At 45.2% G+C, this 111,595-nt stretch overlaps 3 protein-coding genes across 6 annotated transcripts; 1 reads left to right on the top strand and 2 right to left on the bottom strand.

The window, feature by feature from the left end:
- Nucleotides 1–1,797: 1,797 nt before the first annotated feature.
- Nucleotides 1,798–26,375, top strand: LOC121573874 (N-alpha-acetyltransferase 25, NatB auxiliary subunit). Its single transcript, XM_041886241.2, has 23 exons — nucleotides 1,798–1,874; nucleotides 3,740–3,825; nucleotides 4,068–4,206; nucleotides 5,290–5,408; nucleotides 8,061–8,135; nucleotides 8,851–9,037; nucleotides 9,180–9,291; nucleotides 9,409–9,498; nucleotides 14,325–14,497; nucleotides 15,756–15,868; nucleotides 16,015–16,222; nucleotides 16,448–16,537; nucleotides 16,834–17,014; nucleotides 18,976–19,075; nucleotides 19,184–19,335; nucleotides 19,417–19,542; nucleotides 21,211–21,454; nucleotides 21,649–21,772; nucleotides 22,001–22,066; nucleotides 22,240–22,337; nucleotides 22,473–22,583; nucleotides 22,672–22,821; nucleotides 22,978–26,375. The coding sequence occupies exons 1-23, from the start codon at nucleotides 1,817–1,819 to the stop codon at nucleotides 23,098–23,100; spliced, it is 2,925 nt and encodes a 974-aa protein (XP_041742175.1). The 5' UTR covers nucleotides 1,798–1,816; the 3' UTR covers nucleotides 23,101–26,375.
- A 1,866-nt stretch (nucleotides 26,376–28,241) lies between these two features.
- On the bottom strand, nucleotides 28,242–63,124 carry LOC121573872 (phosphatidylinositol transfer protein beta isoform). 4 transcript variants are annotated; one of them, XM_041886239.2, is made up of 12 exons: nucleotides 63,067–63,086; nucleotides 56,640–56,785; nucleotides 54,412–54,442; nucleotides 44,038–44,183; nucleotides 42,663–42,754; nucleotides 40,375–40,382; nucleotides 38,766–38,924; nucleotides 31,254–31,331; nucleotides 30,984–31,094; nucleotides 30,616–30,738; nucleotides 30,251–30,336; nucleotides 28,242–29,438 (listed from the first exon to the last, which is right to left on the bottom strand). In XM_041886239.2, exons 2-11 carry the CDS (start codon nucleotides 56,762–56,764, stop codon nucleotides 30,289–30,291), a joined length of 921 nt encoding a protein of 306 aa, XP_041742173.1. In that variant the 5' UTR covers nucleotides 56,765–56,785; nucleotides 63,067–63,086; the 3' UTR covers nucleotides 28,242–29,438; nucleotides 30,251–30,288. The 4 variants fall into 4 exon arrangements, with proteins under 4 accessions (XP_041742173.1, XP_041742171.1, XP_041742172.1 ...); XM_041886237.2 differs by lacking the exon at nucleotides 30,251–30,336 and having other exon boundaries at nucleotides 63,067–63,089; XM_041886238.2 differs by lacking the exons at nucleotides 30,251–30,336; nucleotides 63,067–63,086 and adding an exon at nucleotides 59,079–59,097.
- Nucleotides 63,125–63,725: 601 nt separating this feature from the next.
- LOC121573871 (tetratricopeptide repeat protein 28-like) lies at nucleotides 63,726–99,142 on the bottom strand. Its single transcript, XM_041886236.2, is given in 40 exon segments — nucleotides 63,726–65,352; nucleotides 65,355–65,395; nucleotides 65,445–65,492; nucleotides 65,547–65,806; nucleotides 65,905–66,550; nucleotides 66,696–66,803; nucleotides 67,003–67,132; nucleotides 67,243–67,266; nucleotides 67,514–67,590; nucleotides 67,709–67,868; nucleotides 67,983–68,060; nucleotides 68,161–68,285; nucleotides 69,301–69,548; nucleotides 69,656–69,987; nucleotides 70,081–70,275; nucleotides 70,488–70,667; nucleotides 70,796–70,940; nucleotides 71,106–71,225; nucleotides 71,869–72,022; nucleotides 72,266–72,511; nucleotides 72,661–72,790; nucleotides 73,006–73,115; nucleotides 73,312–73,438; nucleotides 73,523–73,648; nucleotides 73,756–73,836; nucleotides 73,981–74,200; nucleotides 75,047–75,535; nucleotides 75,654–75,814; nucleotides 75,928–76,096; nucleotides 76,228–76,399; nucleotides 76,482–76,635; nucleotides 76,787–76,983; nucleotides 83,896–83,992; nucleotides 84,241–84,429; nucleotides 84,640–84,861; nucleotides 85,799–85,929; nucleotides 86,286–86,394; nucleotides 86,483–86,646; nucleotides 87,332–87,479; nucleotides 98,294–99,142. Coding segments are annotated over 40 exon segments (7,350 nt in total). The 5' UTR covers nucleotides 98,321–99,142; the 3' UTR covers nucleotides 63,726–64,542.
- Between the last annotated feature and the right edge of the window lie 12,453 nt (nucleotides 99,143–111,595).

Below are 111,595 nucleotides of genomic sequence, written 5' to 3'. Positions count from 1 at the left end.
CATGGGCATTTCATATGATAGTAGCGGTGCTTGACTTGGACTGAAATAGGTGCCAGTACTCATTTTGGGTGCCGGTACTGTTTATATTTAGGTACAGGAGCTCCACAATAGTTTTGTGCTAATATTCTATAAGAGGTGCAGGAGCTCAAGCAGTAGAAAATGCGAGGTGCCGGTAGTCAGCTCCAGTTATCTTCTGCCCAAGTCAAGCACTGGATAATAGTGCTGTATTTCCTTTCTCCTCTGAGAAATGGTTCAGTGTCTTCCTGTTCTCCAACATCTCTGGGTTCCAACCAAGTCAATAAATGACAAAGGTAAAGAAAGCTTTGTATCCTTTTCTTAATTTACTCTTTGTCCATTCACGTTGTCATTCTCACCTAGAGCTGGTGTGATGTCTCAGTCAACGCTCACCTCTCCAGAGGTAGACAGAAAAAGATTTATAGAAGGTCTAGTTTCAGTAGACCATATATTTTTATGGCCATGTAGTGGTGAAGAAAGTACAACACATTATCTGGGTAAGGACTGGAGTGGGGACCATTTCAAGTGATATGCAGTTGTTTAGTTAAAGACATCATCCTGATACGTAGATCGGTATATCACTCCCATACATAGGGTATTATTATATTATGATCAATGACATTTTAATGGAGACATTTTAAATTAAAATTATAAAATTAGAGCAGATCAGAGCACAACAATCTTTTTTAAAGGTTTGACCAGAGTTTGACAGACCAAGAATGACCCCTAGTGGCACAGCTTAACACAACAATCATGTGTCATTGTGAACTGCATGTAACAAAACCACATAATATTTTCAAATTATGACAGTATGGGTAAATGGCAGTTGGGAAAGGGGGATACAGTTGTACAATTTAATGTATTCAACTGAAATGTGTCTTCCGCATTCAACCCATGCAGAGAGGTGTGGGGGGCTGCCTTATTCGAAATCCAAGTCATCGGCGCCCGGGGAGCAATTGTTGGGTCAGAACGGCAGATATTTACCTTGTCGGCTCCTTTCGGTTACTGGCGCAACGCGGCTCCCCGCCAGGCTTTTTTTGACCAGTGGTAGGAAAAGTACCCAATTGTTATACTTGAGTAAAAGTAAAGATACCTTAATAGAAAATGACTAAAGTAAAAGTGAAAGTCACCCAGTAAAATAATACTTGAGTAGAAATCTTTAAAGTAATTGGTTTGAAATATACTTAAGTATCAAAAGTAAATGTAATTGCTTAAATATACTTAAGTATTAAAAGTAAAAGTATAAATCATTTCAAATTCCATATATTAAGCAAAATAGACGGAACAATTTTCGCGTTTTTTAAATTTACGGATAGCCAGGGACACATTCCAACACTCAGACATAGTTTACAAATGAAGAATTTGTGTTTAGTGAGTCTGGCAGATCAGAGGCAGATGACCAGGGATGTTCTCTTGATAAGTGTGTGAATTTGACCATTTCCCTGTCCTACTAAGCATTCAAAATGTAACGAGTAGTTTTGGGTGTCAGAGAAAATGTATGGAGTAAAAAGTACATACTTTTCTTTAGGGATGTAGTGAAGTAAAATTAAAAGGTGACAAAAATATAAATAGTAAAGTTAAGTACAGATACCCCCAAAAACTACTTCAGTAGTACTTTAAAGTATTTTTAGTTAAGTACTTTACACCACTGCAGTTGACATACTGATACGGTATTTTAACATTTATTTGGCATTTGCTGTATTGAGTAGATTGAAAATTCAGATAAATCCTACTGCCCCTTTTAATTCCTGCCGGTTTGACGCGACTGCGCATGCTCAGACATATACTGGTAACCTCCAACATGGCGGCGAGAGGCCATGTGCAAGACCCTAACGACCGGAGACTTAGACCCATTTACGGTAACAATTCGCAGGGAAACAGCACATCTGTGTCTGGTTAAATGTGTTGTCATTGTTTATCGATGTACCGGAGTGGTCGTCTGATCAGTAACTTGTGTCCCGGACTCGGTGGGCAGCACCAGGGCCCCCGAAGTCCCAGCCCCGGACTCAATTCGCCTGCAGCGCCGAATGACAGTGCACCTTGGCTTGAGTGGATGTCAGCACAATTCTGACAGCGCACAACTGCAGACATTTTGCCCATCGTTATTCAATACACGGTGAAACATCTTTGCTCTGAACGACACCCTAAAAGAGTTTCAGCGATCATTCTCTCCCACTTACTAAATTCAGTTGTCCTTTATTTGACAGCTAGCTAGTTAACTAAAGGTTAGCGGTGTTGGCTAGCCATTTTAGCATGCAGAAACCGTGATGGATCTGAGCCGTAACGTTATTACAAATAGTTTTGTATGCGACAGAAATATCAGTAACTATGCCTAACTAACGTTTAGCTAACTAGTTAGTTGGTCAGATACACCTGGGTGTATTAGTTGCACAAATTGGTCAGATGCATTTTACCGTTAGCTAACTAACGGTAGGTAACTAGTAAAGAATGCAATGGTTTGGCTGATAACGTTACAGAGGCAATAGTTGGTGATGCTAGCTGGTTAGCTTGGTTTTTATTAGCGGGTGTTTTTGATTTCGTGTCTCACTCTGATGCTGATGCCAACTCTGTTAACTCATCGGTTAGCTAGCTACAAAGCAGGAAGGCTATAGCTGGTTAGCCTGCTGTTATGTGTCAGATGGGTATAAGAGGATTAAGGTTGGCTAGCTTGATATGCCTGGTTGTGTTGTAGCCTTTGATTTGAGACATTCGATGACATTCTAGTGACGTGTTTCATCATACAGATAGCTAGCTAGATCCAGTTAGATTTATTTTCATACTGCTCTAATTACATGCACCGTTGTTGAGACATCTGTTTGGTCTCTCAGCTTTCTCTCTGTTTCCCATTCCTCAAATGCTCTGCTGAAATCATGTAGAGTTGATTATCATCACTTGACAATGAAAATATAGCTGTTTATGGAGAATAGGAAACCCTGATGGCCAACACGAGACATATTGATGTAGGCGTAGCTGTCATTTGGGCTGATGACATTGTGTAGCTGTAGAGCACTTTGTGTCTGTCTTGCAGGGTTAATTTTGGCATCCAGCTGTCCTGAAGTCTAGACCCCAAATTGCCCTGTTAAAGGGACTGTGTGCGTGCTTGTCTTGGTGTGTGCATTGAAAGAAAAAAAAGAAGCTAAATTAGCATGACAAGCTGAATTACATATAAAAGCCTTTGGAAAAATAAAAAGCTTATGGTACGCTCAGTTGACATTTCAGAGATACGCTTTCAGAGATACGCTACATAAAACACATGAATTTTTCATGAATATAAAAAGCGTATACTAAAATAAAGAAATACTACATGTCATGTCTCAAAATCGATATCTATCTAACCTCTATATTGTTTTATGTCCTGCTTATTCGAGTTCAACGGGAAAGTGAGCCTGTCAGGTAGCCTTTATTCTCTCACAGCATCCAGCCTAGCTGACGCGATGCTCTGCTGTGCAATTGTCCTTATTTTCAATTATTTTTTTCTCGTTTTAGTAAGCCTAATTTTGGCCATCCTACAAGGGTAAAAACTCCAATAACTTTTGAAAGGTTATTATGATAGGGACATGAGGTTTGGACCATTGGTTGTTTTAGAGGATTATTTACACAATTCACATATTTTACCCATTGGTCAAAATCTGTGTTTTTGATTGGACATCCTCCGTTTTCCGTGTATGTGTTATACTACTGTATGGAGTAGGTTGGCTGATTCTGTAATGTCATCTCCCTTCAGACTACCTGGACAATGGCAACAACAAGATGGCGATCCAGCAGGCTGACAAATTGCTGAAGAAACACAAGGACCTGCACTGTGCCAAGGTGGGTGGGACTCTGGCTCTGGGCTGTATTTAGGGCCCAAGATGGAGCCCAGAGTTTTTCCTGCTCTGGTCAAAAACTCCTCGCCACCAGCTGTAAGTTAAGTTGGGTTAATGACTGAAGGAGAGACGAGGACTTATATCCAAAACTGACCCCCTAGGTCTTACCTAAAACCGTGCCCCTAACCTCTACCCCCTATGATGATGATGGTGGCATGTTACTCAGGCAGATCTCCCTCTCCCCAGGTGTTGAAAGCCATCGGTCTGCAGCGAACAGGGAAACAGGATGAAGCATTTAGCCTGGCCCAGGAGGTGGCGACCCTGGAACCCACCGACGACAACTCATTACAGGCTCTCACTATACTGTACAGGGAGATGCACCGCCGTGAGTACGCGCACACACACACATTTGTTTTACTATCCTTGTGGGGACCAAACAATTGATTCCCATTCAAAATCTTATTTTCCCTAACCCTTAACCTAACCCCTAACACAAACCCCTAACCCTAATTGTAACCCTAAACCTAACATGATATTTTTCCTTGTGGGGACCAGCAAAATGTCCCCACTTTTCCAGATTGTTCTTGTTTTACTATCCTTTTGAGTACTTCTGGTCCCCACAAGGATAGTAAAACCAAAAACACACACACATCCACCCCCCAAACACAGAACTCTGTGAAATATCTTTAAAGCGCCCCCATACACTGTACGATTTTAGCTGTCTTATGCCATGATTCTTTCCGTCCCAGACAAAATGTCCACTTCGTAGGCAAATTGTTAGGTCGTAAACGATTGTTGGACGTCTTTGCTCGTTCAGAGTGACAGGGTCTAGGTCTGCCGATTTTAAGTACCACTGCGTGCGGTTGTAAGCTCCGACAAAGTTCTGGCAGTGTCAGAATTGTTTTGCATTTATCGTGTAGTGTGGCTGGTGTTACAAGCCGATCCCGGTGACTGACCAATAGGAATACGTCCGGCACTAAGTATGCACATTATTGTGAATAGTCAGATTAATATAATAGTTTGATTTAAACGTTTACATGCTGTGCAAAAATAACAATTTCCCTAATAATCTGAAATCAGGCTACCTGATGGGATTTTGATAAATGCACCAAATCGCCAATCAAAATAAATGTACCACAGCGACCATGTTATTTTAAGGAAGCCTATTTGATTCTGAGTTCGGACATATAAAGTTTGTATGTGAAAACTCTGCATACTTTCATTTTTTCCGTACTCGAGCATAAGCTGGTGCTGGCACATGCGCAGATCAAATACACCGCTACAATTGACAGTTGACATAGCCTACGTCGGCAGAATGTGGTGACAGAACTGAAGCAAATTGTACAAGCTGGCCAGGTTGATATCAATATTTTTATTTGGTTACATTGCACAGTGTGACGTGATGATTGTAAAAGGCCTTAGATGCTGTGATGGTGTTGAGTCTTCCCCATCCCTCCTCTGTCTGTAGCTGAGTTGGTGACTAAGCTGTATGAAGCTGCGGTGAAGAAGGTTCCCCTCAGTGAAGAGTATCACTCTCACCTGTTCATGGCCTACGCCCGTGTTGGAGAGTACAAGAAGATGCAGCAGGTCAGAAAACACACGCAGACACACACACACACACACACACTTCCCCAGCTTTTCCACAAACATTAAATACAACTGCTTTAACCTATTCATGTGTGAGTTCCAGTTGCCCCAGCGAGAGTTTTTTTTGCGCGTGATGTCAAAATGCACTCACTGTTCCAAAATGTCCATTTGAAATGATTTTCTAACAAGTTTTATTTTCTAACAACAGTTTAAATTGAGGTGTGTTCCGCCTCCTCATTAATTCACATAAGAAGTAGCCCATTTCACTGTTGCAGACAATTTATGTTTGAGGCTTTACTGAGCAGGACAAACTTCTCTCTTCAACGAGAGCCCAAGCACTTCCCCAGGGTTTCCCCAGATCAAGTATGAAGACATTGCGCATCTCTAGTCAGAACAGGCCTTGCACAAACTTTTTCCCCCGGCACATTTTCTGGCTGGCGCCCGCATTGCGTTCATTGTTGTTTTCCTTACAAATTGGACTTTGGACATGTGTGTGTTCCTATCAAAGTAAGTGCCTTATTTTCTGTATATCGTGTTGTCGTTGCTACTGTAGCATATCGTATGTATGGATCATTAATGTATTTACTGTTTTATTTACATGTTTTCAAGTACTGGTGAGAAATCATGCGTTCCGATTCTTGCATAGATTGTAATGGACACATATGATGTGTGTAAAATACTTTTTTGAAGGTTGTACTGATTATGATGAGCTAATGCTAAGCTATTTGATAGCTATGTGTGCCGCCATGTTTGTTGACATCATACATTCTGGTTGCCACGTTAAGCGTCTGTCAGACCAAAGATGTTATAACAAGGGATAGTCCACTAGACTGACTTGTGGTGCTTTCAAGACAACTGGGAACTCTGAAAAATATGAGGACAAATCATGATGTCAGTGATCTTCAGGTCGGAAGGTTGGAGCTTTAGAAAGAGGCCCGAGTTCCCGAGTTGGAATACCGAGTTGGATGACCGTTCAAAACGATGTTATAATAATTATTTTTTGAGTTCCCAGTTGTCTTGAACGCACTGAAGTCGGAGATTTCCGAGATCCCAGTTGTTTTGAACGCGGCATCAGAATGTGTTCTATGGTACCTCAGGGTTGCCAGCTCAGACCCCCCCACAAACCCCCCTAAAATGGTTTCAATCAATCAATCAAAATGTATTTATAAAGCCCTTTTTACATCAGCAGATGTCACAAAGTGCTATACAGAAACCCAGCCTAAAACCCCAAACAGCAAGCAATGCAGATATAGAAGCACGGTGGCTAGGAAAAACTCCCTAGAAAGGCAGAAACCTGGGAAGAAACCTATAGAGGAACCAGGCTCTGATGGGTGGCCAGTCCCCTTCTGGTTGTGCCGGGTGAAGGTTGCAACAGGTCAGTACATCAGGAATAAATGTCACTTGGCTTTTCATAGCCGGCCATTTAGAGGTTGAAATAGCTGGTGCGGTAGAGAGAGAGAGTTGAAATCAGCAGGTCTGGGACAAGGTAGCACGTCCGGTGAACAGGTCAGGGTTCCATAGCCGCAGGCAGAAGAGTGGAAACTGGAGCAGCAGCACGACCAGGTGGACTGGGGACAGTGAGGAGTCATCAGGCCAGGGAGTCCTGAGGCATGGTCCTAGGGCTCAGGTCCTCCGGGATGGGAGGGAGAGAGGGTTTCATCCCTGTTTAGCTTTCGCACTACAGGTAGGCTAGGTGATAACATTTTATTTGCTTTGTGATTTGTCAAAAAACGGTAAACAACTTGTCAAGTCATGTGCTCCGGTTCTTGTATACACTGTAACAAGTAAATCAAAGATTTGTAATATGCTGAAAAGTAGCCAAACTAAGTTAATATTTTTCAGCCAATGGGCGCAGCCATCTTTGACTTTGTTTATTTGCGTCTTATAGTGAATGGTATTCTGGGATTAGGGAGTTTTCGCTTGTCTAACATAAACAAACATGGTTGCCATCATAAAGAATTTAGCTGTTGTTAGCTTAGCTGACACGCATCTCTTTTCTAAACGATATTACATTTCTCCCTTGTGCTCACCAGAGATGTGGTACATTGTAAACAAGTCTAGCTGTTAGGTCGCTAACTTATATTTAGTTTTTTTTCAGTGCAACCTGTTATTTAGACTATTTTATGGAATGAGTTTGGCTGTGGATGTGTTCCGTGTGATGTTTGAATGATGAAGTTTGCATTTATCTTTTACAATAAATTGTGAAATTGAGGAATAAAGTTGTGAAGACCTTTATTTCCCAGCCGTACAAAACATTGTTTAGATGCTTTTCAGACAACAATGCTGTTTAGATGCGTTTGTTGCATCATACGTTCTGTTGCTACTGTTCCAATCACATATTTGTGATGGTACGCTGCAGGGACCAGTCAACAATGATCACAAATATGTGATCGTATGTGTCAAAGGGTTAACTACCCCCAACTGGTGACTTCAATATTCACATGATGTCAACAAATACTAAGTTGTCTTCTTTTCTATTGTTCTAACTCTCTCTCTCTCTCTCTCTCTCTCTCTCTCTCTCTCTCTCTCTCTCTCTCTCTCTCTCTCTCTCTCTCTCTCTCTCTCTCTCTCTCTCTCTCTCTCTCTCTCTCGCTCTCTCTCTCTCTCGCTCTCTCTCTCTCTCTCTCTCTCGCTCTCTCTCTCTCTCTCTAGGCAGGGATGGCTTTGTATAAGATCGTTCCTAAGAACCCCTACTACTTCTGGTCTGTCATGAGTCTGGTCATGCAGGTAGGCATGGTCTCTCACTAAATATATAGCTTGAGTGACTGTGTGAGTCTGTCTGTGTGTGTGACTGTGAGAGTCTGTCTGTCTATGTGACTGTGAGAGTCTGTCTGTCTATGTGACTGTGAGAGTCTGTCTGTATGTGTGTGTGAGTCTGTCTGTATGTGTGGCTGTGAGAGTCTGTCGGTATGTGTGTGTGACTGTGTGAGTCTGTCTGTATGTGTGACTGTGTGAGTCTGTCTGTCTGTGTGACTGTGAGAGTCTGTCTGTATGTGTGTGTGACTGTGAGTCTGTCTGTATGTGTGTGTGAGTCTGTCTGTATGTGTGGCTGTGAGAGTCTGTCGGTATGTGTGTGTGACTGTGTGAGTCTGTCTGTATGTGTGACTGTGTGAGTCTGTCTGTCTGTCTGTGTGACTGTGAGAGTCTGTCTGTATGTGTGTGTGACTGTGTGAGTCTGTCTGTATGTGTGACTGTGAGAGTCTGTCTGTATGTGTGTGTGACTGTGAGTCTGTCTGTATGTGTGTGTGAGTCTGTCTGTATGTGTGGCTGTGAGAGTCTGTCGGTATGTGTGTGTGACTGTGTGAGTCTGTCTGTATGTGTGACTGTGTGAGTCTGTCTGTCTGTCTGTGTGACTGTGAGAGTCTGTCTGTATGTGTGTGTGACTGTGTGAGTCTGTCTGTATGTGTGACTGTGAGAGTCTGTCTGTATGTGTGTGTTTCAGGCCATCTCTGCGCAGGATGAGAAGTTGGCCCAGACCATGTTCTTGCCCCTGGCTGAACGCATGGTGGAGAAGATGGTCAAGGAGGAGAAGATCGAGGCTGAGGCAGAGGTGCAACTGTACTTTATGATCCTGGAGCGGCTGGGGAAGTGTGTGGAGGCTCTGGACGTGGTCCGCGGTCCACTGGGAGGTAAGAGTGGACAGAGATTTTGTGTGTGAGACACTCGGAGAGCAGATTTGTGCAGCTTCTGGGTTGTTTGCTGTGTGACTTGTTCGCTGTGTGACTTGTTCATGTCTTTCTACCCACTCTGTGTATGTTTGCGGTCTCATAGAGAAGTTGACCAGTGAATTGCAGAGCAGGGAGAATAAGTGTATGATGATGTACCAACGACTGCAGCTCTGGCCTGAATGCAATGCTCTGTCCTACAAGCTACTGCTCAAAAAGTGAGTAAACACATTCATATACAAACTCACATTTATGCACACACTTCAGCATTGCTCTTACGTAGTTGGTCTTGATCTCGCTCTCTCTCTCTCTCTCTCTCTCTCTTCTCTCTACAGTCCTGATGATTGGCAGTTCTATCTCTCCTACTTTGACTCTCTTTTCCATCTGATGGACAAGTCCTGGAGCCTACCTAAGGAAGAAGAGTAGTGAGTACTGTGTGTGTCAGGGTTTCCGTTAGGAAAATGTGGCGCCGGACAATGTGACATTTACGTTTACATTTACGTCATTTAGCAGACACTCTTATCCAGAGCGACTTACAAATTGGTGCATTCAACTTATGATAGCCAGTGGGACAACCACCCTATTTTATTTTTTTTATGGTGGGGGAGGGGGGGTAGAAGGATTACTTTTATACTATTCCAGGTATTCCTTAAAGAGGTAGGGTTTCAAGTGTCTCCGGAAGGTGGTCAGTGACTCCGCTGTCCTGGCGTCGTGGGGGAGCTTGTTCCACCATTGGGGTGCCAGAGCAGCGAATAGTTTTGACTGGGCTGAGTGGGAACTGTGCTTCCGTAGAGGTAGGGGGGCTAGCAGGCCAGAGGTGGATGAACGTAGTGCCCTCGTTTGGGTGGAGGGTCTGAACAGAGCCTGAAGGTAAGGAGGTGCCGTTCTCCTCACAGCTCCGTAGGCAAGCACCATGGTCTTGTAGTAGATGCGAGCCTCAACTGGAAGCCAGTGGAGTGTGCGGAGGAGCGGGGTGACATGAGAGAACTTGGGAAGGTTGAACACCAGACGGGCTGCAGCGTTCTGGATAAGCTGTAGTGGTTTAATGGCACAGGCAGGGAGCCCAGCCAACAACGAGTTGCAGTAATCTAGACGGGAGATGACAAGTGCCTGGATTAGGACCTGTGCCGCTTTCTGTGTAAGGTAGGGTCGTACTCTGCGAATGTTGTAGAGCATGAACCTGCAGGATCGGGTCACCGCTTTGATGTTAGCGAAGAACGACAGGGTGTTGTCCAGGGTCACGCCAAGGTTCTTTGCACTCTGGGAGGAGTACACAATGGAGTTGTCAACCGTGATGGCGAGATCATGGAGCGGGCAGTCCTTCTCCGGGAGGAAGAGCAGCTCCGTCTTGCCGAGGTTCAGCTTGAGGTGGTGATCCGACATCCACACTGATATGTCTGCCAGACATGCAGAGATGCGATTCGCCACCTGGTTATCAGAAGGGGGAAAGGAGAAAATTAATTGTGACCAGGAAGCTTTTAATTTATCGGCCATTTGAGAAATTTACTGGACCCATTAGGGCGTCCACCCACGGTGCTCAGAATGACAGAAATCACATTTAGATTATGGTAATGCAACTTAACAGAACATTCAATTCCTGTAATGAAGCAGCCAATAAAATGTCATTTTCAAACATTTGCCAAAATGCAATTTGTGGGAAAACTCCATTCTAAACAGCGCACCCGATGAGAGCGGTTCCATATGTGATAGAGATGAAAATCTCCATTAGAAACATAGAAAGAGGGGGAATCTAAAGATGCAACAACTAGGATGGGTTGCTAATATGACTAGGACTGTGCCTTTGGCTTCTGGACAATGAAAGAAAGTTGATACAGTGAGGGGAAAAAAGTATTTGATCCCCTGCTGATTTTGTACGTTTGCCCACTGACAAAGACATGATCAGTCTATAATTTTAATGCTAGGTTTATTTGAACAGTGAGAGACAGAATAACAACAACAAAAATCCAGAAAAATGCATGTTAAAAATTGATTTGCATTTTAATGAGGGAAATAAGTATTTGACCCCTCTGCAAAACATGACTTAGTACTTGGTGGCAAAACCCTTGTTGGCAATCACAGAGGTCAGACGTTTCTTGTAGTTGGTCACCAGGTTTGCACATATCTCAGGAGGGATTTTGTTCCACTCTTTGCAGATCTTCTCCAAGTCATTAAGGTTTCAAGGCTGACGTTTGGCAACTCGAACCTTCAGCTCCCTCCACAGATTTTCTATGGGATTAAGGTCTGGAGACTGGCTAGGCCACTCCAGGACCTTAATGTGCTTCTTCTTGAGCCACTCCTTTGTTGCCTTGGCCGTGTGTTTTGGATCATTGTCATGCTGGAATACCCATCCACGACCCATTTTCAATTCCCTGGCTGAGGGAAGGAGGTTCTCACCAAAGATTTGACGGTACATGGCCCCGTCCATCGTCCCTTTGAAGTTGTCCTGTCCCCTTAGCAGAAAAACACACCCAAAGCATAATGTTTCCACCTCCATGTTTGACGGTGGGGATGGTGTTCTTGGGGTCATAGGCAGCATTCCTCCTCCTCCAAACACGGCGAGTTGAGTTGATGACAAAGAGCTCGATTTTGGTCTCATCTGACCATCACCCAGTTCTCCTCTGAATCATTCAGATGTTCATTGGCAAACTTCAGACGGCCCTGTATATGTGCTTTCTTGAGCAGGGGGACCTTGCGGGAGCTGCAGGATTTCAGTCCTTCACGGCGTAGTGTGTTACCAATTGTTTTCTTGGTGACTATGGTCCCTACTGCCTTGAGATCATTGACAAGATCCTCCCGTGTAGTTCTGGGCTGATTCCTCACCGTTCTCATGATCATTGCAACTCCACGAGGTGAGATCTTGCATGGAGCCCCAGGCCGAGGGAGATTGACAGTTATTTTGTGTTTCTTCCATTTGCGAATAATCGCACCAACTGTTGTCACCTTCTCACCAAGCTGCTTGGCGATGGTCTTGTAGCCCATTCCAGCCTTGTGTAGGTCTACAATCTTGTCCCTGACATCCTTGGAGAGCTCTTTGGTCTTGGCCATGGTGGAGAGTTTGGAATCTGATTGATTGTTCTGTGGACAGGTGTCTTTTATACAGGTAACAAGCTGAGATTAGGAGCACTCCCTTTAAGAGTGTGCTCCTAATCTCAGCTCGTTACCTGTATAAAAGACACCTGGGAGCCAGAAATCTTTCTGATTGAGAGGGGGTCAAATACTTATTTCCCTCATTAAAATGCAAATAAATGTATAACATTTTTGACATGCGTTTTTCTGGATTTTTTTGTTGTTATTCTGTCTCTCACTGTTCAAATAAACCTACCATTAAAATTATAGACTTATTTCTTTGTCAGTGGGCAAACGTACAAAATCAGCAGGGGATCAAATACCTTTTTCCCTCACTGTATGAAAACCAATAGAACAGGAGAGAAATGGCACATGAGGAAGTCTTTCATTGGCGGTGCATCCAAAATGATATACTCCTGTCTATACATAAATAAAATCATTCAAAATACTTCACCAGAAAGCATGACATCCACAGAGGAATCGATGATCATTAGCTTTAAAAACAATAAAATAGCTGTGGACTGTTAGAAATCACAAGCTTGTAGGACTATGCCTATTTGCAAGGCCGCAATTTGGGCAGAACGCGTGGCAATAGGCCTGGCTAATTATTGAGTTGCGGCTGTCAGTGAAAAGCATCTAAAATATGTGTATAGATTGTGTCTTGAGTATAATTAAAAAATGATGAGGCAAGAAGGCGAGGGAGGGGTGTGTTGCGAAGATATAGGGGAGTCTCTCACCAGAATGGCTCAGATGTCTCCCTCCAATTCTTGCACATTCATTGTTTCATTGTGTAAATTGTTTGTCCTTTGTTTATTTTGATCAATTCCCCATCACCAGTAGTAATGAGGAATTTATAAAAAGAGTAGCTTAAGTCAAGACATATAGAAAGGGATGCAGACAGGCTGAGTAGAGAGATTAATGCAATTGAAAAAACCTGAATTTATCAGATTTTCTGTTTTTATTTGTAGACTTAATGTTTTTGAACTTAGTTGACAATGGAAGTAATAGGCCTACTGCTGCATTGGCCTATAGGCTTTGAGTTCTATGCGCTCATTTCTTTAGCAGCCAATGGATCACGGTGTATCAATGTGTCCATATGGTAGAGGCTGCTGCTCTCGCATTAGTTGAATTTTTAACTTTTTTATTTTTATCATTTTAATTCAGATTTGTATGATTAACCATGTGACAATGATTCTGAGAAACAAAAACGTTATTATTGAAATGCGCAAATGAAAATCATAACTGGCACGCAGATCGGTAGAAATGTTAGGAGAATAAATTGCTTCCCCAAACTTGAAACTCACGCGCCGCCTATGAAATCTTTATAAAATAATTGCCTCCACGTTTCCAGGGTGGGATTTGCCTATAGACTACTTTGAAGCAAGGTAAGACATGCCTCATAATATAAAGTAAAACATTCAGGTTTCAAACAATTAAGTAGGCCTATGTTTTCAAAATGCATAGGCCCTAATGCCTCCAGCTCACATTTTTAAAGGGGAGGTGACAAGCTGATAGCCTGTTGCTTGCACTTGAATGGTGAATGGGAGGCGCTCTTCAATTAGGCGGTAATAAAGTTGAGAAATAAAAATAGTAAGCCAAGCTGTTTTTAATTGTGCACAAGAACTGTTTTTAACACGCGATTGCATTTAGAATTGTTGTGCAATGAATGGGCTTATAAAAGCATGTTTTCCTCCAGCAGCAACCAGCTGAGGAGCAGCAGGACAAACCCCCTCAGAATAGGCTCTGGATGCTGGGCGCGTCTGATAGTTGTGTTGGATAAATAAGATGGGCTACTTGATGATTAACGAAAATACACATATGCCAATTTAATTCCACTAGTTTATGCAAATTCCACTATATTATGCAAATTAACCTATAGACCGATAAGCATGACGATCAAATGTATTTCCATCGACTGGTATTTCCGTCAATGAATAGAAAGCTATTTTTTATTTCTTTTCTTTGATCATTTTGGCCGGCAAAAGTTTTTATTGGCCAAAAGCCGGCAATTTCCGGCTAACGGAAACCCTGGTGTGTGAGGGTGTGTGAGGGAGGAAATATGATATAATAGCGGACTATTAGAAGAGGCCATTGCTTGTTAGAGATTCTGCTCTTGTATAAGAGAAGAGATGGACTGATCAAACAAAGAACCTGACTATCTCGTCTGCCTCCCCCTTCTCTCTAGCTGTGTGGAGGGTCCAGTGCAGACCACGGTGGCAGAAGCAGTGAAGTTTGTGGTGGACAGGATGGAGGAGCAGGACAAGAAGGAGTCTCGTCCTCTCAGAGGGCCCTACCTGGCCTGCCTGGAGCTCATACACAGACTGAGACAGAGGGGCTGTCCTGATGAGCACGAGCTAGGTACAGACACACACACACACACACAGACACCAGTGCTGCTGTTATTTTTTGGAACTCTGTTCAATTATTTGAATTCCATTTGGTTCGTTTTTTTTCCTGTGAGCTCGATGCACAGTTTCTCTAGAGATAAATCAGATCAAGCCCGAACTGTGCGATGTAGTAGGGAGTTTCCAACAAGCCAATATTCTACATTTAGTTTAGCGCAGAAAAGGTGGTAATTAACTACAATGACCATAATCCATTGCACGCCCGCCTACTCGTCCGATCTGTGTGGAGCTTATTATACCTCAGTGGTGTGGAGCAGACACAGAGACGGAGAGAGGCGAGAACACGCGATCCAGAGGGATAGAAAGCAGTTGCTTCGCGAGGAGATCTCTACCTGAAGCTACTGCACATGATCTAAGTGATTCATATTTCAGAAAAGTATGCCTTATTTACTTTGAAGAACTACTAAAATAGTAATTTTGTCAGACAGCATAGGCAGCAGCTCTATAGAGATGAGATGATGACTTGGAATGAAATATTAAAGTAATGTGAATAAATGCTAGTTAATAAGTGATAAGCAGTAATGGGCAGTCACTACCATCATGGGACTTTTATTCAAACTAATAGTTAGATTCTGTGTTATAGCATTCAACCCTCATAGTGCATTTAATAATTGAACCGAAACCAAACCGACCTCAAAAAGCACTAATCTCTCAGCACCAACGCACACACCACAGTTGCCTCTGCACACACCACAGTTGCCTCGGCACACACCACAGTTGCCTCTGCACACACCACAGTTTCCTTGGCACACACCACAGTTGCCTCTGCACACACCACAGTTGCCTCTGCACACACCACAGTTTCCTTGGCACACACCACAGTTTCCTTGGCACACACCACAGTTTCCTTGGCACACACCACAGTTTCCTTGGCACACACCACAGTTTCCTTGGCACACACCACAGTTTCCTTGGCACACACCACAGTTGCCTCTGCACACACCACAGTTGCCTCTGCACACACCACAGTTTCCTTGGCACACACCACAGTTTCCTCTGCACACACCACAGTTGCCTCGGCACACACCACAGTTGCCTCGGCACACACCACAGTTGCCTCGGCACACACCACAGTTGCCTCGGCACACACCACAGTTGCCTCGGCACACACCACAGTTGCCTCGGCACACACCACAGTTGCCTCTGCACACACCACAGTTTCCTCGGCTGTTGACTGTTTGCGTTGTGTTTTTATTGGTGGTTGTCTGCAGGTGATCCGTTGGAGTTGATGGTTCAGTTCTTTGGGAAGTTTGGAGACAAACCCTGCTGTATTACAGACCTGAAGATATACCTACACCTACTGCCCCCTGAGCAACACACACAGGTACACACACACACAGGTACACACACACACACCTGCAGAATACCACCAGTAGTGGGAATCGATCACCAAGCCCCTGATGAGTTTGACATGATAATATCAATTTTGCTCTTCTCCTATTCTCTCTCTTCCTCTCGTCCTCCCTGTAGTTTAAAAACCGTCTGGGGGAGTTGGTTCCGTTGGGGGAGGTGGGGGAGGATGGCTTTGGGTTTCCGGGGGATACGAAGGCGTTACAGAGACACCTGTGTGTGTGTCAGCTGAGCCGGGCGCTGGGACTGCAACACGCTCTGGACACAGAGGGCAAACTACGCCTCATCACAGAACTCAAAGCCCACTACCACCACGGACTACAGTTTGGTAAGGACAGCAGCACTCCTCTATCTCTCCTTCTCTCTCTTACTACCACTATGGGCTACAGTTTGGTAAGGACAGCCATTCTATCGGGCTATCTTTATCCATCCCTTTCAGTCTATCCATCCAAAATTGGATGCATCTAGCTTACAAAACTGCTGGAAGAGATGCAATGACAATTTTGCGAAGAACCAGAAAAGAGTTTGTCTGACTAATGTGTGTGTGTAACAGGGAAGTCGTGTCTGAAGACAGAGCTCCAGTTCTCTGATATGTACTGTCTCATGGTCGCTCACGTCTACATCGACCTCTGGACAGAAACTGGTGAGTCATCGTCTCTCTTTCTCTCCATCTACCTTCCTTCTCTTTCTGCCTCTTTCTCTTATTCTCTCTCTCTGCCTTCTCACTTGCACTCTCTCTCTCCCTCTCTCTCTCTCCATCTCTCTTTCCTTCTCTCCTTCTCGCTTGCTCTCTCTCTCTCACTGCCTTTCACTGTCTTCCCATCTCTCTGCCTCTTTCCCTCTCTTGCTCTCTCTCTCTTTCTCTCTCTCTGCCTCTTTCTCTCGGTCTCTCTCTCTGTGTTTGTTAACATACTGTGTGTGTGTGTCTGTGCGTGTTAGGCGATGAGAACATGCTGTGGCAGTGTCTAGGTGTGTTAGAGGAGGGTTTGTCCTTCAGCCCCTCCAACGCTCAGTTCAAACTACTGCTGCTGCTGCTGTTCTGTCGCCTGGGAGCCTTCCAGCCCGTAGTGGACCTCTACTCCAGCCTGGATGCCAAGCACGTACAGCATGACACCATAGGGTGGGTCTATAGTACACACACAAGTTTTACTATCCTTGTTGGGAGCTAAAATAGATTTCCACGCAAAATCCTATTTTCCCCTAACTCCTTACAATAAACCTAACACCTAATTCTAACCCAAATTGTAACCCTAAACCTAACCCCTAAGCCTAAAATAGCCTTTGTCCTCAAGGGAGACCTGGGAAATGTCCCCACGAGGGAGAATTTTCCTTGTTTTACTATCCATGTGGGGGACTTTTGGGGACTTCCGGTGGCCACGGGGATAGTAACACACACAGACCAGGGTTTCCATTAGCCGGTAATAGCCAGCTTTTGGCCCCCCAAAAAAATGAAAAGCCGATTTTAAATATAATTGGAGCTGGCCAATTATAAAATCCCATTGAGAAATAATGCATTTTAGCCTATTCATTGATTGAAAAGCCAAGCTGTTTTTAATTGTGCAATAAAACAGTTTTTAACAGGTGATTGTATTTAGGGCGGCAGGTATCTTAGTGGTTAAGAGCGTTGTGCCAGTAACCGAAAGGTCGCTGGTTCTAATCCCTGAGCCGACTAGGTGAAAAATCTGTCGATGTGCCCTTGAGCAAGGCACTTAACCCTAATTGCTCATGTAAGTCGCTCTGGATAAGAGCATCTGCTAAATGACTAAAATGTAAAATGTTGTGCAATGAATGGGCTTATAAAAGCATGTTTTACTCCAGCAGCAACCAGCTGGTTGCTACTGGAGTAAAACGTGCTAAAATGCATTATTTCTCAATGGGATTTTATAATTGGCCAGCTCCAATTATATTTAAAATCGGCTTTTCATTTTTTGGGGGGCCAAAAGCTGGCTATTACCGGCTAATGGAAACCCTGGTCTGTGTGTGTTACTATCCCCGTGGCCACCGGAAATCCCCAAAAGTCCCCACTGTTCAATGCAGCGTGTAGTGACTTAGAGTAGGCCTAGGATATAGCCTGTATCAGGGTAGCCTACTCTGCTGACACTGACAAACAGATCAATAAAAACGACCTTGTCTGATCCATATAATCGGCCTACTAAAAGGGGAGACACAAATACAATATGACGTCCATCTAACCTGGAGGAGGAAATTATTGTCCAAAAACAAACAAAAGTGTCACTGACACAAAGACAGTGAATATGCACACTCACCGGGGATATGGCTAATGTTCTCTGCTGGTGCCAATAAGATCGCTCAATTAAGTTGAGAATTTTGATAACCTAAAAGACAGATTGGAGTCTTTTCATTGTTATCTCTTTACAGCAATAGCCATTTGTTTTCCAAACAGTTTTTCTGCGATTGTATTTTAAAAATTGCGATATGCCTGGCTGGGTCTCTCTGCTTTTCACTGACAGTCGCATCTCAACAATCATCTATTTGGTATTTGCAGCACGCTGCCCAAATTGCAGGCCCTTCCGACTGTAGTCTATGCGATTTAAAAACAATCCACATCTTATTTTTGTTGTATAAAAAAAAATAATAAAGAAGCTAATGATCCTCTGTGGCCAAATCATGCTCTCTGGTGTAGTAGCCTATTTTTTAATGATTATATTTATTTCTGTATAGACAGGAGTAAGCTAATTAGGCTATATAATTTTGGCAATTCAATTTACTTTAGGGAAAGCTTCCCCTAGCCTTATAAACGCGCCACCTATGTATTCTAACATCTTACAATTGCTCATCGGAATTCGGTAAAAATGACGCATGCCGTTGCATCCGAGTTGCATGTTCTGTTAAGATGAATTACCATAAACTAAATGTGATTTCTGTCATTCTGAGAACTGTGGGTGGACGTCCTAATCATGTTACGCAACCATTTTTGGTCCGTAAATTAAAATGCTGCAGGTCAAATGTCCGTGCCACATTTTCCTGATGGAAACCCTAACACACACGCACATTATGATACAATACAATAGGATTACCATAACCAATGCACTAATCCTTCTATTCTTTCCTCTCTCCCAGGTATCTGTTAACTCGTTATGCAGGGTCGTTGGGGCAGTTTGCTGCAGCCTCCCAGTCCTGTAACTTCTCCCTCAGGTTTTTCCACTCCAACCAGAAAGATGTGAGTCCCTGTCGCATCTAAATGTGTCCTAAATATGTCCTATATTCTGATGAATAGTATTTTCTCACCTCGTCTTCCTTGTTTCCTCTCTTTTCTCTACTCCCTCAGACCTCAGAGTACATCATCCAGGCCTATAAGTACGGAGCATTTGAGAAAATCCCAGAATTCATAGCGTTTAGAACCCGGCTCAACCAATCGCTGCACTTCGCTCAGGTCCGCACCGAGAGGATGTTACTGGACCTGTACACTGAGGCTGACATGTGAGTACCCAAACACACACACACACACACACACACACACACACACACACACCCCTGTAACATATTCCTATGTTGTTCCAGCGCATCAAGTCTGGAGGAGAGTGTGAAGGCGATGGGTGTGTGTCCTGAGGAGGATGACATTCCCTGGGACAACATGAGGGACAACAGAGACTTGACTGTCCTCTTCAGCTGGGACCCCAAGGACAGGTACACACACACACACACACACACAGTTCACAACATACAGTGGGGGAAAAAAGTATTTAGTCAGCCACCAATTGTGCAAGTTCTCCCACTTAAAAAGATGAGAGAGGCCTGTAATTTTCATCATAGGTACACGTCAACTATGACAGACAAAATGAGAAAAAAAATCCAGAAAATCACATTGTAGGATTTTTAATGAATTTATTTGCAAATTATGGTGGAAAATAAGTATTTGGTCAATAACAAAAGTTTCTCAATACTTTGTTATATACCCTTTGTTGGCAATGACACAGGTCAAACATTTTCTGTAAGTCTTCACAAGGCTTTCACACACTGTTGCTGGTATTTTGGCCCATTCCTCCATGCAGATCTCCTCTAGAGCAGTGATGTTTTGGGCAACACAGACTTTCAACTCCCTCCAAAGATTTTCTATGGGGTTGAGATCTGGAGACTGGCTAGGCCACTCCAGGACCTTGAAATGCTTCTTACGAAGCCACTCCTTCGTTGCCCGGGCGGTGTGTTTGGGATCATTGTCATGCTGAAAGACCCAGCCACGTTTCATCTTCAATGCCCTTGCTGATGGAAGGAGGTTTTCACTCAAAATCTCACGATACATGGCCCCATTCATTCTTTCCTTTACACGGATCAGTCGTCCTGGTCCCTTTGCAGAAAAACAGCCCCAAAGCATGATGTTTCCACCCCCATGCTTCACAGTAGGTATGGTGTTCTTTGGATGCAACTCAGCATTCTTTGTCCTCCAAACACGACGAGTTGAGTTTTTACCAAAAAGTTCTATTTTGGTTTCATCTGACTATATGACATTCTCCCAATCCTCTTCTGGATCATCCAAATGCACTCTAGCAAACTTCAGACGGGCCTGGACATGTACTGGCTTAAGCAGGGGGACACGTCTGGCACTGCAGGATTTGAGTCCCTGGCGGCGTAGTGTGTTACTGATGGTAGGCTTTGTTACTTTGGTCCCAGCTCTCTGCAGGTCATTCACTAGGTCCCCCCGTGTGGTTCTGGGATTTTTGCTCACCGTTCTTGTGATCATTTTGACCCCACGGGGTGAGATCTTGCGTGGAGCCGCAGATCGAGGGAGATTATCAGTGGTCTTGTATGTCTTCCATTTCCTAATAATTGCTCCCACAGTTGATTTCTTCAAACCAAGCTGCTTACCTATTGCAGATTCAGTCTTCCCAGCCTGGTGCAGGTCTACAATTTTGTTTCTGGTGTCCTTTGACAGCTCTTTGGTCTTGGCCATAGTGGAGTTTGGAGTGTGACTGTTTGAGGTTGTGGACAGGTGTCTTTTATACTGATAACAAGTTCAAACAGGTGCCATTAATACAGGTAACGAGTGGAGGACAGAGGAGCCTCTTAAAGAAGAAGTTACAGGTCTGTGAGAGCCAGAAATCTTGCTTGTTTGTAGGTGACCAAATACTTATTTTCCACCATTTGCAAATAAATTCATTAAAAATCCTACAATGTGATTTTCTGGATTTATTTTTCTCAATTTGTCTGTCATAGTTGACGTGTACCTATGATGAAAATTACAGGCCTCTCTCATCTTTTTAAGTGGGAGAACTTGCACAATTGGTGGCTGACTAAATACTTTTTCCCCCCACTGTATTTACCCATGACAGTCTGTAAAAATGTGTGTGTGTGTTCCAGGGAGCTGACTGAGGAGCATCGTCATCTGTCTCTAGAGGAGGAGTCGGTCTGGTTGAAGGTTCGATCTCTCACGCTCCGCCTCCTCGCCTCATTGGCTCTGCTCGGACACGCCCCCTCGTCACGGAACTCTGATAAGACCAATGAGAATGGTGTATCAGCCAAAAGCTCCACTCTCCTGACCCTCCTCTCCCAGCTAGACCAGACGCTACAGACCGCAGCCCAGATCACAGAGAAACAGACACAGGTACACACATACACACTTCACCAATAAATGTATAATGTAATATATGCTAATTGGCTTATCTAAAGCAACTTTCATCAGTGAGCGCATACATTTTCATATGGGTGGCCCCAGCATGAATCGAACCCACGACCCTGGCACCATGCTCTTACCAACTGAGCCACGCAGGACCACTAACTGTTGTTGTGTTGTTCCAGTACCCATTCCTGGGCCCTCCCTCCTCCCGCCTGGCCTCTGCTCTGTCTAGTGGCAGCTGTCACTGTCAGGCCTCTGCTCTGCAACTAGCACTGACTCTTCAGGAACTAGAGACCACTGGACTGGGTAAGACGGGGAGATGGGGAGGGATTGGGAGAGAGAGGGATGTAGGGTTCCGTACCACTGGCCTCCAACCATCTGTCCATCTACAGAAGCAGCAGGACTGGGAAGGAGAGAGAGATGGAGGAAGAGAGGGATGTGGGACGGGTATATGAGAGGGTGGGGAAGTGGGAGGAGTAATAGAGAGGGGAAGAGGAGAAAGGATGTCATGTTCTTTATAATTTCTCTCTCCAGACGACTCGTCAGAACTCCAAACCCAGATCTGTAACTCCTTCAAATCATTAATAGTACAACTAGAAGGTAAGACATCAGACTTCTTTAAAGATGACAACAGGTCCATGGTAATAATGACAGTGTAGTCAGCCACAGGAGATATCATTGCTTCAGGTTGCTAGTCGAGTTATCACTGGTGTAGTGGATCCTTCTTATTCCCCATGCTGATCTGTGCCCTCCCCTCCCCTCTCTCCATCCAGAGATGTTATCCAGATGTAAAGGAGAAGTGTTAGAGATGAAAGACAGCAGATTGAAGACCCAGCCCTCCCTGCTAGAAACACTGGTCTTCTTCGTCGAGGTCAGTGTATTACACTTAGTCACATTAAATATATATCACTAAAACATTGCTAAAATGTAAATGTATTATAATATGAAATATTGCAGATGCACAGCAACTGTGTGTGTAATACGTGGTGATGTGTCTCCTGGTCAGACGGTGTGTGTGGTGCTGTGGGTGACCAGTTACTCTGCCAGCGTCCTGCGACCGCTCAAGTCCAGCCTACAGAAGAAGAAGAAGAAGAGAAAGGACACCAGCACGGCCATGGTACACACTCACTACCGTCATCCTCCCCTTGTCCTCGTACAACCCTTCTCTGGCAATAACTCGTTGCCCCCTTCCTCTGTCCCTGTAGCCAGTGGTGTTGTGTGGCTTCCAGGAGTGGACAGGCAGCCTGCAGGGCGTTGTGACCCAGGCTCTGGATCACGTGAAGGGGCAGGAGGCCAGCCTGACGGCCCTCAAACTAGCAGCACTCACCTTGGAGGAGGGACACGCACAGACACAGGTTGGTAGGGCTGGGTGGGTGGGTAGCTAGCTGTGTGTATGTACAGATTTGTGCCTAAGCATTTACTTAGTTTCTTTAATTCATAGCATGTTTCTTTCTCTTCTTACTCTCCCCCTTATGTATTTTTCTGTCTCTCTCCTACCCTCTCTCTCTCAGGAGGAGTGTGGGTTCACCAGAGCAGCCATGGACAAGGTTCAGAGTAGTTATCTTGGCTCGCTGCAGGAGCTGGGAGATCTACTGAGGAAGAGAGCTGATTCGCTGAAGAGCCTCAAGATCTGACCCGCCATCACCATCACCCTTCAATCAACATTGTCATACCTAACTATCACTATTATACTGGATCACCCTATCATCTAACTCCACCCCCACACAGCGCCGTCTCCCCCTGCTCCTCTCAAAGGAGGTCTGCCTGCCACCAACACACCATCTCTTTCACTTCATCCCTCTCCCTTTCCACATATCCCTCGCTCTGGGTGTCTCTTTATATAACAGGACTCTATCCCTCCCTCCCTTTCTTCATCTCTCACCGTGAGAACCATCACTGCTCTCTCAGCAAAGAACCACAGATATTTCCAGTTTATTATATGTGATGATGTCACAGAGAAGCTCCTCAAACGTACTAGAGCAACATACGAAATAAGCAATTTTAGAACTACTCTAATAAATTATTGTACATAGTCCGCAGATGACAGAACATCAACTACCACAGCAACATCAACTCCTTGACTGAAAGTGAATGAAATAAGAGTTAAGGCACGTTTTCCCCTTAGTTGTTTTTCCCCGGCATCTGTTGCTTCCATGGTGACACTCAGATGAGAAGATCTTCTCCTGTTTTCCATGTTGACCTCCTCACTTCCCCAGCCTGACCTGGCAGCCCAAACAGGTATACTGTTGTCAGTCACACTCTGCTCATAAGAACAAATGGGGCGGGGATGGTGCTTAGCTTACTATATGAAAACGAGGACAGCTGAACGAAGAGGGTTCTTGGCTTATTGTACACGCAAGGAAAGCTGAACGCTGGGCCAACTCTGAAAACTTTCTGAACTGTTCATTTCAGAAGTGCGCAACTCCAGTGCTGATTTCAGGCCTTGACTCTTAGCCAGCAACCTAGGAATAGAGTTGTGTGCACTCCTCTCCGGGCAACCAGTGAATTAATAGGTCAGTATAGAGCTGAGGGGAATATTGATCCTACAAAGTAGGATCAAGGAGTTAGCCAGCTAACTTGCCTAAATATCCTGAAATACATAGACGTTTAGTTTTCTTAATGAACCAGGAAATCAAGTTATTTCTGGTTATCAAAGTTAGCTGGCTAACTCATTGAACCTGCTTTGTAGTATACCCCTCTGGGGAGAACTGAACACAGCCCTGGAGGACCGGAGTTGTGCACCTCTGGTTTATCAATTCTCCTCTGGAGGACCTGAGCTGTGCACCTCTGGTTTATCAGTTCTCCTCTGGGGTGGGATGCATCACCCTTATCCAATCCCTGATCCCCATCAGTCCATGCCTTTCTGATTACAGCCCCTCAATCCCAAACTCCCCCTTTCAACTTGTTCTTTGTGTAAAAAAAAAAAAAAAAGATTATCCAGTTTGTCTTTATTTTTATTTCAGTTTTTGTTTTCGTCTGTTTATTTGTTTGAAACACCTTCTGGAAAGCAAAGAAAAGCAATCACAGGAAAATATTGGAATACCTGAATCTGAAAATACATACAGTATACTGTAAGTAATGTATTTGCAAGATGCTTCTTTTTGTAGTCTGTCGGTGCAAAGAAAAGTGTGTGTGTGTAGCTTGCCTGGTTTAGGTAACAATTACGACAGTCAGTGGATGGTTTGTTTTAACACTGTAGGAGAGAAACCAGACAAACCGATCATTCTACAACCTGTTTATTCAGAGAAGGTGCTAGTGATAAATGCTGTAGTATCAAACGGTATCTGGGTGGAAACGGTTCTCTGACAATGGCTAAAACCCAAAGTTAGGATATCTAAATGTGAAGGAGACAACCAACCGATTTGCAATGAAAATGGGAAATGTTTTGAAATAATCCTTCGTTGTCTCTTCAGGGTGTACCTCTCTCGCTCTCCTGTCTTGTCAACGGTTGTGTGAGCTGCACTGAATCCCCCACAATTCATTTCACTAACCAAAACGGTCACAATTATGGTGTTCGAGAGCATCAAAGCGACTGCCGACTGGCTGATCTACAAAGAACCTTACATCATAAATAATGACTCAGTATGAAGAAGAAAAAAATGTATGCACTGTAAGTCGCTCTGGATAAGAGCGTCTGCTAAATGACAAATGTAAAATGTATTAGTAGATCCGTCAGTCACAATTTACCCATGATACATTGCGGTTTTGATCCTCTCGAACACGGCCTTTGTGTCTTAAAAAAAAACCCATCCTGTCTGTACCAAAAACGTGGCTCTGTTGCTATGGCATTTTCCACCTGATAGCTACAGCTAGACCTATACCATGCAGCGAGAGGAGACTCGTATCAGACAGACATCAGGGTCACGTTCAGTAGCATTGTAGAATGTTCTGATATAAATGCATTGATTAGAACATGCTATCTAACTGGAGGGCTCTATTCAATCTGTATCACGGAAGCTCAGCGTGATTGACATTTAAAGGCAATGTTCCCGCGTTATAGTGCATTTCCACATAACACGTTGGGGGCGATGAAACAACTGAGGCCCATTAATTTTCAATGGAGGGAAGTGGCGAGGGTACCATTGGGTGATGCGAGCATGGGCGAGGGAGCGTGAACAGGGTGGGATCAAAATAGGGGAAAACTTAATTTATGCAATTATTCTGCGATATCGCAACGCTATTGACCAATCGAAGCTAACTATAGCTTCCAGCCCCTACTTCATTGGCAGTTGATACCTAGCCTGCTTGCTAGCACCCATATAATAATAATAATGCCATTTAGCAGACGCTTTTATCCAAAGCGACTTAGTCATGTGTGCATACATTTTTACGTATGAGTGCTAGAATGGCTATCCAAATTATCCTGTTATGAGGAAATCTAATTTTAGCGGAGACTGCATTCACGGTAAACGATGGTTTAATAAAAAACGCATGTCTGCTCAATCGGAAATTCTGTAACGCTTCAGCGATATTGAATAGAGCCGTAAACTCGGAGACATGTTTACAGTCATGACCACCAGGGGGCACTGAAAGACTATCCACGGAAGGCAGCAGACTGTGACTATTATTAATATTGATCTGTACGCGTTTTTTTTTGGGGTTGTAGGTTTAGTTGATGCTTTTTTTAACAAGACGTGGACGAGAGGGGAGGAACGTTGACCAGATTGGTCAGTGTGGGAGGATCAATCTAAAGATGACTTTTGGACTACTCAAACCCCCGGACAGATGGACCCTATAGAGGATGTTAGTGGACTCATTTTGAAGTGCGAAGAGAACGAAGTGGTCGACAATCTGGAGTGCCATCTCACCTGATACCCATCCGGTCTCTTTCTTTTGCTAGAAAATGGAAAACAAAAACACTGGAATGTCATTTTTTTATATATATATATATAAAATGAACTAATCAGTTTGTCTTGTATCAATGTTTGTCTCATGAAAATACCGAGTAGGCTATTTACTGTATATTCAGTAGTAGATGAACTACAATCTTGAGCACATAAAATCCAATGTGATGTCAAATCAATAGCACAGCGCTGGGTGGAGTTTTGTGTTACATTTTAATATATATTCTGTTATTCCATTGTCTAGACCTTACACAGCTCAGAAGCTGTGAAACAAACAGAAAACAAAAATATTAACATTTTACATTTACTACTAAATTCACCTGATGATCAGAAAATATACATTTTTAATATTTGTTTTTATTTCAAAGGAAATTAACATTATATTTAGCAAGTGCTTAGGCATGATGACCATACAGATACAATGGACTCTGGTGGCCAGTGTTTCTCAATCCATTCCTGGGGGGTAGGGGGGTGCACAGAGTTTGTTCCAGACCAGCACTAACACACCTGATTAAACTAATCAGTGGCTTGGTGAAAACTAGTGGAATCAGTTTTAGTGCTGGGCTAGAATGAAAAAGGTGCACCTCTAGGACACCCAGGAATGAGTTAAGAGATACTCCATTAGGCCTTTCTAACCCTCCCTCCCCTCACAGTCAGACCCTGGCTCACATCACTGGTACTTCTATAAAGACTAAACCACATCATCTGCGACAGTTATGGGTCACATTGGCTGCGTTTACACAGGCAGCCCAATTCAGATATTTTGACACAGTCAGATAAGCTCTGAAAAAAAGCTGATGTGATTGGTAAAAAAATATCAATTAGTGGAACGAAAGATCAGAATTGGGCTGCCTGTGTAGATGCAGCCATTGTCTGATGCAGCTCTTCGACCCAATAGACAATGATACACTGATCCAACAGGAACGGCTAAAATCTAAAAAAACAAAACATAAAAAAATTGAAATACAAAGGACAAAAGAAATACAACTTATCCGTTTCACATTTAACAGTGTCTCACTCCAAGGGTTCATGTTCCTGGAGATCAAAATCTTAAACAATATAACGGGAATAAACAGTATCAAAATCTTCAGTTAGTTTAAGTGGAGCTTCATCAAATATCCTTATCTGTTAATGCTGCAGCAGGTAGCTACATGGTTGCGCTGATGGAGAATGTGTCACTCTGCACTAAAATATTTCCTTTGCATACTTAGACATGCATTATCCCATAGACACAGTACATTCACAGGGGTAATAAAAACTACAGTATGGCTGAAAGCCATGGGGGTGGAACATATTTTACCTAAGTCACAGATCACTTTCTCCAATCCTAACCTTAGCAGGAAAAATGCTAACCTGTCAGAGCATTGTCTGAACAGCATACTGCCCACTGATCTGACAAACTTTCCAAGAGTAATACACCCTATTTATTATATATTGCTGTCAAAAGTAGTGCACTACATATAGGGTACAGGGTGCCATTTGAGCCAGCTCCCTACTATATATAATTACAGTACTGGAGATAAAGGTAATCTAGAACAGGGTTTCCCCCAAACTCTGTCCTGCCCCCCACCCCCCCACCAGGGGGCTCCAGGACTGAGTTTGGGAAACCCTGCTCTGGAGTAGACCTGACCACATTTTATAACCGTGAATATGAAATAAGAGGACATTCAACACTACAGTAGTATAACTAGCCTGGTAGTACCACAGGACAGCTAAAGACAGTCACAAGGACCATGTATTTCTGTCCCTTCTACAGGTAATGGTTTAGCGGACCTGGGGATCTATCAAATACTTCAAAGTATTTAAATGCCACCAAACTCTAGCTCTCGATCTGTGGTCCTCTGTAGCTCAATTGGTAGAGCATGGCGCTTGTAACGCCAGGGTAGTGGGTTCGATCCCCGTGACCACCCATACGTTTAAAAAAAATGTATGCGCACATGACTAAGTCGCTTTGGATAAAAGCGTCTGCTAAATGGCATATTATTATTATTATTATTATTATATGTCATTAACACGCGACGTAACCACAGGGAAGCAGAAAGCAAAGGGGCATGAGGGTTTAATTCCATCTGTTCTACATCATCCGAGTAGAATGATACCTGAACTACAGGTACTAGCTACAGCTGTTCTAGCAGCTCCGAAATGGATGGACTCAGCAAACACTCTCTTGGGGCAAACAATGGACGAAATGTTTAAAACCTTAACACATTAAAAAGGAAAACACACCGGATCAAAAGGACAGTAATGCAACAACAAAACAAACAAACAAGCAACAAATCAGTCAAAGAGGGCAGGAATCGTACATTTGTATGCCAAACCACTCAACGTTCTACAAGAGATAGCAACTGGCTTGGACAGGGTCAAATCAAATAATCACAAAAACAACAACCATCCCCCAGCCACCTGTCAGACAGGACCAAGACCAGGGGTTGAAGTGCTAAATCGATTTCCCAAATGGCACCCTAGTCAGACCCAGAGATCTGGCCAAAAGTAGTGCACTATATGGAATAGAACACATTTCAAGTCTGCAGACCACTACAACTCAGATAAGGGTTGATACAGATCTTAGTCTCGAGGGTGGGGAAAGACAAAAGGATGAAGCCAACTAGAGCCATGACAGATACAGTATACAACAGGGAACAAAATACATGTAACAAAAACTAAATTGGTCCAATACCTGCTAAATAAGTGATCTTATTCCAATTTAGGGGGAAATTATAACATATACAGAGGACTGTAAAATAACATAAAATTCTAGTCTGATTAAAAGGCTTGGCTTTGTGTATCTGAATACAAATGAAGCCCGTCTCATAATTAACTAACTATATTTACAGGCAATTTAAATTTACTTTCTGTGCAAATAGTTTTTTCCCTTAATTTTTTCTTTTTTAAATGCAAAACGGCTTTTGTTAGTCTACGTGAATAGGAGGCGTGTGATTGGGGGTCGGTACAGTACTATTGACCAATCAGGACAAACCCCCCTATGAATCATGGGAGACAGGAAGTAGAGCAGCTGACTTCCTCTTCTCTGTGGGCTTGGTGATATCATCATCATAGAAGGGTTTGGTTGGTCGACCTCACTGCTCGTGAGCCGCACTCATGCCTCGAACCTGACCTGACTTACGCAGCTGGGGCAAGAAGGAGGGAGAAAGAAACACATTATAATCTTGTGTCACACAGTGAAGGACAAAAGGTGTCTGAAGGAGAGACTGAGGTGATGGACGAGTGAACATATTCTTTCTTTCCATCAAACGGCCATTGCCTGGTACATATAATGTAGCTACACCTAAACTTACTACACTGTGAACTAATGGCCAATGTTTAGTTCATCAAATATTGAATAATGTTTCCCCTTTACTAGCAGTCACTTCACAGCACTTCAACCCATCTCCATCAGAGTGAAAACTCTCCTCTTTCCACATGACAGATAATTCCATCTTTAGGCAACATGACACAGAAAGATGACAGACAGCAACAAGGTAGTAGCGCTGCCCCAACACCTGGAACCACACACATAAAAAACACACACACACAATAAACAGACTACAACATGTTAATAAGACAGCAAGTCTTAAAATAAAATAAGAATGAAGGTTTCAAAGAGCTGAGGATAAGAAGTCACGCAGCAGGAGCTGAGCAGCAGAACTGCAGAGAGAGAGAGAGAGAGAGAGAGAGAGACAAGATTCAGACGTGAAGGAAAGAACGAGAAACAGAAAGAGAGCCACATGCAGGTAGAGCCCCAACACCACCATAGACGGAACGACAGATTCAACCAAAAGCAGAACGTTTGATTAGACAGGCAACATGCAGCTGGCAAAAAAACAGGTGATGAGCAACAAACGAATGGGGGGGAAACAGAGATGAGAAGACGAGTGCAGGTACGGGATGAGTCCACGACACCACGATGATGTCATTTCTTGTATCCTGTCAGGGAACTTACTCAGCCTGCCTCTGACCTTTGACCTAGATGGGGCGGGGTTACTCTTCCGTTGCCGAGGTTCCTCTAACGGTGCCCTTCTCACGCATCTAAAGGCAGCAGAGTAGAACTGTCAGCTGGACCAATCAGAGCGCTTCATAGGAGGGTCAAAGATTAGGGCCATAGGGGTTAGTGAGGGTCACGGTCAGTCCTTGATAGGTGATTTGTTGTTTATTGTGGTTCCTGATCCCACAATGCCTCTGGGATCATGTGTTAGTGACCTTTTCATCATCAACAACTGTCCCCATCTATGCACCAAAATAAACGACAAGCTCTAAGGCACAAGTCTAAAACCTATGAAATAATGGCAGACATTAAGTGTGTGTTACCTCTTCCAGCTCTTTCTTGGTCTCCTCCTCCATTCGTCGGATGTCTGCCATGGTCAGCTCCACCCAGTTGTCGATCCAACAGAACAACTGGCGATGGAAGTTAGTGAAGATACGCTTCTCTTGCTGAAGGACGGAAGATGGGGGAGAGAAGAGGAGGGAGGAGAGAGGTGGAGGGAGGAGAGAGAGGAGGTAGAAGAGGAGGGAGGAGGGAGGAGAGAGGTGGACGGAGGAGAGAGAGGAGGTAGAAGGGAGGAGGAGAGGGAATGGAAGGAGAGACCAGAGAACGACAATATTAGGCATCAGTCTGTTTTCTCATTAGAGGCCCTAAAAGCAATGTGAAAAGGATAAAAGAGAGAAACGTATTGTACCTTCTGGATAAAGTTCTCTACTTTGGTCTGAAGGCCCCACCACTTGAACTTGACAGTGACCAGTTTGTAGGCACACATCTTAGGACAGTCTATCTTGTTCATCAGATCGTTCTGTCAGAGGAGAAACACAGGAAGGATGAGGCCAAATGTCTTTATTTTCTACAATGTTGATTTTGGGGCATTAACTTCCGGCACTTCTAATGAGGTCAAATGTAATATGACCAACTACCACAGACAAGACAGGGGGATATACATGGTGAAATCCTGTACCTTCCATTCAGGTGAGAGCGGTCCTCTGCCGGTCTTTGTCGATTTGAACAGAGCAGGATCCTCCTCTGCTTTATAATCCTGAAGTAGAAAACAAACATACATTACACAACAATACACTGAATGTACAAACACCTGCTCTTTCCATGACAGACTGACCAGGTGAAAGCTATGATCCCTTACTGATGTCACCTGTTAAATCCACTTCCATCAGTGTAAATGAAGGGGAGGAGACAGGTTAAAGAAGGATTTTTAAGACATGGATTGTGTACGTGTGCCATTTATAGGGTGAATGGGCAAGACAAAATATTTAAATGTCTTTGAACAGTGTATGGTAGTAGGTGCCAGGCGCACTGGTTTGTGTCAAGAACTGCAATGCTGCTGGGTTTTTCACGCTCAACAGTTTCCCGTGTGTATCAAGAATGGTCCGCCACCCAAAGAACATCCAGCCAACTTGACACAACTGTGTGAAGAATTGGAGTCAACATAGGGCAGCATCCCTGTGGAATGCTTTCGACACCTTGTAGAGTCCATGCCCCGATGAATTGAGGCTGTTCTGAGGGCAAAGGGGGTGTTAAAACTCAATATTAGGAAGGCATTCTTAATGTTTTGTACACTCAGTGTATATACATTACAACTCATTATAGCCCTGTAGGAGAACAACAACATGCATTACACAACAGGCATACTAACCAGGGTTTCCGTTAGCCGGTAATTGCCGGATTTTGGCCGATAAAATAAATGAAAAGCCGATAAATAAAATTGTAGCCGGCCAAATTGTACGGGGCTGCTGTTCTGCTGAGGAGAGAGTGAAAGCGAGAGAGGAGCCTTGGCCAAGGCTACTATCGATTGCGAAGATGAAGTCCTTTTTCATTTAAGTAAAATGAAAATTGGAGAGTATGCCTATAGTGAAAAGCCTACAAGGTAGGGCTCCAGACTGCAACTATATTGGTCGCACCAATGCGGGCTGTACTCATTGACCTCATTCAAAACGTCCTATTTTTTAGGAGGCTAAAACGATGATTTGGTCAAACAGTAAAGTGCATTATCCTCATGAATCTTGTAATGAAGGTGTCTGCCTGCCTGCCCCTGTTTCGCTGGGGCCTGCAGCTGTGTCGAGAGCCAATCTCTCCTTTTCTAGGGGGAAAAAGATGCTATGGGAGAAAGAAAAGTGTTCCGATTGTATAACATCTAAAAATCGAATTGCTTGGAAAACAACTATCCTGTTGTCACAGACGGAGAGACGATGTGCTCAGCTTTCACACTCTTCACATACGCTGCTGCTACTCTATTATATGCATTCGGAAAGTATTCAGACCCCTTGACTTTCCACATTTTGTTACGTTACAGCCTTATTCTAAAACTGATTAAATTAACTTTTTTCCTCATCAATCTACACAGAATATCCCATAATGGTAAAGCAAAAACAGGTTTGCAAAAAAAATATTAATAATAATACTGAAATATCACATTTACATAAGTATTTCAGACCCTTTGCTATGAGACTCGAAATTGAGCTCAGGTGCATCCTGTTTTCATTGATCATCCTTGAGATGTTTCTACAACTTGATTGGAGTCCACCTGTGCTAAATTCAATTGATTGGACATGATTTGGAAAGGCACACACCTGTCTAGATAAGGTCCCACAGTTGACAGTGCATGTCAGAGCAGAAACCAAATTGTCCGTAGAGCTCCGAGACAGGATTGTGTCGAGGCACAGATCTGGGGAAAGGTACCAAAAATGTCTGCAGCATTGGCGGTCCCCAAGAACACAGTGGCCTTCATCATTCTTGAATGGAAGAAGTTTGGAACCACCAAGACTCTTCCTAGAGCTGGCCGCCCAGCCAAACTGAGCAATCGGGAGAGAAGGGCCTTGGTCAGGGAGGTGCCCAAGAACCCAATGGTCAATGACAGAGCTCCAGAGTTCCTCTGTGGAGATGGGAGAACCTTCCAGAAGGACAACCACCTCTGCAGCACTCCACCAATCAGGCCTTATAATATAATATAAGAATATGCCATTTAGCAGACGCTTTTTAGCAGACGCTTTTATCCAAAGCGACTTACAGTCATGCGTGCATACATTTTTGTGTATTGGTGGTCCCGGGGATCGAACCCACTACCCTGGCGTTACAAGCGCCGTGCTCTACCAGCTGAGTGGCCAGACGGAATCCACTCCTCAGTTAAAAGGCACATGACAGCCTGCTTGGAGTTTGCTAATTGGCACCTAAAGGACTCTCAGACCATGAGAAACAATATTCTTTGGTCTGTGAAACCAATATTGAACTATTTTGCCTCAATGCCAAGCGTCACGTCTGGAGGAAACCGGGCACCATCCCTACGGTGAAGCATGGTGGTGGCAGCAAATAATACTTTCCTAATGCACTGTATATACAAAGGTATGTGGACACCCCTTCAAATTAGTGGATTCGGCTAGTTCAGCCACTCCTGACAGGTGTATAAAATCGAGCATTCAGTCATGCAATCTCCGTAGACAAACATTGGCAGTAGAATGGCCTTACTGAAGAGCTCAGTGACATTCAACGTGGCACCGCCAACAAGTCAGTACTTGAGCTGCCCCGGTCAACTGTAAGTGCTGTTATTGTGAAGTGTAAACGTCTAGGAGCAACAATGGCTCAGCCGCGAAGTGGTAGGCCACACAAGCTCACAGAACGGGACAGCCGAGTGCTGAAGCGCGTACCGAGTAAAAATAGTCTGTCCTCGGTTGCAACACTCATTACAGAGTTCCAAATTGCCTCGTCGGGAGCTTCATGAAATTAGTTTCCATGGCCGAGCAGCTGCACACAAGCCGAAGATCACCATGCGCAATGCCAAGCGTAGGCTGGAGTGGTGTAAACCTCGCCACCATTTGCATAGTGCCAACTGTAAAGTTTGGTGGAGGAGGAATAATGTCTGGGGCTGTTTTTCATGGTTCGGGCTAAGCCCCTTAGTTCCAGTGAAGGGAAATCTTAACACTACAGCATACAATGACATTCTAGATGATACTGTGCTTCTAACTTTGTGGCAGCAGTTTGGGGAAGGCCCTTTGCCATGACAATGCGCACATACAGAAATGGTTTGTCGAGATCGGTGTGGAAAAACTTGACTGGCCTGCACAGAGCCCTGACCTTCACCCCATCAAACACCTTTGGGATGAAATGGAATGCTGACTGCGAGCCAGGCCTAATCGCCCAACATCAGTGCCCGACCTCACTAATGTTATTGTAATGTTCCAACATCTAGTGGAAAGCCTTCCCAGAAGAGTGGAGGCTGTTATAGCAGCAAAGGGGGGACCAACTCCATATTAATTCCCATGATTTTGGAATGAGATGTTCGACGAGCAGGTGTCCACATACTTTTGGTCATATAGTGTATATAAAAGGAAGAGAAGCTTATGCTTAGCCCCAGAGAGATAAGAAATATGCCTGCGGTATGCTACGACACCAACATTAATGTCTTTATACTAGTCAGATGGGCTCCTCAAATCAAATGTTATTGGTCATGTGCCAAATACAACAGACTTTACCGTGAAGTTGAAAAGTACGAAAAATATTTGCTAAATAAAAAAAGGAAATAGTAACACAATAATATATAATCCAACAATAACGAGGCTATATACAAGTACCAGTACTGAGTTAATGTGCAGGGGTACGAGGTAGTTGAGATAATACAGTATGTCCAGTGCCTTTAGAAAGTATTCACACCCCTTGACTTTTTCCACATTTTGTTGTTACAGCCTGAGTTTAAAATTGATTAAATTGAAGAAAGAAAATTACTGGCCTACACACAATACCCCATAATTTCAAAGTGGAATTATATTTTTGAAATTGTTACAAATTAATTAAAAGCTGAAATGTCTTGAGTCAATAAGTATTTAACAATTTTGTTATGGCATTCATATAATATAGTGGACGTCTAAGCCAATAGGCCTATTTAGTGCTCAAATCTCCGACAGCTCAACCGTGAGTTGGACAATTATTGTTTGAGGAAAGTAAAAAAAAACTAGAGGCTATAAAATGTTGCATATGCTACACATCAAAACATGGAATAGTGTTTCTGTAATTTGACCAATGTCACTCGTTAATTGATGGCGCTGGCTGCATGAGTGGCCGGCCTAATGGGTTACGCACCCAATGCATTTGGATGACCGGTACATTTCTCCAATGTCCGATAAATTTAAATCTCCCGGTCACTTGTCTGGCGCCAGATTTTCCTAACGGAAACCCTGATTCTGACAACAATATATATACACATTACAGCCCCATTATAGTCCTGCAGGAGAGAACACGCACACAGGGAAACTATTGACATGGAGTTGTATATGTACAAATGTTCATTGAGTTAATAGTATCTGGAATGAAGACGCTCCATATTTCTTGATGTTAACATATTGTGTGTAGAATCAGAAGAGTGGATGATGCTCTGGGGAACAGAGATCAACGCCATGCCCTTATGATGCAGGAAAGCCATTGGTGCAGTAGGATGGCAGGCGCACACACAACCACACACACAGGCTCTCCCCTTGTCCCTATTTGAATCCGTCAGACCTGTGTGTGTGTTTGTGTGTGTACACCTGCAGCAGACGGCCCCTCAGATTAAGGCGTGGCCCTATCACTGATTCACTTATGTCATTAGAGTACAGGAGCCACTGCACTGCAGTCCTGCTATAGTACCGGCTCTCTGTCCTGAGTGTTCAGTCAGTACTGTACATGAGACTAACACTACAGACACAGTAGCCTGACTTCAGACAGAGAAGCTCTCTCCCATACTGTTTCTCAGCTCCAGTGCTTGGGGACACCCATCCATTTTGTTCTAGTCATTGATGTACTGAATCAGACGTGTGAGTGAGTACACCACCCAGAGGGCAGCTCTCAGAAAGACCAACCATAGTATTACCACCACTCCAGTTTTGGTCAGTAAGGGAAATAAAAGTGCTGAAACAGGTTGGCTCACTATTTAAAAAGAACAAGCTATAGGATGAAAAATACAGTACTTTTGGTGCATGGCTTGCGAAAGTATCCCCCTTGGCATTTTTCCTATTTTGTTGCCTTACAACCTGGAATTAAAATTGTTTTTTGTGGGGTTTGTATCATTTGATTTACACAACATGCCTACCACTTTGAAGAGGCAAAATATTTTTAATTGTGAAACAAACATGACAAAAAAACAGAAAACTTGAGCGTGCATAACTATTCCCCCCCTCAAAGTCAATACTTTGTAGAGCCACCTTTTGCAGCAATTACAGCTGCAAGTCTCTTGGGGTATGTCTCTATAAGCTTGGCACATCTAGCCACTGGGATATTTGCCCATTCTTCAAGGCAAAACTGCTCCAGCTCCTTCAAGTTGGATGGGTTCAGCTGGTGTACAGCAATCTTTAAGTCATACCACAGATTCTCAATTGGATTGAGGTCTGGGCTTTGACTGGGCCATTCCAAGACATTTAAATGTTTCCCCTTAAACCACTCAAGTGTTGCTTAGGCAGTATGCTTAGGGTCATTGTCCTTCTGAAAGGTGAACCTCCATCCCAGTCTCAAATCTCTGGAAGACTGAAACAGGTTTCCCTCAAGAATTTCCCTGTATTTAGATGAAAAACATCCCCACAGCATGATGCTAACACCACCATGCTTCACTGTGGGGATGGTGTTCTCGGGGTGATGAGAGGTGTTGGGTTTGCGCCAGACATAGAGTTTTCCTTGATGGCCAAAAAGCTCAATTTTAGTCTCATCTGACCAGAGTACCTTCTTCCATGTGTTTGGGGAGTCCCCCACATGCCTTTTGGTGAACACCAAACGTGTTTGCTTAAAGATAAAAATAAGCGCTGGCTTTTTTCTGGCCACTCTTCCTTAAAGCCCAGCTCTGTGGAGTGTACGGCTTAAAGTGGTCCTATGGACAGATACGCCAATCTCCGCTGTGGAGCTTTGCAGCTCCTTCAGGGTTATCTTTGGTCTCTTTGTTGCCTCTCTGATTAATGCCCTCCTTGCCTGGTCCGTGAGTTTTGGTAGGTGGCCCTCTCTTGGCAGGTTTGTTGTGGTGCCATATTCTTTCAATTTTTTTAATAATGGATTTAAAATGGTGCTCCGTGGGATGTTCAAAGATATTTTTTATAACCCAACCCTGATCTGTACTTCTCCACAACTTTGTCACTGACCTGTTTGGAGAGCTCCTTGGTTTTCATGGTGCCGCTTGCTTGGTGGTGCCCCTTGCTTAGTGGTGTTGCAGTCTGGGGCCTTTCAGAACAGTTGTACATATACTGAGATCATGTGACAGATCATGTGGCACTTAGATTGCATACAGGTGGACTTTATTTAACTAATTATGTGACTTCTGAAGGTAATTGGTTGCACCAGATCTTATTTAGGGGCTTCATAGCAGAGGGGGTGAATAAATATGCACGCACTCCTTTTCCATATTTTTTTGTTGTTGCATTTTTTGAAACAAGTTATTTTTTAAATTTCACTTCACCAAATGTGGACTATTTTGTGTGTCCATTACATGAAATCCAAATAAAAATCCAATTAAATTACAGGTTGTAATGCAACAAAATAGGAAAAACACCAAGGGGGATGAATACTTTTGCAAGGCACTGTACAGCCGACTAGCACTAGGTAACGCTACCTAAAGTAGAAAAACATATTTTTATTTACAAATCGATCGGACAAAAAAAAAAATTTGCGATATGTAACTGTATCCATCACTACTACACAGGGTCAAGTCTACTAGCATAAATCTCCTGATCTACGCTAAGAATTAGGCTGTTATGTTGGGTCCTGTACAATATGGCACGTCAGCAGTATGTCAGTAAGGTGATGTATAGATCAGAGTTTCTACACAGTGCCTTGCGCAGGCCGTTTCTCTGGCGGACGGGAATGGACTGCCAGGCTAACAGCAGCAGATACAGGGCTAGGAATGACACTAGAATGGCAGTAATCTTTTGTGGAAAGAAGCACGTAACACAAATGGTAGTGGGGCAGACTGTGCGACTAACAAGGAACTTCGTTCCGGTACACAGATTTTTCAACCCTGATAATTTGGACAAATTGCGATTTCGCAGGTGTTCGCACCTTTCGGAAGGGGAGGGGACATTTGGCACATAGATTTGCCCAACACTGGCTCAGAGTTTTAGAGGGGTGGAGACTTCACTAGCCTCGCTAGCTCTCCCCCCAGAACTTAATCAAGCATTTGACGCAATTAACAAGATTCTAGTTCTGGGTGTCCGAGATTACCGGTAGACTGGCAGAGACAACCAGTCAACATGCAGTGACGCAACTCATCCACATGGGGAGACAAATACCCTGATGGCGTAACCATCAGTGCCTGGACAGGGGACAGACTACTTTACCACCTGGGAAAAGAGCCATTTTGATGTCACTGATCTAACATGGCTGAGTGGTTAAAAACTCACTGCTTTAGCAAATACAGTGATGTCCGGTCTGATGCGCAATAGAGGAATGATCAATTTATTCAAATAGTGTTCCACATATTCAAATAGTGTGTGTGTGCGTGCGCGTGTCCACTCACCCCATGGGCCACCACATCTTTGTCTGCGATGTCGATGGGAATCACCTCCACTGTCTTCCACGTAGGACCATCCAAGTCATGCACGTTTTCTAGAGTTCCCATGTCAGGTTTGTGCCACGTCTCAATCTTTATCAGGAAGTCATCTTTCATATACTCGTTCTGGTAGTAGAGGAAAATAGAGAAGAGAAAAGTGAGCAAAGAAAGAACAGGAGACAAATCAAATCTCTGTCAATGTTTTAATCTGGCAAAGCATAAATTAATCCCATCCGATCTGGGTCGGGACGGCGGCCATGTTGGGTGTACCATTCCACATTTTTGATAAGCTGATTCTATGGATTCTGTGGTGGGAAGAAAACTAATTCCTAGAAGGCTTTAGTGTTCACTTCCTCTATATAGTAGCCTTAAAATGTCAGCCAATGGCAAGCTTGAGAATGCCTTGAATGGAGAACCAATGGGAATCTCATACTGAGAAAGCCTTGAATGGAGTCCTGGGAGGCCTAAGGCCTATTTAAACCCCACAGCTAAGCTAATTAACCGATTAGCTGTTTGGGCTTGTGGGTGCAAAATGGTTTTGTTACAGTCTAATGCTACAGTATGTACTGTAAATGCTTGAGTTGAATAGTACTAGTCACTGGTAATTTTCCACACCTGTGATTTATTACTGGCTCATCTTTCGGGCGCTAAAAACCTAGCTAGGCGTAAATCTAGTTTCCTCTGGTTAGGCTTTAAAGATCCTATCACTCCTCTATCTGAGACAGGCTGTGAGAACTGGTTAGAACCGGTCTCATTTGTATTATTCTTCTAAGGAAGTGGAGCCAATTACCCCTTATCTCTTTTGTAAGCTTGCCTCCCCCTTGGAGGGGTAAGCAGTTCTTTGTGTAGATGAACTATATAAAGAGTGTGTGATTGTAACATTTTTGAGATCCTCTCCGGTATATCCTGAGAGATCCTTTCTGGTAAATCCTGAGAGTTCCTTTACGGTATGTCCTGAAGGTTTCTACGGGTTCATCCTGAGAGAGTGATCTTCCTTGCAATTGCTAGAATAAACATTTTAATGCTGATAAGTGAGTTCTGCCTAATTCCTCAAACGAGTTTTCCTCAACAGGCTAAAACGACACAGCTGGTTAGTGCACTACTTCACTCTGCCTAGCTAACTGTGGCGTGATATTATTAGCAACATAGCTAGCTACACAACACCACCACGCTATAGAAGCCACTAATGGGATTGAGTGTCTCAAATCCATTCACACAACAAAACTATCCCACACAGACAATGGCTGGGGGAATATGGGAAAGGGGGATACCTAGTCAGTTGCACAACTGAACGCATTCAACCAAAATGTGTCTTCCGCATTTAACCCAACCCCTCTGAATCAGAGAGGTGCAGGGGGCTGCCTTAATCGACGTCATCGGCGCCCAGGGATCAGTTGTTGTTGGGGATTAACTGCCTTGCTCAAGGGCAGAACAGCAGACTTTCCCACCTTGCCGGCTCAGGGATTCGAGCCAGCGACCTTTCCGTAACTGGCCCAATGCTCTTAACCGCTGCTAGGCCACCTGCCGCCCCCAGTGTGCATGTGTTTGTGTGTGTGTCAGTTCACTCACTACTCACCGTTATAACTGCCGCAGATGGAGAAAACAAGCAACAGAAAAAAAAGGAAACAGTTTACTTTCAATAAAATAATCAGTGACAAATTACAAATGTAGGCCAGTACCTTGCCAGAAGATGCCGACCCTACCATTATGCTTGTTAACGCTGAGCTGCACTGGGGTCGGAACGCAATCATGGATTACATTAAGACACCGTGAAGCCAGTGCAAGATATGGGTCGGAAAACGTACCTCAATGCAGGGATAGGATATGCCACTGTACTCCAAATTGTACCTTTATCCACACTGATACAGTGGGGGAAAAAAGTATTTAGTCAGCCACCAATTGTGCAAGTTCTCCCACTTAAAAAGATGAGAGAGGCCTGTAATTTTCATCATAGGTACACGTCAACTATGACAGACAAAATGAGAAAAAAATTCCAGAAAATCACATTGTAGGATGTTTAATGAATTTATTTGCAAATTATGGTGGAAAATAAGTATTTGGTCAATAACAAAAGATTCTCAATACTTTGTTATATACCCTTTGTTGGCAATGACACAGGTCAAACGTTTTCTGTAAGTCTTCACAAGGTTTTCACACACTGTTGCTGGTATTTTGGCCCATTCCTCCATGCAGATCTCCTCTAGAGCAGTGATGTTTTGGGGCTGTCGCTGGGCAACACGGACTTTCAACTCCCTCCAAAGATTTTTTATGGGGTTGAGATCTGGAGACTGGCTAGGCCACTCAAGGACCTTGAAATGCTTCTTACGAAGCCACTCCTTCATTGCCCGGGCGGTGTGTTTGGGATCATTGTCATGCTGAAAGACCCAGCCACGTTTCATCTTCAATGCCCTTGCTGATGGAAGGAGGTTTTCACTCAAAATCTCACGATACATGGCCCCATTCATTCTTTCCTTTACACGGATCAGTCGTCCTGGTCCCTTTGCAGAAAAAACAGCCCCAAAGCATGATGTTTCCACCCCCCATGCTTCACAGTAGGTATGGTGTTCTTTGGATGCAACTCAGCATTCTTTGTCCTCCAAACACGACGAGTTGAGTTTTTACCAAAAAGTTCTATTTTGGTTTCATCTGACCATATGACATTCTCCCAATCCTCTTCTGGATCATCCAAATGCACTCTAGCAAACTTCAGACGGGCCTGGACATGTACTGGCTTAAGCAGGGGGACACGTCTGGCACTGCAGGATTTGAGTCCCTGGCGGCGTAGTGTGTTACTGATGGTAGGCTTTGTTACTTTGGTCCCAGCTCTCTGCAGGTCATTCACTAGGTCCCCCCGTGTGGTTCTGGGATTTTTGCTCACCGTTCTTGTGATCATTTTGACCCCACGGGGTGAGATCTTGCGTGGAGCCCCAGATCGAGGGAGATTATCAGTGGTCTTGTATGTCTTCCATTTCCTAATAATTGCTCCCACAGTTGATTTCTTCAAACCAAGCTGCTTACCTATTGCAGATTCAGTCTTCCCAGCCTGGTGCAGGTCTACAATTTTGATTCTGGTGTCCTTTGACAGCTCTTTGGTCTTGGCCATATTAGAGTTTGGAGTGTGACTGTTTGAGGTTGTGGACAGGTGTCTTTTATACTGATAACAAGTTCAAACAGGTGCCATTAATACAGGTAACGAGTGGAGGACAGAGGAGCCTCTTAAAGAAGAGGTTACAGGTCTGTGAGAGCCAGAAATCTTGCTTGTTTGTAGGTGACCAAATACTTATTTTCCACCATCATTTGCAAATAAATTCATAAAAAATCCTACAATGTGATTTTCTGGATTTTCTTTTCTCAATTTGTCTGTCATAGTTGACGTGTACCTATGATGAAAATTACAGGCCTCTCATATTTTTAAGTGGGAGAACTTGCACAATTGGTGGCTGACTAAATACTTTTTTTCCCCCACTGTACATCGAGAAGATTGAAATACTGCTATCATTTTGGAATGGCAGTGTCGGCCAATTAGCTCCTTTGTTGTTCAACGCGACCTGCCATTCCATAATGGCTGCTGTGGCTACTGCTAGCTAGCATGAGGATGAAAAAGGCAGTTTTTCTTCTTGATGGAGCAGTGTGGATAAAGGTACAATTTGGAGTACAGTGGCATAGCCCATCCCTGCATTGAGGTACGTTTTCTGACCCATAGCTTGCGCCGGCTCCAGTGTCTTAATGCAACCACGATTGCGTTCCGACCCCAGTGCAGCTGATTGTAAACAAACGTAACAGTAGGGTCGGTATCTTCTGGCAAGCCAGTCCCAATCAGAGATGGCCTCAATTGAGTGTTTAAACTAGAGTTCTGGTGCTCACCGGTGCGACAGTATGGGTAGGCGTTCCAGGCTTTTTCATGGAAGACTAACGCGCCCTCTGGTGCAATATACCTCAACCAGCCTGGGACTTTACTGCAAGGAGAGACAGACAGGAGTCAATCATCTGAGTGTGTATGGCTGTGTTTACACAGGCAGTCCAACTCGGATCTTTCGACCAATCAGATCTGCTCTTTTGTCAATAATTGACCCTTCACTAAGCCCCGCCCCCTTGGTTGTCGTCACTACCTCAGTCAACATTTTCCCGGGAAGCTCAATTCCCCATTCAAACGTCTGGAGAGAAACCCTCACAATGACCTCAAACTGTGTTTTTAACACACAATGAAATTAAACAGACCACCCCTTGCTAATCAGGAGACTCTCGGGTATGTTGTGGTGGACTGTCATTACAATTGCTTCACATGAACCTGGTAAAATTTATTTTTGTGTGGCTAGCCACTGGATGGCTTGGAATGTGCTGTCAGCATGCAGTCAAAGTTACTAACCACTTTTGGAGCCAACTAGTAATCTCAAATCGTATCCTGACGTCGATAGCAGATTACATACATTTGGGGAAAACAAGTTAGCTGGCTAGCTAGCTAGTGTTAGCAATGTTTTAATGGTGGTCAATGAGACAGAGCTACCTAACCAGCTAGCAAACAATGCAACAAAAGTGTCAATTCAGATTCGAAAAATATTCCATCAGGCTCTGAAATTCAGGAATCACAGTCGCAAGTACCCCTGGTGTACTGTTACATTATTTAGCCATTTAAACAAAACTTTTTCCCATTGCCCTCCATGCGTTTGAAACTAGAGCTTATCCGAGGCGAGTGGACTCAAGCGTGGTTGCCCACAATTCTGGGGCGTGGCTTAGCGAATGGTCAATTAGGCAAAATATCAGAATTGGGCTGCCTGTAAATGCAGCCTTATAATATAATAATATGCCATTTAGCAGACGCTTTTATCCAAAGCGACTTACAGTCATGCGTGCATACATTTTTGTGTATGGGTGGTCCCGGGGATCGAACCCACTACCTTGGCGTTACAAGCGCCGTGCTCTACCAGCTGAGCTACAGAGGACCACTGCCTTTGTGCAGGGTTTCCCCAAACTCGGTCCTGGGGCCCACCCTTGGTGCACGTTTTGGTTTTTGCCCAAACACTACACAGCTGATTCAAATAACCAACTCGTCAACAAGCTTTGATTATTTGACTCAGCTGTGTAGTGCTAGGGAAAAAACCAAAACATGCACCCAGGACCGAGTTTGGGAAACCCTGCCTTAGTGTGTATGTGGGTGCATCTGTATTTTCCTCTTCATCCTCGCCCAGTGTATGGATCTCTTAGCTGGCAGATGTATGTTTGTGTGTATGTTCTACTGTACCTCTTAAGATGGTAAACTTTATGCGTGTACTGTCCCTTCTCTCCCTCTTCCTCGTAGGGTTCATTTATCAGCACCTCAATGCCTTCTCCTCCCCCAGTCTCATTCTTACTGGCCTCTGCTACGGTGAACAGCTGACCAACTTGGTACTGCAACACAGAGAGAGAACAGAGAAACATGTCATATATACACATACATACACATATATATATATATATATATATATATATATATATACACACACATATATATACACACAGTGGGGAGAACAAGTATTTGATACACTGCCGATTTTGCAGGTTTTCCTACTTACAAAGCATGTAGAGGTCTGTACTTTTTTATCATAGGTACACTTCAACTGTGAGAGACAGAATCTAAAACAAAAATCCAGAAAATCTCATTGTATGATTTAAGTAATTAATTTGCATTTTATTGCATGACATAAGTATTTGATACATCAGAAAAGCAGAACTTAATATTTGGTACAGAAACCTTTGTTTGCAATTACAGAGATCATACGTTTCCTGTAGGTCTTGACCAGATTTGCACACACTGCAGCAGGGATTTTGGCCCCTCCTCCATACAGACCTTCTCCAGATCCTTAAGGTTTCGGGGCTGTCGCTGGGCAATACGGACTTTCAGCTCCCTCCAAAGATTTTCTATTGGGTTCAGGTCTGGAGACTGGCTAGGCCACTCCAGGACCTTGAGATGCTTCTTACGGAGCCACTCCTTAGTTGCCCTGGCTGTGTGTTTTGGGTCGTTGTCATGCTGGAACACCCAGCCACGACCCATCTTCAATGCTCTTACTGAGGGAAGGAGGTTGTTGGCCAAGATCTCGCGATACATGGCCCCATCCATCCTCCCCTCAATACGGTGCAGTCGTCCTGTCCCCTTTGCAGAAAAGCATCCCCAAAGAATGATGTTTCCACCTCCATGCTTCACGGTTGGGATGGTGTTTTTGGGGTTGTACTCATCCTTCTTCTTCCTCCAAACACGGCGAGTGGAGTTTAGACCAAAAAGCTCTATTTTTGTCTCATCAGACCACATGACCTTCTCCCATTCCTCCTCTGGATCATCCAGATGGTCATTGGCAAACTTCAGACAAGCCTGGATATGCGCTGGCTTGAGCAGGGGGACCTTGCGTGCGCTGCAGGATTTTAATCCATGACGGCGTAGTGTGTTACTAAGTGGTCCCAGCTCTCTTCAGGTCATTGACCAGGTCCTGCCGTGTAGTTCTGGGCTGATCCCTCACCTTCCTCACGATCATTGATGCCCCACGAGGTGAGATCTTGCATGGAGCCCCAGACCGAGGGTGATTGACCGTCATCTTGAACTTCTTCCATTTTCTAATAATTGTGCCAACAGTTGTTGCCTTCTCACCAAACTGCTTGCCTATTGTCCTGTAGCCCATCCCAGCCTTATGCAGGTCTACAATTTTATCCCTGATGTCCTTACACAGCTCTCTGGTCTTGGCCATTGTGTAGAGGTTGGAGTCTGTTTGATTGAGTGTGTGGACAGGTGTCTTTTATACAGGTAATGAGTGGAGAACAGGAGGGCTTCTTAAAGAAAAACTAACAGGTCTGTGAGAGCCGGAATTCTTACTGGTTGGTAGGTGATCAAATACTTATGTCATGCAATAAAATGCAAATTAATTACTTAAAAATCATACAATGTGATTTTCTGGATTTTTGTTTTAGATTCCGTCTCTCACAGTTGAAGTGTACCTATGATAAAAAATTACAGTCCTCTACATGCTTTGTAAGTAGGAAAACCTGCAAAATTGGCAGTGTATCAAATACTTGTTCTCCCCACAGTATGTATGTATGTATGTATGTATGTATGTATGTATGTATGTATGTATGTATGTACGTACAGTGGGGGAAAAAAGTATTTAGTCAGCCACCAATTGTGCAAGTTCTCCCACTTAAAAAGATGAGAGAGGCCTGTAATTTTCATCATAGGTACACGTCAACTATGACAGACAAATTGAGGGAAAAAAAATGCAGAAAATCAGATTGTAGGATTTTTAATGAATTTATTTGCAAATTATGGTGGAAAATAAGTATTTGGTCACCTACAAACAAGCAAGATTTCTGGCTCTCACAGACCTGTAACTTCTTCTTTAAGAGGCTCCTCTGTCCTCCACTCATTACCTGTATTAATGGCACCTGTTTGAACTTGTTATCAATATAAAAGACACCTGTCCACATCCTCAAACAGTCACACTCCAAACTCCACTATGGCCAAGACCAAAGAGCTGTCAAAGGACACCAGAAACAAAATTGTAGACCTGCACCAGGCTGGGAAGACTGAATCTGCAATAGGTAAGCAGCTTGGTTTGAAGAAATCAACTGTGGGAGCAATTATTAGGAAATGGAAGACATACAAGACCACTGATAATCTCCCTCGATCTGGGGCTCCACGCAAGATCTCACCCCGTGGGGTCAAAATGATCACAAGAACAGTGAGCAAAATCCCAGAACCAAACGGGGGGACCTAGTGAATGACCTGCAGAGAGCTGGGACCAAAGTAACAAAGCCTACCATCAGTAACACACTACGCCGCCAGGGACTCAAATCCTGCAGTGCCAGACGTGTCCCCCCTACTTAAGCCAGTACATGTCCAGGCCCGTCTGAAGTTTGCTAGAGTGCATTTGGATGATCCAGAAGAGGATTGGGAGAATGTCATATGGTCAGATGAAACCAAAATAGAACTTTTTGGTAAAAACTCAACTCGTCGTGTTTGGAGGACAAAGAATGCTGAGTTGCATCCAAAGAACACCATACCTACTGTGAAGCATGGGGGTGGAAACATCATGCTTTGGGGCTGTTTTTTCTGCAAAGGGACCAGGACGACTGATCCGTGTAAAGGAAAGAATGAATGGGGCCATGTATCGTGATATTTTGAGTGAAAACCTCCTTCCATCAGCAAGGGCATTGAAGATGAAACGTGGCTGGGTCTTTCAGCATGACAATGATCCCAAACACACCGCCCGGGCAACGAAGGAGTGGCTTCGTAAGAAGCATTTCAAGGTCCTGGAGTGGCCTAGCCAGTCTCCAGATCTCAACCCCATAGAAAATCTTTGGAGGGAGTTGAAAGTCCGTGTTGCCCAGCGACAGCCCCAAAACCTGAAGGATCTGGAGAAGGTCTGTATGGAGGAGGGGCCAAAATCCCTGCTGCAGTGTGTGAAAACCTTGTGAAGACTTACAGAAAACATTTGACCTGTGTCATTGCCAACAAAGGGTATATAACAAAGTATTGAGAAACTTTTGTTATTGACCAAATACTTATTTTCCACCATAATTTGCAAATAAATTCATTAAAAATCCTACAATGTGATTTTTCTGATTTTTTTCTCATTTTGTCTGTCATAGTTGACGTGTACCTATGATAAAAATTACAGGCCTCTCTCCTTTTTAAGTTGGAGAACTTGCACAATTGGTGGCTGACAATACTTTTTTTCCCCACTGTATGTATGTATGTATGTATGTATGTATGTATATATATATATATATATATATATATATACACACACATACACACACACACACATATTTACAGTGGGGGGAAAAAGTATTTAGTCAGCCACCAATTGTGCAAGTTCTCCCACTTAAAAAGATGAGAGAGGCCTGTAATTTTCATCATAGGTACACGTCAACTATGACAGACAAAATGAGGAAAAAAAATCCAGAAAATCACATTGTGAGAGTGTGCTCCTAATCTCACCTCGTTACCTGTAGAAAAGACACCTGGGAGCCAGAAATCTTTCTGATTGAGAGGGGGTCAAATACCTCTGTGATTGCCAACAAGGGTTTTTCCACCAAGTACTAAGTCATGTTTTGCAGAGGGGTCAAATTCTTATTTCCATCATTTAAAATGCAACTCAATCTATAACATTTTTGACATGCGTTTTTCTGGATTTCGTTGTTGTTATTCTGTCTCTCACTGTTCAAATAAACCTACCATTAAAATTATAGACTGATCATGTCTGTCAGTGGGCAAACGTACAAAATCAGCAGGGGATCAAATACTTTTCCCCCCTCACTGTGTGTGTGTGTGTGTATATATATATATATATATACACACACACACACACACACACACACACACACACACACACACAGTCATCTCCCGAGTGGCGCAGTGGTCTAAGGCCCATGGGGCAGGGCACAATTGGCCCAGCGTCGTCCAGGGTAGGGGAGGGAATGGCCGGCAGGGATGTAGCTCAGTTGGTAGAGCATGGCCAGTATGAAAAAATAATGTATGCATTCACTAACTGTAAGTCGCTCTGGATAAGAGCGTCTGCTAAAATGACTAAAATGTAAATGTTGTGGTCAAAAGATTTAAGAATGACACAAGTATTGGTCTTCACAAAGTTTGCTGCTTCAGTGTTATGAGATATTTTTGTCAGATGTTACTATGGTATACTGAAGTATAATTACAAGCATTCCATAAGTGTCAAAGGCTTTTATTGACAATCACAATAAGTTTATGCAAAGAGTCAATATTTGCAGTGTTGACCCTTCTTTTCAAGACCTCTGCAATCCGCCCTGGCATGCTGTCAATTAATTTATGGGCCAAATCCTGACTGATGGCAGCCCATTCTTGCATAATCAATGCTTGGAGTTTGTCAGAATTTGTGGGGTTTTGTTTGTCCACCCGCCTCTTGAGGATCGACCACAAGTTCTCAATGGGATTAAGGTCTGGGGAGTTTCCTGGCCATGGACCCAAAATTTCGATGTTTTGTTCCCCGAGCCACTTAGTTATCACTTTTGCCTTATGCTGGAAAAGGCATTGGTCGTCACCAAACTGTTATTGGATGGTTGGGAGAAGTTTCTCTCTGAGGATGTGTTGGTACCATTCTTTATTCATGGCTGTGTTCTTAGGCAAAATTGTGAGTGAGCCCACTCCCTTGGCTGAGAAGCAACCCCACACATGAATGGTCTCAGGATGCTTTACTGTTGGCATGACACAGGACTGATGGTAGCGCTCACCTTGTCTTCTCCGGACAAGGTGTTTTCCGGATGCCCCAAACAATCGGAAAGGGGATTCATCAGAGAAAATGACTTTACCCCAGTCCTCAGCAGTCCAATCCCTGTACCTTTTGCAGAATATCAGTCTGTCCCTGATGTTTTTCCTGGAGAGAAGTGGCTTCTTTGCTGCCCTTCTTGACACCAGACCATCCTCCAAAAGTCTTCGCCTCACTGTGCGTGCAGATGCACTCACACCTGCCTGCTGCCATTCCTGAGCAAGCTCTGCACTGGTGGTGCCCCGATCCCGCAGCTGAATCAACTTTAGGAGACGGTCCTGGTGCTTGCTGGACTTTCTTGGGCACCCTGACACCTTCTTCACAACAATTGAACCTCTCTCCTTGAAGTTCTTGATGATCCGATAAATGGTTGATTTTGGTGCAATCTTACTAGCAGCAATATCCTTGCCTGTGAAGCCCTTTTTGTGCAAAGCAATGATGACGGCACGTGTTTCCTTGCAGGTAACCATGGTTAACAGAAGAAGAACAATGATTTCAAGCACCACCCTCCTTTTAAAGCTTCCAGTCTGTTTTTCTAACTCAATCAGCAAGACAGAGTGATCTCCAGCCTTGTCCTAGTCAACACTCTCACATGTGTTAACGAGAGAATCACTGACATGATGGCAGCTGGTCCTTTTGTGGCAGGGCTGAAATGCAGTGGAAATGTTTTTTGGTGATTAAGTTCATTTATGGCAAAGAGGGACTTTGCAATTAATTGCAATTCATCTGATCACTCTTCATGACATTCTGGAGTATATGCAAATTGCCATCATCAAAACTGAGGCAGCAGACTTTGTGAAAATTAGTATTTGTGTCATTCTCAAAATGTTTGACCACGACTGTATACACACATACACTAATATATATATATATATATATATATATATATATATATATATATATATATATATATATATATATATATATATATATATATATATATATACACACATACACATACATATACACTGCTCAAAAAAATTAAGTGAACACTAAAATAACACATCCTAGATCTGAATGAATGAAATAATCTTATTAAATACTTTTTTCTTTACATAGTTGAATGTGCTGACAACAAAATCACACAAAAATTATCAATGGAAATCAAATGTATCAACCCATGGAGGTCTGGATTTGGAGTCACACTAAAAATTAAAGTGGAAAACCACACTACAGGCTGATCCAACTTTGATGTAATGTCCTTAAAACAAGTCCAAATGAGGCTCAGTAGTGCGTGTGGCCTCCACGTGCCTGTATGACCTCCCTACAACGCCTGGGCATGCTCCTGATGAGGTGGCGGATGGTCTCCTGAGGGATCTTCTCCCAGACCTGGACTAAAGCATCCGCCAACTCCTGGACAGTCTGTGGTGTAACGTGGCGTTGGGGGATGGAGCGAGACATGATGTCCCAGATGTGCTCAATTGGATTCAGGTCTGGGGAACGGGCGGGCCAGTCCATAGCATCAATGCCTTCCTCTTGCAGGAACTGCTGACACACTCCAGCCACATGAGGTCTAGCATTGTCTTGCATTAGGAGGAACCCAGGGCCAACCGCACCAGCATATGGTCTCACAAGGGGTCTGAGGATCTCATCTCGGTACCTAATGGCAGTCAGGCTACCTCTGGCTAGCACATGGACGGCTGTGCGGCCCCCCAAAGAAATGCCACCCCACACCATGACTGACCCACCGCCAAACCGGTCATGCTGTGAAGAGCACAGGGCGCCAGTGGCGAATTTGCCAATCTTGGTGTTCTCTGGCAAATGCCAAACGTCCTGCACGGTGTTGGGCTGTAAGCACAACACCCACCTGTGGACGTCGGGCCCTCATACCACCCTCATGGAGTCTGTTTCTGACCGTTTGAGCAGACACATGCACATTTGTGGCCTGCTGGAGGTCATTTTGCAGGGCTCTGGCAGTGCTCCTCCTGCTCCTCCTTGCACAAAGGCGGAGGTAGCGGTCCTGCTGCTGGGTTGTTGCCCTCCTACGGCCTCCTCCACGTCTCCTGATGTACTGGCCTGTCTCGTGGTAGCGCCTCCATGCTCTGGACACTACGCTGACAGACACAGCAAACCTTTTTGCCACAGCTCGCATTGATGTGCCATCCTGGATGAGCTGCACTACCTGAGCCACTTGTGTGGGTTGTAGACTCCGTCTCATGCTACCACTAGAGTGAAAGCACCGCCAGCATTCAAAAGTGACCAAAACATCAGCCAAGATGCATAGGAACTGAGAAGTGGTCTGTGGTCACCACCTGCAGAACCACTCCTTTATTGGGGGTGTCTTGCTAATTGCCTATAATTTCCACCTGTTATCTATTCCATTTGCACAACAGCATGTGAAATTTATTGTCAATCAGTGTTGCTTCCTAAGTGGACAGTTTGATTTCACAGAAGTGTGATTGACTTGCAGTTACATTGTGTTGTTTAAGTGTTCCCTTTATTTTTTTGAGCAGTGTATATATTAACTGTAAGTCGCTCTGGATAAGAGCGTCTGCTAAATGACTAAAATGTAACATCAGTGTCACTCTAGCACAAATCAATTCAGCTAACCACTGACAGATCAGAAAGAAAGAAAGAAAGAAAGAAAACAAGAAAGAAAGAAAACAAGAAAGAAAACAAGAAAGAAAGAAAACAAGAAAGAAAGAAAACAAGAAAGAAAGAAAACAAGAAAGAAAGAAAACAAGAGATGAACAGAGGTTCTCAGATAAACTGGAACCATGGGTTAGTTTGGTATTGATTCCAAGGGAGAGAGAGGGAGGAAGGAAGGAAGCTAGAGAGAGGGAGGGAGGAAGATAGATAGAGAGCATTCTGCAGCATCTTATCAAGTCTGACCTGCTGTTCTACAGGCTGGGGTCATCAGTCCCAGTCACAGAGCTACTGTTTCTCTAGAGTCTAAACACACAAAGGTCAGAGGCAGGCTTAACACCTAGGTGTGAATTGCTGGTGGCTGAAATTAATTTACAACACTATAAATCTAATGCTTTGCTTGATACCCTGGGCTCATCTAAAGGTAACGGGGAAGCCAGGCAAACAGTTAGACTAATGGAATTTTATATGAACATCTACAACTCTGCCTGGGGATCAATAAAGCCCAACTTACTCCATATCATGAATATATTTAACTACAAACAGTAGTTGGAATTACAACCGCACATTTGACATTTTAGTCATTTAGCAGACGCTCTTATCCACAGTGACTTACAGGAGCAATTAGGGTTAAGTGCCTTGCTCAAAGGAACATAGACAGATTTTTCACCTAATTGACTCTGGGATTCGAACCAGCGACCTTTCGGTTATTTGCCCAACTCTCTTAACCGCTAGGATACCTGCCGCCCTAAGGTAAATCTTTACATAGAAGTGAGGTGATTGAATCATCTCCTTCAGTTAGTAGAGCCTGACTCTTTGGGTAAATAGCCTTCACTGTCAGGATAAATGGACCCCTCCCGGCTGGTGACTTTACAGCTGTCACACAGTTTACTGCACTAAAACCTTTATGGGCTGCTGCTGCTGTTACATCACATCTCTCAAGGCTGGAGTTAAAACACTGACGGCAGCATGACCCAGAGAAATAAGGGGAAATGGAATGCAGTGGAGAGAAAGACATGTCTGTGACAAATAGCTGCAAGGTATTATCAAGGCAAACAGCATTTACAGTGGGGAAAAAAAGTATTTAGTCAGCCACCAATTGTGCAAGTTCTCCCACTTAAAAAGATGAGAGAGGCCTGTAATTTATCATAGGTACACGTCAACTATGAGAGACAAAATGAGAAAAAAAAATCCAGAAAATCACATTGTAGGATATTTAATGAATTTATTTGCAAATTATGGTGGAAAATAAGTATTTGGTCACCTACAAACAAGCAAGATTTCTGGCTCTAACAGACCTGTAACAACTTCTTTAAGAGGCTCCTCTGTCCTCCACTCGTTACCTGTATTAATGGCACCTGTTTGAACTTGTTATCAGTATAAAAGACACCTGTCCACAACCTCACACAGTCACACTCCAAACTCCACTATGGCCAAGACCAAAGAGCTGTCAAAGGACACCAGAAACAAAATTGTAGACCTGCACCAGGCTGGGAAGACTGAATCTGCAATAGGTAAGCAGCTTGGTTTGAAGAAATCAACTGTGGGAGCAATTATTAGGAAATGGAAGACATACAAGACCACTGATAATCTCCCTCGATCTGGGGCTCCACGCAAGATCTCACCCCGTGGGGTCAAAATGATCACAAGAACGGTGAGCAAAAATCCCAGAACCACACGGGGGGACCTAGTGAATGACCTGCAGAGAGCTGGGACCAAAGTAACAAAGCCTACCATCAGTAACACACTACGCCGCCAGGGACTCAAATCCTGCAGTGCCAGACGTATCCCCCTGCTTAAGCCAGTACATGTCCAGGCCCGTCTGAAGTTTGCTAGAGTGCATTTGGATGATCCAGAAGAGGATTGGGAGAATGTCATATGGTCAGATGAAACCAAAATAGAACTTTTCGGTAAAAACTCAACTCGTCGTGTTTGGAGGACAAAGAATGCTGAGTTGCATCCAAAGAACACCATACCTACTGTGAAGCATGGGGGGTGGAAACATCATGCTTTGGGGCTGTTTTTCTGCAAAGGGACCAGGACGACTGATCCGTGTAAAGGAAAGAATGAATGGGGCCATGTATCGTGAGATTTTGAGTGAAAACCTCCTTCCATCAGCAAGGGCATTGAAGATGAAACGTGGCTGGGTCTTTCAGCATGACAATGATCCCAAACACACCGCCCGGGCAACGAAGGAGTGGCTTCGTAAGAAGCATGTCAAGGTCCTGGAGTGGCCTAGCCAGTCTCCAGATCTCAACCCCATAGAAAATCTTTGGAGGGAGTTGAAAGTCTGTGTTGCCCAGCGACAGCCCCAAAACATCACTGCTCTAGAGGAGATCTGCATGGAGGAATGGGCCAAAATACCAGCAACAGTGTGTGAAAACCTTGTGAAGACTTACAGAAAACGTTTGACCTGTGTCATTGCCAACAAAGGGTATATAACAAAGTATTGAGAAACTTTTGTTATTGACCAAATACTTATTTTCCACCATAATTTGCAAATAAATTCATAAAAAATCCTACAATGTGATTTTCTGGATTTTTTTTCTCATTGTCTGTCATAGTTGACGTGTACCGATGATGAAAATTACAGGCCTCTCTCATCTTTTTAAGTGGGAGAACTTGCACAATTGGTGGCTGACTAAATACTTTTTTCCCCCACTGTATGACCTGCTTTCATGCATGTACAGACTTGCATGCATGAAAGCAGGAAACTAACACAAAAATTGGGTTGGTGTGGGTTATGACATGGTGTTACTCACCTCTTGCACAGAGATCGGTAGGATCACACGGCTGTGAGAGAGAGAGTAAGAAAAAAAAACATCAGCCAACATAAGAAAACAAAGACCAAAGAGACCAAAAACCATGCAAGGGGCCCTTGCAGTACACTACCACACCACAACCCATGCCTCAGGCAGGTTGGCATTTATTGGGAGGAATCTTGTCCTGGAGGCAGCTCTGCAGGGTGGTCACTAGCTGGCCTAGCCACAAAGTTCTCAAATCTAACCCTAACCACACTGCTAACCTTATGCCTTACCTTAAATTAAAACCAAAAAGCTATGTTTTGTTTTCATGATTTTTTTACGATTAGCCAAGACAAGATTCAAGTCAAGATTGGTCCTCTGTAGCTCAATTGGTAGAGCATGGCGCTTGTAACGCCAGGGTAGTGGGTTCAATCCCCGGGACCACCCATACGTAAAAATGTATGCACACATGACTGTAAGTCGCTTTGGATAAAAGCATCTGCTAAATGGCATATTATTATATTATTAACCCAATAAATGTCAACCTGCACACCTCAGCCTGAATTGGCTGAGTTCAACCAGAGCCAAAAACCCCACACATAGTGAGACTTGTCTGTTCTTCATCATCCAGACCAATGAGCTGAACATACTGTAATAGGGAGGAACTACAATGAACTGACAATTTCTCCACACAGTTTAACATTTCGTTTGGGTCCTCATTCGGCTTGTTCTGGGGGGTTGAAGAGATGGGCCTACACAGTGCTTTCCAGTGTTTAGGCCCTTCAGGGATGAGTTTACATCCAAGCTATATCACCTAACCTTATAACCTAGGCCGATAGCTGCTTCCTCCATATACCTTGCCTCCTATAGCAGCTTCCTCCATATGTAAAGCACGGGGGGCAGCATATACCGTGTACAGCCTTTTCTTTAGTAAATGCCTCCATTTCGATCTATAGTATAGGGGCAATTCCACAGTAACCATGGAATGGAGTGATGCTGAGACTGATTTTTCACTTTAAAATGTATGCCAAACAAAAACGAATGATTGCAAAGTTAAACAAACCATACAACTATGTACAAGGACTACTTTTAACAATTTCCACAGACATTTTTACAAAAACACATTACTTGAACAGTGCAGATGCAAAAGTTGGGTACCAGAATGATGGTTTTGTGTTCTGTTAACAAACTTTGCATCTGTACTGTTCTTCAAGTTAATGTGTTTTTGTATCATTTTCACTGGAAATTGTTAAAAGTTGTAATTTTGCATAGAGTTGTATAGTTCGTTTAACTTAGCAATCATTGGTTTTTGTTTGGCATACATTTTAAAGTGAAAAATCTGAGTCTCAGGACCACTCTGTTACCGTGGAATTGCCCATTGACCTAGTATGCCTCCTTCACACTGAAGGCCCTGACCAACTGGACAACCAGCCAGCAAAACCCAGACAATCCCACTCATAATCCCACCAATCCCTGAATGAGACAGTAGAGATGGAATCCACCCACCCACAGAGAGAGAGATAGAGACCCATCTATTCTAGTCTGGGTTCCAAGGTCCAGGAGAGGCCTAGTTGTGCCACGTGTAACCACAGTTCTCTCAGGTGTAACTACAGAACAGCAACAGCCTGTCACAGTGGTCCTCTGTAGCTCAGCTGGTAGAGCACGGCGCTTGTAACGCCAAGGTAGTGGGTTCGATCCCCGGGACCACCCATACACAAAAATGTATGCACGCATGACTGTAAGTCGCTTTGGATAAAAGCGTCTGCTAAATGGCATATTATATTATTATATTACAGTGTGGGTCAGGACTCTGGAGGGAAGGCAACAGGAAGTTATGATGGCAGAGCACAGGTACCCTCAGTGAGGTCAGAAACAAACGGATGCATCGGGTTTTCAGGGGAAATGGAAAGAGAGCCTGTGACACGACTTCGCTTTTGGATGTTAACAAGGTGACACTCCATCTTAACTCCTCATCCGCATTTACTGGATTGGTTGAACAGTGCAAAAGAGAACCTACCCCGACAGTTCTTTCTTTCTCGTCAGGACCAGAAAAAAAAAAAACAATGTTAGAGCACAGGAAGGCCAATATCCAGATATGGGAAATTAAATCATTGCCTAGAAGAAACATCACAGGAAGTTTCCCTGGCAACACCACACCCCACCCTGACAACCACAGCAGTGACTCAGGCAATCCCACCCACTCACCCTGACAACCACAGTAATGTGAGGCAGCACTCCCTCCTCACCCTGACAACCAGTGATGTGAGGCAGCATTCTCCCCCCTCACCCGGACAACCACAGTAATGTAAGGCAGCACTCCCGCCTCACCCTGACAACCACAGTAATGTGAGGCAGCATTCCCGGATGCCATTGTGATACCTCACTACCTGACCTGAGAGAGGGACAGAGACAATAACACACACTTCAAGAACAGTCAGCAGAAACCATTACCAAACAGAGTTTCTTTCCTGATGGGATTGCAAAAATAAAATAAAAATAATAAATGACAAATATTTGTCAAACATCTATTTTTCTGTGGCAATTGACCAGAAAATAATTAAAATGTTCAGTTGACGAAAACGAGTCTAAATGATCTGTTACTCAAATCTGACTAGTAAATGGACTGGACAAGAGTTTTTGGAGAGATTGAACCGTTCTCCAATCTGGCGACAACACATCAGTGATGCAAATAAGGCACACGCCATGGCTACTCTCCCGGTGCATGTTACACGCTCCCGGTGCATGTTACACGCTCCCGGTGCATGTTACACGCTCCCGGTAGAAAAAGGGGCAACGTTTGGAACCACTTTACTTATCGTGCGATTCAAATAAGAACGAATGCAACGTATCCACGGAGAAGACAGCTGACAGTGGGGGAAAAAAATCTGACCCGGCGCCATAACGAATCAGTTGGACTTGCCTTTGATTTCCATAGGTGGGCCCGTTTTTTCACCGGACCTCCTATGTCTGCACGCATTTTTAAATGGGTGTAGTAGTAAAGACCATAGGCAGCTCGTGAGTTTCAAGTTTCGGGAAAGCTTACAATTTAGCCTACCATTTCTACCGATCTGCGTGCAAGTTATGAATATTTTTATATGCACATTTTCGTGGAACAGTTTCATTTCAATAATAAAGTTATCGTTTCTCACAATCATTGTCACTTGGTTAATCATAAAAATCGGAAGTAAAATTATAAAAATCTAAAAGTTAAAATGTAACTAAGGCGAGAGCACTACCGTCTGCCATATGGACACATCGATACACGGTGGTCCATTGGCGGCTAAAGAAATGAGCGTATAGAACTCCGAGATAGCCTATATGCTAATGCAGCAGTAGGCCTATAACTTCCATCGTCAACTAAGTAAAATACATATCCCTAAAGCCGAAAAAAAATTACTGTCGAAAATATCCTAATGAAAATACCGGTTCTTTCAATCACATTCATCTCTCTTCTCCGCCTGTCTGCCTCCCTTTCTATCGGTCTTGACTTGAGCTATTCATAGTGAAGTTCAACATTGTATGAAATTATCACTGGGTGCGGCACGAAGCTGTAGCTAACGAACTTGCAACATTGTATCAACTAACCTATTCTGGGCCCTAAAAGTTTCCAGCGCCAGCGCGCTCGGGACAGAAAGCAGTTTTTTTATGACGTTTCCACTGGCTATATGGGATCATCAGAACCTAATATATTTTGCTCGATGCCGGGAGTGTTGGGAAAATCATTCGCAATGGATGTGAAAAAACTAAAACAGACTTTGTTGAGTTGTGTGAGGCAAAGAAACAAATTAGTGGTGTACGTTGTGAGTTAAGACAATCAGAAATTACCAAATGTGGACTCCCTACATATGCATGCATTCTGGAGAGAGACGTACCATATCTTCGCCACAACACCTCCCCTTGTTCTTGATGCAACATTTTAAATGATACTCAAGACACATTATCTTAACACATATTTTAGACGATTTTCACTGACAGCCGCAACTCAATCAGCTAGACCCATTGCCACGCGCACTACCCAAACACACGTGATTTCAAACAACCACTGCTATTTTCTTTCAAGAAGATAATTATGCTCTGTGAATAAGTCATGCTCCCTGGTGAAGTATTTTGAATGATTTTATTTTGACATGAGTAATTATATATATTTTGCGAAACATCAATTTACTTTAGTGCAATCCAGCATCCTAACAGCGCACTCGACAACTTTCCTTTCCGATTCGCAAGAGGCTGAAACCAGATATCTATATATGACGAGTTGCTCATGTCTCCCCCCTAACAATGGGAGGCTCTGTCCCAAAAGAGGGAAGGCAGGTGAAAAGGTCTGCATATTATTCCCATAGAAACGCATTGGGCTTATACTGGACAGAGTTTGGCGAGAGTGAGCCCTCTCGCTTCGCCTCTTCCGCTCTGCTGAAACTACAGTATATCAATTAAATTAAATTAAATTCAAGGGGCTTTATTGACATGGGAAACATATGTTTACATTGCCAAAGCAAGTGAAATGGATAAACAAAAGTTAAATAAACAATAAAAGTGAACAGTAAATATTACACTTACACAAGTTCCAAAATAATAAAAATACATTTCAAATGTCATATTATGTCTATATACAGTGTTGTAAAGATGTGCAAATAGTTAAAGTAAAAAAGGGAAAATAAATAAACATAAATATGGGTTGTACTTACAATGGTGTTTGTTCTTCACTGGTTGCCCTTTTCTTGTGGCAACAGGTCACACATCTTGCTGCTGTGATTGCACACTGTGGTATTTCACCAAATAGATATGGGAGTTTATCAAAATTGGATTTGTTTTCGAATTCTTTGTGGGTCTGTGTAATCTGAGGGAAATATGTGTCTCTAATATGGTCATACATTTGGCAGGAGGTTAGGAAGTGCAGCTCAGTTTCCACCTCATTTTGTGGGCAGTGTGCACATAGCCTGTCTTCTCGAGAGCCAGGTCTGCCTATGGCGACCTTTCTTAATAGCAAGGCTCACAGTTTGTACATAGTCAAAGCTTTCCTTAATTTTGGGTGTACTCTCTGTTTAGGGCCAAATATCATTCTAGTTTGCTCTGTTTTTTTGTTAATTCTTTCCAATGTGTCAAGTAATTCTCTTTTTGTTTTCTCATGATTTGGTTGGGTCTAATTCTGTTGCTGTCCTGGGGCTCTGTGGGGTCTGTTTGTGTTTGTGAACAGAGCCCCAGGCCCAGCTTGTTTAGGGGACTCTTCTCCAGGTTAATCTCTCTGTAGGTGATGGCTTTGTTATGGAAGGTTTGGAAATCGATTCTTTTTAGGTGGTTGTAGAATTTAACGGCTCTTTTCTGGATTTTGATCATTAGCGGGTATCGGCCTAATTCTGCTCTGCATGCATTATTTGGCGTTTTACATTGTACACAGAGGATCTTTTTGCAGAATTATGCATGCAGTCTCAATTTGGTGTTTGTCCCATTTTGTGAATTATTGGTTGATGACACCTCACAACCATAAAGGGCAATGGGTTCTATAACTGATTCAAGTATTTTTAGCCAGATCCTAATTGGTATGTCACATTTTATGTTACTTTTGATGGCAAAGAAGGCCCTTCTTGCCTTGTCTCTAAGATCGTTCACAGCTTTGTGGAAGTTACCTGTGGCGCTGATGTTTAGGCCGAGGTATAGTTTTTTGTGTGCTCTAAGGCAACGGTGTCTAGATGGAATTTGTATTTGTGGTCCTGGCAACTGGACCTTTTTTGGAACACCATTATTTTTGTCTTACTGAGATTTACTGTCAGGGCCCAGGTCTGACAGAATCTGTGCAGAAGATCTAGGTGCTGCTGTAGTCCCTCCTTGGTTGGGGACAGAAAAACCAGATCATCAGCAAACAGTAGAAACTTGACTTCAGATTCTAGTAGGGTGAGGCCAGGTGCTGCACTGTTCTAGTGCCCTCGCCAATTATTTGATATATACACTACCAGTCAAAAGTTTGGACACCTTCTCATTCAAGGGTTTTTCTTTATTTTTACTATTTTCTACATTGTAGAATAATAGTGAATACATCAAAACTATGAAATAACCCATATGGAATCAGGTAGTAACCAAAAAGGTGTTAAACAAATCAAAATATATTTTATATTTGAGATTCTTCTAATATCCACCCTTTGCACACTCTTGGCATTCTCTTAACCGCGACCGGGAGACCCATGAGGCGGCGCACAATTGGCCCAGCGTCGTCCAGGGTAGGGGAGGGAATGGCCGGCAGGGATGTAGCTCAGTTGGTAGAGCATGGTGTTTGCAACGCCAGGGTTGTGGGTTCGATTCCCACGGGGGGCCAGTATGAAAAAAATTTAAAATAATGTATGCACTCAGTAACTGTAAGTCGCTCTGGATAAGAGCGTCTGCTAAATGACTAAAATGTAAATGTAAATATGCTGAGCACCAGTGCCACCGGGGGAAAATGTTAGTCTGGAGCCCTGTCAAGGGGTGTGATTTTTAATCTGCTGCTGAGTAATGTGTTCTTCTGCCCATTTGGCTTTTTGAAGAGAATCATGCGATAGGATGTTATGCAGAAAAGTATGTTGGTAGGACAAGGCTGTTTGTGCACATGGAAGTTGGTGTTTTATGTTTACTATAGGTAAAGGAGGAAATAAAAATGTGATGACTAAAATGAAAAGGGCATTTAGTTGACTAAAACGGCCCACTGTGTCATTTTGACAATAACTTGACTAAATCATTATTCAACTGACAAATTTATATTTTAGTCAAAATGACTAAATTCCCGCCAAAAAATAGCACTCATTAAACAATATGAACAAGCCTCTTTCTGGGCCAAAGAGACGAGCACAACTTATCCTCTGAATATCATTCTCTTAGCTCCATATTCCAAATCCATGTAGGGTAAGTTAGTCCCGACTGGCCGACTCCCAACCAAACCCTTATGGAAAGCAGTCAAACCACAGTGTATCTTTTTATTTCTCAAAAACAAACAGAATCCAAGCAGTGGCTGAAACAAATCACGATTCTGTCATAGGTAAGAGAGAGTCAATCTCGATCCTCCACAAAATTCAGAGGTTATTCAAAGTTAGTCGAGTCCAACACAGTAACACTCTCCAGGTTGACATTTCAGTGTTAAAGAGACATGTTAAGTTTACTCTGATAGTGTGCTGTGCTTTACACACCAGGTCAATTGATGAAACACACAAACTGCTGTGCCCACTGCACTATGCCAACACAACATACTGGTTCTAGATATTAGAGCAATTACAAGCCCTAGCTATGGTAACCGAATTCCCACAGACATCATAAAACATGACATGGGAAAGCACAGAGACGGCTGCATGGAAGACATTTGGAAAATGCAAATAGATGTATTGATCTTTCAGTCATGTCCCCAGTGGTGTCATTCCTGTGTCACCTGAGGGGAGTATCAGATAAACCAGCTGACTGTTCTGTCCCCACCCATAAACCTCAGAGGAAATAGGCACCGCTTTAGTTGTCTTGACAACTGATAGGGGATGTGTCCTGTGACACCCTGAGCAAAACAACAGCACACAACTTGAGCCTGGGTCTGTAGGGGTATGAAGCAATTTTAATTCTAGACAGCCATAAATCAAATCTGGATGACACGCTTGGACAGTCATGGTCAGGAATTACTTGGCCAGCTAAAGACGCACATTTTTCTTCTTTTTTACATTTTTAGTCATTTAGCAGACGCTCTTAGAGGAGATACTTATGAAACAGCATTGAGCAATACAGTCTGTGCATTACATTGCTGGCTTGGTGGTATGATGATGAGACTCACTGTATCAAGCAAGATAACAGCCGTGGGGGCCTGACTTATTGCCATTGTACTTAAGGTTGGTAGCTAGCGATATTTGGTTGCCATGAAAACTGCTGCAGCTGAAGTAACAAGCTTGAGCTGTTAAATTTAGAACAAAACAGGCAGGGAAATCCGCGCGTGTATCCGAGAAGTCAGACGGAGCTAAGCCTCTGCGAGTTGCATGTTTCGCCAGGAAAGACTGGATAGACAGGCTGAACACAACACGGTCTAAAAATAACGGCCTAGCTAGTAGTAATTAGCTTAAGTGTCATGCATGGTGCATGTTAGCCACCCGAGCTGATAGTTAGCTTGAGTGCTAGCTAGCGTGTGAACGATTTACTTGGATACAGTAGTTAGCTAACTAACGTTAAGTAACGTGGTAGTTTGTGTCCCGCATTACCTGCCATTTGAATTGCATGGTCTTTTCAATTGCGCAGAAACATTTAACTGACAATATCTATTCTTGTCTAAACGCGAGCCCACCGGAGATGGAACCTTAATAATATGTCACTCACGAGACCTACCTAAATTTATGGCACCATGTTGGCTAACTAGCTTGTTAACATCCATTCTGAATGTACAGGTGTAAAGACACAAAGTTAGCCCGTTAGCTAACTAGTTTTCTCAATTCAGATTCATTCAAAGCTAGCATGCTACAAACCTTGTTAGCTATCGCTGCTGTCTAGGCCTAAACACCGGTATCATGAATCCACATCCTGATCCACCCGGACCAGAACGCTCACAATATCCTCTCAACTGCCAGAAATACACAAACACTGACATGTGGCAATAATTTGAAATAACATTTGTAGTTGTCTCATCGACTTAATAAATTACATATCAACATACGACGAAATGAGATTTAAAATAGTTCAACTCACTATTCCTTGATAAGCACCATCTTCTCCTACCGGGCTGCGGCTGCGCAAGGCTGTCGACGTTATTAGAAATTATCAACAACAAATGGTTCACCGCCCACGTAAGTCGTCGATTGGTCAGAACTTGCACACGTTGTAAACTGTGCACAAGTGACGTGAGCTGTAGAATGGCTATGGATGGGACCATGAATACGTTTAGCTATTCTTTGTGATCAATAACGTGTCCGACTGTATATATGTGATATATGGCTCTGGTTCGAACCATAACAATTTCAAGTTTTTCAGAATAATATACTTTTTCTCTGGGCAAGAACTATCCAAATGACAGTACAGCTAGATTACTTTTCTAAACCAATTTCACTATCTCAATATTGATAATGCAATTATTCAATTTCCATAACCAAAATCTGTATGTGGATTTTGCTCTAAAGAACCAGGATTTCATCAGCTAAGTCCTCACCTCCAGCAAGTATCATCATAGATACATACATCCCACTCCATCTCTTACTGCTATGGCAAGCTTGTTCAAATTCTTATTTTATAGTCTATAAAGTTGATCACACTAGAAAAAATGTCATGCTTGAGGATTCAGTCCTGATCAAGAAGATAAGAGCAAAGTCCAGGCAGTCAGTAACATCCCTCTTCATAAACCATTACATGGAGACAAGAGAGCAAACCTTTTTTATTGAAAGAACTGAGATGCGTGTTTAAAGCTGCAATATGTAACTTTTTGAGCGACCCGACCAAATCCACATCCACATAGAAATTGTATTTCATGCTTTCATGCCTTTTCAGCACTTCAATAAAAATAAATGTTTTTATTTATTTTTGTGCACCGTTTGCTTCTTAATATATAAAAACACGTAATACTGATTACAAAGCACAGGATTTAATTTACAAAACAAAATAACGATAATAACGGTTATGATCCTTGATAACAATTAACAATAATTTTATTCAAATAAATCATAATTAAAACGATTCCATTTAGCATTTTCTTGACTTTCGCAAACAGCGAGCGTTTTAGGTAAAAAATAGAAATACCATATTGGTATTTTCAGTCATTGTAACAGTCTTCGAGCCTGATACAGTCTGCCTGTATCAAAGTGTCTTTACAGTGTAGGAGGAGGCAAGGGTAAGTGAGGAATCTCAGGCAGATTTCAACCCAGGGTTATACAGAGTCCTGTCTGACCCCCCCTGTCCTTCCGGGTGACTGCACTTTTCTCCTTTATGACCTGGCCCTGCTCTGTCCTTCCTTTCCTCTCCACTAGGAGGCAGTCAGTCACCGCAAAGTGTCCCATTCCCACTTTCTATTCAACTAATGCAAATCGGAACTTCAGTTTTGGTGGTCCCCAGTGGTCCTTCTTGCTAGTGTAATGTTCAGTCCCTTTCATAGCACGCAGCCCAGCTAGTATAATCCACTAGAAGAGCCTCAGAGTCAGGAGCAGATATCTAACCATGAAGAGTCTCTAACCCCTCTCAGCATTTAGAGGAGGGGAAGAACTTCCCAGGCGAGGGGAACTTGAAGCCTTTCCCAGAGGGCAGTCTGACGGGGTATGGGGGTGCTCCGGGACTACCTCCCAAGGAGGAGTCAGTAGCAGCCTGAGGAGGAGGCACCACTGGCGGTTTTGAACCCAGCTTTCTGTGTCCGTTAGGCGGGTTGGTGGCGCTCTGGGTCTCCTCAGTGTCCTGGTTCTGGTTGGTGGATCCATGTCTTGGAGAGAGGTGAAGGAGCCCCAGGACATCTTTCTGGACCGTGCTCATCTTCTTCCCCCCACCTCGGAGCACCCTGCCTGGGCCGGGAACCTCCTGCCTCTGGGTGACGTTGGACCAGTAGGTCTTCAGGTTGTGGATGGCCTGGACCCTCTCGTCCACCAGACCTGCCCGTTTCAACCGACCCAGTTCTGGGGTTTCGGCTGGGCTGGAGCGGGCCGAGGTGGAACCTGTGGAGGAGTAGGAGAGGGCAGGGGAGGGGGCCAGGGAGAGGACTGGGGATGCAGCCAAGGACGGGAAGCTGCCGACTGGGGAAGGGTGGCCTGAGCTGGGGGAGATGGAGATGCTATTGGGGGAGTGTGAGATATGGGGGGTGTAAGGGGAGCTAGGGTATTTAAGTCTGAGCTGCGCCTGGATGTGGGGGTCTGGGGTTCTGGAGGGTGAGGGGTGGGGGTGAGAGAAAGACAGGGAGGGAGAGCGGGAGGATAGGGTTGGGCTGTTATAGCCGGAGCTGATCTTCTGTAAGGATGAGGAACGAGAGGGGGGTTTGGACCTGGTGGAGAGGAGGAGGAGGGGCGTGGAGAGGGGTGAGAGGGGGGCAGGGAGCGGTGAGAGAGGGCTGGAGAGGGAGAGAGGTGAAGCCCGGGCCTGTAGGCTGGCTCTACTACTGGGTCTGCTGAAAGCGCTGGTCTCAGACGAACGGAAGCCCAAACCCCCTCCGGTGGGGGTCACAGTCGGGGTCAGGGGGGCTGAGGTGGAGGAAGGTCTACGTTCTGGTTCCCTTAACCCCTCCTCCCCTCCTCCATTGCCTGCCCTTCCTGTCCTCCCCCTCTGGAGGCTCTCCACAGCCTGCATGTGGCTCTGGGTTTCTGACAGGATCCTGCTGGCCAGCTCCTGGGGGTCCAGAGGGATGGGGGGAGGCTTGTCTTCCTGGGACTTGACGGTGCTGTCTGTCTCTGTACTGGACTGGTCAGACTCAGAGAGCACTGCCTCTGTACTGACCACCTGACCTTTAGACATGCTCTGAGAGCTGGGGAGGAGAGATGGTTAATTTGATGTGACAAGTAGGTCAAGAGGCAAACAGTTGAAGCAAACAGTCAACTAGTCAGTTAAAAAGCAATAACTTACCCCTGGGACTTAGCGTGTGTGTTAGGGCTGGGGGGTATGGTCAAGGGTGGCGGGAGGACTTTTAGCGGTGAGGTGGGAGTGCTGACACTCCCCTTGGAGGAGACTGAGACGGGGTACCCTCTCCCCACCACGCCTCCCCTCCCTGCTCCTCTAAGGTGTCTGTGTCCCCCAGGGAGGGGTAAGGTGTCACACTCCCTCCCCCCTCCCCCCAGAGGTTCACTGCTGATGATGGAGAATCCTTCATACTCCTCCTGTTCCTCCCCCTCTGTCCCTCCTCCTACTCCTCTGTGATTCGTCAATCTGTTTCTCGACATGCCTCCTGTGTGTCGGTGCGAGGCGAATAACCCCGCTCCTCCGCGGTGCCGCTCCAGCTCCTGCTGCCGCGAGCGCTGGCTGATGACATCACTTCCTGCAGGTTCGGGGCGGGACAGGAAGCTGAGAGAGGAGGTGAGGGAGCTGAGGCTGTAGAGGGAGATGGCGTCACAGGAGAGACCGTCTGGGTCGCCAAGCGGGGGGGAGAAGGGAGGCTGGGGAAGGTTGAGGGGGAGGGAGAGAGGGAGGGAGTGGGAGGCACACTGGGAGGAGGAGAGAGACTCAAGAGAGGAAGAGCTGTCCAGGCTGAGACGTTTGGGCAGCTCTGTAGAGTCTGCAGGGAGAGAGGACAAGATGGACAGGTGAGACCGAGGTAAGATGAAAGTATAGGAATGTTTCACTTGAAGTCTGGATGCCAGACTATGTAACCAACATACATAACAATGTAGAGTTAAGAGAGAGAGCTTGGAGACTCTTACCAAACAGTGCCAGTAGAGACTGCAGAGCAAAGTGCATGGTCCGTCTGCTAGCCTGTTTACCAGTCTTCAATAGCACCTCCTCCTGTCCTGCCTCACACAGGTCAAAACCTGGAGGGAAACAGAGAAGGGAAAATAATGACACACACTAAACGCCTAGGCTTTAGCTCAATGGGCTAACACAGTCTTGTGACATAAAGGAAACCTGGGTTCGAAACCTAGTCGGTCACCCACACTGGCTCTCTAAAGATGAGACTGGCTGCCTCTGCTATTATATATCCAACTCTCAGTACGGCGATGACTGACTCACCCAGCGCAGCCAGGAACTCATGACAACCAGGAAGTCTCCACAGCTGGACACTAATTGACACCTGGATGGGAGCCAATGAGAACTCCTGCTCCTTGTCACATGACTGCTGCTGAACCAATACCTGGTGAAGCTGTAGACCGGGAGAGGTAGGTTATCGTAGCATCTTCTCACACTATAATTTCTACCCTGCCCCCTTTTTTTTGCCTCAGTATGAGTTTCTCATGCCAGAAAGCTACTTACCATTCCCACCATATGTTTAACAGCCTTCAAGTGGTGGGTAAGAGGGAGAGAGAGATAGGACTTCAACTGTTAGGAACAGACCATTAGAAAGCAACAGGCCTTGTTAATGAACACCATGCAGGGACTACCACTGTTTATGAGCCATAAAAATCACTGAGGTTATGATGATATTGATCCCATGCAATTATTGCCAGGCTCATCACATGTACATTCAAATAAAGCATACAGCATGCAAATTAATCAGTGTGTGTGAGTGTGCATTGAGGCCTACTTTGTTGATGAGCTGGTCTCCAGTCTCAGCAGCAGTGACCAGTTTACAGAGGGCCTGGAAGGCTGCATGAGGCAGACCTGGACGACAGAGAGGACTGATTGACTGACTGATTACCATGTTGGATCTAGAGTATGGTGGCTGTGCTGACAGTCTGATTGGTTAATTGATTGATTCACTCCTAAATTGATAGGTTACCTAGTAGTGACTGCAGGGTGGTGCTGCAGAGCTGCAGCCGGTCTCCAAGGTCAGCCGTAGGGAAGAAGACAGCAGCGGGGAGACTACTGCCGGTACCTGAACAGTCTAACCGGAACCCCACAGCTGACAGCAGGGCCTGCCATCCCGGGACCCCACCAACCTGATGGGTTCATATAAAACAGTTATTCATTAAAATTACTCAGAATAACCAAGTAATGAGGAACACCAAATACCTTAACACAAGTAAAGATGCAGAGCTCAAACGCACACAAACCTTATTCTCCACGCTCTGCTGCGAGGTGTACATAGCGTTACTCTGACGACTCTGTATACGCTGGAGAGACTTCTCAACCTGAGGGATTGAGGGAAAGAAATCACATTATTTGGAAAGGTTCTTTAAAGTCTCTTGAATAGCCATAGGCAATATGGCAAACGTTGTGCATGTTTGTTACCAGGTGCAGTAGAACTCTCAGGGCGTCTCTAGCTCTCTCAGGATATTGGAGGATCTCTGCCAGGGCCTGGCCAATCAGAGACGAGGGGCTGTTCAGCTTCACATCACAGCCAATCAACATGAAGCCTGAGAGAAAACAGGAGGAGGAGTGAATCATGTGTGTGTGTGTGTATACTATACTAACCTGCCCAGTTATAAGTGTGTGAAGGGTGTGTGTACTAACCCACCCAGTTAGAAGGGTGTGAAGGGTGTGTGTACTAACCCGCCCAGTTAGAAGGGTGTGAAGGGTGTGTGTACTAACCCACCCAGTTAGAAGGGTGTGAAGGGTGTGTGTACTAACCCACCCAGTTAGAAGGGTGTGAAGGGTGTGTGTACTAACCCACCCAGTTAGAAGGGTGTGAAGGGTGTGTGTACTAACCCACCCAGTTAGAAGGGTGTGAAGGGTGTGTGTACTAACCCACCCAGTTAGAAGGGTGTGAAGGGTGTGTGTACTAACCCGCCCAGTTAGAAGGGTGTGAAGGGTGTGTGTACTAACCCACCCAGTTAGAAGGGTGTGAAGGGTGTGTGTACTAACCCGCCCAGTTAGAAGGGTGTGAAGGGTGTGTGTACTAACCCGCCCAGTTAGAAGGGTGTGAAGGGTGTGTGTACTAACCCACCCAGTTAGAAGGGTGTGAAGGGTGTGTGTACTAACCCACCCAGTTAGAAGGGTGTGAAGGGTGTGTTTACTAACCCACCCAGTTAGAAGGGTGTGAAGGGTGTGTGTACTAACCCACCCAGTTAGAAGGGTGTGAAGGGTGTGTGTACTAACCCGCCCAGTTAGAAGGGTGTGAAGGGTGTGTGTACTAACCCGCCCAGTTAGAAGGGTGTGAAGGGTGTGTGTACTAACCCGCCCAGTTAGAAGGGTGTGTGTACTAACCCGCCCAGTTAGAAGGGTGTGTGTACTAACCCACCCAGTTAGAAGGGTGTGAAGGGTGTGTGTACTAACCCACCCAGTTAGAAGGGTGTGAAGGGTGTGTGTACTAACCCACCCAGTTAGAAGGGTGTGAAGGGTGTGTGTACTAACCCACCCAGTTAGAAGGGTGTGAAGGGTGTGTGTACTAACCCGCCCAGTTAGAAGGGTGTGAAGGGTGTGTGTACTAACCCGCCCAGTTAGAAGGGTGTGAGAAGTGTGTGCTGCTCTGTAGAGTCTTCATGGCCTCAGTGAGAGCTGCACTGGCCTTGGTCCCGTTCAGCAGCGCCGTGTAGAAGCTGTGTGTGAACACCTTGGAGGCTGCCATGGGAACGGGCCACAGCGACACACACACACACTGCACCCCCGCCGCCAGGAAGGCACGGGATAGACCCACCACCCCGTCAGCTGTCACTCTGTTGACACACTCCTGGTACGACCTGAGAGAGGAGAGGAGAGATAAGAAGATGATAAACTTAGACATACAGTATAAAACAAACTAAAACTGCTTGATAATTAGGCATGTGTGTGTGTGCGCGTGTCTCACCCCAGCACCACCAGTTTGACAGGCAGTCTCAGGTCCAGTATATCGGCCGCAGTGAGCAGAAAGTCCTGTAGCGGTGGACTGTCACACACACTCTCTGCGTCACACACACTTCCTCTGTCCTCACTCCCGTCCTCCCGTAGCTCTGTTCTTGCTCCCACATCCCCACTCTCGCTTAAAAGTGATCCCCCACACGGTGCACTCTCCTTGGGCCGTGTTCCTAAGTCCACCCCTGGATCCTGGCTGGGAGAGAGAACCAGGGCCGCCAGCTTCCAGGAGACATGAGTAGCAAAGTGAACACACTCTGCCTGGCTCATGGCTGCTAGCACACGCTCCTAGAGAAGAGAAGTGAGGAGAATGTTGTCTGTTTGTGCGTCTCAATAAGTCACAGTGGGAGCAGAACACACACTCTCTCTTTTTTTTTGTACCTTGGTGGCCTGTGTTCCAGTGAGGGGCTGGCAGCCCAGCAGTTCCCCCAGGCGGAGGGCCTCGTCGTGGGCAGAGGGCAGCGGCCCCCACAGCCAACGCTCCATCACCCTGGAGGGCAGGCGTGGAGCCCCCACTACCACGGTCATAGAACCCCCACCGCTGTAGAGGAAGGGAGCTCTGTGACGAGGGTAGGACTGGGGGAGAGGGGAGGAGGAGACGCTGGTTTAAATGATCAGTCAGTCAAACACAATCAATGACAAAAATGGTTAATACTGTATGACATGTATGCTATCAGTATATTGAATTGTACAGGTTGTGCTGTTGTATTGTTTAGTGTGTCACTGTGTGTGTGTGTCTCTGTGTGTGTGTGTGAGTCTGTGTATTTGTGTGTGTACTATACACTAACCTTGGCTGCAGCCCCCAGGCTCCTTAAAGATGGGACAGCTAGAAGGTTGAACCTCTCATACAGGTACTCATTAGAGGAGCTACCTTTGAGCAGAGCGAAGGGAACCAGGTACAGCTCTCCCTCTAACACCAACACCAACTGTCTGTGTCTGGCCGCTGCACCACTACCAGGCATCAGCACCTAGGGCGAGAGAGGGAGAGAGAGAGAGAGAGGGAGAGTGAAAGAATGAGTAGACAGATAATGTAATTCGATCTCTATCAAATGGTAAAATTAGTGTCGTTAGGATAAACACACACACACACTCTTACCTCCTCCATAGGTGCAATGAGCAGGTGGTGAAGGGCTCGTAGGGGGGGTTTGGTGAGGGGGCCGGGTCTACAAGGCAGAGAGGAGGAGGTCTCTCTCACTGGAGACACTGTAGAACTGACCAGACTGGACAAACTCTGACTACTTCTGTAGAAATAGGGAAATTATGCTTGTGGTTTAACAAATGGTGCTGTCTACAACCAGTAGATATTGCATAGGAACATACAGAATGACACTCTCTATTTTAATTACGTTTTCAAATGTGGTGACATTTCAGTCAACATTGACTCTCTGCAAAAAACACATACACACCTGCTAAAGAGGTTGTTTCTGGACACCATGCGTAGGTAGCCAGTAGGGTCGGTGGCTGATGTCAGTCGTTCCTCAAACTGTTGTTCTAACAGATCACCTGCTTCATTCTCCGTCTCACTGCTGGTACACGCACGCACGCACACACACACACACACACACACACACACACACACACTAAGGTGCTGCTGGCTAGGGCAACAGTACTGCAGTGGTTGTCAGTGAGGGCAGGAGAACAATGTGTGAGGGATAACATTTGCTGACACAACACACATTACACAGTAGCCTGCAGTGCTGTATTAAACTGTATTACTCTCCGAGGTATGATAGTCTCTCTCTCTACTTTATTAAAAGATCATTTAGCACTTCAGTGATGGATTGCCAGTGTGCATTGTGTGTTTGAGAGTGTGTGTGTGCATCTCTGTGTGTGTGTCTGTCTGTCTGTGTGTGTGTGTGTGTGTGTGTGTGTGTGTGTGTGTGTGTGTGTGTGTGTGTGTGTGTGTGTGTGTGTGTGTGTGTGTGTGTGTGTGTGTGTGTGTGTGTGTGTGTGTGTGAGAAAGAGAGAGGCTGCAAGCTCCCATTATCACTTGGAAGGGTGAAATATGTCACCTCTGAATATCCCATCCATTCTACAGAGAGAGGGAGAGAGGGACAGAGCACCGAGCCAAGCGTTAAAGAGAGCCTGCAGTCTCTCAGTGAAGCACTAAACAATATTTTAATAAAGCAGAGACCATAGCAAGTGCAAGATCCACACAAACACACACACCTGCTGTAGTAGTTGTCAACTCCCAGAGCCTCTCTAGCTGCAGTGATCTGCTGCTCCAGAGTCTGACAGCCACTAACTCCTCCCCCCTGGATCTCTGAGGCCTGCAGCTCAGATCCTCCCTCACCCAGGTACACCTCATGGAACTTCACTATACCTGCACACAACACAACACAGGGTTAGGGATTAGAGGTAGGTGTGTATATGTCACAGGAGGTTGGTGGCACCTTAATTGGGGAGGACGGGCTCGTGGTAATGGCTGGAGCGGAATTAGTGGAATGGTATCAAACATGGTTTCTATGTGTTTGATGCCATTCCATTCGCTCCATTCCAGCCATTATTATGAGCAGTCCTCCCCTCAGCAGCCTCCACTGGTATATGTGTATATGTATATACCTACCTGTGCCTGGTGCCAGTAGCCAGCTGTAGAGGTACCCTGCAGCCAGAGAGAAGTACAGCACCAGTGACTTCTGACTGTTGACCATATCCAGGATGTGTTCTACGGTTACCGGGGAGTAAGGGTCAGGGGTCGGAGTATAAGCGTCAGAGGTCAGGGGTTGGTGACCTTGCTGTCGCTCCACCAGGAGGTCAGCGAAGGCCCGGGTCCGACCCCGCTCTGCCACTGCTAGGGCCTCGTCATAATGACCTAGGGAGGAGAGGAGAAAGGGATGAACTGAGGGATGAGAAGAGAAAGTGAACAAGTAGAGAAAGAGTGAAAGAAAGTGAGAGATAGATAAATAGAGAAAGGGAAGGAGATGGATAACAAGAGAGATAGAACAGGAAGTAAAGTGTTACCCAGGCTGACGAGGACCCTCTGGAGAGCCTGGTATGATGATGTCTGCAGGTCGAACAGAGACAGTCTGTAGTCTGAGCTGAGCTTGGCCTCGTGACGAATCGACTCAAACAACGCAGACGCTCGGTACAGCTGGAGAGAGAGAAAAAGAATACACACCTGCATCACATACTCATTCATGCCTGAATACACACCCATATCACCATATACACAAAATTAGTTATTATTTTCAATACAGGGTCTCAAAACCCCTCAGGTTAGAATCAGAGACTGCAGTTCCATAGTCCACCAGCAGGTGTCAGCAGGACTGAAGAGAAGCTAAGTTGTGAAACTACATAGGTTGATACCTGGTGCTGGGCCTCTTCCAGGTTGCTGCTGGCCCACAGTGACAGGCCCAGACGGTGACGGATCTTAGCCTCCTCCTCTCTCCTCCCACACTGCTCCGCTAGACGCAGACCTGAGAGAGAGACAGAAGACAGAGCGACAGGAGAGAGACAGAGAGCGAGACAGCGAGAGAGAGAGAGAGAGAGAGAGCGAGAGAGCGAGAGAGAGCGAGAGGGAGTCTCAAAACATCATCAAATCACCCTCTCCTCCCCTCCCTCTTTCTCCAAAAACCATGTCTTCATTCATACTCTCTCTCGCTCTCCTCTCACCTTCTTGCAGGTACATGACAGCCTGTGTGTAGTTCTGTAGCGCATGGTGGGTCCTCCCCAGGCTGCCATACGCCAGTGTCTTGGCTGTGAGGTCATTATTCTGCGCCGCCACACTCAGGTGCTGCTCCTGATGACATCACAAGAGACAGAAAGGTCAAGTCCCAAATCGTCTACCAATGAGAACACGACCATAGTGTGTGTGTGTGTTTACCTGACAGTCCACGGCCCTTTTGTAGTTTCCCAGTGCCTCATAGGTCAGTCCCATGTTCCCATAGGCCATACCCTGACTCCTCCCATTTCCGGTCTCCTCCGCAATCTCTAACGCGCTCTGGTGCCACTTGAGAGAGAGCGAGAGAGAGATTGATAGACAGATGGACACAGACAGGCAGACAGTAGAACTCTGCATGGGGAATATAATACCATCATGATAAGAACAGCACCAACCTGTAGAGCTGCCTCGTTCTCTCCCATCAGCTGGTACACTCCACCCAGCGCCGCGCTCGCTTCGCCCTCTAGTGCTCGGTCCTGGGAGGAACAGATTTAGAATAAATAGTTATAGCATATAGATTAATATATATACAGGTAACTGCCAAAGGTCTTTATTCACCCCTATTTACCTGCCTCCCTCCCATCACTCAGTCATTCATTCATTCGAGGTAGAAGTCTTACCCTTGAGGTGCAGGCGATGTTGAGCTGATGCTCCAGGCAGGACAGGGCTTGCTCATAATTCCCCAGCTGGCTGTGTAGGTCTCCCAGCTCTCCATAGGCCTGGGCCTTCCCCCATCCTCCACCTTCTCCTCCCTCTCCGCCTCCTGATCCGCACAGCTCATGGGCCACCACCAGTCTCTTCTCAAAACACACCAAAGCCTGCTGGAGACTACCTAGAGATCTGAGAGGAGAGGAGGGAGGGAGGGAGAAAAGAGGGAGGAAGGAAGGGAGGAGAGGAGGGAGGAGAGGAGGGAGGAGAGGAGTTGTTTTTGTTTACCCCCATTTCCCTATTCAGAGTTGCTAATGTAGGCCTACTGCTTGCTGCAGATGAGTCACTATCGCATTCAGAATGAGCCCTACCAATTATTTACATGAATGCATTTCAAGAGTCACAACATAAAACACTCAGCTCTGGATTTCCAAACATCAAAAGGTGTCTAGTTTCCCAGAGAGAGCTATACGAGCAACTTAAGAAGGTAAACAAGAAAACAAATTGGGCAATAACTTCAGGACATGTTCATTTTGCTAGTATGAGATTAAAATAAATGAGCATATCCTTGGGGGAGGGAATGTGAAAGAGGCTGTGTCTGCAAACTAACACTGAGCTGTGGCTTCTATCAGTCTAACTACATGACTTGACCTTTCATTACTCTGCCATTCCCTCACCAGGGACCAGCAGAGAAACAGAAAGAGAGAGAGGAGGGTGAGAGAGAGGGAGAGAGGAGAGAGAGAGGAGGATGAGAGAGAGAGAGAGAGGAGGGTGAGAGAGAGAGGGAGAGAGAGGAGGGAGAGAGAGAGAGGAGGATGAGAGAGAGAGAGAGAGGAGGGTGAGAGAGAGAGAGAGGAGGATGAGAGAGAGAGGGAGAGAGACGTGGGTGAGAGAGAGAGAGAGGAGGGTGAGCGAGAGAGAGATATAAAGAGAGAGAGAGATATATAAAGAGAGAGAGAGAGGGGAGGGTGAGAGAGAGAGAACAGAGAACAGAGAGAGAGATAAAGAGACGGATAGAGAGAGTGTCTCTGCCCTTACCTGTGTGCATTGCCCAGTCCCCTGTAGGCTCTCTCCTGGTCCTGAACATGGTTGAGACTCTGAGCCACAGTTAGAAACATCTCACAGTACTTTATAGCTTCCTCAAAGTCTCCCAGAGAGTCATAACAGTCTGCTAGGTTCCCGTAGGCCCTGCCTCTGTCCAGCACACACTCAGCCCCACTCAGCTGCTCCAGCATGGCCAACTGCTGCTCAAAATACCCAATGGCCTCCTCCAGGACGCCCATGTTCATCTTGGTGATGGCCATGTTTCCCTGGACCTGTGCCTCCACGCGGGCGTCTCTGAGTCCCTGTGCCAGGGTGAGCTGGGCCTGGTAGCACTGGAAGGCTGTGGCGTAGTCCATCAGGGCCATGTGGACGGCTGCCAGGTGGCCCAGAGCACCACACTGCCCCTGCTGGTCGTCCAGAGCGGTGCGGGCAGACAGCTCCTGTTGGTGGAAGGAGAGGGCCAGGTCGTACTGACGGAGGAGTCTGGGGGAGGGAAGAAGGGAGAGAATCACTATTAATTCTCAGTCAATATGAACTGAAAACATACAGGAAGTTAATAAATAAAATACAAATGTAAATCCTAACTGGACTAGGAGCTTACCTGTGGGCGGAGCCTAGCGCTGAGTAGGCGTCGGCCTCCATTTTGTGGCCTTTGACCTCCTGAGCCAGGGTGAGCTGCTGCTGGTAGAACCTCACCGCCCCGGCCACGTCAACCCGACACACACACACATCCCCCAGGTTCCCCAGTGCACGGAACACAGCCTGGACACACACACACAGAATCTTACCACCCCTGCCAAGACCCCTACAAAACACACATAGACCCCCTAACGACCCATTCCACCAATACCAGTTGTGCTAGTTACCATCTGTACCTGTGTGTTGTTGAGAGCCTGAGCCAGGGACAGCAGGTATCTCTGACAGTCCTCAGCCTTGTTGTATTCCCCCAGGGCTTTGTATGCCAGACCAAGGTTACAGTATGCTTTAGCCTGGGACAACTTATCCCCCAGGTCTTTAGCCAGGGCCAGGTCCTGCTCATAATACCTGTCAGGAGAAAGAAGAAAAGGTGTGTTTCCTTCCTCATTTCCTTTTCCTTTCTGTATTTATTTGGAGAGGTCAGGACAATCTTTAAGAGCTATTATTATACATAGAGATGTATGGAGTGTGTCCCCTACCTGACGGCCTCTCTGTACTGTCCCAGGCAGTAGTGTGTGTAGGCCAGGTTGTGGCAGACCTTGCCCTCTCCCTCCAGGTCCTGTAGCTGAGGTGACAGTGTCAGGTACTGCTGGTAGTAGGGAACCGCCTGGACATACTCCCCTCTACAGCAGTGGAAGTTACCTAGGTTACCTACACACACACATACACTTTACCTTTAGGAATCAATAAAGTATATTTCATTCCTTCATTTGTTGGTTTGTCCCTATGTTACCTAGTGCCCTGGCCGTGCTCTGTGTGTCTCGTAGTTCACGTGCGATGTTCAAGTGGTGCAGGTAGTGCTGGAGAGCCCGGTCGTGAGCGCCCAGCGCCTGATAGGCTACAGCCAGGTTACCATGGGTAGAGGCCTGGGAGGGACGGTCATTCACCTGCGAGAGGAAAGATGGGTCAATACCAGGTGTGTCTTCCTCCAGTGATATTTGATGCCTATGATACCGTACAGCCTGGTTGTACATCCCCAGAGCACTCTGTGTGTGTGTGTGTTCACGTGTGTGTGTGTTCACGTGTGTGTCTCCTCACCTCTAGTGATATGTGCAGTTCCTGCCGGTGGTAGCGCACAGCCTGGTCGTACATTCCCAGAGCGTTGTAGGCATTGCCTATGTTCCCGTAGGCCCTGCCCTGAGCAGCATGGTCCCCCAGCTCCTGGACCAAACACAGGTGGGCATTGTGGAGCTTCAACGCTGCCTCATACTCCCCCTTCATCTGGTGGATTATACCTGAAAGAGAGGCACAGTCCAGTGAGTGAAAGTGAGTGACGGACAGGCAGAGATTAGAGATCAGACATGAGGATGACCAATCAGGATCACAGCCAACCGTCTGACACAGACACTGACACTGGGCCTGTTCAAAAGGACGGAACGTCTAATAGGGAATAGGGAATTGTTTAGCCTTTTTTCTGCTCTTTTCATTTCCATCTGCAACGTTCAAAGCGTTTCACATCCCTGAATACACCGATGTCTGAGTGTGTGTGTTGGTATGGGGGGGTATCAGAGCTAGAGTGTCTGCTTCTAACAGGACAAGAGTGAGGGAGGGAGGATTGAAAGAGGGCGCAAAGGTGGAGGAGAGACACATAGGGAGGAGAGAGAGAGAGGTAGGGGATGTCGAGACAGCAGATGGAGATGGATCAGTAACACATGGCCCTGACATCTGTCTGTCTGATCCAGTGTGTGTTTGTGTTTGTAGGCTAGAGGGTCAGTTCAAAATGGAATGGAGCATGAGATGGGCTAAGCTAGCTTGGCATTCTGAGTGGAGAAACGCTGTTTCCATTTGTTACTTTCTTTCATCCTGAACACAGCCCTGATGTAACAAGAGAGAAAGTGCTTAGCAGGTTGTATAAGGAAGGGTACCGTAACATTTTCAATGCCTTTCTAATGTACACAAACATGTTGGTTACCGGGATCTGTCAATAATACATCAATGGTTTGTTACTTATGCCAAAATCTTTATTTGAAAGAATTTCCTGTCAGAAACATTTGACATTGAAAGCTTGAATGATCTATCAATTTTGGCCTAACCAATGGCACTGCAGCAATTCTCTTTTAACTGAGTAGATTCTGATCTGCAGCTCAACAGACTTATGAAAGTAATGAAAAGGTTCAAAATTAGCAAAATACAATTACAGAATTTGCATTGCAAAACATTTCATGGAAGTAATCTCTTATTCACTTAAGCTAGGACTAAGTCGTTTTTCACCTCAACAGAAATCTTCATTTGTAGGATCTGCAGTAGTTCCTTTTGAACAAACCGACATAGAAGTATGGCTACATCTTCTCTGTAAATGTGTGATAAATGGTGCAATCCCACAATCCCGTGCTGGGTCAATAAAAGGATCATAGAAGGACACACTTCTCATTGGTTCCCTGATTCTCACTGCTTCTCCGGTAAGCACCCCAACAGCGAACATGTATATATTTTTTGAGAGCCACGTTTCCTGATAATGGACTCTTTGGCCACCCCTACCATCCAGTCATCATTGTACCCTACATCCACATCCCAGCTGTGAATCCCTGAGGTGAATCTCTCTTTTATGATCATCTGACATTTTAGAATGTTTTCAATGAGCTAGCTAGCTGCTAACAACAACAAGTTAGCTAGCTAGCTAATCAACTCAACTCAGCTCAAGAGTGAGCAGTCTAGGAAAGTGCTCGCCAAAAACACATTGGGCTTTTTATTAATGAACTGTCTAGCTAACTACAAACAAATAAACCTGAGAGAAGCACAAGAACAATTTTTAAAACAACTTGCCTTGTGTCGTATTTTTGACGCGGTAGCTCCCAAAAACAGATTAACCTGCAGTTGCAGGTGATGATCTCAACTTCTTCACAGAGTGACATGAGCCTGGAGGTGAGGGCGCTCAGGGCAGGAGATTGAACTGGGCCATGTTCAGTACACAAACGTTACGTTGCAGATAGAAATGCCATGAATAGAGCTGACATGAAGCCACGGGAAGTAGGAGTGCTCCTGGTAAATTTTAATAAAATTGGCAAAATTACTCCTGTTTGTACATAAATAAAAATATTTCAAAATACTACACTAGAGAGTTTGGAAGATCAATAGCTTCTTTAAAAAAATAGCTGTGGATTGTTTTTAACCACAAGTGCAGTACATAGCCTAGACTTTCACCTCGATCAGACTGACAGCATCATTTCATTTTGGTACACCATAAGTACATTGATTTCCAATCGAACGCTGCATTTGTGGCGACCAGTCATTCAGGGCAGGTGGGGCAGAGACCCACCTGTTTTGAGTCCCACCTGTTTAGCAAAAAAATAAATAAAGTAATGATGGACTGTCTTTCTCTTTGCTTATTTAATCTGTTCCTGCCATAATATGGACTTGGTCTTCTACCAAATAGGGCTATCTTCTGTATACCACCCCTACCTTGTCACAACACAACTGATTGGCTCAAACACATTAAGAAGGAAATAAATTCCACAAATTAACTTTTAACAAGGCACACCTGTTAATTGAAATGCATTCCAGGTGACTACCTCATGAAGCTGGTTGAGAGAATGCCAAGAGTGCGCAAAGCTGTCATCAAGGCAAAGGGTGGCTACCTTGAAGAATCTAAAATCTAAAATATATTTTGATTTGTTTAACACTTTTTTGGTTACTACATGATTCCATATGTGTTATTTCATAGTTTTGATGTCTTCACCATAATTCTACAATGTAGAATATAGTAAAAATAAAGAAAAACCCTTGAATGAGTAGGTGTGTCCAAACTTTTGACAGGTACTGTGTGTTTATTTTATTTTCATTTTTTTGTTGCCTGCTTTGCATGTTATTTTGGCATTAATACGTGTCACATATCAGTTTTCAAACAATGTAAAAATTAATCATTGAGTTAATAAAGCTGCATACAAACATGGTCTCTTTTTTGCTTTCTTGAGTAAGGCAGCTCCAAAATGCAGGTGTTTCAGCGTAGCTCAGTGCTTTCTGTGGAGGTGGGGCAGCCAGCGGAAAATACGGAGCTTAGGGGTTGGTAATGTTCTCTAGTTGCGCCGTGATTGGCTCAGTGTTCTGTCACTCATGGGGACACTACGTCACCGCAAAATCTACGGGGAGAGCTCGAAAATTCAAGCCCCTTGGGTGCTGCCATAGATTTACATTAGAAGTGCCCATCCAAGAAGGCTTAAGGTCATTGCCACAGATACAATTACGTCAAATCACGTTATATCTACCATTGCTTTGATTGGACTGATCATGTCAACATCATCCTTTCAAAATCTTAGCTAGCAAGCTAGAAAGCAGTCATCATCATGAATCAATTCCACAATCTACTGACAAATCCTTTTCAATCCTTGTCATATGAAGAGAAATTATAGATAAAACAGTGCTCATCGGCCATTGGACATAAACATTACACAACAAGTAAATTCAATAGTTTGGAAGGAATCAGTGGCTAACTGCGAGCTTTGCAAAGCAATCACTAGCCTGCTATTCAGTGGAGAGGGTGTGTGGTCCAAGTCTGGGTTTAAGGGTCTCTTTTCCAAGCTTAAAATGATAAACATTCACTTGCAACACACCATGGGCCAGAAAAGGTTGAATACATTGACCATGCTGTCAATCCAGCTTGACTTCTGCCGTGTTCAAAACAACTGGACACTCGGAACTGGGAAATCTCAGACTTCAGTGAGTCCAAGACAACTGGGAACTCTGAAAAAAACAAGCTCAGACTGGGAAAATACGTTTTGAATGGTAATCCAACTCTCAATTCCAAGTCACAACATCACAACAAGTGAGGTGAGTCCAATAATGTATTTTATGCTGCTGCATAAATGATGTAATATGCCAGGGAGATATGTATACTGTAGCTAAGAAAGTAATACTAAGTGTATGTTGTGTAGTAAGCTGTTAGTAGCCCATGTGCCTCACCCTAATCATTTGGTCCCTTTCCCCCTCCTAACTTAGCCTACTGTTCTGACTTGGTGGTGCACATGTAGCCTATAGCCTGTTTTAGATAAATGTAATCATTGAATATTGTAAGAGCTTTCGTTGTCTGCTTACATGCCCCCTTTATTTATCCTACACTTCTGACTTGGTGTACAGGGAGAATAGTGTAAGAACGGCCCATGTTCGGAATTCTGTTGCTGTACATTTCAAAAGTGCTGAACAAATAGTTATATTGACTATGTCCGTCCTAGCTCGCTCATTAATGTCTTAATCGAAATTACGGATTGCCTCTTTGTTTGCCCCACCAAGATTTACATGCTAAAATCGCCACTGTGTGTAGACATGACAGAAATAGTAGCAAAAGGTGAATGTTGAACTTTCTTGGGACACATATCTTGTATACATTTGGGATGCAATGACGCTGTTGGTCTGACCGAGGCATTAAGCCTTGTGCACACCAACTGCGTCAAACTGTATGCGTTCCGACGGAAGTCCACTCATTTCAATGGGAGACAATCAGCATCGCTTGGAAATTTGGAAATCAAACTGCTGATAAGACTGTAATCTATTTGTAGTTAGGCTACCAAAATAATTTCTCAATTCCCAATATTGAGTGACCAGTGGAGAACATCTGCCATGCTGTTAAATGTGCATATTCCCAGAATCCCAGCCCTGCCCAGCCTTCACTTATTTTATCATTGGGTGGGTCTGTGCCTCTGGAAAGTTTTTTAGGACTATCATTTCCTCCACCAGGATAGATGGATATCATATTTTACAATCTGTGTCTCCCATCTTTTTGTAGGTTGTATCGTTTTTATTGATCTCAGTTCATTTGTCATTTTTGTGGTATAAAAACAAAATGGCTGATGTAGAATTGCATGAAATGCATTTATAAAAGGACAACGTTTACCCCTGGTGCGGATCTCCGAATGTGCGCTCTGTTCAGAACGGTATTTTTTGCAAACAGTCATGAGCTAAATTAAATTAGGCTTCATTTACTACAGTTAGGCCTACTGAATATATTCCTAGACCTAGTCTACTCATCACATTAGGAATTGTATCTTACTGTTAGTCTGCAAATAATAATAATATGCCATTTAGCAGACGCTTTTATCCAAAGCGACTTACAGTCATGCGTGCATACATTTTTGTGTATGGGTGGTCCCAGGGATCGAACCCACTACCAAGCGCCGTGCTCTACCAGCTGAGCTACAGAGGATGCATGGAGTGCTTTATAATAATAATAATAATAATAATACATTTGTAGAGCGCATTTCCCACTCTTAATGTGCATAAGGTAGAAAACTAAAACTAAATAATAAATATTAATTAATTATAAAAGGTGTTTAGTTTCCCGTTAGCATCCCCTACTCAAAACATCTGGCCATGGTTCTACATAATTATATCTGAAAGTTGGCCAACGTTGTGTCCTGCTGAACATGGCCCTGACAGTGTGAAACTAAACTTTATCTAGTCTGCATGCAGGCATGTGTCTGTCTCTATCTCTGTGTGTGTGTGTGTGTGTGTGTGTGAGAGAGAGTGAGTGACTGAGAGACTGATTCAGTAAGCGTGAAATGTGATCCCTGTAACCCCATAACCCACTGACAGTGTATGTTGTCTCCACTAGCAAGTACACAGAACCTCACACTGAGCTCTATGGACTGACTTTAATTAGCCTGCCTGAAAACAAGAAGCTAAAAAACTGAAACAATCTTGGAATACAGGACTATGCTATCATTGAAGAGGTATGTGGATGATGATGATGATGATGATGGTGTATGTTGCGCAAGTAAGCGTTTTCAGGTGTGTGTGTGTGTGTATTAGGAAAAGGAGAGCTGCCCCATAAGGGGTGCAGAGATAAGAGGATTACAGAGCAACCTGCAGAGTCGGCAGGAATACTAACGCACATTAACCCCCTGGGGTCAGGCATCCTCCCACACATAAACACACACACACCTGATGGTGCCAGGGGGCATGTTAGTGGTGTGGCGATAAGGCTTTGGTATTCCCCAACAGCAGCTCTGAGATAGCCAGCAGAGTTAGCGGATTATAAGTAATGTAATATTACTAGAGATCCTATAACAGTCTGTTTGGCTGAGGCAGCACTGGAAGCTTATAGGGAGAGTCGCTACCCTTATTCTACACACTGGGATGTGAGTGTATAACAGTCAGTGTGTGTGTGTCTATACTTTGTGCTGATATGGTCCTAGGTTATCTAGGTGTTGGGCAAGCCTTCAGACAAGACTAACTCCCCAACCAGCTTCAGCCTGCTAACATGGTAATGCTGGTAGTGAAGCTTTAAATGGCCCAGTCACAAACCACTAAGCAGTTCTACTAGACTCCTTCAGCCAATGACCTACTTGAGCTGTAAATGAACTGTCAGATGGATTCCATTAAATATCACATTAAACTGATAACACTTATCATTAAGGTGTACTTTGAACGATTTATGAAGCGGTTTATGTCGTTTAGAAACTGTTCATTATTAGTTTAAATATAGTTTATATAAACTGTTATAATACATTATGTGATGTATTTTTTTAGAGAGAGAGAGAGAGACAGAAAGCGTGAGAAAAGAGAGAAAGAGAGAGAGAGGCGAAGAAAAATAGATCTCTCCATGGTGCCCAAGTCAGCAGTCCTGCACAATCATAGAGTATACACTCAGATTACACACACACACACACACACACACACACACACACACACAGGTAGGTAGGTTATTGTCCACTCAACAGTGGGGTCAGATTCAGCAGGTCTCAGATTTCGCCATTGTCGCAGAACCCTAAACCTTGTTAATAAAACATCGGTGTTGATTGGCCAGAGAGGCACTAGTGGAGTCATGTGATAGGACACAGCTCTGGTTTCCTGCTGTCATACCTGGGCTGAGAGCAAGTGAGGTGTTTGTGGGATGTAGAGGGAAATTGAACAAACCCCTTCAACAAAACAATGCTGTATCATAGAATGTAGATATTAAACAGAGATGTATCGGTTTATAGTGCCCAGGATTGTCTGTAAAAAGGTCTGTACTGTTGTCCTTCATTCTATAGACCTGGCCTCTCGGTCTCTCCTTAATGCTGCTGGTCGATGTGGCATTGAACTGGTCAGGCCATTGGGGGACAGCTCCTGTATCTGTGATAGTATCCAATTCACAACCTTCTGGTCCCAAGGGGGAAACACAGAGCACATAACTGTCTGAGAGAGAGAGAGTGTAGGACGCTGTCATCATGTCTTACCCAGGTTGGATGAAGCGCGTCCCTGTGCAGCTCTGTCCTGCAGCTCCTCTGCTATGTCCAGCTGCTGCTGGTGGTACTGGCCTGCCCTCTCCAAGTCCTGGAGAACATACAGGGAGTTATGCTGTGTGTGTGTAACATTACATTTACATTTTAGTCATTTAGCAGATGCTCTTATCCAGAGCGACTTACAGTTAGTGAGTGCATACATTATTTCATACTGGTCCTCCATGGGAATCGAACCCACAACCCTGGCGTTGCAAGCGCCATGCTCTACCAACTGAGCTACACGGGACTAACATGTGTGTGTGTGTGTGTGTAACATTATGTGTGTGTGTGGTGTACTACCTGCATGCAACGAGCAGCGTGTCCCAGGCCGGCGTAAGCCCTCATCTGTATGGTCCGGTCCTCTAGCTCCTGAGCCAGCTGCAGCACCAGGGTGTGGTAGGAGACAGCCTTGGCAAAGTCTCTCTGGCTGTGGTGGGCACTGCCCAGGTTACTGTACGCCCGCGCCTCCTCACGGCCATTACCTAGGGTCTACAGATCACATCAGATAACTTTAACGTTGATTTACTTCAGTGCTTTTAACACGGAACACTGAGAATAGATAGCATAGATATAATAAAAAGTAGTAAGTGAAATGATAAATTGGAAATTGGAATTTCAGTTCACTTCCTGAATTGACATAGAATTGACCCCAACCCTGGTGCATTCATACGTGTGTATGATTGTTCATTAGTTAAACACCTTAGCTATGTCCAGGTGTTGCTGGTGACACTGCACAGCGTTGGTGAAGTCTCCCAGTGCGGTGTAGACAGCTCCCATGTTGCCCAGCTGCCGAGCCTCTGACAGCGGGCATTGGGTCTGCCGTGCCAACAGCACACACTGTTTATGGCTGGCCAGGGCGTTAGGGTAGTCCGCTATCGCTGTGTACACATGGCCAAGGCTGCTCAGTGCACCGGACGCAGCCTAGAGACACACACACACACTTGTTAGACTTTTCCTGTCAGCCCAGGGATTCAAACCGGCAACCCTCTTGTGACTGGCCCGCCTTGCTAACATTGAGGCTACTATCACCCCACATTAAGCCAAAGGAGGCCACAGGAGGCATCTTAGAAAGACGCACACAATCTAAACAAAAGGAAACACAGTAGGAGAGATGAGGAGGTGTAGAGTAATGTTGATATGTGTGTTTGAACAGCCTCAGGCTGTGGACCAGTGGTGTTGACTGGAGAGAGGAGATGCAATAATCCTCTCTCACTCACACCTCAATGTCCTCAGATCTAAAGCACTTAACACTCACACAATCTCACACACACACACACACGCTGCTTTCGCTAGAATGGACCTGTTCAAGCACCCATTCATCCATGGTGTCAGGTGTCTTATCGATTTGACATCTAGGATGCATTTAAATGACTCTGTGCACACTCTGTGCACACAGACACACACACACACACACACAAATTGTATAACATATTCAGAACATGCATAAACAAGGTTAACATACCGAAAGGCATGTTTCGTACAATATTAAACAAACACTAGATATTAAAAAACATACACAACGACATGAGAGCACACAGCACATGGAGGATACAGTACAACTCTACAGCTGTCCAGACATTCACACAGTCAGGTCGGCAAGGTGTCAAGTTAAACAACTAATGGAAATTCTGCCTTCACCATAATACAAAGACTTGCTTCTCATTGTATTCCAGTCATAAACAGTGAGTGGGTGGTGTGGCTCAAGGGCAGACATTGTTACATTGTCACATTGCTTTGACTGAGAGCAACTTAGCATGGCTCCTGAATAAAAGACAGGGAAAGAGTAGAAGTACACAATGGAGCGATCACACACACACACACACACACACACACACACACACACACACACACTAGGTACCTCTCTGTCCTTGAGTTTCATGGCAAGGACCAGCTGATGTCTGTGATTGGTTAAAGCCTCCCTGTAGTTGCCCTTGGAGAAGTAGGCGGACCCTAGGTTCCCGTGAGCCCGGCATTCGCCTGATTGGTCACCTGGGAAGACATGATAATGAGGTGGGTGTGGTCATAAGGCTTTTTAAGATGGTGTTAATCGTTCCTATCCATTTGGGTTTGAAGCCTACAGATTTCTACTAATCCATTATGTAGTGGAGGTGGTTCAGTGAACTAAACTCACATGATGAGTAACCTTGCTTGAGACCTGATGACTCGTGTTAGCTACCATAGCAAATGCCTTGTCTTCCACTCAGTGGGTTATCGCAGTCTTAAATCACACGTACAGCTCTCTCTCTTCACCAATACCTAGTGTGTGTATGTGTGTGTATGCATCCAATAGTGTGTGTGTGTGAAAGCATGTATGTATGTGTGTGTGTGTGTGTGTGTGTGTGTACCTAGTGTCTTGGCGACCTCCAGGTCTTGCTGCATGTATCCTGTGCTCTTCTCTGCGTTGCCTAGAGACCAGTAGGCTGAGCTGAGAGCAGAGAACACTGAACCTCGGAGCTTCAGAAAGAAGAGAGAAGAAACTCAATGATCATCACACACACATAGAAACACACACACACACGCACGCACACACAAACTGCCTTGCCTTCAGAGAGCATGTGCCAATCTTTAGCCCCGCCTCCAGGACCACAACCGAGGCTCCGTGGAAACCAGTGGTCAGCAGCTCCTGACCAATCACACACACCACCACGAACGGACTCTTGTCCAGCTTCATCCTCTGCAGCTGCTGGTAGGTGGGTTCTAGGGAGTCTATAGGACACACACAGAACAACAACAACACTTTGACTGAAAGTGAAAATAAAGTTGAATAAGCTTATAATGACCAAATACAACCACTGTAATAGTTATAGTGTGTGCTGTGAGTCTGACACCCCAGATCAACTATGGAGAGAACGAATCTACGGAGGAAAAACCCTGTGGAGGAGCTAATGATCAGCCTCAAGGTATATATTTTCTTTCTTCTATCACTCTCTCTCTCTATTCTCTCTTCCTCACCATTTTCCTTCTCTCTTTCTCCTGCCTTTCTTCTTTGACTTACTCCTCTTTTGTGAAAAAGCTATTTTCTCACACCGTCATCTACCTCCATCTCTCCTCCTGTCTTTTCTCCCTGGGGCTTTGACACGCCCACGTCTTATCCCCGGGGTTGTGGTATATAAATAAATGATGGATTGTGGGTAAATGAAGGGATGATGACAAATAAAGGAATGATGATTCAGACTGATGGAACCTTCTCCATCTTATTTGGTTTATCTAGGAAAGGTTCTTAAATACCCACACTTTGTGTTTCTGTATTTTCACTGATAAAAGTGAAGCCGTATGATTCAGTGTGGATGATGTCACAAGAAGCAGCTTTGAGTTACACCAAATCTTAGCTGAAAGTACAGATATTGTGTTATGACCCTGAGCACAAGTAAAACACACACACATGCCACACCTCGTAGTGGGGACTTCATGGCAGCCTCGACCATGCCCACCAATAGTTGGAGACTCTTGGGGTCCTGCGCCAGACCAGAGGCAAATGCTGCCAGGGCGTCGGCATGGCGACCAAGGTACTGCAGGGCCACGCCCTGACGGAAGTATGCCTGATGGAGGGAGAGGGGGAGAAGGAGAGAGGGGGCGAGAGAGAGAAATAATAGATATACTGGACCTTCAACAGCTATTCATCCTCACATTTTGCCCTCTCATCATTATTTGGTCAAATAGATTGTACATGTATTAAACCATTTTTGTCAGCATATAAAGAAAGGAATTAAATAAATAATTAAACAATGGTTATTTAAATGAACACAATTATAATAACTATAATAATACTGTTGAGAGAAAGAGAGGGGATCAGAGGAAACTATTATAGCAACATCAGCAATTAGCGCTGCAGGAATACTGCTACTGAATGTGTGTGTGTGTGTGTGTGTGTGTGTGTGTGCGTGCGCGTGCGTGCGTGTATGCATCAGTCTATACTCAAAGCCCCCCACCAGTACTATAACGATGCCAAATTCACAAACTGCTCTCTGTGACAGCAGGTCGAGTCCAGACCCCTCCTCTCTTCTCCCCTCCTCTCTTCCCCCCCTTCGATCTGTCAGTCTGTCTATTAGCACATGTCTGGCAGCTCTTCCAGAACCCCATGAACCCCTACATCCTTATGTGATATATCTATATCCCCTCAACCTGCTGGAGGGACAGACCGTTAGAAGTTACACTTACCAGGGTCCTTCCGATCCATACCATACATGGAGCAAGGAGGTGTATGTGTGTGTGTGTGTGTGTGTGTGTGTGTGTGTGTGTGTGTGTGTGTGTGTGTAGAGCAGAGGATGTGCTCTGGATGAACAGATGCTTCAATTATCGCTCCTTACTCCCATTAATCAAGAACAGATGGCAATGCAACAGACAGAGAAAGAGAGAAAGAGAGAGAGAAAGAGAGAAAGAGATAGGGGGGGAGAGAAAGAGAGAAAGAAAGAGAGAGAGAGAGAGAGAGAGAGAGAGAGAGAGAGAGAGAGAGAGAGAGAGAGAGAGAGAGAGAGAGAGAAATAGGTGAGAGAGGAGGGGAGAGAAAGGGAAAGAGGGTGGGAGAGAAGGAGAGAAGGAGAGAGAGAGAGGTGGGATAGAGGGAAAGAGTGAAAAAAAAGACAAGAGAGAAAGAGAGAAGGAGATAAGAAAGGATATGCAGACAGAAGACAGATTCATGTGTGTGAACCAGGGACTGTGTGTCAGCTGAGAGACTCAATACTGGTACATGATGCATAGCTAAATATCTACCACAACTCAACTCCTCAATTCACCACATCAATACACCTCCCCATTATCTTACCTTAAGTGCAGTAAAACCAAACCAAACCAGACAAAACCAGTTACTCACGGTCTGAGAATGAATCACTGTGTATACTGTATCTGCATGAGAGAGATATAACAACAAGAAGCTTTGGAGTACATTGAGTGATTCATACAATTAAATGTGAATACATCATAGGAGAAGGCCAATGAGACTAAGCCTTAGGTTCTCTCTTTGCCCTGAGTCTTACTGAACCATGCAGTGTCTCTCCCTCCCTGGTGCCCTAAGGACTGGCTGCTCGTCTCAGTAAGTGGAGAATTTAACACTAATTAAGAAGTAAATTACAGTATTACTGAGGGATGGAGAGAGTGGGAACAGAGAGAGATAGCGCGAGAGAGAGAGAAAGAGAGAGAGATTAGTCACCCACTCTACTTTGAGCTGTGGGGTAGCCTAAATGAAAAAGCAACAACTAATTGTACATTCAAAATACAGAACTGTCAACTTTGACCCCTCTCCTCAATCCCAGGTGCCCTTGCTGTGACTCTAGCTGTGACCTCTCTCACTGTTACATTCGGAGGGAGGCAGCCCCGCTGCTAACAGAATCAGAAGGCCATTTCTGTGTGTGTGTGTCAGGGGAGCAGGGAATGCCAATAGTGTATGTATGTGTCTGAGAGAAGCAGGGGAATGAGTCAGGCTATCAGAGGGAAGAGAAAAAGGAGGGAGAAAAATAAGGGAATTGGTTTGGGGTCACATGGGGAATAAATGAGTGTGTGTGTCAAAGAAGTGCCATTGACCCTCGCTAGTGAAGTGAAGTAGGACGCCAGTGTGTGTGTGTGTGTGTGTGTGAGATTGACTGGGCCTTTTGAAGCTTTTCTGTTTCTTTGTGAGTCAAAAGGTGATGGCCAGACCACAGAGAAGGATAAATAATATAGTATTTCAGAACGTGACCTACCGCTCGTATTGAATTATCAGACTGGGAAGAAGTGACGTTCACAATCTCCCCCTATCTGCAAGCATGACCAATGGCATAACACTTTATTGATATTTACATTCCACCCACTAATAGGAATACATAAACATTGAATACATATTTCTGCAGTGTGAAGTGGAAACATAACCAACCCTGTTACACTTACATGAATGTAAACACACTCATTCTACCAACCAGCACCCTTTCAGTCATGTACAACTAACTTTCAATATATCCCAACTAGTCAATAGAGGTCGACACAGCTACTGTTTACATCCTACCATGACAGTGAGTGAGACATGGAACAAAAGGCCTGTTAGATCAGCCGACGTCTCGTCTGCCTTTCAATTATCCATCCATTCCTCTCCTCTCTCAGCTCTCCATTCCTCTTCCATCCAGCTGTCTCCTTCACTATGTTCTCATATTGTGCATGTCAGCACAGCTCCAGGTTTATTTAGCTGTTGTGTGTGTGTGTGTGTGTGAGCCAGCCAACACTTGATCATGTCACGCTCATTGTCTGCCAATTACTGTTCAATTTACTGTTCAATTTACCACCACAAGACACTGCAATGAGATTATGAGAGAAGCCCACACACAGACTCATCCCCTACTCTCTTCCCCCTCTCTCTCTCTCTCTTTCTTTCTCTCAACCCATCTCTCTCTCTTCCCTCTCTCTCTCTCCCTTCCCGAGTGGCGCAGTGGTCTAAGGCGCTAGCTGTGCCACTAGAGATCCTGGTTTGAATCCAGGCTCTGTCGTAGCCGGCTGCGACCGGGAGACCCATGGGGCGGTGCACAATTGGCCCAGGGTAGGGGAGGGAATGGCCGGCAGGGATGTAGCTCAGTTGGTAGAGCATGGCGTTTGCAACGCCAGGGTTGTGGGTTCGATTCCCACAGGGGGCCAGTATGAAAAAAAATAAAAAAATAATGTATGCACTCACTAACTGTAAGTCGCTGTCACGAATACCGCCGAGGCTGCCCCTCCTCCTTGTTCGGGCAGGTTTCGGCGTTCGTCGTCCCCAGAGTACTAGCTGCCACCGTTTGATGTTTCAATGTTTGTTTGGTCATGTTTAGTGCACCTGTTTCGTATTCTGTCCTGATTATGTCACCTATAAGTTTCCCTGTGTTATGTTTTGGAGTTGTGTGTTGTTGTCCGCCTGTCGTTTGTCTTTGGTCGGTACCTGTTTGCATTTGTGTATTTTACGCGTTGCGCGTATTCTTTGCCTCCTGTGTGTTTCGAGGCCATTTATTTTTGTATTATCATTTTTGAGTCTCAGTAAAGTCGTTTGACTTATCCGCTGTGTCCTGCGCCTGACTTTACCACCACATCCACTAGTGTACCGTGACAGAACAACACACCCATTACTATGGAGTCAGCAGGAGCAGCGGGGGGAACCGAGTCGCTGGAGGATCGGGTCAGCTACCAGGACACCAGGATCCAGCAACTCGGATCTGCCATGCAGGAGGTCATGGACACCCTGCGCCGATGGGAGAGAGGAGGTTTGCCCACACCTCCTCCTACCTTACCACCACCATCGGCCAGCCCCACCATACCAGCTCCGGAGTCCAGTGGCATACGGCTCTCGCTCCCGAGGGCATATGATGGCACCGCAGCCGGGTGTCAGGGGTTCCTCCTTCAAGTGGAGCTCTACCTGGCTACCATACACCATACACCATTTCGTGGCAACAGAGGGCTCTCAAGGAGTGGTCTAACCAGTGTGTCGGGCGATGTTTAGGTGTTTCCGTAGGGGCGACCACGGTGGAGAGTCCGAACCAAGTGCCCACAATGCACATTCCCCCCGAGTATGAGGATTTGGCACTCGTGTTCAGCAAAACTAGGGCGACGCGTTTGCCACCTCATAGACGGGGAGATTGTGCGATAGATCTCCTGGCGGGTGCGGCACTTCCGCGGAGCCATGTGTATCCCTTGTCTCAAGAGGAGACGGCGGCTATGGAGACATACATAGCCGAGTCTCTGAGACAGGGATACATACGGCCCTCCACTTCCCCTGTGTCCTCGAGTTTATTTTTTGTGAAGAAAAAGGATGGAGGATTGCGCCCGTGTATTGATTACCGTAATCTCAATCAGATCACAGTTAAATACAGTTATCCTCTTCCTCTGATTGCGAGTATGACGGAATCATTACGCGGAGCGCATTTCTTCACAAAACTGGATCTCAGGAGCGCTTACAACTTGGTGCGCATTAGGGAGGGAGATGAATGGAAGACAGCATTTAGTACCACCTCGGGTCATTATGAGTATCTCGTCATGCCATATGGGTTAATGAATGCTCCTTCAGTCTTCCAATCCTTTGTGGACGAGATCTTCCGGGACTTGCATGGGCAGGGTGTGGTCGTGTACATTGACAACATTCTAGTGTACTCGTCTACACGAGCCGAGCATGTAGCCCTGGTACGCCGAGTGTTGGGTAGGCTGTTGGAGCATGACTTGTATGTCAAGGCAGAGAAATGTCTGTTTTTCCAGGAGTCCATCTCCTTCTTGGGTCATCGGTTGTCCGCGTCAGGTGTGGAGATGGAGATTGACCGTGTGTCAGCCGTGCGTAATTGGCAGACTCCAACCACTGTTAAAGAGGTGCAACGGTTTTTGGGTTTTGCCAATTACTACCGGAGGTTTATCCGGGGTTTTTGGACAGGTGGCAGCTCCCATCACTTCCCTGCTGAAGGGGGGCCCGGTGCGTTTGCAGTGGTCGGTTGAGGCGGACAGGGCGTTTGATAAACTTAAGAACCTGTTCACCTCGGCTCCGGTGCTGGCGCATCCGGACCCCGCTTTAGCGTTCCAAGTGGAGGTGGACGCGTCAGAGGCCGGTATTGGGGCAGTACTGTCTCAACGCTCAGGCACGCCTCCTAAACTCCGGCCCTGCGCTTTTTATTCAAAAAAGCTCAGCCCGGCCGAACGAAATTATGACGTAGGGGACAGGGAGCTGCTAGCCGTAGTTCAGGCCCTAAACGTGTGGAGACATTGGCTTGAGGGGGCTCAACACCCTTTTCTCATTCTGACTGACCATCGTAACCTGGAGTACATCCGGGCAGCTAGGAGACTGAACCCTCGTTAGGCTAGGTGGAACATGTTTCTGACCCGGTTTGTCTTTAAGCTTACGTACATCCCAGGGTCCCAGAACGGTAAGGCAGACGCACTGTCCCGGCGGTATGACACAGAGGAGAGGTCCATTGAGCCCACTCCCATTCTGCCAGAGTCTTGTCTGGTGGCACCGGTGGTGTGGGAGATCGATGCGGAAATCGAGCGGGCGTTACGCACCGACCCTACTCCTCCGGAGTGTCCAGTGGGGCGGACGTACGTGCCGCTCGAGATCCGTGATCGTCTCATATATTGGGCTCACACGTCACCCTCCTCTGGACATCCAGGTATTGGCCGGAAAGTGCACTGCCTTAGTGTTAAGTACTGGTGGACAACATTGGCTAGGGACGTGAGGGTTTATGTCTCCTCCTGCTCAGTGTGCGCCCAGTGTAAGGTGCCTAGACACCTGCCCAGGGGGAAGTTACAGCCCCTGCCCGTTCCACAACGGCCGTGGTCTCACCTCTCGGTAGACTTTGTCACTGACCTACCTCCCTCCCAGGGGAATACCACCATTCTGGTCGTTGTGGATCGGTTCTCTAAGGCCTGTCGTCTCATCCCAATGCCGGGTCTCCCTACTGCCCTACAGACCGCAGAGGCTTTGTTTACCCACGTCTTCCGGCACTACGGGGTTCCCGAGGATATAGTGTCCGATCGAGGTCCCCAATTCACCTCTAGAGTCTGGAGGGCGTTCATGGAACGTTTGGGGGTCTCGGTTAGCCTTACCTCGGGTTTTCACCCTGAGAGTAATGGGCAGGTGGAGAGAGTGAACCAGGATGTGGGCAGGTTTCTGAGATCGTATTGCCAGGACCGGCAGGAGGAGTGGTCGGGTTATATCCCTTGGGCAGAGATTTCCCAGAACTCTCTTCGCCACTCCTCTACTAACCTGACCCCTTTCCAGTGTGTGTTAGGGTATCAGCCGGTTCTGGCACCATGGCATCAGAGCCAGATCGAGGCCCCTGCGGTGGATGAGTGGTTTCGGCGCTCGGAGGAGACGTGGAACGCTGCACACGTCCATCTGCAGCGGGCTATCCGTAGACAAAAGGCGAGCGCCGATCTCCACCGCAGTGAGGGTCCAGTATACGCACCTGGAGATCGAGTCTGGCTCTCGACTCGAAACCTGCCCCTTCGCCTGCCCTGCCGGGAAGCTGGGTCGGCGGTTTGTGAGGCCATTTAAAGTCCTGAGGAGATTGAACGAGGTATGCTACAAGTTACAATTGCCTAATGATTATCACATTAACCCCTCGTTCCATGTGTCTCTCCTCAGGCCGGTGGTAGCTGGTCCACTCCAGGACTGTGAGATAAGAGAGACTCCCCCGCCCCCACTGGACATCGAGGGGGCTCCGGCGTACTCAGTCCGGTCCATCGTGGATTCGAGACGTCCAGATGGGGGTCTACAATATCTCGTGGAGTGGGAGGGGTACGGTCCGGAGGAACGGTGCTGGGTGCCTAGGAGGGATATCTTAGATCCCTTCCTCCTGACGGAGTTCCACCGAAACCATCCCACGCGCCCTGCTCCGCGTCCTCCTGGCCGTCCCCGAGGCCGGCGCACGGCAAGGGGGGGGGGTACTGTCACGAATACCGCCGAGGCTGCCCCTCCTCCTTGTTCGGGCAGGTTTCGGCGTTCGTCTTCCCCGGAGTACTAGCTGCCACCGTTTGATGTTTCGATGTTTGTTTGGTCATGTCTAGTTTAGTGCACCTGTTTCGTATTCTGTCCTGATTATGTCACCTATAAGTTTCCCTGTGTTATGTTTTGGAGTTGTGTGTTGTTGTCCGCCTGTCGTTTGTCTTTAGTCGGTACCTGTTTGCATTTGTGTATTTTACGCGTTGCGCGTATTCTTTGCCTCCTGTGTGTTTCGAAGCCATTTATTTTTGTATTATAATTTTTTTGTCTCAGTAAAGTCGTTTGACTTATCCGCTGTGTCCTGCGCCTGACTTTACCACCACATCCACTAGTGTACCGTGACAGTCGCTCTGGATAAGAGTGTCGACTAAAATGTAAATGTAATCTCTTTCTCCCCTGAGAGATCCCATATTGCTCTTGGCCTTTTCAGTCATTGTGACATTTGCTCTCCCACTGCCTGCCTCTAAGACCATGTAACGAACGCCACTGGCTGTTGCAAACACACACACATAAACAAGACACTCCTTCAAACTCCTAGTGTGTGGCACTAGCATATTTCTCTGAATTATTTAACATTACAAATGACTTTGTCACATCACGCCTAGTGGAGTCTGACCACGTGCTGGGAGCTAATAGTCCCACATTTTGTTTGTATGTGTGTCTATTCTGCAACCCAATGCCAAATCTCTATCTCTCTCTCACACACACACATACACAAACACACTGGGTAGAGTGGAGTATTGTCCCAGAAGCACCTCTAAGGTTTGGCACAGGTACAATGGACACGCAAAAAATAACCTCACCCCCCTCCCTCCATCCTCCCTCCCCCCTCCCTCCATCCTCCCTCCCCCCTCCCTCCATCCTCCCTCCCTCCCACCTCACGCCATCCCCACTCCCTCCATCCTTCCTCCCCCTCCCCCTCCCTCCATCCTCCCGCCATCCCCCCTCCCTCCATCCTCCCGCAATACCCCCTCCCTCCATCCTCCCTCCCACCTCTCTCCGTTATCCTCATCACTGCATCGGCACTCTCAAGAGATTGAGAATGTTCTTCTTAGAGAGCAGTCCTTAATAGTCCGGAAGAGAGGATGAGAGGAGGAGAGGAGAGGAAGAGAGGAGATGTCTGGAGCCTCCAGTTCACACAGGTGCCTTTAATCACCTACAGACTTGACTAATGGAGCAAGAGTACAAACACACACACACACACAATCAGATAAGGGGTTCATCAGGGTGGCGAGCCAAGACACTAACGAGCACCAGAGATCAGAGCTCATTTAAATAAAACATCTAAACAGGAACAAGCTCTCTCCATCGTCGCACCCACACACGCACCACATACTTTCATGGCTGGGGCGAGAAACTGTACATTACGAACTCTGTATCGACGCTCAGTTGACATGAAAGAAAAACTATTTTTTATTTCTGCCTGTCTTCAGAGAAAAGAGAAAGGCAGAAAGGAGAATAGAGACGGCAGGAGAGAAAAATAAAGATGAGAATATCACCTCATGGATAGACTACGTTACAGAGAGCTCTCAGTGACTGTACCTCATGGATAGACTACGTTACAGAGAGCTCTCAGTGACTGTACCTCATGGATAGACTACGTTACAGAGAGCTCTCAGTGACTGTACCTCATGGATAGACTACGTTACAGAGAGCTCTCAGTGACTGTACCTCATGGATAGACTACGTTACAGAGAGCTCTCAGTGACTGTACCTCATGGATAGACTACGTTACAGAGAGCTCTCAGTGACTGTACCTCATGGATAGACTACGTTACAGAGAGCTCTCAGTGACTGTACCTCATGGATAGACTACGTTACAGAGAGCTCTCAGTGACTGTACCTCATGGATAGACTACGTTACAGAGAGCTCAGTGACTGTACCTCATGGATAGACTACGTTACAGAGAGCTCAGTGACTGTACCTCATGGATAGACTACGTTACAGAGAGCTCTCAGTGACTGTACCTCATGGATAGACTACGTTACAGAGAGCTCAGTGACTGTACCTCATGGATAGACTACGTTACAGAGAGCTCAGTGACTGTACCTCATGGATAGACTACGTTACAGAGAGCTCTCAGTGACTGACTGACAGTATCTGCTTTGAGGATCTACATGGCTGATTGGCATGAAATGAAACAGCATAGAAAGAGAGAGATAGAGGGACACACACACACACTTGGGGTTAATACATTGACTACTATACTGTCCACACAGAGTTATATCCTCCATCTGCAACATTGGCATGAACTCTGGACCATTGTAAAATTGTTGTAGCTAAAGTATTACTCTGTCATAGGTTAGTGCCCCAATACAGTGGTTATTGTTTTGACACCATTACACACAGGGACTTACACTGCACTCGTGCTGAGGGGGAGAGGGGGTGAGGGAGGGGTGGAGTATGGTTTTAAGAGGCTTAGCTGTATTGTAAGTAAAATTATATCAGGGCACATTGTTAGTCAAAACCCCACTGAGTGGGAAACAAGAAAAGCGAGGTAGGGAGAAAGAAAGAGGGAGAGAAAGAGAATGGGGGAAGAAATATATAATTATTTCGATTTTCACTCCATCCACAACAACGAAAGCTGTCAAACAAACACTACTGAAACTATTTATGAGGAGTCTTTCTACTTTCTATCTCACACATAGACACACACACACACACTTGGATGAGACACACACACACACACTATCATAGAGAGAGTCTCACCGAGACTGTCAACAGTCAACACACAAGATGAATATCTAATGCACCACTGAATATACACAAACACAGACACACACACACACACCGTCTGCTTCTGAAGCTAGGGTAAACATAAATTGTATTTATAACAACCCAAGTTCTGGAGAGATACAAGCTGTGCAGGATTTTGTTTCAGCCCAGCACTAACACAACTGATTCAACTAATCATCAATCAACACTTTGTCAACACTACTCTAGTCCTAGGTCCTGGTGTGTGGGTGTTTTAGTCATATTAACTCTACTAATAAACCCATGCAAGGTACAGGTATGTACACACACACACACACACACACAGGACACACAGATAGGGCTTAAACAGTCATTACTCATTTTCTAATGAGGACAATTCAGGAGTTATTTATCCATCATCACATCACACACCTGGTGGTTTACACAGTACTATACCTCCAGAGAGAGAGATAGGCATTAAGTACATTAGAGACCATTTAAATGATGAACTCTTCTCCTCTCCTATTTTCCTCTCCTCCTTTTGATATATACCAGGGTAAATCATTGTTTACTGAGGATTATACACTGGTCTCTCTCTCGTGTGTGTGCCTCCTATTACCACTTGGTGTGTGTTTGTGTGTGTGTGTGTGTGAGAGAGAGAGAGAGTGTGTAATATTTACTGTTCACTTTTTATTGTTATTTCAATTTTTGAATATGTTTCCCATGCCAATAAAACCCCTTGAATTGAATTGAATTGAATTGAATTGAATTGAGAGAGAGAGAGAGAGAGAGAGAGAGAGAGAGAGAGAGAGAGAGAGAGAGAGAGAGAGAGAGAGAGAGAGAGAGAGAGAGAGAGAGAGAGAGAGAGGAGAGCGCGTGTGTATGTGTGTGTGATCCAAGGCTAGTAGCCTTTATGTGAATCGCCGGTGCTTGACTTGGGAAGGAGCTCACTGGAGCTGAGTACCAGCACTTCAAATGTTCTACTGCTTGAGCACCTGTTCCTCTTATAGAATATTAGCTCAAAAGTATTGTGAAGCTCCTGCAACTAAATGCAAACTGAACCTATTTCAGTCCAAGTCAAGCACTGTGAATCGCCATGTATGGACTGCACTGGACTGGACGCTCAACTTCTGGCAGAACACAAAGACAATATGACACAACCCCCATGCCATGATCCAATGTTTAATTGTGCATTGCAAGTCAACTTGTAGCCAATATGGGCATCCAGAAAGAAACCCTAAGTCCCTTACCTTCTTCCGGGGCTGCCATTTCATCATATTTGTAAACCAGAAAAGTCCAGCATCTAAGTGTCACTCAGCTTGTTGAGGGGAACTGGAAGTCAGTCATCATACCACCCACTGAGCCTCAGGGCTCAGTGCTGCCCCCTAAACCCTCTCTGTCCAGCAGAGGACTGGGCTCACACCGGGGGAGTGACAGCCACCTAGGGGTCTCCGTTAAAGCTGTCGTTAATTCAAACGTTAATCCAGGTCAGTCTATGGGTGATAGAGCGAAAACGTATGCTTCGGCTGAAACAGCCTATAGTTCACCTTGTACATGGGACACTGGACCATCGCAGGGTGGTCTCTGAGTGGATGGATGTAGCATGTAGGTACTACCACAACCCTGTAATAATGCCATAGGCTACGTCTCGAGGTCAATATTCACCTCTCCCTGGCTGCAAAACAACAGAAGGAAGTAAATGCACAAAATAACTCCAGACAACAGCGCGAGGTAGCCTATACAAAGAAAAACTGAGAGAGATAAAGAAGAGAGAGCCGTCACTGAATGAGTAAAAAAAATGAACTGTTAAAAAAATCCATGGAATGTCTTTCCGAATATGGGTAGCTGGAATAAGAGGGCTCAAAAGCCTAACCACTGGGCTGGAGCCTGGAGTAGTGTACGGGAATGAATTTCCCTCCCCGGCGCGCGCTCTCCACTCTTCTACTCCGCTATGTGTGTGCGAGACTGCGTGAGAGAGGCAGATCGCACGCCACAGGATCATAGAGCCGTCGCCACTTAGGCTATCTATCAATGCTCAGGTGCCATTGTCAACCTTTTATTTTCTTCCTCGTTATCTCTTTCATACAATTTATGATATGAGCCAGTTCCCGAATTTTAGCCTCTGCACGGCTTTCTATAACTGTTCCGTCTCCGCCCCTGCCTCAACATGACGACCAAACCGGCTCCGCGCATGCGTCCACGTGCGCATGTTAATTTTGTCTATCCCGCGTTCATGACATGCAGGTTAAAATACCAAAACCAACTACACTGAACAAAAATATAAACGCAACATGTAAAGTGTTGGTCCTATGTTTCATGAACTGAAATAAAAGATACCAGTCATTTTCCATACACACAAAAACCATATTTCTCTCAAATTATGAGCACAAATTTGTTTACATCCATGTTTGTAATAATTTCTCCTTTGCCAAAATAATCCATCCACCTGACAGGTGTGGCAAATCAAGAAGCTAATTGAACAGCATGATCATTACACAGGTGCACCTTGTGCTGGGGACAATAAAAGGCCACTCTAAAATGTGTAGTTTTGTCACACAACACAATGCCACAGATGTCTCAAGTTTTGAGAGAGCGTGCAATCGGCATGCTGACTGCAGGAATGTCCACCAGAGCTGTTCATTTCTCTACCATAACCACCTCCAATGTCATTTTAGAGAATTTGCCAGTACGTCCAACCGGCCTCACAACCGCAGACATGTAACTACACCAGCCCAGGACCTCCACATCCAGCTTCTTTACCTGCAGGATTGTCTGAGACCAGCCACCCGGACAGCTGATGAAACTGTGGGTTTGCACAACTGAAGAATTTCTGCACAAACTGTTAGAAACAGTCTCAGGGAAGCCCATCTGTGTGCTTGTCGTCCTCACCAGGGTCTTGAACTGACTGTAGTTCGGCGTAGTAACCGACTTCAGTGGGCACCTTCGATGGCCACTGGCATGCTGGAGAAGTGTGCTCTTCACGGATGAATCCCGGTTTCAACTGTACCGAGCAAGTTTGCTGATGTCAACATTGTGAACAGAGTGCCCCATGGTGGCGGTGGGGTTATGGAATGGGCAGGCGTAAGCTATGGAGAACAAACACAATTGCATTTTATCGATGGTAATTTGAATGCACAGGGATACTTTGACGAGATCCTGAGGCCCTTTGTTGTGCCATTAATTCGCCGCCATTACCTAATGTTTCAGCATGATAATACATGGCCCCATGTCGCAAGGATCTGTACACAATTCCTGGAAACTGAAATATTTGAGGTAATAAAGCTAGAATACTTCATTATTCTAGGTGCACTGCTGCTCCTAAATAAAAAATTCCAGGTCGCAGTGCAAAATACTTCGGCGCATATGTGAGTAAAATGGTCACACTATAGAGCCCTGATTCATTGACACTGGCTCTTTCTCAATGATCTGAAAAACTCTCTCATTCTCTCTCCAGTTATCCAGAGAGGATGGCAGCCTGTCTCTCACCCCTTGGGGATGACCTGTCATGTCCCATCAGCTGTGAGATCTTCACAGACCCCGTCAACCTCTACTGCAGCCATAGCTTCTGCAGGACCTGCCTGGAGGCCACCTGGAAACAGGGAGGGACCCAGGACTGCCCCGTCTGTAGACAGACGTTTCCCGGGGACCAGCCCCCTGCCAGCCTAGCCCTGCGGAACGCATGTGAGACCCCATGAAGGGAGAAGCAGCGCAGGGACGGCCAGCCGCCCAAAAAGAAGGTAAAAGAGGAAACTACAGAGGACAACTCAAATGGAGAACCCTCACAGGCTCCAACACCCCAAACACACTACAAGGGCCTACACACTGTGTGTGGCCACCACATCCATAACCTAGGCTTGTTCTGCCTGGAGTGTGAGTGTGTATTGTGTGCGGAGTGTATGCCTGAGCATGTACTGTAGGCCACAGTTTCTGCTCCGTGGACAAGGCTGCTACCCAGAGAAGGGAGGAGCTCAGAACACCACTGAAGGCCCTACAGAATAAAATGGCGGGGTGCAGGCCCAGCAAACAAGCTGAGGGAGGAAGAGGAGGAGAAGAGTAAAAGGATGAAGGAAAAATTGGAGGAAATGAGTAAAGTGATGTCATCTCTGTCCAACAGAATCCTTGAGGTGGAAAAGAAGCTGTCGGGTGATGACACTGCATTCCTGCAAAGCTACAAGACCACCAAGATGAGAGCTGAGATTCTACCTACCTTTTGTCTGTAGGAGTGGTGGACCAAGAACTAATTATTTTACATTTTAGCAGACGCTCATATCCAGAGCAACTTACAGTTAGTGAGTGCATACATTTTCATACTGGCCCTCCGTGGGAAATGAACCCACAACCCTGGCATTGCAAGCGCCATGCTCTACCAACTGAGCTACACGGGGCCCCTAATGAGAATGGAAGAGAAGCCGGACAAGATCAGGGTTCAGCTGGACTGGGACAAAGGAGGTGGGTTTCTATGACCTTAATTATATCCCACCCCAGCACCTCCACACCATGCCAAATAAGAGAGTACTTCCATTTTATTAGATTTTGTTTCTCTACTGAAAGAATGTAAAATACCAAACTCAAATTCTGTTTATGTATTTAGCTAATGCTAAGTGTCTTTGAGCCTTTTCATTTGTTCACCTGAACGTTTCTTTCTTTCACAAGGCTGTTAAGCTGCAGCACAGAATACTTCAATTGTTGTTAGAAGAGAATTACTGGAGCCCCATTGGTTACATCGTTCACAATGTTCACCTGAACTTTTCTTTCACAAACAGAACTGTTGCAGAAAAAAACGAGGTCCTACTGGGAAAAATCGCTTTGAACGGTCATCCAACTCGGAATTCCAAGTCGGAAACTCTGGCATCTTTCTTGAGATCCAATTTTCCAACCTGAAGATCATGATTTGACCTAGTTTTTTTCAGAGTTCCCAGTTGTCTTGAAAGCACCATTAGCCCAGAGCTCCCATGTCATGCTTTATTACAAACTGACCCCTAGCCAATAGGCACAAGAGTAGAACAGAGTATTGAATTGGTATTATTGGTTGCTTACTCCAGTTATGTCAGATCTATTAGTGCTTTCAAGACAACTGGGAACTCTGAATAAAACGTGGTCATATCATGACGTCAGTGATCTTCAGGTCGGAAAGTCTGAGTTCTAGAAAAATGTCTGAGTTTCTGACTTGGAATTCTGAGTTGGATGACCGTTCAAAAGATTTTACCAGTCGGAGCTAGTTTTTTTTCAGAGTTCCCAGTTGTCTTGAACGCACTGAAGTCAGAAGTTGGAGATTTCAGAGTTCCCAGTTGTTTTGAACGTGGCATATGCAGAGAGGCTATGCAGACTATCAGTGGTGTAGTAATTTGTAATTGACAACCAGATGATTGAAGCTAGAGATGGGTGATAGAACAGAGGTTAGAGGTCAGGGGTCAGCTCAGTGCTGATTGGATTAAAGGGGTGTTCCAGGGGGAAGGATGTGTGGCTAAGCCCTGGTAATTCCCCTATAAATCTCTGACTGGGGCCATTTATTTATGGGGCAGGTGGTTCTTTACATTGCTTTCACACACACTCACTACACCCAAATGCAGGACCCGGTAAAACTCTGTCAGATTCAATGCTCCAACAAATTGTGGAAACACACACGCAACAGTTGTGAGGGGTGAATCATCAGTTTAACCTTGTCTGTCCTGCAAGGTCATTGGATTTGACCATTCACACCCCTCAAGGTCAGTTTGGTAGAGTCCAGAGGGTGTTGAGGTGGTTTTGGCAATGTATTAGAACAAGCCATCTTCATAATGGGGGAGGAGGGGGGGCCATTAAAAGGGCCAGAGAGAGATAAACAAGCAGCTGTTATTCTTAGAAACACCCAGATTACTTATTGTGTCTCGTCGGATAGTGTGTGCTTGAGTGTGTGTGTGTGTGTGTGTGTGTGTGTGTGTGTGTGTGTGTGTGTGGTCTGCTGTCTGCAGATAGTGGCTCTGTGTCTCAGAGATAGGTGACGCACATTCAATAACAGCTCTCATTATACCCTATGGGCTCCTAGCACCCTGTCAGCCATCACACACGCAATATACTGACACATGCTCTCTCACATTCAATACAAGTAGCTACATGCACACACTACTAACTATAGACTGTATGCACACATGAACACAGCGTAACACATCTATCTCTCCTTCTCTCTCTTCTCTCTCTGTCTCTCTCTCTCCCTCCCTCCAGACACTGTCCAACCCTCACTAATGTGACGCCTGTTTCTCAGGCTGTAGGTTATCTCTTCTCTCACACACATACACACACTCACTGTGTTTATCCAAGGTTAGGGATCTTAAGGGCTGTCCTGACCTGCGTCTGGGCCTGGCTAACTGCCTTGATCCCCAGTCATATTTTCATAATATTATCCTCAGCTCCCATTTCAAACAGCCTGACCGGCCACCCCCTGCGCTGACAGACAGACAGATAGACAGAGGTGTTGAGTTCTCCTCACTCTATCCCACAATCCCTCTATCCCCCCTTCCTCTCCTAGGGCTATCAACCACATGTTCCTTCACTCTATTCTTTTTCAGTGTTATTTAATTTAATGTTTACTCCATTCCTTGTGTTCAAAAGCTCTTTGATCACACACACACACTTTCTCTCTCGTACGGTGTGTGGTGTGTCCTTGGCTAGGCTGGGCTAGCAGTGGGAGCCAGAGAGGCAGGGACCCTGTAGCTAGGGCTGGTAGGAGATTGATGTGAAGACAAAATGCCACGTTAAGGTGAGCATGGGGGGCAAACACCTGTACACACACATACACACACACACACTTGTCTGTGGTGTAGAGAAGCTGTGGTCTGATCGGAGCTGTCAGCGCGTGAAGAGAAGCCCTGGGTGTGATGAACAGAACATGACAGCCCAAAAAGGGAGAGAGATAGAGAGATTGAGAGGGACGTAACAAAATGTTAGCGTGTACTGTAGATGTGGACACAAAATACTTAATGTGCTGGCACTTCATATAACAGTTAGGTTACTGGAGTTCACACTAATATTTACATTTACATCATTTAGCAGACGCTCTTATCCAGAGCGACTTACAAATTGGTGCATTCAACTTATGATAGCCAGTGGGACAACCACTTTTTTATTTATTTATTTTTATGGGGGGGTGGGGGAGGGGGGGGGTAGAAGGATTACTTTTATACTATTCCAGGTATTCCTTAAAGAGGTAGGATTTCAAGTGTCTCCGGAAGGTGGTCAGTGACTCCGCTGTCGTGGGGGAGCTTGTTCCACCATTGGGGTGCCAGAGCAGCGAATAGCTTTGACTGGGCTGAGCGGGAACTGTGCTTCCATAGAGGTAGAGGGGCTAGCAGGCCAGAGGTGGATGAACGTAGTGCCCTCGTTTGGGTGTAGGGACTGATCAGGGCCTGAAGGTAAGGAGGTGCCGTTCCCCTCACAGCTCCGTAGGCAAGCACCATGGTCTTGTAGTAGATGCAAGCCTCAACTGGAAGCCAGTGGAGTGTGCGGAGGAGCGGGGTGACATGAGAGAACTTGGGAAGGTTGAACACCAGACGGGCTGCAGCGTTCTGGATAAGTTGTAGGGGTTTAATGGCATAGGCAGGGAGCCCAGCCAACAGCGAGTTGCAGTAATCTAGACGGGAGATGACAAGTGCCTGGATTAGGACCTGTGCCGCTTTCTGTCACTCCAAGGTTCTTTGCACTCTGGGAGGAGGACACAATGGAGTTGTCAACCGTGATGGCGAGATCATGGAGCGGGCAGTCCTTCCCCGGGAGGAAGAGCAGCTCCGTCTTGCCGAGGTTCAGCTTGAGGTGGTGATCCGACATCCACACTGATATGTCTGCCAGACATGCAGAGATGCGATTCGCCACCTGGTTATCAGAAGGGGGAAAGGAGAAAATGAATTGTGTGTCGTCTGCATAGCAATGATAGGAGAGACCATGTGAGGATATGGCAGAGCCAAGTGACTTGGTGTATAGAGAGAATAGGAGAGGGCCTAGAACTGAGCCCTGGGGGACACCAGTGGTGAGAGCACATGGTGCGGAGACAGATTCTCGCCACGCCACCTGGTAGGAGCGACCTGTCAGGTAGGACGCAATCCAAGAGTGAGCAGCGCCGGAGATGCCCAACTCGGAGAGGGTGGAGAGGAGGATCTGATGGTTCACAGTATCAAAGGCAGCGGATAGGTCTAGAAGGATAAGAGCAGAGGAGAGAGAGTTAGATTTAGCAGTGCGGAGAGCCTCCGTGACACAGAGAAGAGCAGTCTCAGTTGAATGACCAGTCTTGAAACCTGACTGGTTTGGATCAAGAAGGTCATTCTGAGAGAGATAGCAGGAGAGTTGGCTAGAGACGGCACGCTCAAGAGTTTTGGAGAGAAAAGAAAGAAGGGATACTGGTCTGTAGTTGTTGACATCGGAGGGATCGAGTGTAGGTTTTTTTGAGGAGGGGTGCAACTCTCGCTCTCTTGAAGACGGAAGGGACATGGCCAGCGGTCAAGGATGAGTTGATGAGCGAGGTGAGGTAAGGGAGAAGGTCTCCGGAAATGGTCTGGAGAAGAGAGGAGGGGATAGGGTCAAGCGGGCAGGTTGTTGGGCGGCCGGCCGTCACAAGTCGCAAGATTTCATCTGGAGAGAGAGGGGAGAAAGAAGTCAAAGCATAGGGTAGGGCAGTGTGAGCAGGACCAGCGGTGTCATTTGACTTAATAAATGAGGATCGGATGTCGTCAACCTTCTTTTCAAAATGGTTGACGATGTCATCCACAGAGAGGGAGGAGGGAGGGGAGGAGGAGGATTCAGCAGGGAGGAGAAGGTGGCAAAGAGCTTCCTAGGGTTAGAGGCAGAGGCTTGAAATGTAGAGTGGTAGAAAGTGGCTTTAGCAGCGGAAACAGAGGAAGAGAATGTAGAGAGGAGGGAGTGAAAGGATGACAGGTCCGCAGGGAGTCTAGTTTTCCTACATTTCCGTTCGGCTGCCCGGAGCCCTCTTCTGTGAGCTCGCAATGAGTTGTCAAGCCACGGAGCAGGAGGGGAGGACCAAGCCGGCCGGGAGGATAGGGGACATAGAGAGTCAAAAGATGCAGAAAGGGAGGAGAGGAGGGATGAGGAGGCAGAATCAGGAGATCGGAGGGAGAAGGATTTAGCAGAGGGAAGAGATGATAGGATGGAAGAGGAGAGAGTAGTGGGAGAGAGAGAGCAAAGGTTGCGACGGCGCATTACCATCTGAGTAGGGGCAGAGGGAGTAGTGTTGGAGGAGAGCGAGAGAGAAAAGGATACAAAGTAGTGGTCGGAGACTTGGAGGGGAGTTGCAGTGAGATTAGTAGAAGAACAGCATCTAGTAAAGATGAGGTCAAGCGTATTGCCTGCCTTGTGAGTAGGGGGGACGGTGAGAGGGTGAGGACAAAAGAGGAAAGGAGTGGAAAGAAGGAGGCAGAGAGAAATGAGTCAAAGGCAGACGTAGGGAGGTTAAAGTCAACCAGAACTGTGAGGGGTGAGCCATCCTCAGGAAAGGAACTTATCAAGGTGTCAAGCACATTGATGAACTCTCCAAGGGAACCTGGAGGGCGATAAATGACAAGGATGTTAAGCTTGAATGGGCTAGTGACTGTGACAGCATGGATTTCAAATGAGGAGATAGACAGATGGGTCAGGGGAAAAAGAGAGAATGTCCACTTGGGAGAGATGAGGATTCCTGTGCCACCGCCGTGCTGACCAGATGCTCTTGGGGTATGCGAGAACACATGATCAGACGAGGAAAGAGCAGTAGGAGTAGCAGTGTTTTCTGTGGTAATCCATGTTTCCGTCAGCACCAAGAAGTCGAGGGACTGGAGGGTAGCATAGGCTGAGATGAACTCTGCCTTGTTGGCCGCAGAACGGCAGTTCCAGAGGCTGCCGGAGACCTGGAACTCCAGGTGGGTCGTGCGCGCAGGGACCACCAGATTAGAGTGGCAGCAGCCACGCAGTGTGAAGCGTTTGTATGGCCTGTTCGCCGACCGCGAGCAGAACCTCCTCCACCATCATGACAGGGACTACAGTGGCAGGTCAGAAACTGTTATTGTAAATTAAGTGTTCAGAAAGTCACCGTTAATGATGCGTTCAAGAATAACAGAGACAGAGCTCTTTATTAAACCCACGCACACAGCCGCTGCTTCCACATGAGGTGTGTTCACAACCACTAAGAGCGAGGCTGATGTGTAAAGTGGGGTTCAAATGCATTAAACGAAGCATGAAATAAAACAGTGTTTGTCGGAAGAGAAATCCCTAAAGGGACCTGTGATAACACATTTCGCATTACAGATGAGAGGAGAGAAGAGAAGAGAAGAAAGGAGAAAGGAGGAGAGGAGGAGAGGGGGAAGAGGAAAAGTATTATGTTTCCATGGTAATGGGCAAGCAACGGCAGCCCATTAGGCTCGGAGATGGAGAGAGAGAGGAAGGAGAGGGGTGAGAAAGTAAGAAAAGGGGTGAGACACAGAGGGAGAAAGAGGCAGGCGAGTCAGAGAGATCCTTGTTTTATCAAAGTGAGATGTCTGTGTAGTGAATCATGAGAGTGGAATGCTGAGACAGACAGTGTAGAACCAGTGCATGTACAGTATTGTATTCTACAAGTCCACACACACACACACAAAGACATACACACAGATCCTTGGTATGTCTCAAGGCCGTGTGTTAGTACACAGCAAATTGGCCAGTGTTACCTAGTCTTGATTTTTCAGTGTAACATTTCTAGTGTTGATTCAGGTGTTAAATTAACTCTGTAAGCGGTAAATTAACACTCATTGGTGTAAAATAACCCCAGTGTAGGTGTTAATGACCAGTCTTAAACCATAACACACATTTTTCTAAACTAATCCAATCTATTACTTGGACTTATTGCACCCGTTACTGGAATGGTTGTTCCAGTTTAGATGCTTTAGGTCAGGGGTCGGCAACCTAAGGCATGCGTGCCAGCCTTGGCACGCGAGGGTAAATGCCTTGGCACGCCATGGCTTGGCAAGACACCCAAAAAATAAAAATATGTATTTTATTATTATTTCTGCATGGCGTGCTAAGCCTTGGCCTGACATTTACTATCTCACTTGTTTTTGGCAGTTAATGTTTTTTTTAAACTGGATAAAATAATTGAAATTGCATGCATTGGTTTCGAAGTTGCATTGGTATTCACTGCAATGTTGTAGTTCCCAAGGTATGTCAATCCTGATTAGACAATGTGCTTTCATGGATTTGCAGGAGTTTCATATTAGTTCAGCGCAAGACGACCCACCTCTCCCGCCAAATTCAAAACCAAGGCAGCACTGAAGATGAGAGATTCGTTTTCACATGGCTAGCAGCTAGCAAGCCTTCTTTTGTTATTAAAAAAAGTTCAGGGCGCAAAATGTCTTCAGCAAAGAAAAATAAGGCAGATGTCCGCTCATTTATTGCCTCTTGAACAAAGGAATATGGATTTGTTTTACTGAAGGACCGGTCTGTTGCGCTCTCTGTCGTAAAACTGTTGTTTGTCGGACATCAAGTGCAGTGTGTTTACAAATGTAGTTACAGTCAAAAATCTAGCTACAGACGGGAGCTACAAAGTTGGGCAGTGCATTGCTAAACATGGAAAACCATTTACTAATGGGGAATATATCAAGGAGGCTTTCCTCAGTAGTTCGCAGGCTTTATTTGATGGATTGCCTAACAAAGACACAATCATCTCAAAGATAAAAGACATGCCTGTGTCTGCCAGAACTGTTGAAAGGAGCGTTATCGAGATGGTTGAAAATGTAAAGGAGCAGCAAACTTTAGCATTAAAAGATGCACCTGTGTTTAGTGTGGCTCATGATGAGAGTGTGGATGTGAATGACATTCCACGTCTGGCAGTTGTTGCAAGATACTGTGACTCAGAGCAGGTATGTGAGGAGCTGCTTTGTCTAAAAACCCATGCGTGGTACTACTAAAGGGGAAGATGTAGCAAAAGCCTTCACAGATCATTTTGAGGAGAGAGGTGTCGATATTAAAAACATATTTGCTATTACAACTGACGGTGCCCCCGCTATAGTGGGGAAACATAAAGGATTCGCAAAGCTGATTGAAGATAAGATTGGCCACCCCGTGGTTAAATGTCACTGTATCATTCACCAAGAGAATCTGTGTTCCAAGATCAAGCCCGTGGTAATAATGGACAGCGCCTCTGTTTAGCGATCTATGGAATTCTTCCGTTTGTGGGCAATTAGATATTCAATGGACACAATTAGTTGTAATGCACATATGAAAATCATAACTGGCACGCAGATCTTTAGAAATGGTAGGATAAATTGTAAATTGTCTCTCCACACAAAAAAGGTTGCCGACCCCTGCTTTATGTAGTCTCATATATTAGTCTTCCCAACCCGGCAGTCATTCTGAATTCAGGTTGCGGGTGAATGAAAATTCCAAATGTTGGATATCCCCATTCTAGCTGGATACCAATAGGAATTACACATCACTTTGCAAGCCAGCATAATGTGACTTGTTGGCCTGATTTTGCCTGTAAACCATGAGTTTCAGGCCACTGTATTAGGGTAAAACTAGGCCCCCCTTATGAAATATGTGTTGTATTGGGTAAAATAATTACATTTTTATGATAACATATTCACTTAGGATCTCATTTGGTGAAGGCCAGAGGACTGAAAATGGATTAATGCAACAACCATGTCTCTGTTACAAATACTGTCATGGGTGGTAACTCTACAATTCACTCGAAAGGCAAGACACTCTGGGAAATATGCAAATAAGGCTTTACACTAAGCAGTGTATTAATTTTACACTGAAAAGGACCGGTATAGACACTGGACCAGTATTAAATGTAACACTCTCAGTGTTGATTTAACACTGGAGAATTTGCTATGTATGTTTCATGTTAATGAGCAGCGGTGCTCCAATAAGAGGTATGGGACTGAAACACGTCATATGCATTATGCAAGACAATGTCAATTAGGTGTTTAGGTGGAAAACTTGAGATTGAGTTAGTTGTGTGAAAGGTGAAGGCCTTAGGGTAGAGAAAGAGGGATGCCTCCCGTTGTGTTGATATGAATATAAAATAGATATCAATTAGGAAGTGTTCAGAAGGGGGTGGTTAAGGTGAGTAGTAGAGCATTTCAAACACCTGGAAAAAGCTCTATAAAAATCCAATCCATTGTTATTTATCTACTTAAGAGTGTAATGATCCATAATACCGTATGGTTGAGAAATCCAGGTAACTGCACGCTTCAAGACCAGGTTAGCCCACTGAGCTAAAGCCTTGGCATTAACTCTGGGAGCTAACATGAGTCTTCAAGTCTCAAGGTAAGGTTACTTATCACATGATCGCAGCACACGGAACCACCTCTGTTACACATTCAGCACTGCTACTAGAAGACAAGCAATACCCACATTTTCTACACCAAGTGTTTGCTTAGCCAGTTGATAATGACATATGTAGTGGTGTATTCCATTTGGCTAACAGAACTGGAACACCTGTGTATTGGGGAGGGAGGGTACACTAGTTAGACAACACCTGGTAGGGAGAGAGAACTAATGCCACAGCACCTGGCCTTTCTCTGCTGCCAATCTCTCTCTCTCTCTCTCTCTCTCTCTCTCTCTCTCTCTCTCATCTCTCTCTCTCTCGCTCTCTGTTTCACACGCAGGCATGCACACACACAGCCTTGGACAACTGGGGTTGATTTAAATCATGCCCTTGTCTCAGCCTGATCAATAATGCAGTGTGTGTGTGTTATTTGTTTATGCATGTGGCTGGTGCCAAGCTCATTGCTTTTTCATGAATACCGTTAAGTGCATGGAGCTTTACCAAGAACAAACAAACACACACACACAAACACGTGTTAGAATGCACATTTGTTTTTGTGTTTAGCAGTTGTGTTGGCTGTAGTGAGTGCTACAACAGCTTGACTGGGAGTGCTTTGAGTGTGTTTGTGTGTGGGTGTAATGTGTGATGTGTTTGCAAATAACTTCCAAACACAGGCTTCAGCTTCAATTATAGATATGATTGTATCTGTATTTCGTATACCATTATGTTACTGGCAATCATTACAGTCTATTGTAGAACCTTGTATAGTGAATGTATACACACGCTCACATGCATGCAGATATATATACTGCTCTATCTCCTTCTCTCTCTCTATCTCTCTCTTCAACCCTTCTATCTCCTTCCCTCTCTCTCTCTCTCTACCCCCTCTCTCAATTCAATTCAATTTCAATTTAAGGGCTTTATTGGCATGGGAAACGTATGTCAACATTACCAAAGCAAGTAAAGTAGATAGTAAACAAAAGTGAAATAAACAATAAATATGAACAGTAAACATTACACTCAGAAGTTCCAAAATAATAAAGACATTTCAAATGTCATATTATGTATATATACAGTGTTGTAACAATGTGCAAATAGTTAAAGTACAAATGGGAAAATAAATAAACATAAATATGGATTGTATTTACAATGGTGTTTGTTCTTCACTGGTTGCCCTTTTCTTGTGGCAACAGGTCACAAATATTGCTGCTGGGATGGCACACTGTGGTATTTCACCCAGTAGATAAGGGAGTTTATCAAAATTGGGTTTGTTTTCGAATTCATTGTG

This window comes from Coregonus clupeaformis, chromosome 9 (genome assembly GCF_020615455.1).
Source record: "Coregonus clupeaformis isolate EN_2021a chromosome 9, ASM2061545v1, whole genome shotgun sequence".
Lineage (NCBI taxonomy): Eukaryota > Metazoa > Chordata > Actinopteri > Salmoniformes > Salmonidae > Coregonus > Coregonus clupeaformis.
Note: the sequence above shows the minus strand (reverse complement) of the source record. Positions and strands in the feature narration are given on the sequence as shown.

What these genes read in the sequence shown, in the direction of transcription:
- LOC121573874 (XM_041886241.2), top strand. Translation starts at nt 1,817, where the DNA reads ATGGCGGCGAGAGGCCATGTGCAAGACCCTAACGACCGGAGACTTAGA. An exon ending in GGTCCGCGGTCCACTGGGAG is followed by an intron (nt 9,038 to 9,179) that starts GTAAGAGTGGAC and finishes GCGGTCTCATAG; the next exon opens with AGAAGTTGACCAGTGAATTG. An exon ending in CGACCTCTGGACAGAAACTG is followed by an intron (nt 16,538 to 16,833) that starts GTGAGTCATCGT and finishes TGTGCGTGTTAG; the next exon opens with GCGATGAGAACATGCTGTGG.
- LOC121573872 (XM_041886237.2), bottom strand. Translation starts at nt 56,764, where the DNA reads ATGGCATCCGGGAATGCTGCCTCACATTACTGTGGTTGTCAGGGTGAG. An exon ending in TCACATCACTGGTTGTCAGG is followed by an intron (nt 54,443 to 56,639) that starts GTGAGGAGGGAG and finishes TCTCTCTCACAG; the next exon opens with CCGTGTGATCCTACCGATCT. An exon ending in TAGAGAACTTTATCCAGAAG is followed by an intron (nt 30,739 to 30,983) that starts GTACAATACGTT and finishes TCCGTCCTTCAG; the next exon opens with CAAGAGAAGCGTATCTTCAC.